We start from the raw sequence: 144,179 nt of genomic DNA, 5'->3' as shown, positions 1-144,179 counted from the left end.
TTTCTGACATTGAAGTTAGCAAGTCGACCTAGCATAGCTAATAATAAGCATGCTTCAAATTTTATCACCTTAAAAGCTGCTTTGGCAGTGTGCTGCTAATGTATAGTAGAACATCTCCTAAATCTTCATCTCAGAGATGGAACCATTTCCCAAATCAGAGGACAGAAAATCTTACACTACACTAAATGACATTGCATGTTAATAAAATGAATATGTATCTAATTAGCCTTTATTTTATTCATCAAAGAAATATAAATATTTGTCTAACTGTTCCTTCAGCTTCCTTTGCCACGGGTACCACACAAAGAATACTTTAATCTCCCTGTGTGAAAGGATTGATTCTAAACCCTCTTTTTATTTTATTTATTTATTTATTTTTGAGACAGAGTCTCGCTATGTAGAGTGCCATGGCGTCATAGCTTACAGCAACCTCAAACTTTTGGGCTTAAGCAATTCTCTTGCCTCAGCCTCCCAAGTAGCTGAGACTACAGGCACCTGCCACAACACCCAGCTATTTTTTGGTTGCAGTTGTCGTTATTTAGCGGGCCTGGCTGGGCTAGAACCAGCCAGCTTTGGTGTATGTGGCCGGCACCCTACTCACTGAGGTATAGGCACCAAGCCTCTAAACCCTCTTAATATAGCCTCAGTTACTGTCATAAGATCTTGAACATAACTAAATAAAATTGGCATTCTTGAAGGCTACATTGAACAGTTTGATGAGAATATTTCAGATTGTATATGAATCCCGCACATTGTACCCCTTGATTGCGCTAATGTACACAGCTATGATTTAACAATAAAATAAATAAATTAAAAATAAATAAATAAAAATAAAATTGGCATTCTGTTTTATAAATAAAGCTATTGATAGTCTGATGAATGTAAATTGATTTCCTATAGGCTGATTGTCTCTGTTTTGGGGGGGCGGTTTAATGTATTTATTTATTTTATTTTTATTTATTTATTTTTTTTTTTTGAGACAGAGTTTCACTCAGTTGCCCTGGAGTTGAATATTGTGGCATCATAGCTCACCGCAACTTCAGACTCTTGAGCTCAAGCAATTCTTTTGTCTCAGCCTCCCAAATAACTGGCAGTACAGGTTTCTGCCGCAATACCTGACTATTTTTTTCAGTAGAGTGCCACCGCATCACAGCTCAGAGCAACCTCAGACTCTTGGACTCTTTACTTCCACGTGATGATAAACTATCATAATACATTAATTTTGTTAGCACAAAACACTTTTCTTTCATTTCCCAGAAAATTTTCAGAATGAATATACAAACGTATGCTACCCAGGGTATAAATCACTCTGAAATCTAGTGCCAGTGAGCATGGCATCCTAATAGAGACAGAATAAGAGTACAGAATTCAGGGCAGATAAGAAAGCTGGTGGAAATGTATTTAGAATCCATTTTCTTTTAGTTCAGACATAAGTTTAAGAAGTAAGCTTTCTGCCTGTGGACGCTGCCGAGGAAGCATCGTAAAAGTCTCTCTTCCCACTGCCGTCATGTCTAAGTCAGAGTCTCCTAAAGAGCCCGAACAGCTGCGGAAGCTATTCATTGGAGGGTTGAGCTTTGAAACGACTGACGAGAGTCTGAGGAGCCATTTTGAGCAATGGGGAACGCTCATAGACTGCGTGGTAATGAGAGATCCAAACACCAAGCGCTCCAGGGGCTTTGGGTTTGTCACATACGCCACCGTGGAGGAGGTGGATGCAGCAATGAATGCAAGGCCACACAAAGTGGATGGAAGAGTTGTGGAACCAAAGAGAACTGTTTCCAGAGAGGATTCTCAAAGACCTGGTGCCCACTTAACTGTGAAAAAGATCTTTGTTGGTGGCATTAAAGAAGATACTGAAGAACATCACTTAAGAGACTATTTTGAACAGTATGGGAAAATTGAAGTGATTGAAATCATGACTGACCAAGGCAGTGGCAAGAAGAGGGGCTTTGCTTTTGTTACGTTTGATGACCATGATTATGTGGATAAGATTGTCATTCAGAAATACCATACTGTGAATGGCCACAACTGTGAAGTAAGGAAAGCCCTGTCAAAGCAAGAGATGGCTAGTGCTTCGTCCAGCCAAAGAGGTCGAAGTGGTTCTGGAAACTTTGGTGGGGGTCGTGGAGGTGGTTTTGGTGGAAAAGACAACTTTGGCTGTGGAGGAAACTTCAGTGGTCGTGGTGGCTTTGGTGGCAGCCGTGGTGGTGGTGGATATGGTGGCAGTGGGGATGGCTACAATGGATTTGGTAATGATGGAAGCAATATTGGAGGTGGTGGAAGTTACAATGATTTTGGCAATTACAACAATCAGTCATCAAATTTTGGACCTATGAAGGGAGGAAATTTTGGAGGCAGAAGCTCTGGCCCTTATGGTGGTGGCGGCCAATACTTTGCCAAACCACGAAACCAAGGTGGCTATGGTGGTTCCAGTAGCAGCAGTAGCTATGGCAGTGGCAGAAGGTTTTAATTATCCCCAGGAAACAAAGCTTAGCAGGAGAGGAGAGCCAGAGAAGTGACAGGGAAGCTACAGGTTACAACAGATTTGTGAACTCAGCCAAGCACAGTGGTGGCAGGGCCTAGCTGCTACAAAGAAGACATGTTTTAGACAATACTCATGTATATGGGCAAAAAACTCGAGGACTGTATTTGTGACTAATTGTATAACAGGTTATTTTAGTTTCTGTTCTGTGGAAAGTGTAAAGCATTCCAACAAAGGGTTTTAATGTAGATTTTTTTTTTTTTTTGCACCCATGCTGTTGATTGCTAAATGTAATAGTCTGATCATGACGCTGAATAAATGTGTCTTTTTTTTTTTTTTTTTTAAAGTAAACAACTTTCGGGTTCAAACCCAGCCCCAGCCAAAAAAAAAAAAAAGCCACAAAAAAAAAAAAGTAAACAACTTTAACGAGTAAACTTTAACAAGCAACTTTTCTTTTGAAATAATTTCAGATATACAAAAAAGATGCAAAGAGAAAGCTTAATCTGGGGGCGCCTATAGCTCAATGGTTAGGGCCCCAGCCATACATCTTACATAATAATGGTATAATTAAGAAAACTAGGAAATTAACTTTACTATTACAGTGTTAACTAATATACAGACCTTACTCAAATAAAATTTCATTAATTGGCTTGGCGCCTGTAGCTCAGCAGCCACATACACCAGAGCTGGCGGCTTTGAATCCAGCCTGAGCCTGCCAAACAACAATGACAACTACAAAAAATTTAAAAAATAGTCAGGCATTGTGATGGGCACCTATAGTCCCAGCAACTTAGGAGTCTGAGGCAAGAGAATCGCTTAGGCCCCAAGAGTTTGAGTTGCTGTAAGCTGTGATCCTACAGCACTCTACCAAAGGCAACAAAGTGAGACTCTGTCTCAAAAAAAAAATATTTTTTTCATTAATTATCATACTAATATTGTTATTTGTGGTCCTGCATCTAGTCCCGGATCATACATAGCATTTAGTTGTCATATTTCCTTAATCTCTTTCAATCTAAGACATTTGCTCAATTTTTCTTTGCCTTTCATGTCATTGACACTTACAGGGAGAACTGGCCAGCTATTTTTGTTTGGTTGGTTGGTTGGTTGGCTTTTATTTTTTGATTATTTCTTGTTTTTGAGATAATGTCTTGCTCTATTGCCCCAAGCTACCTTCCACTTCAGCAACAGGGACCTTAGGCATGCCTCCACCAGGCCTAGCTAATTTTTCCATTTTTCTTTTCTTTTTTTTTTTGTTTTTTTTTTTGAGACAGTCTCACTATGTCTCCCTCGGTAGAGTGCTATGGTGTCACAGCTCACACAGCAACCTCAAACTCTTGGGCTCAAGCGATTCTCTTACCTCAGCCTCCCGAATAGCTGGGACCACAGACACCCATCACAATGCCCGACTATTTTTTGGTTGCAGTTGTCCTTGTTTAGCAGGCCCAGGCCGGGCTCAAACCCGCCACCTTCGGTGTATGTGGCTGGTGCCCTACTCACTGAACTATGGGCACCGAGCCAAATTTTTCCATTTTTCATAGAGATGGTATCTCTTTCTTGTTCAGGTTGGTCTCAAAGCAATCCTCCTGCTTCAGCCTCAATCAGTCCTCCTGCCTCAGCCTCCCAGAGTGCTACAGTTACAAGCGTGAGCCACTGCACTGGGCCTAGCCAGTTGTTTTGAAGACTGTCCCTCAATTTAGGTGTGTCTGATGGTCTCCTGATTAAATTCAGGTTATGCATTTTGACAAGAACATAGCATACATGGTGCTGTGCTCTTCTCAGTGCATCATTTCAGGAATCACAGGATGTTGATATGTCACATTATTAATGATGTTAGCTTTCATTGCTTGGTTTTGTGGTGTGTGCCTGGTTTCTCCACTGTAAAGTTACTCTTAGTCTCTTTGTAATTAATAAATATCTTGGGTGAAGATACTTTGAAAATATTTATATATCCTGTTTATCATTATACTTTTTCCACACTAATTTTAGCATTCGTTGATGATTCTTACCTATAACAGTTATTACCATGATCAAATGTAGAGGCCAAGATTTGAGATTTAGGATTAAGTTTAGAAAAAGTCTCTAGAAATAGTGATAGATATCTTGCAATCTGACAGTATAATATAGTGACCAAGAGCATGAGTTTTGCAGTCAGATCCTAATTCAAACATTGACTCCACTGTGTCTCAGCTGTATGATCTTAAGTAGATTAACTTCACTGAGCATCAGCTTCCTTATTGGTAGAGTATCCCCTTATTGGGGATTATGGAGTCTCCCTTACAGAGTTTCGATGATGATGATGATGGTCAATATAAAGCACTTTGCATATAATAAATGCTCTGTAAATTTTAGCTATTATTATATGAAATGATTATTGTTTTTTGTTTTTTTTTTGAGAAACAGTCTCATTATGTCGCTCTCAGTAGAGTGCCGTGGAGTTACAGCTCACAGCAACCTCTAACTCTTGGGCTTAAGCAATTCTCTTGCCTCAGCCTCCCAAGTAGCCAGAACTATAGGTGCCCACCACAACGCCCGGCTATTTTTTGTTGCAGTTGTCATTGTTGTTTAGCTGGCCCAGGCTGGGTTCAAAGCTGCCATCTTCAGTGTTATGTGGCTGGCGCTGTAACCACTGTGCTATGAGAGCTGAGCCTGATTATTGTTATTATAGCGATCTTCACCAGAAAGAAAACCCCAAGTTACTTTCTTGGCCTAATTACTTATACAAAATATATCAAAACCATTTTAGGCTGGACATGGTGGCTCATACCTCTAATCCTAACACTCTAGGAGGCTAAGGCAGAAGGACCATTTGAGCTTAGGCGTTTGAGACTCCTAACACTCTAGGAGGCTAAGGCAGAAGGATCATTTGAGCTTAGGAGTTTGAGACCAGCTTGAGCAAGAGTGAGACTCCATCTCTACTAAAAGTGAAAAACTTAGCTGGGCATGGTGGTAAGTGCCTATAGTCTCAGCTACTCAGGAAGCTGAGGCAGAAAGATCACCTGAACCCAGGAGTTTGTGGTTGCTATAAGCTAAACTTAGGCCATGGTACTCTAGCCTAGGTGACACAGTGAGGCTCTGTCTCAAACAAAAGAAAAGAAAATGAAAGGACAAAGAAATTTATAGTAAATATTTAATTTTTTTCTTTTTTTAATTTTTAGCCTTTTTTTCAGATTCTGCAGCTCGTAGATAATTTTTAGCCTTTTGTTAAATCAACATGGAAATAACATAACATCTGACATACCAGTTCAGGGGGCAAGAAACCCAGTGTGTATGCACATGTACGTGTACACATACACACATCGTATGTCCAGCATTTTGGATAGAATGCAAGGGAGAGAGACTGGCTGAGATAAAAATCAGTATAAAAATAATATGTAGGATTATTGGGCCCTATGACAGATACTGCTGGTTGTTTTTGTTTATTTTGTTTTTTTATCCAATGACCAATATCATATTCATAGAATAGAACTCTGCTATATAGGTAAATGGAAATGTGACCAGCTAAAACAAAACTTTTTTTTCTTTTTTTCTTATTGAGACAGAGTCTCACTATGTCACCCTCAGTAGAGTTCAATGGGATCACAGCTCACAGCAATCTCAAACTCTTGGGCTTCAGTGATTCTCTTGCCTCAGCCTCCCAAGTAGCTGGGTCTACAGGCTTCTACCACAGTGCCTGGCTATTTGTTGTTGTTGTTGCAGTTGTCATTGTTGTTTAGCTGCTCTGGGCTGGGTGGCTGGGTTCTAACCCGCCAGCGTCAGTGTATGTGGCTGACACCATAACCACTGTGCTACGGGTGCTAAGCCTAAAAAAAAAACTTAATTTCCCAAGTTCCTTGCCACCATTAGTAGTTAATATGGTTGATAAGCAGAATTCTGCTATATGTGACTTCTAGGAAAGCTATTGAATTTTGGTAAGAGACGTACTCACCTGATATGTGCCTTTTAAATTTCACTCTTCTTCCCTTTTCCGTCTTGGAACTTGAAAGCCCCACACTATTTATTTTATTTTTATTTATTTATTTATTTTTTGAGACAGAATATCACTATGTCACCCTTGGTAGAATGCCATTGCATCACAGCTCAACAGCAACCTCAAATTCTTGGGCTTAAGCGATTCTCTCGCCGCAGCCTCCCAAGTAGCTGGGACTACAAGCACCCACTACATCGCCCAGCTATTTTTTTTTTTTTTTTTTATTGTAGTTGTCATTGTTTGGCAGGCCCAGGCCAGATTCGAACCTACCAGCTCTGGTGTATGTGGCTGGCACCCTAGCCACTGAGCTATATGCGCTGAGCCAAAATTTGCATTTTTATAAACAAGAATCATAAAATCATAGTCAAAATCATAAAATCACAGACAAAAATCATAGTCATAAAATAGCCCAAAGACAATGAAATGCAGAGATATTCCAGATGGGTAAATTAGATCCAAACATCCACCGATGTTTTTTGTTCTTTTCAAAGTATTTCACAATTTTTCCTGAGCATTTCTATTGTTAATCTCATTTTACAAGTAAGGAAATTATAGCCAAAAGATACTAAGTAAATTTTCTGAAGTCTCATAACCAGTAACTGGTGGAATCATTTGAACACAAGTCTAACGAATATGGAAAAGAATTCAGTTTATTGAATCAGTTTTCCTCATAGATTTACTGTACCTAAAAAATTCAATCCAAAGCAAGTGTAAGGAAGAAAAGTATCTTTTTTTTTTGCCTCTACTATCTTAGGTTCATGGGGTAGGAGGCACTATGCAATTTAGACTGACAAAAAGATTAACAAGAGAAAAACAAAGGGTTTATTAATACATACATTATCGATAAGCAAGGGACAATTCAGTGATGAATAACAAAGGGTTGTTTAGATATGGAGCATCTTTGCAAAAGATAAATACATTTACAGAGAAGTGACAGGACAAGGGAAAGGGGCTTTAAGTTCCTAAGGGCAGCAAATTGTGGGAAGGTGAATATATGAGGAAACTGGAAGTCTTGTTATAGCAAGGTTTGTTATATATTCCTCTGGTGCCATCTTTGGGCTGATAAGGGTCTATAATTGTCTTTAGTTATTAAGAGAGTTTTTCTGGCTCGGCACCTGTGGCTCAAGCGGCTAAGGCGCCAGCCACATACACCTGAGCTGGCGGGTTCGAATCCAGCCCGGGCCTGCCAAACAGCAAGGACGGCTGCAAACAAAAAATAGCCCGGTGTTGTGGTGGGTGCCTGTAGTCCCAGCTACTTAGGAGGTGGAGGCAGGAGAATCCCTTGAGCCCAGGAGTTGGAGGTTGCTGTGAACTGTGATGCCACAGCACTCTACCCAGGGCAAAAGCTTGAGGCTCTGTCTCAAAATAAAAAAGGGAGAGTTTTTCTTCTCTGCCTTTCAGCTCAAAATAATCCTTATACCTGAGTGGCATATTTGAGGGAGGTATACTCTGAACCCCTTCACAAGCAAGAATCAAAAAATAGGAGCCAGCTGCTGGGCACTGTGGATCATGCTATAATCCCAGATACTCCAGAGGCTGAGATGGTGAGATGAGAGGATTACTTGAGGCCAGGAGTTTAAGACCAGCCCGGGCAGCACAGCAAGACGCCATCTTTTTTTAAAAAGTTAAAAAAAATAGGAGCCTACTGTTTCTTGCTTTCCTCTGTTTAGATATGATAAACTGGCAACCTAAATTCAGACCAAGGAATTTTTTTTTTTACTTACAAATGTTTAAATCTATAAAAATTAGTTATGGGGTGGTGCCTGTGGCTCAAAGGAGTAGGGCACCAGCCCCATATGCCGGAGATGGTGGGTTCAAACCCAGCCCCAGCCAAAAACTGCAAAAAAAAAAATAGCCGGGCATTGTGGCGGGTGCCTGTAGTCCCAGCTACTTGGGAGGCTGAGGCAAGAGAATCACCTTAGCCCAGGAGTTTGAGGTTGCTGTGAGCTGTGATGCCATGACACTCTACCAAGAGCAACATAGTGAGATTCTGTCTCAAAAAAAAAAAGTTAGTTATGGACTTTATTAGATCCCTACTGCTGTGCAACCAATTACCTTTAAATTTAGTGGCTTAAAAAAGAATAAAAATCTGGCTCAATGCCTGTGGCTCAAGCAGCTAAAGCACCAAATACACCTGAGCTGGCGGGTTCGAATCCAGCCCCGACCCACCAAACTACAATGACGGCTACAACCAAAAAATAACCAGGCGTTGTGGCAGGCACCTGTAATCCCAGCTACTTGGGAGGCGGAGGCAGGAGAATCACTTGAGTCCAGGAGTTGGAGGTTGCTGTAAGCTGTGATGCCATGGCATTCTACCCAGGGCCACAGCTTGAGGTTCTGTCTCAAAAAAAAAGAATAAAAATCTGTCATCTCATAGTGTCTTAGCTGGGTGATTCTGGCTCAGGGTGTCCCAGGATGTTGCAGATGTGGTAGTGTCTTAGAGCTGAACAACAAGCAAGTCTGTAAATGAGACTGCCCTGGGCTCCAGTTTTGGTTCTGCTATTTACTAGTCATGTGACCTACAAATACTTAACCTTGTTAAGTCCTTAATTTTCTCGTTTGTAAAATGGGATAAAAATAGAACTTGACTTATAAGACTTTATGAGAATTAAATGAGCTAATGTTGTTAAATGCTTAATATAATGTGCAGAAGATAGAAAATACTTCATATTTTCTTTTCTTTGTTTTTTTTTTTTTTTGAGACAGAGTCTCACTTTCTTGCCCCCAGTAGAGTGCTGTGGTATCATAGCTCATACCAACCTCAAACTCTTGGGTTCAAGTGATTCTCTTGCCTCAGCCTCCCATGTAGCTGAGACTACAGGTGCCTGCCACAATGCCTGGCTATTTATTTATTTACTTTTGGAGACAGTCTCACTTTGTCACCCTCAGTAGAGTGCTGTGGTGTCACAGCTCACAGCAACCTCTTGGACTCTAGGGCTTCTCTTGCCTTAGTCTCCCAAGTAGCTGGGACTATAGGCACCCACAACAACTCAGGCTACACCTGGCTATTTTCAGAGACGAGGTCTCACTCTGGCTCAGGCTGGTCTCAAACTTGTGATCTCAGGCAATCCACCTGCCTGGGCCTCCCAGAGCACTAGAATTACCCACATAAGCCACTGTGTCCAGCCCACCCCATATTTTCACATTTCACATAGGTTCTGTCCTATTCTATGATTTATTTTAGCCCTTTCCTCATATACCTCAAAGGTGGGAAGGTCGGTGTGATTTTTTTTCATTTTAGAAGTCAGAAAACTAAGTCTCAGAGCAATGAGGGTACTTGCCCAGGACAGGCCATTTTTTTTTTTTTCTTTTTTTTTTTGAGACGGAGTCTCAGGCTGTCGCCCTGGGTAGAATGCCATGATGTCACAGCTCACATCAACCTCCAACTCTTGGGCTCAAGCAATCCTCTTGCCTCAGTTTTTCTGTTTTTAGTAGAGATGGGAGTCTCGCTCTCTCTCAGGCTGGTCTCGAACCTGTGAGTTCAAACAATCCACCCACCTCGGTCTCCCAGAGTGTTAGGATTATAGGTGTGAGCCACCGTGCCCAAGACAGGCCAATTTTTAAGTAAATGACAGGGTTCTTCCCATTTCTTTCAGTTAGGGATCAGGAAATAGAGATCATTGCAGGCACTGTATACAGAAAGGACTTAAATTGATTTATTTGTTTACAATTTCATTTATTAGGTGGAAAAATTCTGCTTTCAATATTTTGAGTAACTAGAAACAATGTGTGGACACTTGCAGTCCACAATAACCAGATCTCAGATGCAACATACTCTGTGAAGTATTTTTCATTTCAAGAAAGGTGGGAGAGGACTTTAGGAGTGTTCCCAAATTAACAAATGAAAGCAGGTGAGGAGCAGAGACTAGGAGAGCTAGCAGTGGCAGTTAGGGCTGCCTGAAGGAGACTGTGAAATTCATTTTAGGGGTTATTCAGCATTATCTTATAATATTGAACTTTTACAAATGCTAGGACACGGTGGCTGCACTCCTGAATGTAGAAAGTCACTTTTACACATGTATAATATAACATATATTTTTTAAACAGTTTACAGTCTTTTTTTTTTTTTTTTTTTTTCATTTTTGAGACAGAGTCTTACTTTGTTGCCTTTGGTAGAGAGCCATAGCATCATAGTTCACAGGAACTTCAAACTCTTGGGCTCAGGTGATCCTGTTGCCTCAGTTTTTCATTTTTAGTTACAGATGAGATCTCATTCTTGCTCAGGCTGGTCTCGAACTCCTGAGCTCAATCCTCAACTCATTCGCCTCAGCCTCCCAGAGTGCTAGGATTATAAGTGTCAGCCACTGCACCTAACCAAGAGAACATATTTATAATAATGTTCACAGAAACACCGTTTATAATAATACAACACTGGGATAAATGCTAATTAACTGTATATCAGAGTAAGAATTGTGATTTGTTCATGTCATATAATATTATAGTATAGTGAAAATGAATGCACTTCAGCTGTGTGCAATGACCACATAATGATGAATCTTTTTTTTTTTTTTTTTTTGTAGAGACAGTGTCTCACTTTATGGCCCTCGATAGAGTGCCGTGGCCTCACACAGCTCACAGCAACCTCTAACTCCTGGGCTTAAGCGGTTGTCTTGCCTCAGCCTCCTGAGTAGCTGGGACTACAGGCGCCCGCCACAAATGATGAATCTTAATCACATAGTAGTGAGTGAAAAAGACAAATCCCAGGAGACTACATATTATGATGCCATCTTTATAAACTGAAAAAAATAAACAAAACTTGAACAATATATTGTTTAGGAATACATACAATGTCAGAAAACTAAGTTCCTGAACTCTTGCTAGAAAAAGTACTACATACTCCATCATCTTCAAGGTACTCCCCTGGGGAAGCTATGCATTGATGCCAGCGCCTAGTTTACCCTTCAAAGCAATTTTAGAACCCTTCTTCTGGGGTGGCGCCTGTGGCTCAGTCGGTAAGGTGCTGGCCCCATATACCAAGGGTAGCGGGTTCAAACCCAGCCCTGGCCGAACTGCAGCAAAAAAATAGCCGGGCGTTGAGGCGGGTGCCTGTAGTCCCAGCTACTCCAGAGGCTGAGACAAGAGAATCCTTAAGCCTAGGAGTTGGAGGTTGCTGTGAACTGTGTGATGCCATGGCACTCTACCGAGGGCCATAAAGTGAGATTCTGTCTCTAAAAAAAAAAAAAAAAACCCATCAGAGCTGTCACAGAATGAGGTCTGACTTAGAAAGGTCCTAGAAAAAGTACTGCATTTCTCATTTCGGAATATCACTATTGTCACCAGATGGCAAAGGGCAGTACTTAAAAGGTGACCTTAGGCTGGGTGTGGTGGCCAACACCTATAATCCTAGCACTGTGGGAGGCTGACATGTATGGATTTCAAGTTCGAGACCAGCCTGAGCCAGAGTAAGACTTTGTCTCTAAAAATAGCCAGTTGTTGTGACGGGCACCTGTAGTCCCAGCTACTTGGGAGGCTGAAGCAGAGAATCGCTTGAGCCCAAGAGTTTGAAGTTTTGGTGAGCTATGACACCATAGCATTCTGGTGACAAAGTGAGACACTGTCTCAAAATATAAAAATAAAAGGTGACCTTAGTGATATTCAGCAATGAGGTATCCAGCACTTTTTCGAGGATGAGTTTACAAACTTAATTGTCCAACCTCATATATATGAGATAAAAGTGGGAAATAAAAGGAAGGGAATTCAATACAATGGTTACCTTTTGGAGTGAGACAGGAAGATAGGCTGAAGGAAGACCACACAGACAGATAATGATATATGTAAGTTATTGGTCATGTTTTAGTCATTGGGTTCAAAGTGGGTTCATGGATGTTAATTGCATTATTATAAACAAAGGAATGAACAAAAATAAATCAATAATTAGAAATAGAAAATAAAAAGTATATTTCATTCGAAGGACTGGGTTCTTGGTGGAATTTTCTTTTTTTTTTTTTGTAGAGACAGAGTCTCACTTTATGGCCCTCGGTAGAGTGCCGTGGCCTCACACAGCTCACAGCAACCTCCAACTCCTGGGCTTAAGCGATTCTCTTGCCTCAGCCTCCCGAGTAGCTGGGACTACAGGCGCCTGCCACAACGCCCGGCTATTTTTTGGTTGCAGTTTGGCCGGGGCCGGGTTTGAACCCACCACCCTCAGTATATGGGGCCGGCGCCTTACCGACTGAGCCACAGGCGCCGCCCGGAATTTTCAGAAATCACTCCCAGAACCCTTGTCTAACTTACCATATGGGGGAGGCCAGATGGTCTACATAGGAATCCAGGACAACTAAATTCAAGAATTCTCCATTGTACCTGTGTGCTAAATATTGGAAATCATAAAGCGATTGCAATTATCACTATAACTTGATTCCCAAAAGCTGAAGAAGGGACACTAGGGGTTTCTGCTGCAGAAAAATTGGCTTTTCATAATGCGCTTACAAGTAGTAAGCACCAGAGAGTAGAGAAATGGCTTCTGCTTTCTTTACTTCCAGATCTCATTTGGGTATCTTCAGTTGGCAGAACCAAATTAGCAGAACCAAAGTAGCACCTAAAACTTCAACTACAAGAGAACCTAAGAAATATGTTTTAGCTTCCCAACCTTACAGTATACAAAAAGGCATACCAGAAAGGTGAAATGGAAGTTAAGCAAGCCAATTAATAGTTTCTGTGGCAAAGATAATGCTGTGTTTTTTTTGTTTGTTTTAGAGACAGAGTCTCACTTTGTCATCCTCGGTAGAGTGCTGTGGCATCACAGCTCACAGCAACCTCCAGCTCTTGGGCTTAGGTAATTCTCTTGCCTCAGCCTCCCAAGTAGTTGGGACTACAGGCGCCTGCCACAGCACCCAGCTATTTTTGTTGTTGTTGTTGCAGTTTGGCTGGGGCCGGGTTTGAACCCACCACCCTTGGTATATGGGGCTGAGGCCCTACTCACTGAGCCACAGGCACCACCTGATTAATGCTGTGTTTTCATCACCCATTTCATTTTCTTCTTAGTCATATGTTTCTCATTCTCCCCTGAGGTTATTGGTACTGTATGATAGACTTCTAAAAATGAAATGGGTGCAGAAGTAATATGCTACTTTCCTTTCTTTTTAAATTTTTTTTGTTTGTTTTTGAGACAGAATCTCACTGTGTCGCCCTCAATAGAATGCTGTGGTGTTTCAGCTCACAGCAACCTCAAACTCTTGGGTTTAAGCGATTCTCTTGCTTCAGCCTCCCAAGTAGCTGGGACTATAGGTGCCCACCACAACGACTGGCTATTTTTTTGTTGCAGTTGTCGTTGTTGTTTAGTTGGCCCAGGCCGGGTTCAAACCTGCCAACCCCGTGTATGTGGCTGGCACTGTAAGCACTGTGCTATGGGTGCCAAGCCAATATGCTACTTACAAGCCCTGCTCCTAAAACATCCCATTCATGCAGTTTGTGATCATCCTCTCTCAACTGCTGGCTTGGATGTGTTGGGAAACCTTGGAAGTCATGCATTTAAAATGGTAGAAGGCCAGGTATGGTGGCTCAGGCCTATAATTCCAGCACTCTGGGAGGCTGAGTCTGGTGGATCACTTGAGCTCAGCGAGTTTGAGACCAGCCTGAGCAAAATAGCCAAGCATTGTGGCACGTGTTTATAGTCTCATCTACTCAGGAGGCTGAAGCAAGAGGATCACTTGAACCCAAGAGTATGAGGTTGCTGTGAGCTATGACACCACGTCACTCTACCCAGGGCAACAGAGTAAGATTCTGGCTCAAAAAAGAAAAAAAAAAAAAAGGTAGAGACTGTTAGGTTAGGCTTTGCTTAATTTCAGGAAGCAGAGTTCCCTTTCTCTACCCCATCACCTATATTGGACTATAGAATGAGAATGGAACTCTTTTGTGTTTGTTGTTAAGCCACTGAAATTCAGAAATTGTTTTTACTAAAAACACAAAGAGTACCTTGAAGTATGGTGTCCTAAAATAAAAACCTAAAAATGAGCAGCACTGGCTTACAAGAAGAAAGGATACTAATGCCAGAGGCAGAAAAAGTGTCAATCCATCCTGTGCAGTGACAACATTTGACAAAAATTCTCACTGGTGATAACTTAATAGATAGGCCATATGCTACTGATCTGCCAGCTTCAAAAGAAGCGGTTAGGAAGAACCCAACTATTGGTGTGTATGGCTACTGTTGGCTGCCAAGTATTGGCATTTAGGAAAAAGAAACGAGAGAAAAGATGAAAATTTCATAAAGTTGGAATCGTAAAGCGAAAATTTCATAAAGTTGGAATCGTAAAGCAGACTACTTCTCAATCCCAAGTAGTAGGAAATGAGGCTGAGCAAGTTGTGAGCAACAAGGGTCTGCTAGATCACCACTTTATGGCAAAGATCACATGAAAGTTGTGATGCATCAAGGGGGCTGCCACTAGGTAGCCTGCCTCTGGAGAAGCAGGGGGATAAGACATAAAAGACACAAAGAAGATGGAGAGCTGGGCGGCGCCTGTGGCTCAGTGAGTAGGGCGCCGGCCCCATATGCTGAGGGTGGTGGGTTCAAACCCAGCCCCGGCCAAACTGCAAAAACAAAAAAATAGCCGGGCGTTGTGGCGGGCGCCTGTAGTACCAGTGCTCGGGAGGCTGAGGCAAGAGAATCACGTAAGCCCAAGAGCTGGAGGTTGCTGTGAGCCGTGTGACGCCACGGCACTCTACCGGCACTCTACCGAGGGCAGTAAAGTGAGATTGTCTCTACAAAAAAAAAAAAAAAAAGAAGATGGAGAGCTATGTCAGGAAAGCATCTGGGGTATGGCTTGTCACACAGGACCTGTCCAAAAGGAAACTGATAAGAAGACTGTGAAGTTTCTGTGGAAAATGTATTTCTTTTTTTTTATTTGAGACAGAGTCTCACTGTGTTGCCCTCAATAGAGTGACATAGCATCACAGCTCACAGCAACCTCAAATTCTTGGGCTTAAGTGATTCTCTTGCCTCAGTCTCCTGAGTAGCTGGGACTACAGGTGCCTACAACAACGCCTGGCAATTTTTTTGTTTTTAGCAGGTCAGGGCTGGGTTCGAAACCACCAGCCCTGGTGCACATGGCTGGTGCCCTACCCACTGAGCTATGGGTGCTGCCTATTTTTTTTTCTTTTTTTTGAGGCAGAGCCTCAATCCATCACCCTTGGTAGAGTGCCATGGCATCACAGCTCACTGCAACCTCCAACTCCTGGACTCAAGCGATTCTCCTGCCTCTGTCTTCAAAGTAGCTGGGACTACAGGCGCCCGCCACAACGCCCAGCTATTTTTTTTGGTTGCAGCCATCATTGTTTGGCGGGCCCAGGCTGGATTCAAACCTACCAGCTCAGGTGTATGTGGCTGGTGCCTTAGCCGCTTGAGCCACAGGCGCTGAGCCTATTTTTTTTTTTTTTTAAGAGATGGCTTCTTGCACTTGCTCAAGCTGTTCTCAAATGGGTGAGCTCAAGCCATCCTCTCACTTTGGCCTCCTAGAGTGCTAGGATTACAGGCGTGAGCGACTGTACCTGGCAGGAAAATGTATTTCTAAAAAAAAAAAGTCTGCGACAAAGAGTAATCAAGGCATAAAACAACAATAACCCTTAAGTGTCAGCTTTCCATGTGTCCTATTTCCAAGGAACAGACTCCAAAATCTGCATAGCCCTAAGAAAGTTTACTCCCCATCACCTACTTCAGGTATCAACATGGAAGATAGTAAGCAGTGAAGAGAATTCCCAAAGAGTAGAACTGTGGGTTACAGAAAAGTGGACAGAATAATTCCCATCATAAAATGTAATCAATGGTTATACCATAGGATGCAATCAACAAGATTACCCAATAATTCCTGATCAGGGAAACTTCACAATGCCTGCCTAACTAGTCTAGACAAGTGATGGTTTTGTGTCTTTCATCTTTTCCCTTTCCAAATAGGGCTGCGCAATCCTTTGTCTCTGCTTACCCTTGTAGATTTGTGGATTGGAAAGGAATAGAGTTAGAGAGTCTTCTTTTCAGTTTATAAACTACTCAAGCAGAAGGAACTACATCTATACCAAATCAAAATGGCTGAGCATCATCACCAGGCTCTTAGCTAGGCACAATGACTTTGGATTATCTTGTAGGGAGCGTGGTAGGCAAATGTATTCTAAGTATGGCAGGAAGAATGAAATGAAAATTTATCTACCAAAAGGTCAAACTGTGGCAGGTACTGGCTATGTGTTTCTAAAGTCATTCTTTTTCTTCCTAGGCATTTAGTTAAATTACATTTTTCAACCTCTTCTATAAGTAGATAGGGGCCATGTGATTGAGTTCTGGCCAATGAGGTGTAGGCAGAATTGATGTACGCCACTTCCAGTCCCTAAAACATCCTACACAATCTTCTATGCTCTGTCTTTTTTGGGTTTTTTGTTTGTTTATTTTAAAGGGACTGAGTCTTGCTGTGTTGCCCAGACTGGTATCAAACTCTGGCCTCAAGCAATCCTCCTGCTTCAGCCTCTCAAAGTGCCCCTGGCCTCTGACCTGGATGTCAACATATAAGGTCCCTGATAACTGTGAGGAGTAGAAACCCTCAAGTGACCACACTGAACTATTTGTAGCAACAAAGAGATCTCTACCATACTAATGTAATATGCTAAACTTTACGAGAAAATGGGCTGCTAGATGTTTATTCAAGATTCCAAACCTTGAAATACATTATTTCAGCTGTTAAATTATTATAGCCAGCCTATTTGTAAATACATTTTAATTTTCTAAGTGTTGTATTTCTGACACAAATATGCCCACTCCTAATGGAACAATGGGATGTCATATCAAAATGTGCCTGAGGGTTAGGCCAGAAAGGGATACCAAGTGAAGTGGTTAAAGCCTTACAACTATTTTCAGGTTTGATCTTGAGTCAACATCATAAATGGTCTGTCATTCGAGGACCAGCCAGGAAAAGAGAACCTTAGGTTTTCAAAAGAGAGAAATGTGATACAGGAAAGAGGAACAGGCAGAGAAGCTAATCAAAGGACAGTGAAGCAGCCCAGACATTAGTAAACGTAGTGGTGCCACCACCATTCTTGGGCTGGCAACAAAAGAGAGAAGGTGATATAATCAGAGCCCAGGATTAGGAAGACAGAATCAAGGCAGACATGCCATGTCAGTGCTGCAGACCCCGGAAAAGGGGCAGCAGCTGTTGGAGATGCCATCCAAAGAAGAAGAGAAAACCCTGGTATTCCCTCACTAATGCTGGCACTGGCGCCTGAGAATCACAGCCTACAGGAACCAGCTCTCCTGCCTTCCAGAGCAGGCCGAGCAGGGTAGCATGAGGACAGGCAAAGGATCTAAGCGCTTATAAGCTTAGGACCAGCAGAAACTGGTAAAAACAGGAAGACATTCTCTTACGTAAATCAAAGCTCAAGTGTTAGAGCAACTTAAAAGAATATTGCAGTCAAAGGTGAGATATTTTAAAATTTTTCTTGCTTTTTAGAGGTCCTGTTCTAGTTTAGAGATTTAAGTTATCACTTCCTTCATTTTTATTCTAGGTCATGGAAGAGCCAGCATCTAGGGGAACTTCTTCATTCTTGTGTCCGAATATACAATCTATACAGGTGTAGATTCTTTGTCCCTTAACCTTAGTAAGCAAATTTGACTAAACATCGGAAAGCTACAGAGGTGCAAGGTGGGAAAAATTCTGCCTCTGTTACTTAGCAGCTCTCTGATATTGGGCAAAACCATTCATAGCAGTTAGACAGAATAATAACCTTCTCACTCAGGTACCAATAGGTACTACTAACACCACTTAATTCTCTAAATGGTTTTATATGATAGGTACTATTGTCATCACTATTTTAAAGGTAAGAAAACTGAGACACAGACGGCGGCACCTGTGGCTCAAGGGAGTAGGGCACCGGCCCCATATGCCGGAGGTGGTGGGTTCAAACCCAGCCCCGGCCAAAAACAGCAAAAAAAACAAACAAAAACTGAGACACAGAGAGTTTAGGTGACTTTCTCAAAGCATCACACAGCTAGGAAGTACGTGACAAGAGAAGGATATGAACTCAAATAAGGTGATTCCGATTCTGAAATCCACATTCTTAAATCATCACTACACTGTGCCAAAAACTTGAACAAATAAACCCTTCCCTTATTGCCTAAGTCATAGGTTATCTGTAATCCCTCCTTTGTCTTTTTTTCTGTCTCTCTCCCTCTCACCCCCTCACTCCCCACCTTCCTTGTTTTGAATTTGACTGAAGGTAAATTTCTATGAGTAGAATTTACAGGTAAGGATGTTTTTCTGGATCTTCATGTGTCCATTGACAACTTTACTTAACATGATGTAACATTTTCCAAAGAGGTGAAAGTTTCAAGGCCATCAGCCATGCCAGACTAAGAATGTGTGATCAGGCAGGCTGGATCAAATACTCTCAAAACAGCTGTAGGACAAGTCCAAGAAGTTGCAGACTGGTGTGAACAGCTTAGCCAGCGGTTAGCCTAATTTCACAATACAGCTTTCAGTCTAATTTTAGGGTGAAAAAATGAAAAACGCTTCTTTGTTTCTTTGTCTCAAAATACCCAAATGTTAATGGTTTGGTGATAAAAACTGAAGCACCAGTTTTTACAATGATGTTCTTTTATACCATAAACTAGGTTAATCTAAACAGTATGATTATACATTTTTGAAGCCATGTAAGTCTGAATACCCTGAAACTGCCATGCTGTGAAGAAGCTCAGGCTACCTAAATTGAGATATCACATGGAGAGAATGCTGACCAACCAGCCCAAGCTGACCAGTCATTCCAACCTGGGTGTCAGACATGAAAATAAAGAAACCATCTTAGACATTTCAGATTTAGCAGACATGATGAGGAAAAAAACTGAGAAACCGAACCAATAACCAGAATTAAAGCCTCAGTATTGTCTTAGTTTGTTCAGGCTACTATAACAAAACACCATGGACTGAGTGGCTTGTAAACTATAGAAATTTCTTTCTCACAATTATAGAGGCTGTGAGGTTGCCAAACTGCTGATTTCTTACTATCTCCTCACACAGTGGAAGGGGCAACAATTTCTCTGGGTTTGTATTTTACCTTTTACCTAATAATAGTACTAATCCTATTCATGAGAATTCGGTCCTTATGACCTAATCACCTCCCAAAGGTCCCATATTCTAGTACTAATGTTATGTTGAGGGTCAGAATTCTAAAATACAAATTTTGAGGGGACACAGACATTCATATTGAATATGTGCCCCCAGTTAAACCACCCCAAACATTTATAGCCTTTTAGGCCATGCCAACTATCTTAGTCCTCATGGAGCTGTTCCTCCTGAGCCCTGTTTGAATTCCAGACCCACAAGAAGGAGCATAATAAATACCAAATGCCACCAAAAATAGTAATAAATTTTAAAAATAAAGAGTTTTTCTACCATCATGTGATTCAAAAAAGATATTTGGATGAGAAACCGTGGCTAAAAATAAGTTCCATTCCTACCCTTGCTACTGACTTGGCTCCTTTGTTAAAAATCAGTTGCTCACACTACTGGCAGTGACTTTGATCCAAAGTCACATGTGTGACCTCCACAGAGCAACAGCAAGGATGGCAGCTGAAGGCTTACCCTGGCAAAGTTTTTTCCAGCTGCTTTAGCTTAGAGAATAAGGAGTGATTATGAAAGTTGGTGTTCTCCAACTGCCAGAGTACTTCAGCAAGCCACTCTGCTTCCTGACAAACAGCACTATCTCAGCCTGTCTGGGAAGGTGGAGAAAGGTCTGGCCCAGAGTAGCTTAATCTGGGTTCACATCCCAGCTCCACTACCTAAACTAGTAGCATGACTCTGGGCAACTTTTTGTTTGTGGGTGTGTGGTTTTTGGCTGGGGCTGGGTTTGAACCTGCCACCTCCAGAATATGGGGCTGGCACCCTACCCCTTTGAGCCACAAGCGCTGCCCCATTCTGGGCAACTTATTGAACTTTTGGGTCACTGAATTTTCCTCGCCTTTGAAATGAGTATACCAACACTAACATTGTAAGTGTGTAGTTAGGATTAAATGAGCCTTACTTAGCATTTAATAATGATAGCTTGTTTACAATTTAAAAATAAGGAAATAAATGACAATATTAAGGAGGTACCAGTGTTTAAAAATAAATCAAAAATAGGCCAGGCTGGGCAGCACCTGTGGCTCAGCGAGTAGAGTGCCAGCCGCATACACCAAGGGTGGCGGGTTCAAACCCAGCCCTGGCCAAACTGCAGTGAAAAAATAGCCAGGCCTTGTGGCAGCACCTGTAGTCCCAGCTACTCAGGAGACTGAGGCAAAAGAATCACCTAAGCCCAGGAGCTGGAGGTTGCTCTGAGCTGTGACGCCACAGCACTCTACTGAGGGCAACAGTAAGACTCTGTCTCTAAAAAAAAAAAATAGGCCAGGCATGGTGGCTCATGCCTGTAATCCTAACACTCTAGGAGGCTGAGGCGGGTGGATCACTGGAGCTCAGGAGGTCAAGACTAGCCTGAGCAAGAATGAGACCCCGTCTCTACTAAAAATAGAAAAACTAGGCAGTCATTTTGGCATGTGCCTGATTCCCAGCTACACAGGAGTCTGAGGCAAGAGGATCACTTGAACCCAAGAGTTTGAGGTTGCTGTGAGCTATGATGCCACAGCACTATACCCAGGTTGACAGAGTGAGACCCTTGTCTCAAAAAATAATGAATAAAAATTATTGATAACTAATGTTTACTGAGCGTCTCACATACAACTTAAATTCTTTATCGCCATCCTAAAATGATCACTCCATCCTGATTTCCCAGTATTTCATACTCTTCCTCTCTCCTCAAACCTCCCCTACACCCTTTGTCCCCTCACTCTAAGCTGATTACATCACCTTATATAAAAGAGAAGGAAACCATCTTATCTTTGAGTCACCTAATCTGCATTAACTTCTCCTTTCCTCTTCAACAATGAAGTGTCCTCCCTCCTGTGAAAGACCAATCTTTGCATTTGTGCTAGATCCAGCTTTCACCCTCTCCACTCAATCCTCTGTCAGCATTCAAACAAACTCCACTTCTTCCCATCTCTGAAACCTCACCTTGACCCCCGATCTCCAGCTACTGCTCTGATTCTCTGTGCTGTTCTTAGAAAATTCTCCAGAAAGTTTCTCTGCACCATCACTTATTCACTCTTAAATTCACTCAGATTTGGATTCCTGCTTTACCAAGGTCACCAGTGATTTTCTCATTGCCAGTTGCAGTGTCCCCTTTATTTTCATCTTATTCTACCTTGTAGTGGCACAAGTTTCACTAGGACTCTTAAAAACACTCCTCTTAACTTCTATGACACCATACTCTTCTGGTTTTTCTCCCCCTTTATGAGACTCTCCATACTCAGTCTCCTTTCCTTTCTCAACACTGTATGTAAATATTAATATTTCTCAAGAGTTGATTGTTAAGTCCTCTTTTCTCTACCTATGCATTTCCCTAGGTGATCCCATCCTTCAAGCTTTAATACAGTATTATACTGATGACTTCCAAATGCACACCTATTGTTTAGGCCACTCACATCCTCTCCAGTCTCATATGTCCAATTGCCCAATTGACATAGCCTCTGGGATAGTCATTTGGCACTTGAAGCTTACCTTTTCTACTTTTTTTTTTTTTCCAGACAGAGTCTATGTCGCCCTCGGTAGAGTGCTATGGCGTAACAGCTCACAGCAAACTCTAACTTTTGGTCTTTTAGCAATTCTCATGCTTCAGCTTCCCAAGTAGCTGGGATTACAGGTGCCTACCGCAGTGCCCAGCTATTTTGTTGTTGTTGTTGTTGTTGGAGTTGTCGTTGTTTAGCAGGCCCGGGCTGAGTTTGAACCTGCCTGCCTTGGTGTATGTGGCCAGCACCCTAACCAGTGAGCTATGGGTACCGAGCCAAGCTTGCCTTTTCTTTTTTTTTTTCTTTTTTGCAGTTTTGGCCAGAGCTGGGTTTGAACCCACCACTTCTGGCATATGGGGCCAGTGCCCTATTCCTTTGAGCCACAGGCGCTGCCCCCAAGCTTACCTTTTCTAATTCAACTTTGTTGCTACAACCAGAAAACAGGTAGTCATCCTTGATGTTTTTTTTTTTTTAAAGACAGAGTCTCAAGCTAGGTTGAGTGCTATGGTGTCACAGTTCACAGCAACCTGAAACTCTTAGGCTTAAGTGATCCTTTTGCCTCAGCCTCCCGTATAGCTGGGACTACAGTTGCCTGCCACAATGTCCCGCTATTTTTTGGTTATAGTTGTCATTGTTGTTTGGCAGGCCCGGGCTGGATTCGAACCCACCAGCTCCGGTGTATGTGGCTGGCCCCCTAGCCACTTGAGCTGAAGGCACCAAGCTGACTTTTTTCTTAATCTTCCACATTCATTTAATAGTTTCTATTGATTTTTTACTTCCAAAATTGGTTTCAAAACAGTCCATTTCTGTACATCTCCCATCACCTCTTGTCTGAGCAGCCACCTCCCATCTGGCCTCCCTGTGCCTTCTCTCTTGCCCCCTGCCCTAATCCATTCTCTATGAAGCAGCCAGAGTTATCTTTCTCAATGTAAATCAATTCCTGTCATCTGTCTGCTTCACAACTGTCAGTGGTTTCTTGTTATGCTTTGGATAAAATCCAAACTGCTTACCATGGACCACAGTGCCCCGAGCCTTCAATCCCCTGCGTACGCCTTAACTTCATCTTACCCCGCTCTACTCCTCCTTCCTTAACTTCCAGTCACATGGGCCTTTTGTAAGTCTCTGATGCCTTCCTGGCCCAGGGCCATTTGACTCTGGGGCCCTCTGCCAGAGTTCACCTCAGTTGCCCCTTCTCTTATTTTGGATCTCAGTTGTATCAGTTATGAACAGCCTTGCCTACAAATAAAAGAAACCTCATATGAGAGTGGCTTAAACACATGAAAGTTTGTCTAATAACAGTAGTCCCAGAAGTAGGCATCCTAGGGCTGGAATAGCAGTTCTGTGAGACTATAGGGCAGTGTTTTCAACCTTTTTTATCTCACACCACACTTAAATTATGTTGATCCAAAAAATGATTAAAAAAAGAATATACTTCTTTCAAAAATAATTTAATTAATGCTCTTTAAAAATTGTATTGGCACGCCTAAGATCCTCTCATTTGAAAATCACTACTGTAGAGACTCAGCCTCTTCCTATCTTTCAGCCCCAGCATCCTTCATACTTTGACCTCATGCTTTCTGCTGCTATACCAGAGTACTACAGAATGAGTAATTTATAAAGCAAAGAAATTTTTTTTGTCACAGTCCAGAGGCTAGGGAGTTTAAGAGCATTGCTTTGCCATCTGGTGAGAACCTTCTTGCATTGATGTGAGAACCTTCTTGCATTGACGTCTGGTGAGAACCTTGCATTGATGTCTGGTGAGAACCTTCTTGCATTGACATCTGGTGAGAACCTTGCATTGACGTCTGTTGAGAACCTTCTTGCTGCATCACACATAGCAGCAGGGCAAGTGAGTTCATGAGATGGAGAGAGAGCAAGGGGTGGACTCCCTCTTCTAACAGCCTACTCAAGAGAACTAACCCACTGTCATAATATAGCTAGACCAATTGCCTTTTTTTTTGTTTGTTTTTGAGATAGGGTCTCACTCTGTTGCCTAGAGTGCAGTGGCATCATCAAAGCTCACTGCAACCTCAAACCCCTGAGTTCAAGCAATCCTCCTGACCCAGCCTCCAGAATATAGGCACATGCTACCACACCAGCTAATTTTTGTATTTTTTGTAGAGACAGTGTCTTACCATGTCAGGCTAGTCTTTTTTTTTTTTTTTGAGACAGAGTCTCACTTAGTCACCCTGTGGTAGAGTGCTCTGGCGTCATAGCTTACAGCAACCTCAAACTCTTGGGTGCAAGCGATTCTCTTGGCTCTGCCTCCCAAGTAGCTGGGATTGCAGGCTCCTACCACAATGCCAGGCTAGTTTTAGAGACGGGGTCTTGCTCCTGCTTTAGGCTGCTCTTGAAACTATGAGGTCAGGCAATCCACCCGCCTTGGCCTTCCAAAGTCCTATTACAGGCATGAACCACTGCACCCGGCCCTTTTAGGCTGGTCTTGAACCCCTGGTTTCAAGTGATCCTCCTGCCTTAGCCTCCCAAAGTGCTGGGATTACAGGCATGAACCACCGTGCCCAGCTGGGGGACGTTCAAACTATAGAACCTCACATATCTGACTTCATACTTGCTGCCTCAAGGTCACAAGAGGGCTGCTGCTCCTTTAAAGCAAAAAAGGGGGAGAGTAGAAGGAAAAAAACTGCTTTTTATGTAATTTTTATTATGAATAATTTCTTTTTTATCTTTTTTATTTTATTTATTTTTTTTTTTTGAGACAGAGTTTCAAGCTGTCTCCCTGGGCAGAGTGCTGTGACGTCACATCTCACAGCAACCTCCAACTCCTGGGCTTAAGCCATTCTCTTGCCTCAGCCTCCCAAGTAGCTGGGACTACAGGTGCCCGCCACAACGCCCAGCTATTTTGTTGTTGTTGTTGTTGTAGTTGTCATTATTGTTGTTTGGCAGGCCTGGGCTGGATTCGAACCCGCCAGCTCTGGTGTATGTGGCTGCTGCCCTAGCTGCTTGAGCTACAGGCACCAAACCTAAGAAGAATTTCAAATATAAAAATTAGAATAGTATTAAGGACCCCCCCCCACATGAATCCACCATGTAACTACAGTAATTATGAACTGTGACCAATCTTCTTTCATCTATTATGCATTCTAACTTAACTCTCCCTTTCTTCTCTCTTTTTTTTTTTGCAGTTTGGCTGGGGCTGGATTTGAACCCGCCACTGGAGCCAGTGGGGCCAGTGCCCTACTCCTTTGATCCACAGGCACCACCCTCCTCTCTTTTTTTTTTTTTTCTTTTCTTCAGGGACAGGATCTTGCTCTGTTTCCCAGGCTGCAGTGCAGTGGCACAGTGATAGCTCACTGGACCCTCAAACTCCTGGGCTCCTCCCAACTCAGCCTTCCAGATAGCTGGGACTACCAGAGCACCACCATGCCAAACACATTTTTAAATTTTTGGTAGTGATGGAGACTTGCTATGTTGCCTAGGTTGGTCTGGAACTTCTGGCTGCAAGAGCTCCTTCTGTGTCACCTTCTCTAAGTGCTGGAAATGCAGGCATGCACCATTGCACTTGGCCTCTTCTCATTATTTTGAAGCAAATTCTACACATTGTATCATTGTTTTCTTTTTTTTTTTTGTAGAGACAGAGTTTCACTTTATTGCCCTCCGTAGAGTGCAGTGGCGTGGCGTCACACAGCTCACAGCAACCTCCAACTCCTGGGCTTAGGTGATTCTCCTGCCTCAGCCTCCCGAGTAGCTGGGACTACAGGCGCCTGCCACAACGCCCGGCTATTTTTTTGTTGCAGTTTGGCCAGGGCTGGGTTTGAACCCGCCACCCTCGGTATATGGGGCTGGCGCCCTGCTCACTGAGCCACAGACACTGCCCTGTATCATTGTTTTCTAAAGTGTTTCACTATGTATTTTTAAAAGAAAGATTTTTCTTTTTATTTATTATAAAATAATTTATTATTAATTTCATTATAAAATTAAATTATTTTAATTTATTATTATTTCATTTTTATTTTATTTTATTTTTGAGACAGAGCCTCATTTTGTCACCCTTGGTAGAGTGCCATGGTGTCTTAGCTCACAGCAACTCAAACTCTTGGGCTCAAGTGATTCTCTTGCCTTAGCCTCCCAAGTAGCTAGGACTACAGGTGCCTGCCACAACACCTGGCTATTTTTAGAGACCAGGTCTCACTCTTGCTCAAGCTGGTCTGGAACCTGTAAGCTCAGGCAATCCACCCAGAGTGGATACTCAGCCTCCCAGAGTATTAGGATTATAGGCGTGAGCCACTTTGCCCAGCCCTTTATTATTTATTTTTTATTTTATTAATTAATTTATTTATTTATTAATTAATTTATTTTTGAGACAGAACCTCAAGCTATGGCCCTGGATAGAGTGCTGTGGCATCACAGCTCACAGCAACCTCCAACTCCTGGGCTTAAGCGATTTTCTTGCCTCAGCCTCCCAAGTAGCTGGGACTACAAGTGCCAGCCACAACACCCGGCTATTTTTTTGTTGCAGTTAGGCCGGGGCCGTGTTTGAACCCACCACCCTCAATATATGGGGCCAGCTCCATATACTCACTGAGCCACAGGAGCTGCCCTATTTATTTTTTATTTATTTATTTATTTATTTTTGGCCGGGGCTGGGTTTGAACCCACCACCTCCGGCATATGGGACCGGCGCCCTACTCCTTGAGCCACAGGCGCCGCCCACCCTATTTATTTTTTTAAAGACAAGGTCTTACTCTGTTGCCTAGGTTGGAGTGCTGTAGCATGATCATTGAGCTCAATGTAACCTTGAACACCTGGCCTCAAGCAATCCTCCTGCCTCAGCTTCTTGAGTAGCTGGGACTATAGGCATAAGCCTTGGCTCCCAGATGGCTTTTCCTTTTTTTTTTTTTTTTTTTTTTAAATCAGACAGAGTCTTACTTTGTCACGCTTGCTAGAGTGCTATGCCATCATACCTCACAGCAACCTCCAACTCTTGGGCTCAAGTGATTCTCTCCCAAGTAGCTGGGACTACAGGCGCCTATCACAACGCTCAGCTATTTTTGGAGACGAGGTCTTGCTCTGGCTCAGGCTGGTCTCGCACCTGTGAGCTCAGGGCAATCCGCCCACCTCGGCCTCCCACAGTGCTAGGATTACAGGCATGAGCCACTTTGCCCAGCCTGGCTTTTCCTTTTCAAACATAACCACAGTACTATTGTCTCACACAAAAAATACCAATTCCTTAATATCATCAATTATCCAATATTCAAATTTCTGATTGCCCCATATTTATTCATACTTTTTATAGTTAAAAGTATCCAAATAAGATATTTGCAATTAACATGTCCTTGAAATCCTTTCTTTTTTTTTTTTGAGACAGAGCCTCAAGCTGTCACCCAGGGTAGAGTGCTGTGGCATCACAGCTCACAGCAACCTTCAATTCTTGGACTCAAGCGATTCTTCTGCCTCTGCCTCCCAAATAGCTGGGCCTACAGGCGCTGGCCACAACACCTGGCCATTTTTTGGTTGCAGCCATCATTATTGTTTGGCGGGCCCAGGCTGGATTCGAACCCACCAGCTCAGTTGTATGTGGCTGGCACCTTAGCAGCTTGAGCCACAGGCGCCGAGCCTTGAAATCCTTTCTAACCTATAGGTCCCCTTCATCTCTTTTTTAATGTTTCAGTTTTTTACTTTTTATTTTAATTTAATTTAATTACTTATTTATTTTTTTTTTTAGACACAGAGTCTCATTTTGTCGCCCTCAGTAGAGTGCTGTGCAGTCACAGCTCACAGCAACCTCCAACTCTGGGGCTTAGGTGATTCTCTTGCCTCAGCCTCCTGAGTAGCTGGGACCACAGGCACCTGACACAACGCTCAGCTATTTTTTTGTTGCAGTTTAGCCAGGGCTGGGTTTGAACCCACCACCCTCATTATATGGGGCCGGCACCCTACTCACTGAGCCACAGGTGCCACCCTATTTTTTTTTTTGTCACTTTGTCACCCTGGGTAGAGTGCTATGGCATCATAGCTCACAGCAACCTCAAACTCTTGGGCTTGAGCAATCCTCTTGCCTCAGTTTCTGGAGTAATACAGGCGTTCACCGTTACATCTGTCTAGTTTTTCTATTTTTAGTAGAGATGGAGGTCTCGCTGTTGCCCAGGCTGATCTCGAACTCTTGAGCTCAATCTACCTGCCTTGGCTTCCCAGAGTGCTAGGATTACAGGCGTGAGTCACCGCACTCTGCCCTCAACTTACTCTTTTGAAAAAAGAAGGTCATTTGTCCTGCAGAGCTCCCCACAATCTAGATTTTCCCCAATTGCATCCCCGCGGTGCTTTCTCAATTGCATCCCTGCAGTGCTGTCTTCCCCTGTATGTCTTACAAGTTAATGGTTGTAACTGTAGGTTTGATTAGATTCAGATTTGGTTGTTACTTTTTCATTTTCTTGGCTGGACTACTTTGTAAGAGGTATCCAGATGTACCTAATGAAGTGCCTCTCTTTTTGTGATATTAGCAACTTTTGATGATTATTGTCCAAATCCACTAATTTATTATGTTAGAAAATGATGATGCTTGGCATCTGTAGCTCAGCAGCTAGGGTACCAGCCACATACACGGGAGTTGGAGTTGGTGGATTCAAATCCAGCCCTGGCTTGCCAAACAACAAGGACAACTGCAGGTCTCATTCTTGCTCAGGCTGGTCTTGAACCTGTGAGCTCAGGGCAATCCACCTGCCTTGACCTGCCAAGTGCTGGGATTACAGGCGTGAGCCACGGCGCCTGGCCAGGTTTACCAATTTTTTTAAATAGTGAATCAGGCTGGTACGAGTGCAGTGATATTTCCCACTGCTTTATTTGACTAGCCTAAAATAAATAAATAAATAAATAAAATACTGAATTAATTCACTAGCTCCTCCATTAATAATTAGGCTTGGCAATGCCTGTAGCTCAGTGTGTAGGGCGCCAGCCACATACACCGAGGCTGGTGGGTTCAAACCTGGCCCAGGCCAGCTAAAACAACAATGACAACTGCAACAAAACAAAAAAAAGAGAGCTGGGTGTTTTGGCGGGCGCCTGTGGTCCCAGCTACTTGCGAGGCTGAAGCAAGAGAATTGCTTAAGCCCAAGAGTTTGAGGTTGCTGTGAGCTGTGATGCCACGGGGCACTCTACCCAGGGAGACAGCTTGAGACTCTGTCTCCAAAAAAAAAAAAAAAAAGTAATTAGACTTTATTAAAAAATTATCTTTGGGCCAGGCCAGTGGCTCACTCCTGTAATCCTATCACTCTGGGAGGCCGAGGCAGGTGGATTGCTTGAGCTCAGGAGCTCAAGACGAGCCTGAGCTTGAGTAAGACCCCATTTCTAAAAAGATAGCTGGGCATTATGAGGGTGCCTGTAGTCCCACCTACTTGGGAGGCTGAGGTGAGAGAATCACTTGAACCGAAGAGTTTGAGGTTGCTGCACTCTACCAGGAGTAACAAAGTGAGATTCTGTCTCCAAAAAATAATAAAAATAAAAACTAGGTAGGTGTGGTGAGTGTTGTGATGGGCACCTGTAGTTGTAGCTACTCAGGAGGCCGAGGATCACTTGAGCCCAGGAATTTGAGGTTGCTCTGATGCCATAGCATACTATCCAAGGTGATAGAGTGAGACTGAAAAAATAAAAATTAAAAATTACCTTTATGAACTCATGGATTTAAATATATTTGATATTTTTCTTTCTTTCTTTTTTTTTTTTTTTTGAGACACAGCCTCAAGCTGTCGCCCTGGGTTGAGTGCTATGGCATCACAGCTCTCAGCAACCTCCAACTTCTGGGCTCAAGCAATTCTCCTGCCTCCACCTCCAAAGTAGCTGGGACTACAGGCGCCCACCACAACACCCGACTATTTTTTGGTTGTAGTCATCATTGTTGTTTGGCGGGCCGGGGCTGGACTTGAACCCGCCAGCTCAGGTGTGTGTGGATGGTGCCTTAGCCACTTGAACCACAGGCGCTGAGCCATATTTGATATTTTTCAATGCATGGCAGGTATTATTCTTGTTGATACTCAAACTGTTCTCTCTTTGGCCATTGTAATCGTCCTCAGATTGATTCACCAGTTCCTTTTTTATCAAAAAAATAAAAAACCCATGTGGCCAGTTTCCACTTTTATCTCACTGACCAGAGTTGTGTCACATGAGTTTCCTCAGAGGCTTCCCCTGATGCCCCATCTAAAGACTGCACCCCTTACTATTTTGCAGAACGATATCTCATATACTTCCTTTATACTACTGGCCATAAACTGGAGTTATTGTATTTGTTCACTTGTTAAGGGTCTGATCACCTCACTGCATTGTATGCTTCATGATGTTTTCCCTACCATAACATTTGCAGGTACTCAAGGAAGATACTTAATCAGTATTTGTTGAATTAGTAAAACAAATGAGGTAGACACCATTGTTATTACCATTATATACAGCATGATCCCATTGTCTACTACAGTAGCCACTAGTCACATGTTACTATTTAAATTTAAATGTAGGCTCAGAGCCTGTGGCTAAGGCTCCGGCCACATACACCTGAGCTGGTGGGTTGGAATCCAGCCCAGGCCTGCCAAACAAAATGACAGCTACAACCAAAAAATATCCAGGCATTGTAGTGGGCACCTGTAGTCCCAGCTACTTGGGAGGTTGAGGCAGGAGAATTGCTTGAGCCCAGGAGTTGGAGGTTGCTGTGAGCTGTGATGCCATAGCACTCTACCCAGGGTGACAGCTTGAGGCTATGTCTCAAAAAATAAATAAATAAAAAATAAATGAATTTAAATGTAAATTAACTAAAATGAAATAAAATTTAAATCCAGTTTCTTAGTGTCATAAGCTACATTGCAAGTGCTTGAAAGCTATGTATGGCTAGTGACTACCATAGATCTAGTGCATTTTCCTCATCACAGAATTCTTTTGGATAGTACTGGAGAGAAGAAACTGGCTAGGAGTTAAGTTAACTTAATCAAGGCCATCCAGTTACTACGGTCATACAGTTACTAAGAGAAGGAGCTGGAATTCTAAACTATGTCTGAGTGACTTTAGACATTGAGCTCTTAACACCATAACATAGTTATCACTGTTATTACTACTGCAGAGTCCTCCTCTGGAGGAATTTAGAGGGGCCTTCAAGCCTGGCTGCTAAGGAGGTAAGCAACTGTCCTAGTTTGCTGAGGACATAGGAAATTTCCGGGATACATAAAAGTCTCAGCATACCAGGCTACCTAATTATCAAAATTCTCTACTGAGGTCATGGCAGTCAATAGATTGGCTCACTGAATTCCATTTCAACCACTTACATCAACCATAGTGTATGTTTGACGTAAGAAAGTTTTCCCAGATTTTCGTATGGGCCCTATACATAGGCAAGCTCTGCTAAGCAGATAAACTCTTGGACAACATCGAGAAGGCAGGATTGAGGAGGAGGATGCATTTTTCTGTTCTGTCTGGCAGGCAGTACTGTGGTAGTAGAGGTCCCAGTGTCCTTCACGTCATAGATTTGGAAAGACGGAATATGGAGCATGTATTGTGCGTGTGCAGATTCAACCTGAGGCAGTCAACCCTGGAGCGAACAATAGGAGCAGTGACTTCTGATTTCTTAGTTTATGATTGTGACAGAAATAGCTGCTCCCTTAGTAAGCTGCGGTGGAAAGAATTCCACCCAAGAGTGTCATTACTGGGGCCTGGCCTCCAGGCTGTTCCTTCAGCCTTTCCATTGATTTTGTCTATGATTTTATATATGATAATATAATATAATATATGGTCTCTGCCTTGGTTTCTGATACAGAGCTCCTAATCCCTTGGAATGTCCTGGGTGATAAGAGTGTCTTTCTTTCCTTCCTTCCTTCCTCTTGCCTTCCTTCCTGCCTTCCTCTCTCTCTCTTTCTTTCCTTATTTTTTTGAGAGAGTCTCACTTTGTCACCCTCAGTAGAGTACCATGGTGTCATCAATGAGTTCACAGCAGCCTCAAACTCTTGGGCTCAAGTAATCCTCTTGCCTCGGTTTTTCTATTTTTTAGTAGAGATGGGGTCTCACTCTTGCTCAAGCTGGTCTCCAACTCCCGAGCTCACAATCTGCCCGCCTCAGCTTCCCAGAGTGCTAAAATTATAGGCATAAGCCACCGCGCCCAGACAAGAGTATTTTATTCTAATGAGGCAAGTCTTGGCGGGCTCTTGGATGGGGCCTGGTAGCCATAATTAGAGGCTTAGAACTTTCAGCCTCACTTCCCAACCCGCTGGACGGGAAAAGGGGCTGGACATTGAGTTAATAATTGATTTTGTCTACATGATGAAGTCTCCATAAAAATCCCTGAACTAGGGTGGCGCCTGTGGCTCAAAGGGGTAGAGCGCCGGTCCCGTATGCCGAAGGTGGCGGGTTCAAACCCAGCCCCGGCCAAAAAAAAAAAAATCCCTGAACTAGGGGATTTGGACAGCTTCCACGTTGCTGACCATGTGGAGATGTCTGGAGAAAGCATAGACACATTGCTTTCTTTCTCACATACCTTTCCCTATGTATCTCTTTACCCGTTTATCTTTACTCCTTATAATAGTCTTTATAATAAATCAGTAAGTATAAGTGTTTTCTGAATTCTGAGCCATCCCAGCACATCATCAAACCTAAGGAGGGGATTGTGGGAACCCTGATTTGTAGCTGATTGGTCAGATGTTCAGGTTATAACCTGGCAGTTGCAATTGGTATATGAAGTAGTGAGCAATCTTGTGGGACTGAGCACTTAACCTGTAGGATTTGATGGTATCACTCTAAGAATTGAATTGTAAGACACCTGGTTGGTGCCTGCTTCATGAATTGCTTCATGTGTGGGTTTGGTCCTGGTTGGTGCCTGTTTCATGAATTGCTTCATGTGTGGGTTTGGTCCCAGTGTTCTTACTGTGTTGAGTACGACAACAGAAAGAGAAAATGGTTTGCTTTTTTCCCTTATGAATGGTTTTTATTTTTTGTAGCTAATGAACCCTCACTATTGAGAGGGGACACAACCTGAAAAATAAGGCAGCTATAAATCTCAATTTCTTTTTTTTTTTTTGAGACAGAGTCTCAAGCTGTCACCCTGAGCAGAGTGCCATGGTGTCACAGCTCACAGCAACCTCCAACTCTTGGGCTTAAGTGATTCTCTTGGCTCAGCCTTCCAAGTAGCTGGGACAACAGGCTTCCGCCACAATGTCCACCTATTTTTTTTTTTTTTTTTTGGTTGTAGTTATCATCATTGTTGGATGATACTACAATCCGGGTTGGATTCAAAATCGCCAGCTCCGGTGTATGTGGCTGTCACTCTAGCTGCTTGAGCTGCAGGTGCAGAGCCTATAAATTTCAATGTTGAGAATGCTAGGACCCTAATAGGAGACTGTTCTTATTACTGCTATCATTCTTGAAGAAATGTACATATATCCTATCCACCAGCATCCTGAAGATACTGAAACTTTAGTTTTGGAAAGACAACTGTATATCCACATATATACATATGTGCATACACATACATGCTTCTCAACTTAAACCCATCAAAAGTTTAAAATATCATAAGTCAAAAATGCATTTAAGACACCTAACCTACCAAACATCATATAGCTTATCCTAGTCTACCTTAAATGTGTTCAGAATACTTACATTAGCCTACAGCTGGGCAAAATCATCCAACACAAACTTTACACTCAAGTGCTGAATATCTTGTAATTTATTGAATACTGTACTGAAAGTGAAAAACAATGGTTGTATGAGTAATTGAAGTACATTTTCTACTGAATGCATACTGCTTTTGCACTATTGTATGCTAGCTGTAAAAAAAAAAAAAAAAAAAATCAGTCAGAAATAAAGGAACCAAAAGAGAAGGAGGTAGGGGAGTGGGGGTTGTCACAGTGTGTGACAAACCTCTTGGAGGCAGGACACAATTATAAGCGGGACTTTACCTAAAAATTCAATCAGTGTAACCTGGTTCTCTGTACCCTCAGTGAATCCCCAACAACAGCAACAAAAAGGAAATAAAGGGGCTCAGTGCCCATAGCTCAGTGAGTAGGGCACCAGCCACATAACACCGAGGCTGGCAGGTTCAAGCCTGGCCCAGGCCTGCTAAACAATGATGACAACTGAACAGAAAGCTAGCTGGGCATTGTGGTGGGCTCCTGTAGTCCCAGCTACTCAGGAGCCTGAGGCAAGAGAATCACTTAAGCCCAAGAGCTTGAGGTTGCTGTGAGCTGTGATAGCATGGCACTCTATGGAGGGCAACATAGTGAGACTCTGTCTCAAAAAAAAAAAAAAAAAGGAAAATAAAGGAACCAAATAATTGTTATGAAAGGCAATACTGCAGAATATTATACCAGGCGTTTGCAGCTACTTGATACAGTATTCTGTGCAGGTAATGGGAGATATACTGCCTTTTGGGAGGCATTACAGCTAAGTTATGAAGTGTTAGAGGTGTAAAGAAAAATAATTTTTTCTCTTTACTCACACTCACAACACAACACTTTTGTGACCATATATGTGAGAGTTTTCTCCATACACCAAACAATTCTCCAGTGGACACCAACTGGGTACACTACAATTCAATTCAATTTTGACACAGTATACTAGTGTCAGATCTCACACGTTGAGAGGTTAGTCCCACAAGACTGCCCCCACTTCTGGCACCAATTGTAACTCCCAGGTGCTTCTTAATGACTAGCTATAAATTGGGATTTGACAACCTCCCTCCTTGCTTTCAGTAAGGTGCCAGGACAGCTTATAGAACTCAGGTAAACACTTTACTTAACCTTTACATTTACTGGTTTATTATAAAGGATATTGTGAAGGATATAGCCTAATAAAAAGATGCATAGAGCCAGGTATGGGGGGATGCTACTCTCCTAGCCCCTCCATGTGTTCAGCAACCTGGAACCTCATCAAATTTCATTATTCAAGAGTTATAAAGAGCTTAATCTCCAGGACTCCATGTCTTTTCTGGAGGTTGGTAAGTAGGAATGAAGTCCAACCCTCAGTTCACTAATCACTTCATCTTCCCGGTGATTGGCCCCATCCTGAATCAGTCTCAGGGCTGTATAATAAGTCATCTCATTGGTATAAACTCAAGCATGACCAAAAGGAGCCAATTATGAATAACAAAAGACACTCCTGTCCGTCAGGGAATTCCCAAGGGTTTTAAGGAACTCCCTAACAAAAGCTTGGACAAAGACCAAAAACAGGGTGTCCCAAAAGTTACCCCTAAAGTTTCCATACATAGGGAAAATGGGATATTGTAGCTAAATGTACCTTTATTTACAAAATATTCATTACAAAATTTTACAGATTATCTACAAAATATTCTCTATTATGTTGGCCACCTCTTTATAAAATTTCAAAATGAATATTTTGTAAATAAAGGTACATTTATCTAGAATTTTCCATTTTCCTTTTGTGTAGTGGCTTTAGAGGTGACTTTGGGACACCCTGTATATTTCATATTATACCACAGTAGGTTCTGGAGCCACTCAGACTTGAGTTCAAATGTCAGTGACACCATTTTTCTGCTGTGTGAACTTGGATCAGTTTATGAGCCTCTAAGCTTCAGTTCCTCCATTTGGAATATGTGGATAATAATAGTAAGCTCATATGGCTACTGTGATGATTAAAAAGATGACACTTACAGTATGCTTAGTACAGTGTGTGACACATGAGGACTTAATAAACGTTTGGTAATATGACTATTGTAATTTTGCTGAACTCAGCTCCATTCCTGAAATCATGCCCAATACTTGGGATCATTCTGATTATAGCCTATCAAATTTCTAGGCAGCTGCACTCCAAACCCCTTCACATCATATTTGTAACTAGTAGGTGCTCAAAAAATATTAGTGACTGACAAGAAGTTTGTTCGTGAGATGTGTGGTTCATTTCTGCCCACACAGTTATTACTACTAGTGACAGCTGCTAATGCTATTTTCTTAATCTCTGTTACCCAAAATAAAACAACAACCAAAAAATAGGCAACAAAAGTATCTTGGGTATAAGTGAAGAAAATGCTCCATCACCAGAGAGAAGAGCAATGACATAAAAGAACAGTAAAGAGAAAGTTATTACTTACTTTCGTTGTGAAAAACTGAAGACCAAAGAGTGACTAAGTCCTTTCCAATGGTTTGTTCCAGTGAATAACTTTCCTACCATTTGATTTGCCCTATTGAGGGAGACAAGATCAATTCATTCTCTCAATCAGACAGTATTTATGAAGTGTCTATGTATTGCTGATATGGGATAGGCTGTGTATATCTCCTCTACAGACACCCCAACCTTAATTAACTTCTACTCAGTATTCAGAATGCAGCTTAAGTATCACTTCTTCCACTAAAGCTTACAACTATGCCAAGTTACGCCTTTGTTTTTTTGGTGATTGTGTGCTTAAGACTTGTTTTTTCTGTAGTATGTATGGATCAGAGTGGGGACTTTGTTTTGCTCAAGATTGTAACCCTGGAACAATATCTGGCTGTGGACCTCCGCTGGGTCCAGCCGTTGCTTTGGCGTTGAGATGCTTCAAAGCATTATTAAAAATGTGTGGGTCCCCATGAAACCTTACTATACTGAAGTTTACCAGGAGATCTGGATCGGAATGGGGTTGATGAGCTTCATTGTTTATAAAATCAGGAGTGCTGATAAAAGAAGTAAAGCTTTGAAAGCTCCTGCACCTGCTCATGGTCATCACTAACCAGCCTCACTTGGAGCACACAAGAGATGGACCCGTAGAGCTAAGCAAAGCTGTGTCACATGGACTGTCCCTGTGTACTTGTATAGGTAGCATGTACTCATGGCATGAATAAATGTGTCTGTGAGATGCAAAAAAAAAGATTGTAACCCTGGTATTTAGATTGATACCTGCTATATAGTAGATACTCAATTCTAAAAAAATAAAAAGCAGGGTGGCACCTGTGGCTCAAGGAGTAGGACGCCAGCCCCATATACCAGAGGTGGCGGGTTCAAACCCGGCCCCCGCCAAAAACTGCAAAAAAATAAAAAGCAAGGGGCTCTGATTACTGGGTCATCAGAACTTCCCTGTAACACTTTTTTTTTTTAATTTCCAAATAATACGAGGGTACCCCTGTAACATTATTCACCAAAGTGAATATGGCTCTTGGTGGCCTCTTACTCCCTGGGGCAGCTCTCTTCAACCCTACGGCTCTGCAGAAAGTACAATGATGAAATTCTGTGCCTAAAAATAGTCTCTTGTGTGAGGTGGCCCCATGGTGAATTTCTGAGGAATATACCACACCAAGAACAGAAAAGCAAAAACAAAGCCTGAACAACATAGTGACACCCTGTCTCTACAAAAAAAATAGAAAATTTAGCCAGGTGTGGTAGCATGTCCCTGTAGTTCCAGCTACTCAAAAAGCTGAGGCATGAGGATTGCTTGAGCCCAGGAGTTTGAGGTGGCAGTGAGCTATGATGATATCACTGCATTCTAGGCAACAGAGTAAGACTCGCCTCAAAAAAACAAACAAAAATCCCGGGACATTCCAGTTATTCTAATAGTCATCATTTTAAAACTATATTTTGAAGTGTACTCTTTCTTCAAGCTTATGCTATGCCTAATGTGGTTAAGTGGATAAAAGCTTGGGCATGTTTGCCTTTATTTTCACTTTAGCAAATAACTAGAATTTCTAACATGAGAACGTACAATGATAGCATAGTAGACAGGTCTGATCTATGAGGTCTGACAAGTTTATAAACTCTTCCTAGGAAAAGTGCTACATACTTCATCCCTAAATATTGCTTCAGTCACCAAGTGCTAAATAGTACTTTAGTCACCTTTGTAGTACTCCCCTTGGGAAGCTATGCACCTAGTCTACCCTTCACAGCAATTTTGGAAGTCTTCTTCTGTAATAGCTGTCAGAGCTGTTATCATATGAGGTCAGACAAGTAAGTTCTCAAACTCATTCTAGAAAAAGTGCTTTGAATGGTGGACTAGACACTGGCATCAGTGCCTAGCTTCCCAAGGGAGTACTTCAAAGGTGACCATAATGATACTCGGCAGTGAGGTATGTAGCACTTTTTCTAGGATGAGTTTGCAAACTTAATTGTCTGACCATATATATGTCTTCAGAAAATAATGGTAAATTACAATTCTGATTTAAGGTCATTAAAAATAAGGTTAGGCTCGGCACCTGTAGCTCAAGCGGCTAAGGCACCAGCCACATACACCTCAGCTGGCAAGTTCGAATCCAGCCCAGGCCTGCCAAATGACAATGACGGCTGCAACCATAAAATAGTCGGGCGTTGTGGCAGGCACCTGTCGTCCCAGCTACTTGGGAGACTGAGGCAGGAGAATTGCTTGAGCCCAGGAGTTGGAGGTTGTTGTGAGCTGTGATGCCATGGCACTCTACCCAGGGCGACAGCTTGAGGCTCTGTCTCAAAAAATAATAATAATAAAACAAATAAATAAATAAATAAAAATAAGGTTACAAACCTATACTGCAGCCCTCCCTCTTTTAGAAAAGAAGAAATCTTTCCAGGTTGTCCTTCATTGGTCAGATAGCGCTAAAGTCAATCACAGACTTAAAACAATTGGGATTGCTGTCCTGAGTCTGGGCCTATCTATTGAGAGTTTTACTGCCCATTCAACAAAAACCATTAAAGAGGGCAGTGCCTGTGGCTCAAGGAGTAGGACGCCAGGCCCATATACCAGGGGTGGCAGGTTTGAGCCCGGCCCCAGCCAAAAACTGCAAAAAAAAAAAAAACATGAAAGAGAAACTTGCTTTGAAGATAATACCCAGTTATCTGCTGTCTTCCATCCTTTATCCTAAGCTTCTTTACCTGTGCAATGAGGGGAACTACATCCTTCACTAATTCTACACACTTTTGTTTAGCTCCCATTTTGTACCTGGTACTGTGTTGAGTCATAGGGATTCAAAGATGAGAGCTCCTAGGAAGTTGTGACAATTAAGTTTGTGAATTTGCCACTCTGCACTTACGTTGGCAGCACTGTACAAACAACTCAGTAAAGTTTCGTAACTTGATATATCAGTGTCTCTCTCACAGCTGTGTTTTGTGTTGACAGGTGGTGGTGTCTTGCTGAGTGACGTTCATTATTGTTGACATTTTTGTGTGTCATCACAAGAATGCTGGAGCTTAAATTAAAGCAATGAAAAAACATTAAATTCCTTATTAAACTTGGCAAGAGCGGAAGTGAAATCAGGGACATGTTAGTCTGAGTTCATGGGGATAATGCCATGAAGAAAACAGTAGTATACTAATGGATTAAATGTTTTTCTGAGAGAGAGAACGTATCATTGATGATGAGAGGTCAGAAGGGTAGACAGTAAGAAGCAGAACTGATGAAAACAATGAAAAAATGTGTTGAATTGTTTGTCAAAATCATCAGCTGACTATGAGAAGCATAGCAGACCAAGTGAACACCAATAGAGAAATAGTTAAAATCTTAACTGAAAATCCTGGCGTGAGAAAGATATGTGCAAAAATGGTCCCAAAGGAGCTCACTGACACACAAAAGCAAAGGAGAGTCAAGTTTGGCAAGACTTTGGAAGAGATAAGACAGAGTTTTGGTTCATATTATCATTGGTGATGAAACCTGGGTGTACAAATACAACCCTCGGACAAAGCATCAGAGTGCACAATAGCCACAACCAAAAAGCTCCATCAGCCCAAATCAAGAGCCAAAACAATGTTGCTAATCTTTTTTGATTTTGGAGGAATTATTCATTATGAATTTATACCAACTGGACAAATAGGTAACCAAGTTTACTATTTGGAAGTGCTGAAAAGACTGTGTGAAAAAGTTAGATGAAAATGACCTAAACTTTTTGCCAACAACTTACGGCTTTTGCATCACAACAATGCACCAGTTCTTATGGCACTGTCAGTGAAGAAGGTTTTAACCAGTAAACAAAGAACTGGATTGGAACTCCCTACTCACCTGCTGTGGTCTCCAATGACTTTTTTCTTTACCCGAAGATAAGGGAAATATTGAAAGGAAGACACTTTGATGACATTCAAAGCATCAAGGATAATATGATGACAGCTGTGATGGCCATCTCAGAAAAAGAGTTCCAAACTTGCTTTGAAGGGTGGACGAGGTGCTGGTTTTGGTGCATAGCTTCCCAGGGGGAGTACTTTGAAGGTGATAGTGATTCTCAGCAATGAGGTAGGTAGCACTTTTTCTAGGACAAGTTCCTGAACTTAATTGTCAGACAAGGTACTTCTTTTTTTTTTTTTTTTTTTGTTGTCTATTTTAATTTATTTGCCATGATCACATACAAATTTAAGAAAAATACAATTCTTTTCATATGTGGAATTAGAGACAAGAATATCTAATAGAAGGAAAAAATTTCTTAAGTATTTATTGTGCTTAAAGATCTTAAGACAAGGTACTTCTTGTTTGAAAGACCGAGAGCTATCAGAAGTGCTTCGGGCACCAGATTTCTAAACCTTTAGTAATTTAAAACTACCTACCTGATCAAAAAGAACACATCTTGGCTTATAGGGGAATCTGGCTTATTGTCTGTGGCTCCTTGAGACAAAAAAAGAAAACAATGAGGGCGGCGCCTGTGGCTCAGTGAGTAGGGCGCCAGCCCCATATGCCGAGGGTGGCGGGTTCAAACCCAGCCCCGGCCAAACTGCAACCAAAAAATAGCCGAGCGTTGTGGCGGGCGCCTGTAGTCCCAGCTGCTCTGGAGGCTGAGGCAGGAGAATCGCGTAAGCCCAAGAGTTAAGAGGTTGCTGTGAGCCGTGTGACGCCACGGCACTCTACCCGAGGGCGGTACAGTGAGACTCTGTCTCTACAAAAAAAAAAAAAAAAGAAAACAATGAAATATTATGTGTTGGATTAGAAAGAGATAGGCAAAGAGTGATAAAGCTTACATCAGAGAGGAACCCTATCCAGCCTGGGAGTGCAGTAGTCCATGAAGGGGTGAGGATCTGCTCTGATGTACATGTTGAAACCACATCCCCATTGCCCAAACGGGAAAGAGGGAAATCAGTTTAGCCCTACCTCTTTCTCACCTTCCCATTGACCACCAAGTCCTATAGATTTCTCAACCTAAAATAATCAGACCTTTCAGGACATACTTTAAAGAGAGGTCATTCCAGAGCAAAAGTTGAGGACTGCCGCTTGAGACACAGCTCCAAAGTGTGCTTTGGGGAGACACTGCTTTGAGGAGTGATCCCAAGAACTAGAGATGTTTTAGTTTGTGGGGGGGCGGGAGGGGGGTGCAGGTAGAGAGATGAATCAGAAGAAAGGGAAATTATAAAAGTAGTTTGTTAGGAATTCTCATTGGTTTAGAGAATAACATTGGTTAGTGATTGGCTCTGAGTATCTGGAACCAGTTAGCTTAAAGCCCACATAGTAAGTGGCTTCAAGAAGTAATTATTTAGTTGAAGGAGGAGTTAGACACTACTGCTTATTACATTTTACCTTTCTGGGCCTGATAATTTCAAGGGACTTATATTCCCCAGATAAGAGAGTTTTTTTCTTTCTCTGATTCCACATTAATATAATTCTTGAATCTACATAATGTTCTCATTTCAACTGTTATGTCCTTCCCTCTGTCCCTTATCACTTCTCACCTAGTCTTTTCCAGTGGTCTTCTACTGATCTCCCTTACTGGTCTCCCTTACAGCCTACTCTCTAGGTTGCTTGTGAAGTCCCTCCCACAATGCAAATCTATAGTTTTCCACTGCCTAAAACTCATAAATAGTTTCCTCATGGCCCTCAGTTAAAAATGCAAGCTTTATCCTATGGTGGAGAAAGCCATCTGAGATGTGGACCTCATCTAATCTTTCCAGCCATTATCACTCACCTTTTCCTTTCCTAGACTCTTCTTCATCCTTGCTCAACTCCTGGCAGTTTCCCAAACATGCCAGGTTGTTTCAGATCCACCCACAGTCTTGGCTCCTTCACTTCAAAATGGATTCTCTTAAACCTCTCTCTTTTCACCTGAAAAAAAGCCCGTGATTATTCACAATTCAGTTTAGAAGTCATTTCCTCCCTGAAGTCCATTTTATTTATTTATTTATTTTTTTTGTAGAGACAGAGTCTCACTTTATGGCCCTTGGTAGAGTGCCATGGCCTCACACAGCTCACAGCAACCTCCCAACTCCTGGGCTTAAGCGATTCTCTTGCCTCAGCCTCCCAAGTAGCTGGGACTACAGGCATCCGCCACAACGCCCGGCTATTTTTTGGTTGCAGTTCGGCCGGGCCGGGTTTGAACCCGCCACCCTCGGCATATGGGGCCGGCGCCCTACAGACTGAGCCACAGGCGCCGCCCCTGAAGTCCATTTTAATACACAACTGAGCAGCACCTCTCCCCTGCTCCCTTCCCTACTCGATGGCCACTCACTCTCTGAAGTCCTCTGGAGTTACCTCTGGTAGCATACTTTGCTTTTGTCATTGTTTCTCCAGACAAAGATTATCGGTATCACATTTCCTGCTTCTTAAAAAGCTATTATTATTGTTTCTTTTTAATTAATTAATTTGTTTTTTAAGATACAGTCTCACTTTGTCCCCCTCAGTAGAGTGTCATAGCTCACAGCAACCTCAAACTCTTGGGCTCAAGCGACCCTCTTGCCTCAGCCTCCTGAGTAGCTAGGACTACAGGTGCCCACCACAACGCCTGCCTAGTTTTTCTAATTTTAGTAGATACAGGGTCTCACTCATGCTAAGGCTGGTCTTGAACTGAACTCAAGCAGTCTACCTGCCTTGTCCTCTCAGTGTGCTAGGATTACATTACAGGCATGAACCACCTCACCTGGCTGTGTTTTTTTGTTTGTTTGTTTTTGTTTGTTTTTTTTTTTGAGACAGAGCCTCAAGCTGTCGCCCTGGGCAGAGAGTACTGTGACATCACAGCTCACAACAACCTCCAACTCCTGGGCTCAAGAGATTCTCCTGCCTCCGCCTGCCAAGTAGCTGGGATTACAGGTGCCTGCCACAATGCCCGGCTATTTTGGCTATTTTTTGGTTGCAGCCGTCATTGTTGTTTGGTGGGCCCAGGCTGGATTCCAGCCCGCCAGCTCAGGTGCTTAGCTGCTTGAGCCACAGGTGCCAAACCTTTTTTTTTTTTTTTTTTTTTGAGACAGAGTCTCAAGCTGTTGCCCTGGGTAGAGTGCCATGGCTCACAGCAACCTCTAACTCATTCTCTTGCTCAGCCTCCCAAGTAGCTGGGACTGTAGGCGCTTGCCACAATGCCCGGCTATTTTTTGGTTGTAGTTGTCATTGTTGTTTGGCAGGCCGGGGCTGGATTCAAACCTGCCAGCTCTGGTGTATGTGGCTGGCGCCCTAGCTGCTGAGCTACAGGTGCCGAGCCCTGGCTGTATTTTTTAATTTTAAAAATATTTATCATCAGGTGGCGCCTATGGCTCAGTGAGTAGGGCGCTGGCCCGTATACTGAGGGTGGCAGGTTCAAATCTGGCCCAGGCCAGCTAAAACAGCAATGAGAATTGCAACAAAAATAGCTGGGTGTTGTGGTGGGCACCTGTGGTCCCAGCTACTTGGGAGGCTGAGGCAAGAGAATCGCTTAAGCCCAAGAGTTTGAGGTTGCTGTGAGCTGTGACGCCACAACACTCTACCATGGGTGACAAAGTGAGACTCTGTCTCAAAAAAAAAAAAAATTTATCATCGTTATCATCTTCATTTTCATAATCATCACCTATGGATGAATTACTCTATGGATGTGGATGCAGAATTGGTGCCTCAGAAATTGCCTAGGTTATGGGTAACGTTCTGTTTCTTGCCTGTTCCACTGGGTGTTCATTTATAAAATATTAATTGATCTTTGTAAGATATGCATTCTTTTCTGTATATGTGTCATTTTTCAATAAAAAGTTAAAAATATGGGGCGGCACCTATGGCTCAGTGGGTAAGGCACCAGCCCCCTATATCGAGGGTGGTGGGTTCAAACCCAGCCCCAGCCAAATTGCAACAAAAAAAATAGCTGGGCATCGTGGTGGGCGCCTGTAATCCCAGCTACTCGGGAGGCTGAGGCAAAAGAATCACCTAAGCCCAAGGATTTGGAGGTTGCTCTGAGCTGTGACACCACGGCACTCTACCCAGGGTTAATAAGTGAGATTCTGTCTCAAAAAAAAAAAGTTAAAAATATGTTTATTTGCCTCCTGAATATCTGGCACTAAGACAGATACATCAGATTAGGGTTAGGGTAACACTGATGTTGAAAAACCATTGACTTTTCTGTCTCTACTCAATTGTTAGTCAGCCCTCTGAGGGCAGTGAAGGCATCTATTTTGTCTTTGTATTCCCAGCATCTGTTTTAGTGTCTATAACATAGTACATATTTAATAAATAATTGATAAATGAATAAGAACAGAGGGAGAAAAGTAGCTTGTGGGTTCCTTTCTCTCTCTCTTCCAAACATTTTTTGTTCTATGCCTCTCATGGAGCACAAGATAGCTCATGCCTCATAGTCACACCTCCTACACACCCCCCTGAATAAACCTGTGAGATGCCACCTGGCTTCCTCCCTACCACATGCTGGATAACTGATCCAAGCACCCCCTCTAACAAGGTTAGGAGAATGGAAGCAGGTGGAGGACGTTCTGTCCCCAGTACCAGGACTTCTGGCCTGTCTGGGTCTGAGCCACCTGGCTCAAGCCTCTCCACTAGGCCTGGGATTCATGCTGGAGAGAATATGTCCTTGGAGTTATTGCAATGCTAACAATCTCATTTGCATCTCTGATGTAAGTTGCTTCCTAAGCTACTTAGCTCAATTATATGGGAACTTTAATTTGAAAACTACATATTGAATATTTAGGAGTAGCAATAGTGATTTTTAGCCAATTTACAGTGGAAAGTGAGGGAGACCCTGAGTGAAGTACCTGTATCACCTAAGTCATTTATTAAGTCATAAGTAATTATCAAGTGTTTTCTACGGATACAGTTACAAACAAAAGAATCATCTGCCTTAATGGAACTTCAATGTGTGTGTATGGGTGGCGGAAGATAGGCAATCAAATAATACTAGATTTATACTATGCTAGACATTTTTTGTAAGTAAGCCTTTAATTATAGGATTCAGAGAATGTGATTAAATATGGAGTTTATTTGAATGCAAAGCTTGAGGGTTGCCATATGGAAACACTGACTTTAAACAAATGGCATCGGTGTTCCAAAATGGAGACATTTCATTTATGTAGGTAGAAACAGATAAGTTTTGGGATTACAACATTTTCCATGCAAGACCAAGTACATAAGGCACAGTGATTTGCTTGGTTACAGATTACTGTATTCCAAGAAGGAATAACTTATTACTCTTCCTTGAGGAGGGACAATGATCTCAGGAGGTCTTTTTTTTTTTGCAGTTTTTTTTTTTGGCCAGGGCTGGTTTTAAATCCACAACCTCTGGCATATGGGGCCGGTGCCCTACTCTTTTGAGCCACAGGGGCCGCCCATGGGGGGTCTTATCTAATTATAAAATCTACAGGGGAAACAAAGGCAGAAGTGACAGCTGCATGCCACATGACTCTGGCTGCCTGGCGGAATTCTTCTTAAGGCTCAGAATAATTTAAAGCAGCTTTAAGTTCAAATTACTTAATTTCATACATAGATTAATTCATTTCATTATTGTAACAATTCAATTATATCCTATTATTACCCCAGTTTACAAATGAGGGCAGGGATGTGTTGTATAGTTACTAATAAGGGATCATGAAGGGAACATAAGGAATAGCGAATGCATCCAGCAGGAAGACTTAATGTAATCCTGAAGGTCGGGGAAGGTTTCTGTAAATGGGAGACGTCTAAGTAAGTTGGAATTTAGTAGACAAAAGAGGTATGAGGGAAGAGATTGCACACACAAGCATCAGAGGCAACATACTTGAGGAACTGAAGGTAGCACAGGGCACCCAAGAGGAGGCAGGAGAGGTAGGCATGGGTCAAATAGCACACATTTTTTTCTCTATGTCTTCAAATACTATGAGAAGGTCAGAGAAGCAGAGACAGTTGAGATTTAGGATCTAGTCCTAGCTTTTTTTTTTTTTTGAGATAGAGTCTCACTATGTTGCCCTGGGTAGAGCAATGTGGCATCCCAGCTCACATCAACCTCCAACTCTTGGGCTTAAAGGAATTCTCTTGCCTCAGCCTCCCAAGTAGCTGGGACTACAGGCACCTGCCACCACACCTGGCTTTGTTGTAGTTGTATTGTTATTTGGCAGGCCCAGGCTGTACTTGAACCCACCAGCTCCAGTGTATGTGGCTGGCACCCTAGCCGCTGAGCTACAGGCACTGAACCCTCAGCTTTGTTCTTAATAATCTCAGGGATCTGGGCAGCGCCTGTGGCTCAGTGAGTATGCCGAGGGTGGCAGGTTCAAACCCAGCCCCGGCCAAACTGCAACAAAAAAAAATAGCCGGGCGTTGTGGCGGGCGCCTGTAGTTCCAGCTACTCGGGAGGCTGAGGCAAGAGAATCGCGTAAGCCCAAGAGTTGGAGGTTGCTGTGAGCCGTGTGACGCCACGGCACTCTACCCGAGGGTGGTACAGCGAGACTCTGTTTTTCTACAAAAAAAAAAAAATCTCAGGGATCTGTCTATGGCCCAGTTTCCTTATCTGAAAAAAAGTGTGAAAGAGTGGATGAACTAGAGCTCTCAAGTGGCCCCTGTGGTTGTAAAGCTGATTCTAGGTAAGACCCTGATAGGCCAGGCAAGGTGGCTCACACCTGTAATCATAGCACTCTGGGAGGCCGAAGCCAGGAGATCTCCTGAGCTCAGGAGTTCCAGACCAGCCTAAGCAACAGCCAGACTTAGTCCCAGCTACTTGGGAGGCTGAGGCAAGAGAATCACTTGAGCCCAAGAGTTTGAGGTTGCTGTGAGCCATGATGCCAAGGCACTCTACCCAGGGTGACAGAGTGGGACTCTGTCTCAAAAAAAAAAAAAAAAAAAAGACCCTGATGGAAGGAATTGCCTATCCAAGGTGCAAGCCCTCCTTACTGCTCAATGCATTGAGGCCCAGGGGCAGCAATCCCAGTGGCCAGTGAGCTCTTGCCTGCCTCTTACAAATCATGGACAATATCACACACAATAAATCACATCATAAATATGGTTGCAAACCTGATTTGTTCCCCTCACTAATAATAATAGTGTAAGAACAATTACCTCCTTTGAGTATGTACTGTGTGCCAAGATTGTATCATGTACTTTTAGGTAGATCTGACAACGATCCCCTGTTACAAATAGGAAAGCTGAGGCCTCAAGGGACACCTAACTTTGGAAAGGTACCACCCAAACTTGTTCTGCCTACTGAGCATGCCCAGTCCTACTTCTAGCACTTGGCTTGTTAACTTGAGCAGTAACTTTCTCTGCGTTTGCTCAGGGGATTGAGTTGGAATTTAAAACCAGGGCTAATTCCAAAGCTCAAGATGTTGAACACCACCATGTTATGCTGCCTTCCCTTCTTTAAAAAGAGGCATTTCCTTACTTTATAAATAACATGACATCGTCTTTTAAAGTCTTTTCTGGGTGAGGAGAGTGCTTTTTATAGCATGAGCTTGCTCCTGTTTACTTGATCTCTTCCAGCACCCGTTAATCCTGCCTACAGTTTTGTCCTTCACTGTCCTTACACTGTATTCCTAGGTTTCCTCCCTGCAAAAGACCATTCCATGAGGCCACATGGTATTCGTGTATGTGTGCCAGCAAAGAAATTTCACTCCCCTCCCTCTCCAAGTCTGCCTACTTTTCTATAAATAATTGCTCTCCTCCCTCCCCTCAGGCCTCTGAGTAGTTTGGTCACTTAACCAAATACACAGACAAACGTGCGCGCGAGCGCGCGTAAGCATACTCACAAAGGTGGGGGAGGACAACGTGAGTGACCTTGCAAAGGTATCTTGCCCACTAAGGACAAGATTAGTAAAATTGAAACCTTTGCAAATATTTATCTTCCTCCCGCATTCCTTCCAAAACAGCTTCTCTCGCGCCTGCCTCTCCCAGTCCCCTCTCTGCTCGCTCCGCCATACAAAGCCCAATCCGCCCATCTCTGCAAGCCTACAGAACTTCATTCCCCATGTTGAAACTCGTCGGTGGCGGTGGCGGACCGGACTGGGCATGCTCAGTGGCTGGGACAGGTCTGGGAGGCGAGGAAGCCGTGTTTGAAGTCGCGCGGCTGGGGGATCCGGGGGAGGCAGGCGGCTGGGGGTGCGCGGGCATCCCGGATTCAGCGCTGGGGGCAGGCATGCTCCAGGCCAGCACCACTAGATCAGCGCGCGGGGGGCAGGGCGCTGAGGAGGTGGGGGAGTCCGCGGGAGGAGGGGAGGAGCGCCGGGTTAGCCATCCCCTGGCGCCGGCTCTGCGGCTGCTGAATCGGAAACCGCAGGGAGGATCTGGGGATATAAAGACGCCCGAGAATGACCTCCAGCGAGGCCGCCTGAGTCGGGGCCCGCGCGCAGACCCACCAACCTCCGGCATGGGCGACCGCAGCGGGGAGCCGGATCGCTTGGCTCCGCACTCCCTAGGGGCACCCCCGAGCACCCGCGCCGCTGCCGCGAACGGGCTGCTGCACAACGGCTTCCACTCGCCGCCAGTCCCTTCTCCGCTGGTCTGCAGCCGGGGCCCCGTGGGCGTCGGCGACGCTACGCCCCTGCGCCTCCCTCTCCTGCCGGAGCTGCAGCCGCAGTCGCTGCTCCCTCAGCACGACTCACCGGCCAAGAAATGCCGGCTGCGGAGGAGGATGGACTCGGGGAGGAAGAACAGGCCACGTAAGTCCCGGTGGGAGGGGAGCGCGGGCGCGAGTCTAGCGCAGCGCGCGGAACCCGGGACCACGAGCGGCTGGGGCAGGCTCAGAAGTGCGCCCCGGGCGTCCCAGCGCCTGCGGGCGAGGGACTGCACTGAGGGATGCCTGGGATGGATTCTTTCCCCAGGGGTACCAAGCACTAAAGATCATTGCGTGAGCCAGCCATTTGCTCGCTCCTATCTGCAGAATGGGCCGATTGGACATAGTAGCTTATGGTAGCTTGAGGTGGTCCTTACGCCGAAGCTCTATAAAAGGCAAACGCCCTTCTAATTGGTTGCTAGGAAAAGGCATGTATGTGAACATTTTGTGGGGTCCAGGAGTGGGGCTAGAGCGGGCAGCACAGTCGAGGTTGCCCTCTCCTAGCCGATCTCTCAGAGTGTCTTATTAGGGCTGCAGCTTTGGCGACCAGACTGCCCTTTGAATCGCAGAGTAGCCACCTGCATCTTGGCTCTATTGGCGAGCGCAAGTCTGGAGGTGTAGAGTTTGATTACCGCCCAAATCACAGCCTCTTAAAAGCTGTTTCTTCACAGCCAATGAGAAGGCGTTTTGGGGGGGACACACCCACTGATACCATGTGGGCCGGAACTATGTGGACCAATGCGGATTGGAGGTGGATTTTTTTTTTTCAAGGAGGGGGGAGGTAGATACGAGAGTTTGTAATTGTAAAATTCGAGATAGAAAGCCCAACTACCATATTTCACAATCTAAAGCTTGTATATATAATGGTAGTTTGTAAAGGGTACTTTCCCCACAGGATGTTCTGGGATGTAAATTTGTAGGTCGTATTTACTAGTTTTTCGTGTCTGAAACGAACCTCAACTGGTTGCCTCTTCGTGGTTGTCTTTAATGAAGCTTCTGAATGGCAAAAAGCAAAGTAAGTAGAATGCATACTAATAAATGACTGCATTCAAACATGCACTTTTTACATAGAAGTTTTTCTGTTTGCATACGGAAATTGCTAAATGGGTTTTGGATTTCTGTAAAAGTTTGATATTTAGTAAACAGCATAACCCCTTCACTTTTTCCTCTCTTTCTCATTTTGTCTTTTTCTTTTTGACTCTTAGCTTTCCCGCATTGAATTTAAGTTTCTGAGACTTTAAAAAGCGCTTTAACGTGATTGTAGGTAACTCTGATACTTGGGTTCTGTAGGTTTGAAATATTAGGTTAAAAGTTAAGACTGTTGTATGGTTGTATGGAATCTTGAAGTCACCCAGTAAGTTTGGTTATTGTTGTAAAAAGTAGGGTTGTAATCTAGAGCCTGAATTTTTATTTACTTTTGTTTTTGATATTTGTTAGAAAATGACTTCCTTTGGGGGACTTAATATTATTACCAATGATTTATTACCCTGTTTGACTTCTTTTAAAACTACACTTTATTTATTCTCTAATCTACTTTAACAGATTGTAATGGGGTTTGCAATGAAGAGCCAAAACATAAGGAACTGTATTTTTTGTACTTGCTAGCTTGAATGGTCTGTGTTTAACGGAGGCTCTAACACCTCTCAAAACAATATTTGAGGAATTGAAAAATACACTCTAACAGAAAAACTGACCTACGCCTTAGTTTGTACTTGCAAGCCGGTAAGAATTATTTTAAAATATAAGAAAATATAACTATATCTGCCTGTGTGCTTTGTGTTAGAAATTAAAGTGGTTTGTATTTTCTACAAAAATAAAAATCTTAGCTGTTTTAAGTTTAGTGACGATGATAATTTTTTGTAAGTTTTTTAAAGGACTCATCAGCATTGGCTTTTCATTATCCTACCTTGTTTTCTTTTCTCAGATTTTTTTTTTTTTTTTTTTTTTTTTGTGGTTTTTGGCCGGGGCTGGGTTTGAACCCCCCACCTCTGGCATATGGGACCGGCGCCCTACTCCTTGAGCCACAGGCACCACCCTCTTTTCTCAGATTTGAATAAACATTTCTGAAATAAGTTTTACATATTTTGAGGAATGCATATGTGGTCAGATGTGTTCCTATTTGATGATATTTTGGGTAAAGTGCATTACAAATTTCATGTTTGAAAATGATGAATGGAATAAAACATATTCCAGAATTTTTAGGTTATTTTAGAATTTTTTTTTTTTTTTTTGTAGAGACAGAGTCTCACTGTACCGCCCTCCGGTAGAGTGCCGTGGCGTCACACGGCTCACAGCAACCTCTAACTCTCGGGCTTACGCGATTCTCTTGCCTCAGCCTCCCAAGTAGCTGGGACTACAGGCGCCCGCCACAACGCCCGGCTATTTTTTTGTTGCAGTTTGGCCGGGGCCGGGTTTGAACCCGCCACCCTCGGCATATGGGGCCGGCGCCCTACTCACTGAGCCACAGGCGCCGCCCATAGAATTTTTTTTTTTTTTTTGTAGAGACAGAGTCTCACTGTACCGCCCTTGGGTAGAGCGCCGTGGCGTGGCGTCACGTGGCTCACAGCAACCTCCAGCTCTTGGGCTTACGCGATTCTCTTGCCTCAGCTCCCGAGCAGCTGGAACTACAGGGGCCCGCCACAACGCCCAGCTATTTTTTTGTTGTTGTTGTTGTTATTGTTGCAGTTTGGCCGGGGCTGGGTTTGAACCCGCCACCCTCCGTATATGGGGCCGGCGCCCTACTCACTGAGCCACAGGAGCCGCCCTATTTTAGAATTTTTAATCTTACCTCTCAGTTTAGGTACTAGTTATCATCTTGCAATCTAAAAATCAGATCAAGGTGGGAGGTGGTGGCTCATGCCTGTAATCCTAGCACTTTAGGAGGCTGAGGCAGGTGGATTGCTTGTGGTCAGGAATTCTAGCCCAGCCTAAGCAAAGTGAGACCCTGTCTTTACTAAAAATAGAAAAACTACCTGAGCTTTGTGGCCAGCGCCTATAGTCCTCACTAGATGGGAGGCTGAGACAAGAGGATCACTTGAATACAGGAGTTTGAAGTTGGTGTGAGCTGTGATGCCATTGCATTCTATCCAGGGTGACAGTGAGATTCTGCTCCCTCCCCACCCAATAAAAATCAGATCAGTGGCAGCTAAACCAGGAAAAGAGAATACTGCCCCCTATTTTCTTTCTTTCTTTCTTTTTTTTTTTTTGTGAGACAGAGCCTCAAGCTGTCGCCCTGGGTAGAGTGTCATGGCATCACAGCTCACAGCAACCTCTAACTCCTGGGCTTAAGCAATTCTCTTGCCTCAACCTCCCAAGTAGCTGGGACTACAGGTGCCCACCACAATGCCCAGCTATTTTTTTGGTTATAGTTGTCATTGTTGTTTGGCAGGCCTGGGCTGGATTCAAACCCCCCAGCTCTGGTGTATATGGCTGGCACCTTAGCCACTTGAGCTACAGGCGCCAAGCCACTGCCCCCTATTTTCATCAAAAGTGATTGACTAGCTGGGCACTGTGGCTCACACTTGTAATCCTAGCTCTTTGAGAGGCCAAGGAGGAGGTTTGCTTGAGGCCAGGAGTTCAAGACTAGCCTGAGCAACATAGTGAGACCCCCGTCTAATAGAAAAATTAGCCCAGCATGGTGCTGCACATCCATAGTTCCAGCTGTTCAGAAGGCTGAGATGGGGACACTTGAGTCCAGGAGATTGAGGTTGCAGTAAGCTATGATGATGCCACTGTGCTCTAGCCAGGACAATGAGGTGAGATCCTATGTCAAAAAAAAAGTGTTACCACCTCACTCTATTCCTCCTTGAAGACTTTTCCAAGACTGTTTCATCAGACTTTCTTAGTTTTACCTGCCTCTGCTACATAGCAGCGGTATAACCTCAACCAAATTATTGGTTCTCATCTAGAACTGCTGGAGTTGGGCTAAGTGATCTCTAAGTGTGGTTTCTTCTACCTTCAGAATTCTGTGACACTTTAGAACTAACAATTCTTCCTACCTGACTACCTGATAGCTACAGTGGTTACTGCTTTGCTATGTGACTTAGCATTTTTTTTTTTTTTTTTTTTTTGAGACAGAGTCTCACTTTGTCACCCTTGGTAGAGTGCTGTGGCGTTATAGCTCATAGCAACCTCAGACTCCTGGGCTCAAGATATTCCAGAGTATTGGAATTACAAATGTGAGCCACTGCCCCCATTTTTTTTTTTTTTTGTGGAGACAGAGTTTCACTGTACCGCCCTCAGGTATAGTGCCGTGGCGTCACATGGCTCACAGCAACCTCTAATTCTTGGGCTTATGCGATTCTCTTGCCTCACCCTCCGGAGCAGCTGGGACTACAGGCGCCTGCCACAATGCCCAGCTATTTTTTTTTGTTGCAGTTTGGCCAGGGCTGGGTTTGAACCCGCCACACTCAGCATATGGGGCCCGTGCCCTACTCAATTGAGCCACAGGCGCCGCCCCCCATTTGTTTTTTCTTTTTTTTTTTTTTATTGTTGGGGATTCATTGAGGGTACAATAAGCCAGGTTACACTGATTGCAATTGTTAGGTAAAGTCCCTCTTGCAATCATGATATTTTTTTTTTTTTTTTTTAAAGACAGTTTTGCTGGCTCGGTGCCTGTAGCTCAGTGGGTAGGGCACTGGCCACATACACCAAGGCAGGCAAATTCGAACCCAGCCCAGGCCTGCTAAACAACAATGGTAACTACAACAAAAAAATAGCTGGCATTGTGGCGGGTGCCTATAGTTCCAGCTACTTGGGAGGCTGAGACAAGAGAATTGCTTACACCCAAGAGTTAGAGGTTGCTGTGAGCTGTGATGCCACAGCACTCTACCAAGCGTGACTCTGTCTCAAAAAAAAAAGACAGTTTTGCTCTGTCATCTAGACTGGAGTGAAGTGCTGTGATCATAGATAGCTCACTGTAACTGCAAACTCCCAGGCTCAAGTGATCCTCCTGCCTCAGCCTCCTGAGTAGCTGGGGCTATAGGTGTGTACCACCATTCCCAGCCAATTAAAAAAATGTATTTTTTGGTAGGGATGGAGTGTAACCATGTTGCCTAGACTGATCTGGAACTCCTGACGACAAGTAATCCTTCTGCCTCAGGTTCCCATAGTGCTGGGGATTACAGGCATGAGCCATTGTGCTTGGACTGATAATTTTTTTTCTTTTTTTTATAAAAAGGAGGTGGGACTACAGGCACCCACCCCAATGTCCACCTATTTTTTTTTTGTTGTTGTTGTTGTAGTTGTCATTGTTCAGCAGGCCCGGGCTGGGTTCGAACCCGCTAGCCCCAGCGTATGTGGCCGGCACCCTAACCACTGAGCCACGAGCACTTAACCTGATATATATATATATATTTTTTTTTTTTTTTTTTTTTTTGAGATAGAGCCTCAAGCTGTCACCCTGGGTAGAGTGCCGTAGCATCACAGCTCACAGCAACTTCCAACTCCTGGGCTCAAGTGATCCTCCTGCCTCCGCCTCCCAAGTAGCTGGGACTACGGTCTCCTGCCACTAGGCCTGGCTCTTTTTTGGTTGCAGCTGTCATTGTTGTTTGGCGGGCCGGGCTGGATTCTAACCCACTAGCTCAGGTGTATGTGGCTGGCGCCGTAGCTGCTTGAGCTACAGGTGCTCAGCTGAGCCTGATAATTTCTTTCAATTAAAATTTTTGGGCTAAGCATGGTGGCTAATACCTGTAATCCTAGCACCCTAGGAGGGCGAGAAGGGCAGATTGCTTGAGCTCAGGTGTCAGACCAGCCTGAGCAAGAATGAGACTCCACCTCTACTAAAAATAGAAAAACTAGCAGGGCTTTGTGAGGGGACACCTGTAGTCCCAGCTGCTTAGGAGACTGAGGCAAGAGGATGGGTTGAGCCCAGGAGTTTGAGGTTGCTGTGAGCTATCATGCCATAGCACTCTACCCAGGTGAAAAGAGTGAGACTCTGTCTGAAAAAAAATTATTTTGGGGGGTGGTGCCTGTGGCTCAGTGAGTAGGGCGCTGGCCCCATATACCAAGGGTGGCAGGTTCAAACCTGACCCCAGCGAACTGCAAGAAAAAAATAGCTGGGTGTTGTGGCATGCACCTGTAGTCCCAGCTACTCGGGAGGCTGAGGCAAGAGAATCGCCTAAGTCCAGGAGTTGGAGGTTACTGTGAGCTGTGATGCCACAGCACTCTACCAAGGGCCATAAAGTGAGACTCTGTCTCTACCAAAAAAAGAAAAAAATTAATTTTTGTATGAGCATGCTTTTATGCCATTTAAACATCATTCATAAGGGTTGTTTGTATTATAGTCCTGACAGTTCATTATATGAATATACCATAGTTTGTTTAACCTGTCCCTCAGCACTTTGGCTTGCAGCTAGGGTCACTCTGTCATGAAGCAGCACACAGACGCACACAGTTTTTGAATCACTAATTCAAATGTTGTATTCTTTTTATTATTTGTTTTTTTTTTTTTTTTTCCAGTTTTTGGCCAAGGCCCGGGTTTGAATCCGCCACCTCTGGTATATGGGCCCGGTGCCCTACACCTTGAGCCACAGGCGCCACCCCAAATGTTGTAGTCTTCATTAGAACTTGAGTATTTTACTGTATTAGAAAGCAAAAGTGTGGCAGTGATAACATACATACATAACTCTTTTTATCTTACAGTTATTTTCAGTAAGATTGGTGAATAGTTTTATGGGGACAGAAATGACACAAGTAGAATACGGATATTGTCTTGAAATCCTGGACATTTTAGACTTCAAGGACGCTGTTTTAGCTAAGCCACAACACTAGTGGAGAGAGGAGAAAAATATAAAGGAAATTATTGAGTCACCAAATATCATGCTGCAGAAAGAGAAACATTTGTGCATCATCTGTAGAGTTCAAGGACCTGTGCTACTCTCTTCCTTCCCCAGCCAGGCAAGAGGCAGTAATGAAAAGCAGATCCATGCAAGAGGCCTTCTGGAGGGAAGTTCTGACTTCTCAAATCATCCAGATAGAACCTTTGATAACAAAAAAATGGGTGAGAGTTATTGATGCACATAGCATACGGGTGGGTACGAACTGAAGAAGCCCAAATCAGTTACCACTTTAAGCTACTGTTGTGAAAATATAAGTCTACAATTTTTTGAATATCAGGATATCCTTGGCACTTAGGTTTTATATTACCCCTGGATCAAGCTAATTATAAAAAGTAGTATCTTCTCGCCTGTAGTCCCAGCTACTCGGGAGGCTGAGGCAGGAAAATCGCCTAAGCCCAGGAGTTGGAGGTTGCTGAGCTGTGAGCTGTGAGCTGTGAGCTGTGAGCTGTGTGATGCCACGGCACTCTACCGAGGGCAATAAAGTGAAACTCTGTCTCTACAAAAAAAAAAAAAGTAGTATCTTCTGATTGCATCTGCATTGGTAATGGATATATATATGCCCTTTTTTTTTTTGACACAATAAATACTTCCAGATAAAGGGAAAGTAGGAACATACTCTCTAGTATTGCTACCTTTGGTACATGGTCAAATTAACTATGTTTGATCTCTAAGTTATAAATTGTACGATATCCATTTAAATTTGTGTTTAAGAACTTAAAGTCAAAGTGTCCAGTATCTAAATGCTTAAGGATCAGGATTCTGTTGAACATATACATACTACTTTTTCCTGCAAAAGACTAGTAAGTGAATTTTAACATGAACACATAGCATATTTTATTTGGCCATGGTAAGAAAAATGGAAATAGTGTTGTTAATTTTTAACATGTGAGACATTTAACAAATGTATAAAACAAAACTCATCATGGTTTTGAAGATAGAATAAGTAGGGAAACAAAGGAGTTTGGTTTAGCTGATAAGTTGTTTTTTTGTGTATGTGATAGCCTGGTGTAATATTTTGTGTGTATGTGTTAAATACAAACCAATTATCATGAAAATAAAGCAAGATTTGGCTTCTGATGTATTTAATTACATGTACTCTTTAGTATGTTAGGCAGTATTCACCTTGGGCAGACAAGTATTTAGTGTATCCAGTGTGGTGTATGGAATTTCTAAATAGATTTTTTTTCTACATAGTGCAGCTGTCAAGCTTAGTATCTCATTACTTAATTTATGACATCTTTTAGATGCTTAGAGTTGGGTAAGCATGTGTGTGTGTGTTTTCTCCTTGGGAATGTGTCTGAGAGCAGCAGATGATTTGAAGGGGCAAGGAAATGTTATTTTTAGAAGCAATTGTGTCAAAATAATTATCTGGGTCCCCAACAGATTTCTCTATAATTAGGAAAAAGGGTAGAAAAACTCATGACAGTGGTGGATACTTACAGCAGTAGTGTTGCTTTTATTCAGTAGTGAGAGTAGCTATTACTGAGCTACAACCATGTACCTCTTGTTCCATATGTGCTTTCACAACAGCAAATGATCACCATGCCCACACTCCATTTTACGGATGGGAAAAGAGAGGCTCAAAGAAATAAAGCAACCTGCCCAAAGACTTGTATTCTTTTTTTTTTTTTGTAATTTTTTTTTTTTTTTTTTTTTTGGTAGAGACAGAGTCTCACTTTATTGCCCTCAGTAGAGTGCCATGGCATCACACAGCTCACAGCAACCTCCAACTTCTGGGCTTAAGCGATTCTGTTGCCTCAGCCCCTGAGTAGCTGGGACTACAGGCGCCCGCCACAACGCCCAGCTATTTTTTGGTTGCAGTTCAGCCGGGGCCGGGTTTGAACCCGCCACCCTTGGTATATGGGGCCGGTGCCTTACCAACTGAGCCACAGGCGCCGCCCTCTTTTTTTTTTTTTTTGAAACAGAGTCTCACATTGTCACCCTCAATAGAGTGCTGTAGCGTCACAGCTCACAGCAACCTCCAGCTCTTGGGCTTAGGCGATTCTCTTGCCTCAGACTCCCGAGTAGCTGGGACTACAGGTGCTCGGCACAACGCCCATCTATTTTTTGTGGCAATTTGGCTGGGGCTGCGTTTGAACCTGCCACCATTGGTATATGGGTCCAGCATCCTACTCACTGAGCCACAGGAGCCACCCAAGACTTATATTCTTTGAATTATAGGGCCAAGTCTATTTCCATTGCCACCTGGCTTTCTTTTCTGCCACAATAAGCCTGTTGTTTATGTTGGGAAAAGGAAGTATGTTCTGCAAAACTTTTGGAAATGATAGGTGTATGTAATCTGTACACCCTTGGTGAAGAGCTCATCCACATGTCCGTGAACTAACAGTAACCAGTGCTACAGGGCACGTACTATGGGCCGGGCACTAAACTTTACAAGGATTATCTCATCAACTATTCCTAGCACCCAGTGAGATAGGTACTGCCATTATCTTCCTTCTACAGACAAAGAAATTGAGGGCTCAGGACTGAGGATAAAACTGAGTTCAGATTTTGACTCTGCTGGACAAGACCCTGCTCAGTTCCTAGAAGTAAGTGTGGGTAGTGTTCTCTAGCAGAAAGAGATTTGGAGCCGCCAGACCTGGGTTCAGATCCCCATTCCACTACTTACTGGCAGTGAAGCCTTAGGCAAGATTCTTACCTTTTCCAAGGCTCACTTTGTAGAACAGAGATAATGGTGGCCATCTTATCACTTGTAGTGAGAACCAAATGTGGAAAAAATACATATAAAATGTACAGTAACATGCCTGGACCTTGGTACATGCATAGTGAAAGATATTTTACTATTTACTATGGTTTGAATGTGTCCTTCAAAAAACACGTGTTGGAAACCTAATACCCAATGTAGTGATGTCAGGAGGTGGGGCCTAATGGGAGACTGTGGGTTTTAAGGGCTCCACCCTCATGAATGGATTAATGGCAGTTGTAAAGAGCTTGAGGCTACAGTAATTCAATCCCTTGCTCTGTCTCACAAGTACTGTTGCCCTGTTTCCATGGGATGATGCAGCTAGAAGGAAGGCCTTCCCCAGATGTGTCCCCTAAATGTTGGACTTCTCAGGCTCTAGTGAGCCAAATAAATTTCTGTTTAATATAAATTGGCTAGTCTCGGGTGGTGCCTGTGGCTCAAGGAGTAGGGCGCCGGTCCCATATGCCGGAGGTGGCGGGTTCAAACCCAGCCCCGGCCAAAAACCAAAAAAAAAAAAAAAATTGGCTAGTCTCAGATACTCAGAGTTCAATATAAATTGGCTAGTAGCACAAATGGACCAAGATAGAAACTTCAGGTACCAAAAGCTGGGGCTGTTGCTATAACAAATACATGAGAATATGGCTACAGCTTTGGAACTGGGTTATAGGAAGAGACTGGAAGATGATGGAGGATCAGGCTACCAAAAAGCTGTATTGCTGTGAATGGAGTGCAAAGCATGATACTGGTGAGGGCTCAGAAGCAGAACAGTGCTGTAGTGAAGGAATCTTTCTGGAGATTGCTTAAGTGATTGTGATCAGAATGTTGTGATGAGAATGGTGGTAGAATATGGACAGGAAAGGTTATTCTGTTGAGTTGTCAGAGACTGGAGTAAAGTAGGCCAGACGTGGTGTCTCACCTATAATCCTAGCACTGTGGGAGGCCCAAGAGTTTGAGGTTGCTATCAGCTGTGACTCTGGGGCATTCTACCAAGGGTCAAGGGTCACGAAGTGAAATTCTGTCAAAAAAAAAAAAAAAGAGAAAAAGAAACTGGAGTAAAGGCCATCCTTGTTATAAAGTGGCAAAGAACTTAGCTGAATTGTGTCCATGCCCTAGGACTTTGGGAAGGCAGAATTTAAGAGTAAATAAACTAGGATATGTGGTGGAAGAGATTTCTAAGTAAGATATTGAAGGAACTGCATGGCTTCTTTTAAGTGCATACAGTAAAATCAAAGAAGAGAGAAATGATTTAACTAGAAGGGAAACAGAATTCAGGGATTAAAACAAGCTTTTTGGATTTATTTGTTTTCTTTGGAACTGGGGTCTTACTGTGTTGTCCAAGCTGGTCTCGAGCTCTTGGCCTCAAGTGATCCTCCTGCCTTAGCTTCCCCAAATGCAGGGATTACAGGCCTGAGCCACCATGCCCAGCCTAGAATTTCGGGATTTAAAGGTTTTTCAGCATGGCCTTGTGGTGGAGAATGAAACAGCTTTTTCAGAAGAGAAAACCCAGGGTAATGCCAAGCTACCAACTCATAATGAGATTAGCAGGAATATAACAGTGAAAGTTCAGGTTGTTCATCAGGACAATGGGAGAGTGAACCTGAAGGCATCTATCACAGGCCCAGCATTTCCTCCAAGGCCTGGGGAAAGGACCACACACAGGAAGGTAGTCCCATAGATAATAAAGGAGCTGAAAAATTCTTATCACCTAGTGAAGTCATAGCCATTGAAATGTCATAGCACAAGATATTACTCACCTGTTTGTGGTAGTGCTGGTGTAAATAAGCCTATTGCACTGCCAGTTGTATGCCCAAGTAGGGCACCTGGGTGGCACCTGTGGCTCAGTGAGCAGGGCGCCGGCCCCATATACTGAGGGTGGTGAGTTCAAACCTGGGTCCTGGCCAAACTGCAACAAGAAAATAGCCAGGCATTGTGGCAGGTGCCTGTAGTCCCAGCTACTTAGGAGGCTGAGGCAAGAGAATCACCTAAGCCCAAGAGCTGGAGATCGCTGTGAGCTGTGATGCCATGGCACTCTACCAAGGGTGACAAAGTGAGATTCTGTCTCTAAAAATAAAAAATAAAAAAGTAGGGCACCTATAGTTATTTACAGTACATAATACTTGATAGTAGATGACTGTGTTACTGGTTTATGTATTCACTATACTATACTTTCTATTGTTATTTTGGAGTGTACTCTTTCTACTTAAAAAATTTACTGTTGAATAGCTTCTGGCAAGTCCTTTGCGAGGTATTATTATCTAGGAGATAACATTTATTGCCTCTAAAAACCTTCCAAGAGACAAGATGTGATCCTGACCCTCTATAGGCCTAGGCTAATGTGTGTTTTTGTCTTAGTTTTGAACAAAAATATTTAACAAGTAAAATATAAAAATATTTAAAAATAGGAAAAGATCTTATAGAATGAGGAGATAAAGAAAAAATATTTTTATTTAAACAAAAATTTATACAATGTTTAAACTAAGTGTTATCATGAGTCACAAAGTTTTTAAAAAATTAAAAAGTTTAGGCCAGGCAAAGTGGCTCACACCTATAATTTTAGCACTGTGGGAGGCTGAGGCAAGAAGGACTGCTTGACCTCAGTAGCTCAAGACCAGCCTGAGCAATAGCAAGACCCCGTCTCTACTCAAAATAGAAAAAACTAGCCAGGCATAGTTGCCTGTAGTCCCAGCCACTCAGAAGGGTTAGGCAAGAGGATCAATTGTGCCCAGGAGTTTGAGGTTTCTGTAAGCTATGATGGTGCCATGACACTATCCTCAGGGCAACAAAGTGAGACCCTCTCTCAAAACAAAAAGTTCGTAAAGTAAAAACATAAGCTAAGTTTAATTTATGATTGAAGAAAGAAAATGTTTAAAACAGATGTAGTGTAGCCTAGTGTATGGTCTTTATAAAGGCCACAGAAGTGTACAGAAATGTCCTTCACAGTCTCTCACACTTACCCAGAGTGAATACTTCAGTTCTGCGAGTCCATTCATAGTAAGTGCCCTATACAGGTATATCATTTTTTATCTTTTTTTTAAGAGACAGAGTCTTAGTTTGTTGCCCTCAGTAGAGGGCCATGGTATTGCAGCTCACGGCAACCTCCAGCTCTTGGGCTTAGGCGATTCTCTTGCCTCAGCCTCCCGAGTAACTGGGACTACGGGTGCCCATCACAATGCCCAGCTATTTTATGTTGCAGTTTGCCCGGAAGCGGATTTGAACCTGATACCCTTGGTATATGGGGCCGGCGCCCTACTCACTGAGCTACAGGCACCACCCATTTTTAAATCTTTTATACTGTATTTTTACTGTACCTTTTCTAGGTTTAGATATATTTAGATACACAAATATTTACCACGGTGTTACACTTGTCTACGGTATTCAGTACAGTAACATGCTGTATAGGTGCATATGGCCTAGGTGTGTAGTAGGCAATGCCATCGAGGTCTGTGTAAGAATGCACCATCATGTTCACAAAATTCCAAAATGATGCTTTTCTTATAATGTATTCCTGTAGTTGAGTAGTGCATGACTGACTATATGTCAAGAGAGAGGCCTGGGGTGCTTTCTGGACATAGGGGTTCTCTGTCTAGAGCCACCTCAAGCCTTTGCTTCCCACATTTTGGCATAACACTCCTAGATTACCCCAGGTGTGGCTCAAGGCAGCTATGATGTAGTTGAGGGCCGCAGCTTCCAAATGTGCAAGCAGTGCTTCTTAACAGTGTGTGCAGATGTGGGGTATGGCTTTCTCCACCTGGATTTCAAAGGATGTTGTGGATAGTCTGAGGGCCCAGGCAGACTGTCTTGGTGTAGAAGAGTCATCACAGAGAGCCCTCACTAGGACGATACCCAGCAGAACCTTGGGGGCAGAGCTGCTGCAGAGAATCCCTGCTAGGGCAATGCCTAGTGAAGCCTTGGGGGTGGGATTGCTCCGAGACTCCAGAGTTGCAGAACCATCATGTGCAACACCAGCCTGGGAGAGCCATAGACACTGCTCCAACCTGTGAGAGCTATTGAGTGGGTGGGCCCAACATAGATGTAGAGGTGGGGCTGCCTGAAGCCTTGGAGGCCCAACCCCTACCCCTATGTGCCCAGAAGGCAGGACACGTAGTCAAGGAAGATTTTTCTGGAGCCTTACGATTTAATGTCATTTGCCCCCTTGGGTTTTGGACTTATTTGGGACAAGTTACCCCTTTCTTCTTGCCTATTTCTCCCTTTTGGAATGAGAACGTCTGTTTCGTGCCTATCCCTCCATTGCATTTTTTTATATTTATAAAGGTATTTTGGAAGTAGATAACTTTTTTGATTTCACAGGTTCCCAGCTGGAGGGAAATTTGCCTCTGGGTGAACTTGCCTTGATTCTAACCCGTATCTGATTTAGATGAGACTCTGGACTTTGGACTTTTGAGTTAATGCTGGAACCGGTTAAGACTTTGGGATTATTGCCTGGAATGAATATATTTTGTATGTGGGAAGGACATGAACTGAGGGGGCCAGGGGCAATGGTTTGAGTGTTTTCTAATCTGTTCATTATAAATTACCCGATCTCGGGCATGCTGTTGTAATAGCACAAAATGGACAAAGGTACTATTAATACTAGTTTTATTAATATTAATGAAAGACATTTAATTTTGCTATCATTGCTGTTAATTAGTCACAGAAGCTTTCAAAACTCTCTGAACTATCAGGATTTCCATGAACTCATCTTGCCCTGCTGACTGACTAGGAATCATTTTGGGACTGGGTTTCCGAATATTCTCCAAACTGATCTGACATCACCTCCTCAATGGAAGCTACCCTAATGCCCTCTGATGTTTCTAGAAACAGGATATATGGCTTGTGTCGCAAGTCTTGACCTCATTATCACTTTAATAGATTGCCTCACTGCAGCTCCTGAGACCAAGTACATTGTGCCCTGAGAGTGATGTTGGCAACTTAGTGAATAAGAAGACCGTGTAATTTATTTGACTGCTAATCTAGTGTCTGAACAAAGTTATTTGTAAAAAAGGAAATGTCCTCCTTAGATCTTGACTGTTTGATATCTCAGCCCTTGAATGAGACAGATATGTACAGAAGAGATGAGAAGGGTTAGAAAAGTGAGTGCTTTTCCTTAAAATCTTCATGAAATGAATAAGACTTCAGAATTCAAAACAACTGCCTCCAGTTCTTGAGTCATTGACCAAGCACACCATTGACTCGGACACAGTTCACAGGCAAGACTCAGAGAAAAGTCCCAGAGGGCATGGGTAATACCAGCTGAATTATTGGAATATCTGAGGTAAAGAATGGGAGGAAAGGCCAGCGTGTCCTTTGGTAAACAGGACAATGTCAGAGGATGAGAAGTTAGGTAAAGGGACCTTAGTCTTAGGAAAGAGAGTATTTTACAAATACTTGAGGGCTCACTGTGGTATAAGGGTAGAATTTCTTTAGAGTCACTGTTATCTGCCTCCCCTTCTCCCTCCAAAATTCCTACCAAATATAGTGGGGTTCAGTGCTGGCTTACCCAGTAGGTAGGCCAAGTAGGTGTTAGTATCCCATTAATATGGCAGGGGAACCAAGGGGAGTAGAAAATAGTATGTGTCTTTATGTACATAGATATATATGCATGCATGCAGCAAAGTAGTTTTCATAGGAAAATCATAACTTTGGACTTCTTTATACTTCATTATCCATTATTGTTTTCATTTTTGAATGATCTGAATTATTTTGTTTGGGGACCACCAAAATTTTATCAGTAAAGAGGTGTATATATCTGGCCCAGTTGGGAGTGGTACCTTCCTAGGGTGATTATAATTTATTTATCACTCCTTTAAATGTCTGGGTGGAGTTGCCAGAATGTCTTCATTTCATATTTCTAGTTAGGGCAAGTTGAAATTTGTCCCAGCCAAGGGGAAAGGACCTTGGTATGTTTGATTTCATAAACAGAATCTGTGAGGCAACAAGGGGACTTCCCCAGTTCAGGACCATTCGGATTTTACTCCAGAAGTAATTCATTGTCCTCTCATTGTCCTGATTAGTATTTGGAGATTGTTGAGATTTTTAAAAACATTTTCATTTAGGAAAATGTCAACCATTATGCAAAACTAGAGAGTATAGTATAATGAACTGCCAAGTACTCATCCCTAAACTTCTATAATTATCAAATCATGTCCGATCTTATTTTACTTTAGTTACGATATCCCAGTCTCCTCATAAATCCCAAACTGGATGATATTGAAGCAAACCTCAGGAATCATATCATTTTGGTATTAAATGTTCTCATATATATTTCTAAAAGATAAGAACTTTTTAAAAAAAACAGAACCACAATCTATTTTTATTTGCTGTGAAAGTTAACCCTGTGTTATAGCCACTGTTTTATATGCCCAATTAGATAAATTTCGTTATCTAACTACAGTTAAAATTGTTACATCTCATTTTTAGGAAAATAAATGAAAACTTGATATTGTTTTGCCCCAGAGAATGTGTTTGTTGGCCCAATACCTGTTATTGGTTGTTTATTATTAATATTTAACTATTTCTTCATGGTTTGATATTTGAAACCTCATTTTTTTAAATTGTTTTTTTATTTTTTGTTTTTTGGTTGCAGTTGTCATTGTTGTTTAAGCTGGCCCGGGCCGGGCTTGAACCCCCAGCTTTAGTGTATGTGGTCGGTGCCCTACTCACAGAGTTAAGGGCGCCGAGCCTTGAAACCTCATTTTTAAAATGAAATAGGCCTATGCCAAAAAGCTGCTCTGGAATCACCCCAAAATCACTGGATTAGAAATGAATAGTGTGGGCTGTGTATAATGGCTCACACCTGTGATCCTAGCACCCTGAGAAGCTGAGGCAGGAGGGTCTCTTGAGCCTCCAGAGTTTGAGACCAGCCTGAGCAAGAGTGAGACCCCCGTCTCTCCTAAAAATAGAAAAATTATAAACCCCTCTGTGGGTTCAATAACAAAATTAAAAAATAGGCTCGGTGCCTGTGGCTCAAGCGGCTAAGGCGCCAGCCACATACACCTGAGCTGGCGGGTTCGAATCCAGCCCAGGCCTGCCAAACAACAATGACGGTTGCAACCAAAAATATCTGGGCGTTTTAGCAGGTGCCTATAATCCCAGTGACCTGGGAGGTAAAGGCAGGAGAATCGCTTGAGCCCAGGAGTTGGAGGTTGCTGTGAGCTGTGATGCTACGGCACTATACCCAGGGTGACAGCTTGAGGCTCTGTCTCAAAAAACAAACAAACAAAAACAAAATTAAAAAATAGAAAAGTTAGCTGGGCATCATGGCAGTCACCTATAGTCCTAGCTACTAAGGAGGCTGAGGCAGGAACATTGCTTGAACCTAGGAGTTTGAGGTTGCTATGAGCTAGGCTGAGGCCATGGTACTCCAGCTCTCTAGCCTGGGCAACAGAGTAAGACTTTGTCTAAAAAAAGGGGAGGGAGGCCTTTTCTTTGTTGCAACAATGGGGACTATTTGCTGTCTATGGCGAACTTAATCTTACTTTATAAGCCTATATATCTTGCTCTTACTCTATAAACCTGTCTTTCTCTTCCTCAGTAAACTTTATTTCACACTTGCCTTAAAAAATGCTTAGTGTCACCTAGGTATTTTTGTTTTGAAATATAGATTAAGAAATAAGGAACAGGCTCTGCGCCTGTAGTTCAGTGGCTAGGGCGCCAGCCACATATACCGTAGCTAGTGGGTTCAAATCAAACCCGGGCCTGCGAAACAACAATGACAACTACAACCAAAAAATAGCCAGGCATTGTGGCAGGCACCTGTAGTCCCAGCTACTTGGGAGCCTGAGGCAAGAGAATAGCTTAAACCCAGGGGTTTGAGGTTGCTGTGAGCTGTGACGCCACGGCACTCTACCAAGGGCAACATAGTGAGACTCTGTCTCAAAAAAAAAAAAAAAATAGAAAGAAGGAACTGTATTAAAAGAATTTTGGTGAGGCACAGTGGTTCCCACCTGTAATCCCAGCACTTTAGCAGGGCAAGGTGGGAGGATCATTGAGTTTGAGTTCAGCCAAAGCAACATAGTGAGAATCTAGTCTCTACAAATTTTTTTTTTTTTTGAGACCGAGTCTTATTTTGTCACCCTTGGAAGGGTTCCATGGCGTCATAGCTCACGGCAACTTCAAAGTCTTGGGCTCATGTGACAATCTTGCTTCAGCCTTCTGAATAGCTGGGACTACAGGCGATTGCCACAATGCCCAGCAGTTATAGAGACAGGGTCTCACTCTTGCTCAGGCTGATCTCAAACTCCTGAGCTCAGGCAATCCACCTGTCTTGGCCTCCCAGAGTGTTAGGATTACAGGCGTAAGCCACTGCACCTAGCCACTACAAAAATGTTTTTGAAAATTCAAAAGAGTAAATAAAATAAAAAGAATTCCACCCCTCTCCTTTCCTGTGAGGTCATTAGCCAGCAGGAGTAGGCAAGCTAGTTCTCCTGGAGACAATTAGGTTTTAGGTCTGTGCTCATGCCTGGAAATCTAGAGTTGCTGAATTCAGGATTTAACTTAGGGTGGATTGAGGAGAAGGGTTACAAGAGGGACATTTCTTTTTTTTTTTTTTTTCATGAGACATAGTCTCACTCTGTCGCCCAGGATAGAGTGCCGTGGCATCAGCCTAGCTCACAGCAATCTCAAACCCCTGAATTCCAGCAATCCTCCTGCCTCAGACTTCCAAGTAGCTAGGGCTACAGGTACCCACCATCATGCCTAGCTAATTTTTTTTTTCTTTTTTTGGGTAGAAACAGAGGTCTCGTTCTTGGCCAGACTGGTCTCAAACTCCTGACCTCAAAGGATCCTCCTGCCTCGGCCTCCCAGAGTGCTAGGACTACAGGTGTGAACCACTGCACCTAGCCTTCCAGGCAATCTTCAGACGTATGACTCTGTGTTTCAAGTTAACCACAAGAATGAAGAAAAAGATTTTGAATCTGTTTAGTGCTACTCTGTTTATTGAGCATTCCTGAAGATCACCAGTTAAAAATCACTGAAGTCTTACATAAAGTTTTATACTGGGTTGTAATTCAACAAAGTCTTAGATAATGGTGTACCAGTGTTTGAATTTGTTCACTCAGTGGATATTTGTTGTGCAACAGCTATATACGGGGGTGGGGAGCTTTTAGGAGGTCCAAATGTTTCGTTCAAAATTTTTCTTAAATTTTGTTTTGTCTATTTAAAACCAATGAGGTTTCCAGCATGCTTTTTAATTTCATTACATAGTACATGTAAGCTCCTAGCATATAGTGCCAGGCATATATAGGCTTAAAGTTGGCCTGTATATATCCACATAAAGTTACAGAAGCTAGTACACCACGTCAGCATACATGTACCAAACTCAATTAAATTTTAGTCAAAATTTGTCATATTTTCTTGGCAAATGGTCTCACTGTGGCTTAGGTCAGTTAAGTAACAAGTAAATGGGTAACCTGTCACATCCGAATAATGCTGCCTTAGGGTTTTAGCACTTAATAAAAGGTTGTTTTATATTTGATTGCAAACAAAATGAGGAGTTAAATATTTTTAGTATTTAGCTTCTTATAAAACATTTTCAGGAAATTTTTTCAAGCTATGCAATCAGTTTTGATTCAAGAAATCCTTGAGATTGCAAGAAAAGCTGTTCAAAAGAACAATTATGATTTGCATTTGTTCTCTGAATCAAGCTTTTCTTCATATTGTGTAATCCAAGGAAAGTCTAGAAATATATGGAGTGAAGTTCATGAAACCACAGCTGTCATCCATATAAGACAATTTCCATCCTTTATGTTGAGCAAAACATCATGCTCTCATTAATTAACTTTACATTAAATGTGTGAAGTGGTTTGGAAAATAAACTACTATAAACAAGATGTTCCTTTTATCTTTTCATATATGGGGTTCAGAGTTAAGTTATAATTTTTTGTTAAGTTTTAATGCTAAAGACTTTGAAAAATCTTAACTCTTAATGATACAGAAAAGCACTATCTCCCCAAACTAAATGGATAAAATATTTTGAATCTGGCTTGGCACCTGTAGCTCAAGTGGCTAGGGTGCCAGCCACATACACCAGAGCTGGCGGGTGTGAATCCAGCCCAGGCCTGCCAAACAATGACAACTAAAGCCAAAAAATAGCCAGGTGTTGTGGCGGGCGCCTGTAGTCCAGCTGGGAGGCTGAGGCAAGAGAATCTTTTTTTTTTTTTTTTTTGTAGAGACAGAGTCTCACTTTATGGCCCTCGGTAGAGTGCCATGGCATCACACAGCTCACAGCAACCTCCAACTCCTGGGCTTAAGCAATTCTCGAGGCAAGAGAATCTTAAGCCCAAGAATTGGAGGTTGTTGTGAGCTGTGATGCCACTGCACTCTACCCACGGTGACAGCTTGAGACTCTGTCTCAAAAAAAAATAATAATATATATATATTTTTTGAATCCATCTCTTTTTTCAATCTAGTTATTCCTTTGACACAAATTGTTATAGTAAAAAAAAAAGTACTACTAATTATTAATATAATGATTATCACTTCTGGCAACTTGTCATTGATAACCTAAAAGCCAGCTAAGAGCTGGAGGGAAGCAAACAAACACTTCGATGCAACCAAAACCAGTGTTGGGAAGTAGTTAAAATTGGACATTTTCATGCATCTAACACTTCGGGAGTACTTGCTGTGCTCTCCCTCAGAAGCTATTTAATTTACTCAAAGTCACAGTTTTAATAATCTTGCTTTCCTGGTTTCTCTGAATTCTAGATAGCAGGTTCCAGGTAGAGACATTGCAGTAACACTGACAGCAGCAAGAAATTAACAGCATTAGCCCCGCCAAGAGCAAGACCTGCAAAGTCATAACAGAGATAAAAGAGTACTTAAACCACAGGAGCCTGAAAAGCAGGATTTTACATGATTCCTGAGGACATCTATGTATAGCGGGTACAGTAATTGATTCTCAGGTAACAATGAATCATCAGGAAAAGCTAAAATTTTATTGTCTATTTTGGTTAAGAATATGGGAAAGTAGGTCATGCATTTTAGATTTCCTTAAAAGCTGTTAATTATCAAACTGTGTTATATATAAAATGAGAGGATTTAGAATATTTCATCATCTCCCAAAAACTTTTTAGCACTCACTCCCCTAGTTCTCCCCATAATTCCCAATCTTAGGCAACCACTAATCTAATTTTGTGGTTTCTAAAGATTTGCCTATTCTAGACATTTCAAACAAATGGAATTATATCATATACGATCTTTTGTGATTGGCTGTCTTCATTTAGTGTACTGTTTTCAGCATTCATCCTTGTTGTAGCATATATTAGTGTTGTGTCCCTTTGTGCTGCCAAATAATATTTCACTATACAGATATATCACATGCTACTTATCCATGCTACTGGATCACATGCTACTTATCCATATTCATCAATTGAAAATTTAGATAGTTTCTACTTTTTGAATTTTATGAATAATGCTGCTCTAAACATTCATGTAAAGTTCTTATGTGAGGCCAGTGACAATGGCCTCTGCCTGTAATCCTAGCACTCCGGGAGGCTGAGGCAGGTGGATTGCCTGAGCTCACGAGTTCGAGACCAGCCTGAGCAAGAGTGAAACCCTTGTCTCTAACAATAGCCATACATTGTGGCAGGCAACTGTAGTCCCAGCTACTTGGAAGGCTGAAGCAAGAAAATCACTTAAGCCCAAGAGTTTGAGGTTGCTGTGAACTGTGACACCAAGGCACTCTACTAAGGGCGACAAAGTCTCAAAAATAAATAAGTAAATAAATAAATAAAATAAAGTTCTTATGTGGACCTGTGTTTTTATTTCTCTTGGGTGTATATACCTAATAGTAAAATTGCTAAACCACTTAGTAACTTTGTGTTTATTTCTCCATATCCTCACCAACACTTGTTTTCTTTTCTTTTTTTCTTTTTTTGTTTATTGTAGCCATCCTGATGGGTTTTAAGCGGTATTTCATTATGGTTTTGATTTACATTTCCCAAATGACTAATGACTTTAAGTATTGTTTCTTCTGCTTATTGTGAGCCACAACTCTTATATCCCTCCAACACTGATATCCTATGGTTTTAAACTTTTTCTAAGATTGATTCTCATGTCTAGTTAAAACATAAGTTTCTTGAATGGTTAGAGAATGTCTGACTTGACTTTGTAATAGTTTTTATGCTTAACAGGGTGCCCTATATAAAGCTGCCATTAGTAATTATTGTAGGATTGTTTTATTAAGTAGTGTCTGGTTGTAGGACAATGTGGATTTCACGCATAGCGGAGTTTGCACTTTTTTCTAGACTGTTTTTCTTGGTTAATGATCGATCTTTCTGGACTAAGTGTCAAATGGGAGGTTGGTTCATTGCTGCATCCTAGTCTGTTTAGCACGTTGGCTCACATTATCGAACAGTAAATGAATAATCATGTCCCTCAGTATCCGTGGGGGATTGGTTTCAAAACCCAGACAGATACCAAAATCCTTGGGTGCTTAAGTTCCTTTCACATGGGTCATTACGAAAGTTTTGAGATACACAAAAATCAAGAAACAAAATGTGCGGAGACAGAAAGAAACGAAACCCTTCCTGCAACACCGATAAGCCAAACAAGTTGAAACTTAAATGGGTAAGAAAGGACTCCATCTTCAATGTTTCTTGGAAGTGAAATAATGGACTATAACATAGTCTGTCTCAAAACTTTCCTAGTGACCCATGTATAAAATGGCATAGTATTTGCATATAACCTATACATACCCTCCTGTATACTTTCAATCATCTCTAAATTAAAATACCTAGTACAAATTACTACACATCATTTCATTCTAATGGATTCAATGTAGTACCGGTACATGGCAAATTCAAGTTTTGTTTTTTGAAATTGTGTGGAATTTTTTCCCAAATATTTTTGATCTGTGGTTGGCTGAATCCACTTATGTGAAACCCATGGATACAGAGGGATAACTGTAGTTGGGCTCAGATTTTTAAGGCAGGTCCCTCTGCCCTGATCTCTATCTCAGCTCGCATTGCCCTGGGAGCAGTTACATCTTTCCTCAGTCACCATCCAGCTCAATTTCAAAGAATTGCTAGATTTTCATAGTCAATGCTAAAATAAATTTAAAAAGCCCATTTCTTTTTTTTTTTTTTTGTAGAGACAGAGTCTCACTGTACCACCCTTGGGTAGAGTGCCGTGGCCTCACACAGCTCACAGCAACCTCTAACTCTTGGGCTTACGCGATTCTCTTGCCTCAGCCTCCCGAGCAGCTGGGACTACAGGCGCCCGCCACAACGCCCGGCTATTTTTTTGTTGCGGTTTGGCTGGGGCTGAGTTTGAACCCTCCACCCTTGGCATATGGGGCCGGCGCCCTACTCACTGAGCCACAGGCGCTGCCCCTAAAAAGCCCATTTCTAGTAGACCTGTTGTTCTGCCTGGTGGTGCCACCTGGAAATGCTATTCTCCCTGAAGCCTCTTTAATTAACCACTCCCTGGTATTAAATTGTCAGTAGCATCCCTGGAGTATGCAGGCATGCTCTGGTGGCTTGTCAAGACAGAAGACTAAACCTCTTGGTGGTTTAGACGGGGATTTGTTTAAGCAGGTAATGAGATTAGCATCTTGCGCCTCAATGCAGGGCATTAGGAAGCTGGAGGAGCCATTCCTGGGTAGATTGTATAGTCAGCTGTGGTTGCTGAAATGATAACATCAGAGACCCATAGTCACACAGGTACATGGTGGTGGTGTCCCTTGGCACATCTTTTTAGTTCAGGGACTGTAGTTCTTTCTCTCTCTCCTTTTGGTTTGTGTTTTTTTTTTTTTGTTTGAGACAGAGTCTCACTGTCACCCTGGGTAGAGTATTGTGGCATCATAGTTCACAGCAGCCTCAAACTCTTGGGTTCAAGCAATCCTCTTGCCTCAACCTCCCCAGTAGCTGGGACAACAGGTGCCCGCCACAACACCTGGCCAATTTTTTCTATCTTTAGTAGAGACAGGGTCTTGCTCTTGCTCAGGCTCTCGTCTCAAACCCTGAGCTCAGGCCATTCACCCGCCTCAGCCTCTCAAAGTGCTAGGATTACAGACATGAGCCACTATTCCCAGCCTCGGGGATTGTATTTCTGATGAAGAAGATGGTATAATTTCAAACCGAGGACCAAATGGAGATTGATACTCATTTTCCATTGTCGGTAAATTGGGCAGAACCAGTAGCATCTTAGGAGCAGGAGTGATGACCGTAGCTGCCTGTGTGTTCTCTTCCCACCTCCTCTGGAACAGCCTGGGAACATTACTGGGGAATGGGAAATAAATTTCCCCTGCCTCCCGTTCCCTTCCCGAAGCCCTAGGACAAATGCAAGGCTTGACTACAGGAGTAACGCGAAGATGAGCTCACCGATCACGATAGTGATGCGCCTCCTCTTAGATTCCTCTCAGAAAGGTGGCATGGAGAAGTGCCAGGACCTGGGGAAAGAAAACTGCACTTTCTGAACTGCTCAGGAATGTGAGAAAGACACAAGGAAAAAAGTTGTTAACTCCACAGGTTTAACGTTTTGGGGTCTCTTCACCTCCATCTCCATCTGGGCCCTGCTTCCTCCTGGCCCAGATCCAAGCTAAGAACACATTTACTGGTACTACCCGAAGACATGGTTTTCTTTGCCCCTACAGGGGTGGGGAGGGGTAACATAGCTTTATGGAGATATTTCTGTTTGTTGTTCTGATTTCATGTGGTTGTCTGTGTCAAGGCCAGCCATGTGGGTTGCAAATCAAGAAATGTCTATCCCTGTGACCTAAATGTACTGCTGCCAGAGCTGACTTCTTTTTTTTTGTAGAGACAGAGTCTCACTTTATGGCCCTCGGTAGAGTGCCGTGGCCTCACACAGCTCACAGCAACCTCCAACTCCTGGGCTTAAGCGATTCTCTTGCCTCAGCCTCCCAAGTAGCTGGGACTACAGGCGCCCACCACAACGCCCAGCTATTTTTTTTTTTTTTTTTGGTTGCAGTTCAGCCGGGGCCGGGTTTGAACCCGCCACCCTCAGTATATGGGGCCGGCGCCTTACCAACTGAGCCACAGGCGCCGCCCCAGAGCTGACTTCTTTTTTTTTTTTTCTTTTTCTTTTTTTTGTAGAGACAGAGTCTCACTTTATGGCCCTCGGTAGAGTGCCGTGGCCTCACACAGCTTACAGCAACCTTCTGGGCTTAAGCAATTCTCTTGCCTCAGCCTCCCAAGCAGCTGGGACTACAGGCGCCCGCCACAACGCCCGGCTATTTTTTTGTTGCAGTTCGGCTGGGGCCGGGTTTGAACCCGCCACCCTCGGTATATGGGGCCGGCACCTTACCTACTGAGCCACAGGTGCCGCCCTTTTCTGTTTAATGCTATAAATTTCCCTCTTAGGACTGCCTTTGTAGTATCCCATGGGTTTTGATAGTTCTTGGCTTCACTATTATATTGTTCCAGAAATCTGATAATTTCCTTCTTAATCTCATCTTTGACCCAGCTATCATTCAGGCTAAGGTTATTTAGTGTCCATGATTTTGAGTATGAAGATTTCTGTCGCTGCTGAGTTCAACTTTTATTCTGTGATGGTCCAAGAAGATATAAGGAATAATTTCTATCCTTTTTTTTTTTTTTTTTTTTTGTAGTTTTTGGCCAGAGCTGGGTTTGAACCCACCACCTCCAGCATATGGGGCTGACGCCTACTCCTCTGAGCCACAGGCACCGCCCTTCTATCCTTTTAAATTTGTTGAGGTTAGACTCGTATCCTAAGATATCAATTTTGGAGGATGATCTGTGGGCTGATGAGAAGAATGTGTTGTATTCAGTTTGTTAAGATGAAATGTTCTGCATGTGTCTGTTAAGTCCTTTGTTCTAGGATCAAGTTTAAGTCCATTATTTCTTTGTTTACTTTCTTCTTAGAGGATCTGTCCAAATCTGCCAAATGGATGTTAAAATCTCTATCTATTACAGTGCAGGAAGATATCATATTGTTCAGATCAGTTAGGGTTATAAGTCAAGGACAAGGAGCATTGAGGTAGGTGATGTAAATGTTAATTATTGAAATATCTTTATGTTGTGTGTTTCCCTTGACAAATATGTAGCGTCCATCCTTGTCTTTCCTTATTTTTGTTTGCTTAAATGTAAATATATCTGCAAATAAGATTCCAACCCTTGCTTTTTTCTGATTTCCATTTGCCTGGATTACTGTTTTCCATCCCTTTTCCCTGAATCTTTTTCTTTTTCTTTTTTTTGAGACAGAGCCTCAAGCTATCACCCTGGGTAGAGTGCTGTGGTGTCACGCAGCTCACAGCAATCTCCAACTCCTGGGCTTAAGCAATTCTCTTGCCTCAGCCTCCCGAGTAGCTGGGACTACAGGCCCCTGCCATAATGCCTGACTATTTTTTGGTTGTAGTTGTCATTGTTGTTTGGCAGGCCCAGGCTGGATTCAAACCTGCCAGCTCTGGTGTATGTGGCTGGTGCCTTAGCCGCTTGAGCTACAGGTGCCACCCTCTTTTCCCTGAATCTTGTTTTATACTTTGAGGTAAGATGTACCTGGCCTGAGTTTTTGTATCCAGTCAGCCAACCTGTGTCTCTTTAAAGGTGAATTTAAGCCATTCACATTAATAAGACAATTACTAGGTATGGTAGCATTTTGGTCAGCTTGTTTTTCAATGGTCATTTGCATATTTTAATCCCTTTCATCATTGTGGAAGCGAGGTTTTGTTCTTTAAATTCTAGTGAGGTGAGTTTACTTTTGTGGTAGAGCATTGTGCTGGTCATTGTGGAGGATGTGTCTGAGAATATCCTGAAGACTGGTTCAGTTATGGCAAATGTCCTCAACATGTGGATGTTAGTAAATTATTTGATTTCTCTATCACAAATGAAACTCACTTTAGCTGGATACAGGATCCTGGGCTGAAAGTTGTTTTTCTAGAATAGCGGTTCTCAACCTGTGGGTCACGACCCACAGGAACTGTATTAAAGGGCTGCAGCATTAGGAAGGTTGAGTTGTTCTAGAAGGTTAAAGGCCAATGACCATCCTCTTTTGGCTTGAAAAGTTTCAGCTGAAAGATCTGCGGTCACTGCGGTCATCCTGATATTTTTCCCTTTGTAGGTAACACTTTTCTGTTTTGTTTTGTTTTTTTTTTTTTTTAGTGCCGTGGCCTCACACAGCTCACAGCAACCTCCAACTCCTGGGCTTAAGCGATTCTCTTGCCTCAGCCTCCCGAGTAGCTGGGACTACAGGCGCCCACCACAACGCCCGGCTATTTTTTGGTTGCAGTTTGGCCAGGGCTGGGTTTGAACCCGCCACCCTCGGTATATGGGGCCGGCGCCTTACCAACTGAGCCACAGGCACCGCCCTGTAGGTAATACTTTTCTTTTTTCTTTTTTTTTTTGTAGAGACAGAGTCTCACTTTATGGCCCTCGGTAGAGTGCCGTGGCATCACACAGCTCACAGCAACCTCCAACTCCTGGGCTTAAGCGATTCTCTTGCCTCAGCCTCCCAAGTAGCTGGGACTACAGGCGCCCGCTACAACGCCCGGCTATTTTTTTGTTGCAGTTCAGCCGGGGCCGGGTTTGAACCCGCCACCCTCGGTATATGGGGCCGGCACCTTAGCGACTGAGCCACAGGTGCTTACTTTTCTTAAGGCTAGCTGCTTGCAGGATTTGTCCTTCATATTAACGTTGGCAACTTAATTACAATGTGTCTAGGAGATGTTTGGTTTGAGTGGTGCTAGGGTTCTGAAACTGTCTACTATCTGAATTTCTGTATCTCTTGAAATGCTTGGGAAATTTTCCACTATAATGTCTTAGAATAGAGCATCTGTGCCTTAGGACCATCCTCTTCTCCTTTAAGAATCCCTATAATTTGGATGTTTGCTCTTTTAGAATGATCCCACAACTCTCTCAGGGAATATTCTGTTCTTGTTCTCCTGTTTTCTGCCTTTTGAATGGTTAAAGTAGTTCAAAAGACTTGCCTTCAATTTCTGAGAATCTTTCTTCTCTCTGTTCAACTCTATTAACTGAGGGGCTCTACTGTATTTCAAAATTCCTCAAATGCCTTTCTCAATTCCTTAAGCTCTGCTGTATCTTTCTTCATTATGTCCAATTCCTTGGTGACTTTGTCTTTTTTTTTTTTTTTTTTTGGTAGAGACAGAGTCTTACTTTATTGCCCTCCATAGAGTGCCATGGTGTCACACAGCTCACAGCAAGCTCCAACTCCTGGGCTTAGACAATTCTCTTGCCTCAGCTTCCCGAGTAGCTGGGACTACAGGCATCCGCCACAATGCCCAGCTATTTTTGTTGTTGTTGCAGTTTGTCTGGGGCTGGGTTTGAACCTGCCACCCTCGGTATATGGGGCCGGTGCCCTACTCACTGAGCCACAGGCGCTGCCGGTGACTTTGTCTTTTAATTCACTAATTTCTTTCTTTCTTTTTTTTTGAGACAGAATCTCACTTATTAACCCTTGGTAGAGTGCTGTGGTGTCACAGCTCACAGCAACCACCAAATCCTTGGGCTTAGGCAATTCTCTTGCCTCAGCCTCCTGAGTAGCCATGATGCCCTGCAATTTTTTTGTTGCAGTTTAGCCAGGGGTGGGTTTGAACCCACCACCCTCAGTATATGAGGCCAGTGCCCTACTCACTGAGCCACGGGTGCTGCCCAATTCACTAATTTCTTGAGACAACTTTAAAAAAAAATTTATTTATGTATTCATTCATTTATTTATTTTTTTGAGACAGAGTCTCACTATATTGCCCTCAGTAGAGTGCGGTGGTGTCACAGCTCACAGCAACCTCAAACTCTTGGGCTTACACAATTCTCTTGCCTCAGCCTCCCAAGTAGCTGGGAAAACAGGCATCCACCATAATGCCTGGCTATTTTTTGGTTGTAGTTGTCATTGTTGTTTAGCAGGCCCAGGCTGGGTTCAAACACACTAGTCCTGGTGTGTGTGGCAGGTACCTAAAACACTGAACTCCGGGCACCAAGCCTTGAGACAACTTTTGAATTACTTTTTGTATTTCTATTTCCATCTTTTCCTCCATTCCATTCATCTTATTTGCCATCCATATTCTGAATTCTATTTCTGACATTTCAGCAATTTCTCTATGGATGGTATTTTTTGTTGTATCTCCTTTGTAATCCCTTGGGTGTGTTGATCTGGTCTGATTTTTCATGTAGCCGGAGCTCTTCCGCTGGTTCCTCCGCATGAGTATTTTCAGCTATTTGGTAATTTAAATGGATGGGGTGAGAGTAGATTGAGAGGCCTCAGGAACTGGAGCTAAACACCCCTTTACCAATGAGCTGGGGCTGTGATTGTGGCTTTTGCCCCACAACCTTGCAAAGGTCACTTGTCGCAGTTGCAGCCAGAGACTGAGGGCTGGCTTTGTGAGATAATACAAGCTGGCTCTGTCTTGATGTCAGTCTTCCTCTACCCAATGCTAAGGAATCGGGTAGGGTATTACCCGAGAATCTCACCTGGGGATAGATACAAACACCTGCAGCAGTCTGCTCTCAGATGAGGATAGCTCTGAGGACAGTCTGCACCTCTCTGCTGCAATACCACCACTGCTCAACCTCAGAGGATCTGGGTGGGCAGTCCAGGCTGAAAGTTCCCCAGGCAGCACACTCGACTCACCCAAAAGAGTTCAAAGGGTCACCAAGTGGCCAGAAAACTGAAATCCACAGGCAAATCAGTCTGCAAATTCCCAAGAGGCTGGGGAATGGTTCCCCCTTCAGCGAGAAAGAAGTCAGGAAAATTCACCAGCCAGAGTCAGAACTGTGGCACCACTGCCCCCACAGCCCCCACTGTCTCAGCCCACTCCCCCTACACCCCTCTATCTCAGCCCACTGCCTCCACACCCCCTCTATCTCAACCCACTGCCTCCACACCCCCACTGTCTCAGCCCACTGTCTCCACCGGCACCACTATTTCTGACCCTACCACTGTTTCCATGCTGCTGATTGGCAGCCCACACAATGCCCAGGCCTCCTCTGAGTGCCAAACACTCCAGCTCTGCAGTGGGTAGACCTTCAGGCAGCCAGGATAGGGGGGGGAAGGATGCACTGTGTGTTCAGAATTGCAGAGAAATTTCTTGTTCACTTTTGTGTGAGGCAGAATGACACCTAGGCTCAAAGGTGGGACCTCCCTAGAGGAGGAGGACTGGAGTTTTAGCAGCTCTCTCCATGGGGTAGTGTGAGATGTCCTTTGTTCCCTCTGGTTTACAGAAAGCCGTCCATTGACCTCCTGCTTGGGGGAGGGGTCTCCTGTCCTCTTGGCAATGGGCTCCATACCTGGTCTTCTTCTTTCTTGGACTCGCAACTTGTCTCAGCAGAGATGATGTGCACCTCTCTTCTTTCTGTGATCAGCCCCCCACCTTCAGCTCCACGGAGTCCACTTCAGTCTAGTATCTCTCCCTCTGGACAGGAGCCTCCAGCAAAAGCTGCATCTAGTCAGCCATCTTGACCCCTTAGCTTTTATTTATTTATTTTTATTTATTTATTTTTTTTTTGAGACAGAGTTTCACTATGTTACCCTCGGCAGAGTGCCATGATGTCATAGCAACCTCAAACTCTTGGGCTTAAGTTGATTCTCTTGCCTTAGCCACCCAAATAGCTGCGACTACAGGTGCCCACCACAATGCTGGGCTATTTTTTGTTTTTGTTATAGTTGCCATTGTTGTTTGGCAGGCATGGGCCGGATTCGAGCCCACCAGCTCTGGCCTATGTGGCTGGTGCCCTAGCCGCTGAGCTACAGGCACCAAGCCCCCTTAGCTTTTTAAAATTATTTTTTGATAGGAAATCTTTTCTGGTTCTTTTCCCCCTTGACTATGCTCATTTATGCTATTTGGAGTTTCCTATGTACCCTTGAAAACTACAGGAAGTATAAATGCCCCTCAGAGACTACTCTTGGGTTCTGAAAAGGTCTTTAAGGAATGGGCTTTATTTTAAAGTCATTAACTACCAATAGAGTTTCTAAGTATTTTTGCCACAATATTTGGAATGCAGATTCATTTCACAGTTTTAACTACTACCAGATTGACAATCTTCATTTATATTTGGAGAAACTTTTAGACAGAAAAAATATAACAGGATATATATACCTTTTTATTAATACTCAGCAACCATGTATTTATCAGTCATAAAGACAGTCACTGCATCTGGTTCTGCAAAACAGGGAGGTTTCCAGGGGACAAAAACAGCCAAAGATCTTGATGGAAGTTATTTGTCAGGGTAGGCAAGGTTATCCCATTGTAACAAATAACCCTTACATCTCATGCAGAGGTCCTCAAACTTTTTAAACAGGGGGCTAGTTCACTGTCTCTCAGACCGTTGGAGAGCCAGACTATAGTTTAAAAAAAAAATGGGCGGCGCCTGTGGCTCAGTCGGTAGGGCGCCGGCCCCATATACCAAGGGTGGAGGGTTCAAACCCGGCCCCGGCTGAACTGCAACCAAAAAGTAGCCGGGCATTGTGGCAGGTGCCTGTAGTCCCAGCTACTTGGGAGACTAAGGCAAGAGAATCGCTTAAACGCAGGAGTTGGAGGTTGCTGTGAGCTGTATGAAGCCATGGCACTCTACCAAGGGCCATAAAGTGAAACTCTATCTCTACAAAAAAAAAAAAAAAAAAAAAAAACTATGAACAAATTCCTATGCACACTGCACATATCTTATTTTGAAGTAAAGAAACAAAATGGGAACAAATAACAATCACACCGCCTCATGTGGCCCACGGGCTGTAGTTTGAGGACCCCTGAAGTTCAAAGGTTTATTTCTCACAGCGTAAGTTTGTGGAATCGTGGCTGACTCATCTTTACTCTGAAACCCAGATGATAGAGCAATTGTTATTTTAAATTTTGCTGGTTATGGCAACAGAAAAGGAGTTCTAAAGGGTCTCATACCAGCCAGAAGTACTCTTGTCTGGAGGTGATATACACCATTACAATTCACAACTCACTGGCCAGATTGCCTGGCTCAGTTATTGCCTGGCCTAAATGTCTAGGAGTTACAGTGTGACCCCTGTGGGCCTAGAAGGAAGAGACCAGAAATATTTAGCACTAGTGACCTTCGCAGTTTGCTCTTCTCATTATCAGAAATTTAGCTCACTCTCGTTTGTAGGCAAAACACATTCTTCCCTTCCCCAAAGGAGACAACTTCAAAGTTCAACCCAGCACAGCATCTGGATGATGCCTAATTTAGGCTCTAAATTAAGGGTTGATAATAGTCCTTTTTACATCAACTCTGGATCTGGTTCATCTTGATCTAGACACTTCTGAGCTAAAAAACAAAAAAAGAAAAAGAACAAGTTATCTGCTCTTCACCCCTCCTCCATGTTGTATATTAATATATAGCTGAAACAAAGATGGGAAAACTCCCATTACAAAAGGGGGTGAAGGGGAGATATCCAGCAGTCACTGGTCCTCAGTCATCGCAAATGCTGGGGGCAATTCTGAAGTCTCCCTGGGCTCCCACTTTGGAGGTGGAGAACATTCCTTTGGGTCCTGATTGTTGTCCCTGGCAGGGCCTCCCGAGTGCATTGTTCTCTTTAGCCAGCCCTTGGCGCTAAAGGTATCTCCTTCCCAGTAGCCTCTGACCTGAACATCTAACCTGAACACTGAGGAATTGCCCTTTCCAGAGGCTGAGCAGCGTCCTCGGCTGCTTCCTGCCTTTTGAGGACTGGCGGGTCAAGGGTTCTTCCAGGTTTTGGACAGTCTCCCCAGCCATCTGAGGTCAGGCTTATGATTTCTTTGGCAATAGGATTCTTTTCAAAAGGAAATAGATTTCTTATCTATTTGATTCCAATTTATTTCCATATGCCTCAGGTGTTTCTAGGCAGCCTTACTATATTTGTTATATACCTTTGACTTTTTGCTTTCATGCTTTTCTTTATTGACTTAATGAATGATGCTTTGAACCAGTCTGGCTTTGTTGGGAGAGCCACAGCTCAGTTTCATTTTCACTGAGTTATTCTAATTGAAAAAAATTAACCGAGAAGCCACAATCTCAACTATATCTTTACTCAGAGGCATCTTAGCTCACTCTTTCGTTTGTAGGCACTCTTTCAAAAGTGTTAACATTAGAGAATGAAAATGCTAAAAGACAAGTGCTAAGTACTATTTGACTTTTCTTTTTTCTTTGAAACAGTCTCACTCTGTCACCCTGGATAGAGTGCCATGCCATATGCCATAGCTCACAGCCACCTCAAACTCTTAGGCTCAAGCAATGCTCTTGCCTCAACATCCCATGTAGCTGGGACTACAAGCACCCGCCACAATGCCTGGCTATGTTAAGGCTTTCTTAGTTTTATTTTTTTATCTGTTGGGAAAGAGAAGCAACTGTGGCAGCGCCTGTAACTCAGTGGGTAGGGTCCCGGCCACATACACCAAGGCTGGAGTGTTCGAAACTGGCCTGGGCCAGCTAAAACAACGACAGCTGCAACAACAACAACAAAAAAATAGTGAGGCGTTGTGGTGGGCTCCTGTAGTCCCAGCTACTTGGGAGGCTGAGGCAAGAGAATCACTTAAGCCCAAGAGTTTGAGGTTACTGTGAGCACCACAGCACTCTACCCAGGTTGACAGCTTGAGACTCTGTCTCCAAAAAAAAAGTAGAGAAGCAACTGCTTTTTCTGACCATGCAAGTCCAACTTAATGGACTGTATTCCTTTTGTTTGTAAACCAGTCAATTATTTTCTGTGCTTATCTCACTTTTTTTGTCATACCTTTTAAAATGCAACCTCTAGTAGCCAAGAGTAACCAACACACATTGTTAATTTTTGATTTCCAAACTTTGACTAGGTCTGCTAATTCTTCAGGTACATTATCTGCCTTCCAAGTTATCATGCATGATTGTTTTACCAATGCTTTGCCAATCTCCAAAATCCATTTCCTCACTCCCTGCTGTCTGGCTTCTAAGCCTCTGCCACACATTTTTGTTGTTATTAAAGCCGCACTCCACCTTATCAGTCAGAATGGACCAGGTTCTATTGTAGTAACAATGTCCACATCTTAATGGTTTGAAAGAGCAAAGGTGCCTGTAGTCCCAGCTACTTGGAAGGCTGAGGCAAGAGAATTGCTTAAGCCCAAGAGTTTGAGGTTGCTGTGAGCTGTGATGGCACAGCACTCTACCAGGGGTGACATAGTTAGACTCTATCTAAAAAAAAAAAAAAAAAGAAAGAAAAAAAATTAAAAAGCAAAGGTTTATTTTGTGCTAATGCTATACATCCATTGAGAATTGGCTGTGTCCTCACTCCGGAATCTAGGCTGGAATGCTTCTCCATCACTGTGGCAGAGAGATTTCACTCTGAAGGGGCTCAGGCCTGTGACTAAATAATACTCTGAACTGGAAGGAACAATATAGTACATTATTTTTTGAGCTTTTATCCAATAAGGTATGTTTTTTCTTTTCTTATCTTTTTTTTTTTTATTATTAGAAAGAGACAGGTTTTCACTGCCTTGCCCAGGCTGGAGTGCAGTGAGCGGCTAATCACAGATGCAAATGCAGTATACCGTAGCCTTGAACTGCTGAGCTCAAGTGATCCTCCTGCCTCAGCCTCCGAAGTAGCTGGGACTAAGATGCCTTTTGAAACATATGAATATAATTGATTCTTACGACTATATAGTATCCTTTTTTTTTTTTTGTGGCCAGGGCTGGGTTTGAACCTGCCACCTCTGGCATATGGGACCGGCACCCTGCTCCTTTGAGCCACAGGTGCCGCCCAGTATCCCATTATTAAGTATGTCACATTTTATTTATATATCAGTGGATGTCTAGATTGTTACTAGGTTTTATTAAAATCACTGCAGCGGGCTCGGCGCCTGTGGCTCAAGCGGCTAAGGCACCAGCCACATACACCTGAGCTGGCGGGTTGGAATCCAGCCCCAGCCCGCCAAACAACAATGACAGCTGCAACCAAAATATAGCCAGGCATTGGGGAGGGCACCTGTAGTCCCAGCTACTTGGGAGGCGGAGGCAGGAGAATCACTTGAGCTCAGGAGTTGGAGGTTGTTGTGAGCCGTGATGCCATGGCACTCTACCCAGGGCGACAGCTTGAGGCTCTGTCTCAAAAAATAAATAAATAAATAAAAATAAAAATCACTGCATTGAATACCTTTGTATATGTCTCTTAATGCACATGTATAAAATTTCTCTAGTTGGCTTGGTGCCTGTAGCTCAGTGGCTAGGGCGCCAGCCACATACACCGGGGCTGGTGGGTTCGAACCTGGCCCGGGCCTGCCAAACAGCAACAACTACAACAAAAAAATAGCCGAGTATTGTGGCGGGCGCCTGTAGTCCCAGCTACTTGGGAGGCTGAGGCAGGAAAATCCCTTAAGCCCAAGCTGTGATGCCACAGCCTCTACCGAAGATGACATAGTGAGACTCTGTCTCAAAAAAAAAAAATTTCTCTAGTTAATAGTTTCTTTTATCCTTTCAATTATGTTGACCAGAATTGGACCTATAGGCAATCATTTTTTCTATAGCACTTTGTTTCATGAACATCAGCTTGTAGTTTATACACATCTTACCGCCGGGAAAACCATTTTGAATGAGTGGGTTTATTTATTTGTTTGCAGAAATATTCTTACGAATTTTGAACCTAGTCTTTGGCTGAACGCTGTTGATGAATAATCTAGAAATTTTTGAAAATGACATGTGGTTTAAAAAGGTGGAGTGAGTGGCACCTGTGGCTCAAAGGAGTAGGGCGCCAGCCCCATATGCTGGAGGTGGTGGGTTCAAACCCAGCCCCGGCCAATAAAACAAACAAACGAAAAAAGAAAGTGGAGTAGAGAGTACATGCAAGCATCCTGTATCTAGAACCAACATCATTTCTCTTGGCAAATACAGAATAGGCTTTTCTCACTAGTTCAGCTGAATTGATCAAATCTAAATATCCTGGACTAGTGAAAACATGAGTCATGGATGATGGCTGCTCTGGGATGTTCTTTCTTCCTCTTTCCTGCTATCTAGATCTGTAGCTTTTGGTATGGGACGCTTAGGTTTAGGCAGATCTTGATATTAGGAAGGCAAATAAAAACTGTACATTTAAAGATAAGACAGTGTCCTGGAAAAGCATTACAATGTGACTAGAAGAGCATTAAAATTTTCTTGACGGTAAGAAATGATGGTAAAGAAAAGCAATTTCTAGTGCCATTTCAACTGTAAAGTAGTTGGAACTACTTTATCCTTTCCTCGCTTACCTTAACTGAAACTGCTGATGTAACATTTAACTGGATTTTCAAACTCTATACTTTTCCTCACTGTTTTGTTAAGTTGCCAAGAAAAGCTTCAGAATGGCTCAAAAATGAGTGGGAGGTAGAATAGGAAGAAGAAACCAGGGTTCTAAATAACTTAAAATGTTTGGGTGTACTCTGCAGCATTTTAAAAAGTGAGACCTCTTGGGCGGCGCCTGTGGCTCAAAGGAGTAGGGCGTCGGCCCCATATACGGAAGGTGGAGGGTTGAAACCCAGCCCCGGCCAAAAACTGCAAAAAAAAAGCGAGACCTCTTTTCATGTGTCCATGTTTACCAGTACCCAACCACCTAAAAGGTTATGGGGGGCTCTTTCTCTCAGAGGTCTGATAACAGCTGTACCTGGGTGAATCTTGGATGTCAGGTAAAAAAGTAGATCATTTTGGGTGGCGCCTGTGGCTCAGTGAGTAGGGCACCAGCCCCATATGCCGAGGGTGGCGGGTTCAAACCCAGCCCCGGCCAAACTGCAACAAAAAAATAGCCAGGCGTTGTGGCGGGCGCCTGTAGTCCCAGTTGCTTGGGAGGCTGATGCAAGAGAATCGCTTAAGCCCAAGAGTTAGAGGTTGCTGTGAGCCATGTGACGCCACAGCACTCTACCGAGGGCGGTACAGTGAGACTCTGTCTCTACCAAAAAAAAAAAAAAAAAAAGTAGATCATTTTCCGGCAGCACCTGTGCCTCAAAGGAGTAGGGCGCTGGCCTCATATGCCGGAGGTGGCAGGTTCAAACCCAGCCACGGCCAAAAAAAAAAAAATAGATCATTTTCAGTTATCTCTACTGAGATAACTCCTATTTTTCATTATTACTGAATTCTTACTTTTTCATTTCCGCATGTACTGAAAGTTCTTAGTATAGAATTTTCTCCATCCCCTCCCTTGGATGTCTAGCTTCCACTTAGACATCGCATTCATCCTGCCACCCCCCTATCCATCTAACTACCCGGGGCCATCTATACCTCTATATAGGCTCATGTGATCATAAATGTACAGGGATCCTTTCCTTTTCCCTTCCTCCCCCGCCCCCTTTTTTTAATCAAACCAAATAGGGTAAAAAAATTGTCTACACTTCTAGGTATCTCTTTTGTCATTAATAGAAGATTGGGCAATCTTTCTAGTCAGCTAGAAATTGTAAATAGATTTCATGGATTGTTTTTAATGGCTGCCTAATATTCCACTGGTTGGAAGTCTTTTTTTTTTTTTTTGAGACAGAGCCTCAAGCTTTTGCCCTGGGTAGAGTGCTGTGGCATCACAGCTCACAGCAACCTCTAACTCCTGGGCTTAAGCGATTCTCCTGCCTCCACCTCCCAAGTAGCTGGAACTACAGGTGCCCGCCACAATGCCCGGCTATTTTTTGGTTGCAGCCGTCGTTGTTGTTTGGCAGGCCCTGGCTGGATTCCAACCCGCCAGCTCAGATGTATGTGGCTGGTGCCTTAGCTGCTTGAGCCACAGGCACCGAGCCTGGAAGTCATTTTAATAAACAGTTTCCCTGTTAAACGGCATGTGCTTTGTTCCCTGTTTGTTTTGGTTTTTTATTTATTTTATTATGTATTTATTTAATTATTTGCTTGAGACTATGTCTCAAGCTCTCACCCTAGGTAGAGTGCCTTGGCGACATCATAGCTCACAGCAACTAACTCTTGGGCTCAAGCAATCCTCTTGCCTCAGTTTTTTGTATTTTTAGTACAAAGAAGCACACTCTGGCTCAGGCTGGTCTCGAACTCGTGAGCTCAAGGAATCCACCCTCCTCAGCCTCCCAGAGTGCTAGGATTACAGGCATGACCACTGTGCCCGGCTTTGGTTTGTTTGGGTTTTTTTCTGTTTGTTTGGCTAAGAGTGTAAAGGGTGCTCATGCACTGCAGGCATTCGTGTGCAATGAACATTCTTGTATCTGCCCTTGAAAACTTGTGCTATTGTTTTAGGGCCCAGGAAAGGAGTTAGCTGTGTTAAAATTGCATGTGTACTTTTAAATTTAGAATTTAAAAATACAAGTTGCCAAAATCTTTCTAAAATGGTTATCCTAGCAATGTTCCAGAGTATTTTTCCCCCTCCCTGTAGTATTTTCCCTACTCCATTAAGAAGAGATTACAACTGGGGCGGCGCCTGTGGCTCAGTCAGTAGGGCGCCGGCCCCATATACCGAGGGTGGCGGGTTCAAACCCGGCCCCAGCCAAACTGCAACCAAAAAATAGCCGGGCGTTGTGGCGGGCGCCTGTAGTCCCAGCTACTCGGGAGGCTGAGGCAAGAGAATCGCTTAAGCCCAGGAGTAGGAGGTTGCTGTGAGCTGTGTGAGGCCACGGCACTCTACTGAGGGCCATAAAGTGAGACTCTGTCTCTACAAAAAAAAAAAAAAAGAAGAGATTACAACTGTAAAAGTGGTTGCACAACCTAGGCACTATTAACATGCCATAACATATTTTAGTGGAGTCTGTTTGTTTGTTTGTTTGTTTGTTTATTTTTAAGATTAGCCAATTACAATAGTAAGAAGAGGGGAGAGTACAACCCAGGAGTTCAATCTGTGACTGTGAACAATCTAGTGAGGTAGCTCACTACTTTCAGAGCAGCTTTTAGTGGAGTTTAAAACTCCACTGAAAAAGACTGGCCACTTTTATGATTGGGGATGCTTGTGATTTTTCTTGTATTTCTTTCTTTCTTCCTTTTTTTGTCATCCTTGGTAGAGTGCTCTGGCGTCATAGCTCACAGCAACCTCAAACTCTTGGGGTCAACTGATTCTCTTGCCTCAGCCTCCCAGGTAGCTGGGACTACTGGCGCCCGCCACAATGCCTGGCTATTTTTAGAGACGGGGTCTTACGCTGGCTCTGGCTGGTCTTGAATTCCTGAGCTCAAACAATCCACTTGCCTCCACCTCCCAGAGTGCTAGGATTACAGGTGTGAGCCACCGCACCTGGCCTTTCTTGTATTTTTTAAAGAGTTCATGGAAAGTTGATCTGAGACCATTTTATTGGAACTCATTTTTCTCATAGTTAAGGAAAGTAAGATCCCAAGAGGTGGAGGGAGTGACCGTGAGGTAGTTACTGGCTGCTGCACCAGGGAAGCAGTTGTTCTGAACGCTGATTTGGGGCTTCACCTTTTACATGGTGCTGCTTCTACACTGCAGGCCATGCTGACAGGGAGTCTTAGAGACTGGACCAGCAAACTTCATCTCCGAGCTGAATTGACTGGTAGGAATAAATTATTTACAGCTTTCTGTTATCTCCTACTAGGACACGTAAGCTTCTCAATCTGCACTGGGTTGTGTGAGATTTACTTTGTGAACTGCAAAGGTAACAGGACATTTGTTAACTTGATTTCGTCAGTGAAATTTGTTGCTGTTAAACTTTTGGGGGCTTGGAATTTTGTTTTTCTATAATGTTAAGAGTTAATGCTTACCAAGTGTGTGGAGCAGCTGGCTTGGCTCATAACTAAAATAATAACAGTGAGGCACAGGAGAAGACATTCTGTTTATAGGAGTGGTTTCGTGGTATGCACCCCTCCCTTAATCCTCCTAAATTAACAGCTAAGTAGTAGTTAGGGGTGCCTAGAAAAAAGACCTTCTGTAGGGTCCACTTGTGTTTCTGGCAGTGTATTAACATTATATGGATGTTCCTTACGGTTGAAATAAAAGAATCGTTTTGAGGCCAAGCATGGTAGCTCACTGCAGCGCGAGTATCCTTTGAGGCCAGGAGTTCAAGACTAGCCTGGGCAACATCAGCAAGACCTTGTCTCCATAAAAAAATAAAAATTAGAGAGGTGTAGTAATGTGTGCCTATAATCTGCTACTCAAGGCTGGAGGCAGGAGGATTGCTTAAGCCCAGGAGTTTGAGGTTGCAGTGAGCTGTGATTGTGCCACTGAGCTCTAAAAAGTCATCGCAGCATTAACTTAACAGGTTACCTCTAAATAAAGTCAGCCTGTTCAGTTAGCTCAGCCTATTCTCTTAACAACAATTAAAATTGCCACGGTGGAGATTCATTTTGTCTTAGGTAAACATCTCAAGCAAATTAAGTAGATACACACACCCAGATGCATGCTTTTGTATTTTAGACCTGAGCAAGAGCTGCGGGTACCTGCAAGATCACCTGTCACTGCCCACATTTCCTCTGGTTGAGTAGTTTTCAAGCCTGCAGGTTGGAACCACTGTGAGCTTTTGTTTTGAGACAGAGCCTCAAGCTGTCTCCCTGGGTAGAGTGCTGTGGCATCACAGCTCATAGCAACCTCCAGTTTCTGGGCTTAAGTGAGTCTCTTGCCTCAGCCTCCCAAGCTGGGACTACAAGCACCTGCCAAAACGCCTGGCCAGTTTTTGGTTGTAGTTGTCATTGTTGTTTTGGATTCGAACCCACCAGCTCTGGTGTTTGAAGAGCTGGTGCCTCAGCCGCTTGAACTGTAGGTGCCAAGCCACCACTGTGAACTTTTTAAAAAATGCTCATACTTGGGTCCTACACCTGAATTAAATAAAAAATTGTGGGGGAAGAGACCAGAGAAAGCTTCCCAGGTGATTTTAACTTGCAGCCAGGTTGAGACATTCTGGGTAGGCCACAGGCCACTTGGGATGGAGTGTCTCTGCTTGATGCAGAAGCAATCAGATGTAACATGAATTGTTCTGTTTAGAATTTGGCCCCTGTAAGTCATCATGTCTGCTCATCACCTCGCATAGTCTATTTTCATGCCCTTTCTCGTTTGTATATATTGTGTAAATTAAGAAAACAGCATCGTGGTGTCTTACAGAGTCAGCTCATAAGGCAAAAACTGAATCATTGATAAGCACACCAGAAGATGCCATGTGAGTTGGAGACCAACACACTGTCTCTTGGTACACTCACATTGTCAGTTTTTCCTCTGGGATTGAAACAGATCATTTTCTTTGACTAAGATTGTGATAAAATGGTTAGCATTTGGGAGCCATGGTATATGCAATATATATGTAAATACTAGAAAAGCACTTAGCTTGGCGAGATACTTGAGCCCTAAGAAGCACATGGGCACTGAGACTGGTTTAGGAAAATGCAGCATGCTATGTGTCATCTCACTCCATTCTGAGACAGACTCATTGAGTAGAGTGTGGGCAGAGTCCTGGGCACCCTTTAAATTGCAAAATTCTGCCAGGCACGATGGCTCATGCCTGTAATCCCAACACTGTGGGAAGGTGAGGAGGGAGAATTGCTTGAGCTCAGGAGTTTGAGACTTGCCTGAGTGAGAGTGAGACCTCGACTCATAAAAAATGAAAAACCCAGCCAGCACCGCTGTGAGCACCTGTAATGCCAGGGGCTTCCAGAGGCTGGGGCATCCTCTGAGGCTGAGGTTGCAGTGAGCTATGACGCCACTGCACTCTGCTCAGGGCATAGGGTGGGACTCTGTCTCAACAACAATAACAACAAGAAAAGGCAAGGAAATAAAAAGAAAAACTAAAAGAAAAGAAAATTGCAAAATTCTCTCTTCCTGTGCTTCCTGTAGGCACATATAGTCGAGTTAAGTAAACTGAATGTTAAATGCACATGTAGAAATGACATTGCATTTTCTTATTTAATATTCAAAAATCTGAACAGTTCCTTGCATGCATGGAATTTAGCAGCACTCTTTCTGTCCTCTAGCTTTCCCGTGGTTCGGCATGGACATTGGTGGAACACTGGTTAAGTTGGTCTACTTTGAACCAAAGGATATTACAGCCGAAGAGGAACAAGAAGAGGTAGAGAACCTGAAGAGCATCCGGAAGTATCTGACTTCTAACACTGCTTATGGGAAAACCGGGATCCGGGACGTCCACCTGGAACTGAAAAACCTGACCATGTGTGGGCGCAAAGGGAACCTCCACTTCATTCGCTTCCCCAGCTGTGCCATGCACAGGTTCATTCAGATGGGCAGCGAAAAGAACTTTTCCAGCCTTCACACCACCCTCTGTGCCACGGGAGGTGGGGCTTTCAAGTTCGAAGAGGACTTCAGAATGGTAGGTCAGGTTATAATAACAAATCCCCTCATGTGTCCATAATCATGGCAGCTCACACTGGGGAATTTCACTACTGGCCTTGAGACTTTGGACAAGTTCACTTCACCTCTCTGTGTCTTAGTTTCTTCACCTGTTCGAGGATAAAAATAGCTCCTACCTCATAGGTTTGTTACATGAAGGATGAAATGAGATAATATGTATCTGCCACTTAGTAAATGCTCAGTTTATACTGGTAATCATCATCATTTCTGTCGTGATTGCTGCTGTATAATACACTAAAGATGAAGTGGTAAACCCCCTTCTAAAGTATTTTGGTTAGAATTTTCCACAGACTCTTGCTACATAATCACGATGCCAGTTTTATGCATATATAGACTGAGGTCCACAGAAAGACTTGCTATAAATCCTACTAAAAATGATAACTTTTGTCTACCCATTTTCTCTCTGTGGTGTCTTTTTCTTTCTTCTTCTTCCTTTTCTTTGAGACAGAGTCTCACTCTGTCACCCTCAGTAGAGTGCCATGGTGTCACGGTTCACAGCAACCTCAAACTCTTGGGCTCAAGTGATCCTCTTGCCTAAGTCTCCCAAGTAGCTGGGACTATAGGCACCTGCCACAACACTTGACTAGTTTTTCAATTTTTAGTAGAGATGCCTTGCTCAGGCTGGTCTCAAACTCCTGAGCTCAAGCTGTCCACCCGCCTCAACCTCCCGGAGTGTTAGGATTACAGGCGTGAGCCACCGCGCCTGGTTCCTTGATATCTTTTCTCATCATATGAATTTCATTCAGAAGCTTTTCTCACAAACAACAAATGAAATCTTTGATATTATTTTTAAGTAAATTCCTTCATTAATGAATACCATTTAGGGAGTATGCTTCTACATAGTAGGAATAATGCTGACTGGCAGTAGAACCAACTCTGCTTTGCTTATGTAGATTTGACATACGTACCTCAATGGAAGATAAGGACAAGGAACATGGAACCCAAAGTTTCTTTTTATTTAGCAATTCTTTAACATCTGTGTGTTCTAAATTCTTCATCTTCTCTGGTCAAGGTTAGATCTCTGTATTAAGCTTCATTTCACAGAATAAAGTGAGCAGAAAGTAAAATAATAATAGATGTAGAAATATCTTGGAAAATAAAGGGAACTAGATAAACAAAAGCTATTGAACATTAGGGAAGGAAAGGCTGGAAGATTTTAGGATTACTCTTACTACAAAGTTGAAAATACAGTGAGGCTAAGTTTGAAATACATTTTTTGAAGGCCTGTAGTAAAAACTACTGGCATATGGCAGCGCCTGTGGCTCTAAGGAGCAGGGCGCCAGCCCCGTATACCGGCGGTGGTGGGTTTGAACCCAGCCCCAGCCAAAAAATGGAAAAAAAAAAAAAAAAAGATTATTGGCATTTTGGTCATGGCACTAACATAATTCAGTCTTGCTATACAGTCTTCCATTAATTAATAAATTATTGAATCAATGTATATTCATAGTGTTTTTTTGGTTAAGCTTTGTCTCCCAGCATGATCATAAACCATTGTAGCCTCCTGGGCACAAACAATCCTCTCAGCTGAGCTTCCTAAGTTAGGGACAATAGGCACACATCACTATGCCTAGTTAATTTCTTTCTTTCTTTTTTTTTTTTTTTTTTGAGATAGGGTCTCACTGTATTGCCCAGTCTGGTCTCAAACTCTTGGCCTCAAGTGTTTCTCTTATTTTAGCTTACCAAAGTTCTAGGATTACAGGTGTGAGCCATCATGCCTGACTTACAGTATTAATAAAGCTATAAGTACAAATTTTATTTATGTCATTGAAAGTAATACTATTTACCTCATTGAGTATAGTTAGTAGTTTCTACAAGAGCTGGCAACAGAGTTGTAGCACAGTGTTTTAAGTGGGACTGATCAGCCAGCCACAGTGGCTCACACCTGTAATCCTAGCACTTTGGGAGGCTAAGGCAAGTGGAATGCTTGAGCTCAGGAGTTCGAGACCCACCTGAGCAAGAGTGAGACCCTTTCTTTACTAAAAATAGAAAAACTAGCTAGGTGTTGTGGTGGGCACCTATAGTCCCAGTTACTTGGGAGGCTGAGGCAAGAGGATGGAAGTTGCTGTGAGCTATGACATCATGGCACTCTACCCAGGGTGACAGAAGGAGCCTGTCTCAAAAATGATAAAAGTGAGACTGATCAGATTTTAGTTTTTGCTTCTGTGTCCCCCTTCCCTACCCAGCAGTAAATTTTTTTTTTATTATTTATTTTTTTATTTTTTATTTTTACAAATGAGCAATTTAAAACTATTTTATTTGTATTCTATGATTAACATATTTTAGAGGATATCAGCAAGATGGTAGAGTAGAAAGCCTTAGCTTTCCCAGCAGTAAAAGTTGACATCACCGCTCGCTTAAATGACCCATAGGATCTTTTTCTAATCAAAAGGGCTCAACGACCTAGAAGTTTTGAAACTGAAGGTGTTTAAGATCTGCAAGCATGAGAAGTAAATTTGAGTCCATCATGAAAAAAAAGCCCTGAACCTGAATTCTAGTCTGTTTCTGAATTTCATCAGTAGGTGACTTTGGGGAAGACGTATCCTCCAGTGGGCATCTGCAAAAAGGTGGCAGTAAGGTGGAGAGAGGAGGGAGCAACCATAGGATGTCAGAACTGGAAGTAACCAGTGGAGATGAGGAGGTATATCGTCCTTGTGCTTATGTGGATGAGGAAACTAAAGCAGAAAGAGAGATCTGGCAGTTCTAATAATGCCTCCTAGATGAGAGCTGAGACTTTGGGTCAATTCTGATTCAGAAGAAAATGCTTACCCCCAGTGTTCTGAGTTCCCCAGTTCCCTCAAGGTAATTCTGTCTGTTGATTTTCACTAGAGCATCTGAAGTGAACTAAAGCTGAGTCCCAGACCCTGAGCCGTGGACTTCTACCAGTCCACAGCCTGTTAGGAACTAGGCCACACAGCAAGAGGTGAGCAGTGGACAGGCAGGCAAATGGACAGAGCTTTATCTACATTTACAGCTGCTCCTCATCTCCCACATTACTGCCCGAGCTTGGCCTCCTGTTAGATAGGAGCACAAACCCTACCATAAACTGTGTGTACAAGCGGTGTAGATTGTCTGCTCCTTATAAGAATCTAATGCCCGATGATCTGAAGTGAAGATAAAACGTACTTGAATTATGCCCAAACCATCCCCTCCAGAACCCCCATCCATGGAAAAATTACCTTCTGTGAAGCCAGTCCCTAATGTCACATGGTTGGGAACCTCTGAACTAAAGTGACCCAGAGGATTTATGCAACCTAAGTCAATGCCTTCATCCTTCCCGTGGGGTAATATATGCCCTGAGAGAAAGTTACTCAATTTTCCATGTGTGTTAGCCTTGAGCAAGTATGTTTCTCAAGGTTCTGAGATAAGAAAGGGTATATTCCATTACAAGCAAGATAAAAAAAAACCTCTCCTCCTTCAGACAGGCTATTGTAACCTAATGAATAGGCTGGAGCAAGGAGCAAGTCGCAAGTCTGGAGTATTTACAAAACGGCCTGGCCCAGCTGGGCATCCATCTGTAAAAGTAAAGTCTGTGGACTGCCTTCTGTTTCCATGCTGGGTCTGGGCCAAAGAGAAGACAGAATTGAGAAAGACAGATCCTCTTCCTGTATCCTGTTTGACCAGTGCTCTAAGTGTTGTGCTGGTACCCTTTCAAGGTTTGTGAGGATAAATACGTTTTATCGTCCTCTTTCCTAAACTCTCATTCACTCACACAACTAATAATTTATGGTGCTCTTTCAATGCACCATGTACAATTATGAACAGAACGAAGCCTCTGCCTCCCTCGAGCTTGTATTCCAGTAAGGGAAGACATTCAGTAATGAAATAAACAAGTGAATATAAAATATACATATCAAATGGTGATAAGTGTTAATGAACAATCAACTGAGCCCAGGAGTGTGTAGTTGCTGTGAGCTATGATGACCCCACTGCACTGTAGTCCCCACAATAGAGAAAGACCTTGTCTCAAAAAAAAAAAAAAAAGCAGGCCGGGCGCAGTGGCTCACGCCTGTAATCCTAGAAATCTGGGAGGCTGAGGTGCATGAGTTCAAGACCAGCCGGAGCAAAAGGGAGACACCCCCTCCCCCCCCCCAGTCTCTACTAAAAATAGGAAAACTGAGGATCACTTGAGCCTAGGAGTTGGAGGTTGAGCTATGATGCCACAGCACTCTACCCAGGGCAACAGCTTGAGACTCTGTCTCAAAAAAAAAGTGGTGGGGGGAGGTTACAATAAATAAAAATTAAAAGAAGAAGAAGCAGGGCAAGGAAGACAGGGAGTGCTAGGGTGGTCTTCGTGGGTGAGGAAACATGGGAGTAGAAACCCCAAAGAGGAGCAAATCGTGAAAGTATCCAGCGAAGAGTATTTTAGGCAGATGGAGCAGTGCTAAGTGCTAAGGCCTTTAGGTGTCCTAGGTACAAACTTTCCTCCTTTCCAAAACAGAAAAACATACACAGAATAAATTAAACAATTTGACAGATAAATAAAGTAGCGCACATATATACCTATGGGATCCTGTTATTGTACCAAATCACTGTTTTTTGGTTACAACTTCACAAATAGAAGTTTTAAAAATCTATCTGAATGAATAGAGCTAAATAAAAGCTGATTTGCAGCTCCTGAATAGTCAGCAATTGTTATATTTGATGACTATAGCCCTCTTATATAGGGAATATATACTCATATCTTCAGATATTGTTAATCATTCTTCATTCAGTTTAGAATATACAAGAAGAGCTATAAACCATAAAACAAGCATTGAATTAATCCTGTGTGTAGAATACTTTCAACTAAACAAACATGCATTTTGTTCTTCCTTTCTCTTTCCTTCTTTTTTTTTCTTTCCCTCCTTATTTCCTTCTTTTCTTCCTTTTGTAACATTTTAGGATCACTGTCAGACCACATTTCTGACTGGCAAAAATTAGCCCTGATATTAATAATTTACTGAAATAGAACACAAAAGAAAAAACTTACCAAATGGCCTAAGACATTGAGAAGCCAATGAGAAGTCCTACCATTTAAAAAGTGGTTTTCTAGGTGGTGCCTGTAGCTCAAGCAGCTAAGGTGCCAGCCACATACACCAGAGCTGGCTGGTTTGAATCCAGCCTGGGCCTGCCAAACAACAATGACAACTACAACCAAAAAATAGCCGGGCGTTGTGGCAGGTGCCTGTAGTCCCAGCTACTTGGGAGGCTGGGGCAAGAGAATCGCTTGAGCCCAAGAGTTTGAGGTTGCTGTGAGCTGTGGTGCCACGGAACTCTACTCAGGGCAACAGCTTGAGACTCTGTCTCCAAAAAAAAAAAAAAAGTTGGGCAGCGCCTGTGGCTCAGTCGGTGGGGCGCCGGCCCCATATACCAAGGGTGACGGGTTCAAGCCCGGCCCTGGCCAAACTGCAACCAAAAAATAACCGGGCGTTGTGGCGGGTGCCTGTAGTCCCAGCTACTTGGGAGGCTGAGGCAAAAGAATAGCTTAAGCCCAGGAGTTGGAGTTTGCTGTGAGCTGTGTGAGGCCACGGCACTCTACCAAGGGCCATAAAGTGAAACTCTGTCTCTACCAAAAAAGAAAAAAAGTTTTCTAGATAGGGAATCCTTCATGGCTATGCACCAGGGCACTATAAGTTCTAGGTAATTTTGTGTTTATTGCCAGTGCCAATATTCTGTAGAGGTTTTTTTTTTCTTTTTTCTTTACAGGCATGAGCGTAGTGGCTCACACCTGTAATCCTAGCACTCTGGGAGGCCGAAGTGGGTGGATTGCCTGAGCTCACAGGTTCAAGACCAGCCTAAGCCAGAGCAAGCCCTTGTCTCTAAAAATAGCCAGGCATATGGCAGGTGCCTGTAGTCCCAGCTCGTTGGGACTTTTTTGAGCCCAAAACTTTGAGGTTGCTGTGAGCTATGCCACGGCCTTCTACCAAGAGCGACAAAGTGAGACTCTGTCTCTAAAAAAAAGAAAAGAATAAGAAAACCCACAGAATATTGGCACTGGCAATAAACACAAAAGCCTTGGGAGTCTGAGGCAAGAGAATCACTTGAGCGCAAGTTTGAGGTTGCTGTGAGCTTTAACTCCATGGCATCATGGCATTCTACTGAGGGTGACGAAGTGAAACTCCGTCTCAAAAAAAAGAATTGTGTGAAATCTACTCCTCCTGTGTTCTATAAATGGAATAACAAAGCCTGGATATAGCACATCTGTTTACAGAATGGTGTCCTGAATATTTTAAGCCCACTGTTGAGGTCTACTGCTCAGAAAAAAACATTGTTTTCAAAATGTTACTGCTCATTGACCATGTACCTAGTCACCCAAGAGCTCTGATGGAGCTGTACAAGGAGATGAATGTTGTGTTCATGCCTGCTCACACACCATCCATTCTACAGCTTGTGGATAAAGGAATAAATTTGACATTCAAATCTTATTATTGCTTAAATAATGTAAGCAATATTTAAGCAATAAGACTTGAACATCAGACTCCTGCCTGCATCAGTCTCCTAAGTAGCTATGACTACAGGCATGAGCCACACACCTAGTTAATTTTTCTGTTTTTTGTAGAGATAATGTCTTGCCTTGCTCCAGCTGGTCTCACGCTCCTGGCCTCAAGTGATCCTCCTACCTCAGCCTCCCAAAGTGTTGAGATTACAGATAGGAGCCACTGTGCCTGGCCTGAAAACAATTGAACATGTAAGGCTTTAGCTATCATGGATAGCAATCCCTCTGATGAATCTAGTCAAAGTAAATTGAAAACCTTCTAAAAAAGATTTACTATTCTTGATGCTATTATGAACATATTGTGTGATTCATTAGAAGAGGTGAAAATATCATGGTTGACAGGAATTTGAAAGAAGTTGATTCTAACCCTCATGGGTGACTTTGAGGGATTCAAGACTTTAGTGGAAGAAGTAACTAAAGATGTGACAGAAACGGGAAGAGAACCAGAATTAGAAGTGGAGTCTGAAGGTGTGACTGAATTGCTGCAATCTCATGATAAAACTTTAGAACAGACGAGGATTTGCTTCCTATAGATAAGCAAAGAAAGGATTTCTTGAGATGACATCTACCCCTGGTAAAAATGTTGTGAACATTGTTGAAATGACAACAAAAGATTTAGAATATTACATAAACTTAGTTGATAATTAGCGGGGTTGGAGAGAAGGGGCTCCAATTTTGAAAGCAGTTATACTATGAGTAAAATGCTATCAAATAGCATCACAAGCTCCAGAGAAATCTTTTGTGAAAGGAAGTGCCAATGGATGTGGCAAACTTCGTTATTGTCTTATTTTAAGAAATTGCTTCAACAAATACTACCCTGATGAATCAACAGCCATGAACATTGCCAAGATTCTCCACCAGCAGAAAGATTGTAACTCACAAAGACTCAGATGATCATTAGCATTTTTTTTTAGCGATAAAGTATTTTTAAATTAAGGTATACATATTGTTTTTATAGACATAATGCCATTCCAAGGCTACAGTATAAAGTGGGCATAACCTTTATATGCACTGGGAAACCAAAACATTCATGTGACTGCTTTATTATCATACTGACTTTATTGCAGTGGTCTGGAACTAACCAAACCCTCATTATCTCCGAAGTGTGCTTGTAGATACTTGTGAGTTTGGTTCAGTCTAAGGCTGTTAATTAGAAGTTATAAACAACTCTTTCAATTACTTAAACCACAAAATCCCAACCCTTTGAACAAATAAGATATAAAACACTTTTCTTTGATTGACATGAGATTTAGGACAGCACCAAGAATTTTCAGGTTGCTTGGGTATTTTTTTTTTTTCTTCTTGTTGTTGAGATCCAGTCTTACTCTGTTGCCCAGACCAAGGTGTAGTGTTGTGACCTATGATCAGACACCCCTGCAGCCTGTGTCTTCTGGGCTCGAGTGATCTTCCTGGCTCATCCCAGCCTTGTGCCACCATACCCAGCTAATTTTTAAGTTTTCTGTGGTCAACGAGTTTTCACTGTGTTGACCAGGCTGGTTTTAAACTCCTGACCTTAAGTGATCATCCCACCTCAGCCTCCCCAAATGCTGGGATTACAGGCGTGAGCCACCACGCCCAGCCTCTGGCTGCTTTCATCACATGTTTTCTTTTTTCCTTTTCTTTCTTTCTTTCTTTCTTTTTTTTTGTATGTGTGAGGGCTTAAGACTTGGTTTTCCTTATTCCAGAAATCTGCAGGGGAATAGCCTTAAAAAAAGTGTAATGGTGTAAAATCATTAGGAAGGGGCAGGATCATTGTGGATATGTGGACCTTAAATCTAAGGGAACCATTTAAAAACTCTTAATTAGCCCGGTTCCTATTATTAGTCTAGGGACTGATTTGTGATATTACAGGAGCATAACATTTGATAGAAGCTCTCATACTTCATTTCATTCTGGCTTGATACTTTTGACCACTCATAGATGGCCCCTTTTATTACCTGGTGGAGGGAGGAAAAAGCCATCTTTGAAGTTTTGTTGTATATTGTCTGAAATTCATCTCTCTGTCAGGTCTCTGTTAGGTTTCCTTTATGAAAACAAAAGAAACCTGAATGTTAGTTTGTAATTGAGAATCAACCATTTTATATGCAAATTGTTCTTGGTTTAGTAGGATAACCTTTTCTGTCACTTCCAGTTTGATTTATGGAGTTCATGTCAGCAAAAGCTTTGTGGAAGTGTAAGGTGTCACACAGATATATATTTTACTCATTTCCAAAACATAATTTGGTGACTCATTTGTCAACTATAGGTGAGAAATGATACTAATATAACTGGTTTGGGATGGGTCCGTAGAATCTTCCCAGGGAGGAGATATGAAACCTCTTGGGATAGTTTTTACCAGTTTAGTTAGCTCATTAGCTGTTTAGTAAATCATTTTGACAGACTGAGTTAAAGAGCATAATGAGACCCTCTTTTAATTGTATCCTGTGTTTAAAGCCTATATTTCTCCCAATATTAGCACACAGGGAATGACTGAACACCCTCTAAAAGTTAAGAGTCTTCGTTTTAAAATGGTATTTCCAAATGCATTACAATCTGACATAAGGAGACCTGAATTACGTTACTTCTTACGAGTGTAGTACATTTTACTTTCTACTTTCCGAATCCTAGTAAAAAAGAAAAAGGTTCGTTTATGCTTACTTAAAAAAAAAAACATGAATCAAGTAAACAAAAGGAGCTATTATAACATCACTTTTGTGATGAGAAAGGAGGCAATGGAATTCAACAAACGCAAAGAAAACTACACTTGGAGAAAAGAAAAGTAACCAGGAAACAAAAGCCCCTTGGAAAAGAGCCCTTCCCTAAGAGGACTGCCAGGGCACGCCTACCCTACTTCTCACGTGTATAGTTAATTATAACTCACATGTATAGTATTTTAGTTTCCAAACATGTTCATACAGCCATTTCATCTGATTCTTGAAAACAGCCCTGTGAGTTTGCTAGGGCAAGTGCTCTTAGTGAGTATGTGACTTTGTCAATAATCAGCATACCTGTACTGGGCTGTGGTAATGGACTCATTCCCAGTTATTTAGCCCCAAATACTGCAGTCCTCAAAGTGTGGTCCCAGGATGGGCAGCATCAGCATCACATGGGATATTGCTAGAAATGCAATTAAAAAATTCAGGGTTGGGGCCCAGCAACCTGTGCTTAATCAACCTCCAGGTGATTCTGATGCATGTAAAGTTTGAGAGCACAGTTGTACCCCGACGTTTGAGTGATTTTAGAATTAGGCAAAACAATGTTGGTTTTCATAGTTGTGGTTTTAAAGTTTTCTCTACCTCTTCCCCTACTTTCTAGCCTTAGGATTTTGGGTACGTTACTTAACCTGCTCAGTGATTTTTAATGGATGGATAATAATAGTAGCTTCCATGCCCAAAGTCCTACAGATAGGATATAGTTATCAGTTAGCTTCCATTAGTTACAGAGTTAAGTCTTAGGTCAAGCCTAAATCTATTGTTTTTTAGTTTGGGGGGGGTGGCTTAAATTTAACTTAATGAGTTTGCAGAACTCATAATCTCTAAAACTGCTAAGAAACAAGTGGTGGGGTGCTAGAGCTTACTTCTGCATACTTCCCAACTTGAAATTGGTCATGTGGGGGTGTCTACACCATAGATATTAATAAATACGAAAACCAGGACTTTTGTTCCCAGAGAGCTGGTTGTCAAACATTTATCAGCATATCTTAGATTATGCTCAAATTAGATGAAGATTCATCTGCGTCTTTGCTGGATCTCCTGGTTCACATTCATCCTCATTTAAGGCTTGTTATACAGATCAGCATTAGAATATGTATATTTATGTATATAATTGTTAGTATGGAAGTCAGCTTCACCCTACAGACATCTTTTGTTGACCTGCAGTGTGTTTTTAAAAAATGTTAAATTAGGGCGGCGCCTGTGGCTCAGTCGGTAAGAGCCTCAAGCTGTCGCCCTGGGTACAGTGCCTTGTCATCACAGCTCACAGCAAGTTCCAACTCCTGGGCTCAAGCAATTCTTCTGCCTCAGCCTCCCAAGTAGCTGGGACTACAGGTGCCCGCCACAATGCCCAGCTATTCTAAGCTGAAATCTTAACATGTTGTTTTAAGCTTTCCACAAAGTTAATTCAGATATACTAACAAACTGCTGCAAAGTCTGAGGATTAATTCCCAATTTGTCCTGAATTTAAAATGTCCTGTTTAAAAATCCAAGTAGCAGAGACTCATTGCCTGTATTTGAGAGCCTGTACTTTTTCCTGGATGGCAAAGACTTGAAAGGTCTCTTTAGGTCTCAATAAAAGTGACTAATACCTTTGTTGCCCAGTTTGCGTTGCATGACCTCAGGTTTCATAAATATCTATCCCTGAGTAAAATGTGCAAAGAGATGTTTGTTTGCTACTAGCACTTTATTTGAAAATTATTTTGAGGAGAAAGGTGATAACATTTCCTTTCAAATCAGAGTTGTACGTGCTTAGTTTATTTGCCTGGACAGGTTATTTTTATTTTTTCCCTCCAGCGTAGTTTCAGAACGTCCAGCTGGACAGAGTTTGTTTTTGTAATGTTAGCTCTGGGCTGTGCTGTCAATATTATTGATGAACTTCTGATTAATTTTTAAGCAGGTCAACCTATGTTCTCAGACTGATGAAATTGCTACTTTTTAGTTGGGGGTGATCCCGGACGTAATAACTTTCCATGTTCCATTTAATAAAAGTTTATTAAACAGTTATTACGGGCTCAGCGCCTGTGGCTCAAGCGGCTAAGGCACCAGCCACGTGCACCTGAGCTGTCAGGTTCGAATCCAGCCTGGGCCCGCCAAACAACAATGACGGCTGCAACCAAAAAATAGCCTGGTGTTGTGGCGGGCGCCTGTAGTCCTAGCTACTTGGGAGGCAGAGGCAGGAGACTTGCTTGAGCCCAGGAGTTGGAGGTTGCTGTGAGCTGTGATGCCACAGTACTCTACCCAGGGCAACAGCTTGAGGCTCTGTCTCAAAAAAAAAAAAAAAACAAGTTTGTTTAACTATTCACCTATGAAAGAGCATTTGAGTTCTTTTCAGTTTTTGGCTATTATGAATAAAGCTACTGCTATTAACATTAAAAAAAAACGAAAACCAAAAAAAAACAGTTGTTACAGGAATAACTTTAAGGATGGTGCTAGGGACATCAGTGAACTGGAAAACAAGTCAAAATATGACCAGTGGTGTAAGAGCACTGGAAGGCCACGGAATCAGGAAGGATAGAGGAGATGGCATTTACACTGCTGTGCCCGGCTGTTGGTTTTCAAATCTTCAAGTGGTTTCATATCTTGATTATTGTCCCCTTACGTGCATAATCACATGCATCTCATCCAAAAGTTTCCCTTGGCAAAAAGTGAAATGTTTGGAACCATTTATGGATAGATTTGTGTTATCATCAAGTGTCATTTGGGGTGCTTATTTCTGTGTATCAAGAATACTTCCTCTCCGGCTTGGCGCCTGTAGCACAGTGGTTATGGCGCCGGCCACATACACCAAGTCTGGCAGGTTCCAACCCGGCCTGGGCCAGCTAAACAACAATGACAACTGCAAAAATATATATATATATCTGGGCGTTGTGGCAGGCACCTGTAGTCCCAGCAACTTGGGAGGCTGAGGCAAGATACTCGCTTAAGCCTAAGGGTTTGAGGTTGCTGTGAGCTGTGGTGCCACAGAACGCTACCAAGGGCAACATAGTAAGACTCTGTCTCCAACAAAAAAAGATCTCCTCTCCAAAAAAAAGAATACTTCCACCAACTAACAAAGCACTTTTTCTGGGACGAGTTTGTGAACTTAATTGTTCATTCTCACATATTATCATGTCATCATCACAGCAACACTATACACTTATTATTATTCCCATTTACAGATGAGGAAACTGAGGTTTGAGAAGTGAAGTAAATTGCCTCAAATCCTTTAGTTAAGTAAGCTTTAGAGTTAGAATTCAAAGCTAAGTCTGTTGAACTCCAAAGCCCAAGCCTAGAAAAGGGTATTGGGTTTTTGTGGGCTCAAAAGAAAGTCTCCCTAGTTCCCAGTCTCTCAGAACCTCATGCTCTGTCAACAATGTGTAAGATCCTTGATGCTTTCTGAATATTCTTACTCTGCTCATCCTGCAGGAGAACCCCGGTCTTGTTACATCATATATTAGATTCCTATGGCTGCCATAACAAAATACCACAAACAGGGTGATTAAAACAACAGAAATTTATTCGCTGATAGTTCTTGAGGCCAGAAGTGTGAAATCAAAGCATTGTCTGGGGAGGGAGACATTCTTTCACTGGCTCTTGGGAGATTTCATTCCCTGCCCATCCAGCTTCCCGGAGCTGTTGGCGTTCCTCAGCCTGGGTGCAGCTCTCCAGTCCCTGCCTTCATCTTCCCGTGGCCTTCTCCTCCATGTCATTCTAGTCTTCCCTATGTGTCTGTGTGCCTGGCATTGGTTTCAGGGCCTACTCTGATAATCCAGGCTGCTAATCCAGGATGATCACTTCATTTCAAGATCCTTAACTTCATTACATCTGCAAAGACCCTTTTTCTAAATAAGGACGCATTTATAGGTCCTGAGAACTAGGGCAGGGTGTATCTCTCAGAGGCCATCATTCAACCATTACACACACATGCAGGTAGATGCTTTCCCAGCAACCAGGCAAGCTGGTGTCTTTTAGGGTGCACCAGGGGCAGATTTCCTTTCCAGCAGAGTGGCTGATTATCAGCAAGATTTCACAACTTGTGGTTTCAGTAGTGTTTATAGGCCGTTAATGTGAATGACCCAATCTTAAACCCAGCTAGAGCCACTGGGCTTCTCCTAGGTGGTCATGCTATCTCACAAAGATTTTGTTTTCTTTACAGATTGCTGATCTGCAGCTCCATAAACTGGATGAACTGGACTGTCTGATTCAGGGCCTGCTTTACGTCGACTCTGTTGGCTTCAACGGCAAGCCGGAATGTTACTATTTTGAAAATCCCACAAATCCTGAATTGTGTCAAAAAAAGCCGTACTGCCTTGATAATCCATACCCTATGTTGCTGGTTAACATGGGCTCAGGTGTCAGCATTCTAGCAGTGTACTCCAAGGACAACTATAAAAGAGTTACAGGGACCAGGTAAACATGTTTTCTACTAGGAGAACCTCTTTGTGTTTAAACTTAGGCCTCTTCCTTGATGACCAGTTTATAGTGAAAGGTTATTTTTATTGATTACGTTTTTAAAGGAAATACCATGGCCTTCTCAGTTAACCAAATAGGATTTGTTGAATGACATGTAGTAATAAGAAGGGTGATTTATACAAAGGTTAATAAAACATAGTCTTTGCCGTAATGGAAATTATGGTCAGGTTGAGGGAAGAAGGGTTGTACACATGAGAATGTTGCCAACAAGTAGGTCTATACTAAGTGCCAGATGAATAGCAGGGACAGACAGCGCAGTAGAATTCACATGCTTAGGATGGTCAGAGAGGGCTTCAGAAGAAACTTTCTTATGGAACCTTCCTGATGCCCAGCACAGGATGAATTGTTTGTTTTTTTTTTTGTAGAGACAGAGTCTCACTTTATGGCCCTTGGTAGAGTGCCGTGGCCTCACACAGCTCACAGCAATCTCCAACTCCTGGGCTCAAGCGATTCTCCTGCCTCAGCCTCCTGAGTAGCTGGGACTACAGGTGCCCGCCACAACGCCCGGCTACTTTTTGGTTGCAGTTTGGCCGGGGCCGGGTTTGAACCTGCCACCCCGGTATATGGGGCCGGCACCTTACTGACTGAGCCATAGGCGCCGCCCAGGATGAATTGTTTTAAATAATACATTCCTCCAACCAGCAAACCAAACTTGGTTTACAAAGAATGTTTCCCCATCCCCCTCAGGTAAATGTTCCAGCTGAAAATTACAATAGTCAACACACCTCCCAGGAATTTTGGAATGCTGTGGGCAGGCAAGCAGCCCTGTGGCCTCAGTGGGGCAGAGGGCCTGTTTTTCTGTGCACCTGCCCCAAGGGGGACAAATGGGCCCAGCTTCCCATGAGTGGAGATGTAACATGGGAAAAGGACCAGGGGTCAGTTACCTTTCCAGACTTCCCAGTGTAAACAAAATTAAACAGATTTCCCTTACTTCTAAGAGGAAGATTCAGTATAAAGTACTACTAAGCACACTTGCTCATGTAAGAATGGCCTCATTAGGATCGTCAGGAGTGTCAGAGACATTAACATTTCAGCTGATCTGGTTTTACCTTTGAGAGTGTTCTCTTGAAAAAGGTATAGCTTTTAAGAAACAATACACTTTCTCCCAGAAGGAGTAATTGAATTGGTAAAGCTAGTCCCGAGGTAACATCAAGCTAAACATTTTTCACAATTAGAGATATTTACAGTTTTGTTGATTAGTACTTATCAATTTCATGACTTCCATTATAGGCATACTTTCTCAAACTTGGAGGCCCCCGGGATCTGGGTTATCTTCTTGAATAGCTGCTAAGAAGCTTATTATGGTATTTGGTTTTCATTACACAAGTAATAGTGTCTATAAATTCCCATTGTTGGTAAATGCCCATTAATGACCAGTGTTGTGCAATCATCAACAAATTCTGTCTGATTATCTAATAAACTCTCTGTTCAGTCAGTAGTTTTGGAAGGTGCTGAAGGTACTTAGGAAGCCCTTGCAGGGACTACCACAGGTAGGGGAGGGCAGTGAAACATCAAATTTGTAAGGCCCAGATCCTTATGCAATCAGAGTTGATTTTGTCAAAGATTTTTTTTTTTTATTCAAGTTAGAAAGCATCTGGCATAAACCATTACAGTTAGCAAGGAACATCAGCTTATGGAGCAAACTTTGGCAACCATTGATCAAACCAAAGGATGTAAGCCTTAAGTTTTGATACTCCTGTGAACTGATAGCTATAATTCCAGAGTTTTTGTTAATTGTATTATATGGATTTTCCCATTAAGCATTTTTATTTTTAGGAAGCCACTTTATTACAGGATACCAGTTTGCTTTTAAACATGATTTTAAATGGTTTGTTTCAGTGTCATGTGTAATTTTTTTGCGTCCCAGATTACATACCAACATCTTTTTTCTAGTGATGTAACTCCAATTTTATTATAGAAGTCAGTGGGAAAAATGATACCTCATAGCTGCCATTTTTCGAATGTTTTGTCTGTTAAAAGAGGGACATAAGGAATTTTGAAAGTTTGGTGAAAGTAGCAGTACATCTCATCTTATGTTGGAACCTTATTTTAAGGGCACGAGCACTCAGTTATGGAAGTCTTCTCCTTCTGCGTCCCTCACAGCAATGTTGTTTCTTTGTTTTGTTTTTAAATGATGAAAATATTCAATGGCTTTTTCCAGCAATATTATCTGGTTGTGAGCAAGGAAATCACTTGATTAAAGAATGCTGAGCAGGTTGAGGATGTTAGTAAAGTGACGGGAGACTGTGGCTCTTCTGCAACTGTGCGTTCTCTCCTCTTCCCTGCAGTGTACCCACTGTGCAGATGCATGCTCGCTTTCCCATTCAGCTTCAGCTCTTTATCTGGAGTCACCTGTCATTTTCCAATCATATAAGGCGCTTGCCCTTTTTCACTTCTACCAATACATCAGTTGATGAAGTACCTTCTTTCTGAGTCAGCCAATGTCTTCAGTTGCCTATCTTTGGAGTGGGTTGTTGAATGCCTTGATTAATACAAATACTTAATGTGCAAAGAAAAATCATTAGGAGGTCGAAAGATATCTAGGAGCTAGAAATGGGAGCATAGATGTCTTTTTAAAAAATGCACAGGGAGAAAAACAAAAATCCTGATTGCAGACAAAGCGGGTAGTGTTCCCATGCTAGCATGTAGGGTAGGCTGAAACTGGCAACATACCCTGATATCCCACATTAAATGTAACTAAAGATAAACTTCTTAGAAGGCGGCCACAAGTTCTACTGGGACTGAATTGTCAAGGTAATAATGAGCATGGAGCACTTTGTTTCTCGTGGCATTGCACCTACAGTTTACATAGCTGCTACTGATGGTGCCTAGCTACGTAATTTTCCATGAGAATCCATAATTTCTTTTTTTTTTTTTTGTAGAGACAGAGTCTCACTCTTCCGCCCTCGGGTAGAGTGCCATGGCGTCACATGGCTCACGGCAACCTCTAACTCCTGGGCTTATGCGATTCTCTTGCCTCCGCCTCCCGAGCAGCTGGGACTACAGGCGCCCGCCACAACGCCTGGCTATTTTTTTGTTGCAGTTTGGCCGGGGCTGGGTTTGAACCCGCCACCCTCGGCATATGGGGCCGGCGCCCTACCCGCTGAGCCACAGGTGCCGCCCGAGAATCCATAATTTCAATCATGTGTGTATTTTTGTAAGACTCACAGTTTAAGACTATTACATGCAATTCACTTTGCAACTTAAAGAACTGTGTGCCTACCTACAATCTGGTAACTTCTTTTTTTTTTTGTAGAATCACAGTCTCACTTTACTGCCCTCGGTAGAGTGCCGTGGTGTCACACGGCTCACAGCAACCTCCAGCTCTTGGGCTTATGTGATTCTCTTGCCTCAGCCTCCCGAGCAGCTGGGACTACTGGTGCCTGCCACAGCACCCGGCCATTTTTTGGTTGCAGTTTGGCTGGGGCTGGGGCTGGGTTTGAACCCCCCACCCTCGGTATATAGGGCCGGCGCCCTACTCACTGAGCCACAGGTGCCGCCCAATCTGGTAACTTCTTATTAGACAGTTTTGAAAATAAATATCATATACCCTGCTTTCTTTTCTTTTCTTTTTTTTTTTTTTTTGTAGAGACAGAGTCTCACTTTATGGCCCTCGGTAGAGTGCCATGGCGTCACACAGCTCACAGCAGCCTCCAACTCCTGGGCCTAGGTGATTCTCTTGCCTCAGCCTCCCGAGTAGCTGGGACTACAGGTGCCCACCACAACGCCCAGCTATTTTTTGTTGCAGTTTGGCCGGGCTGGGTTTGAACTCACCACCCTCAGTATATGGGGCCGGCGCCCTACCCACTGAGCCACAGGCGCCACCCTGCCCTAAGTTTTTTTTCTTTTCTTTTCTTTTGTTTTGGTTTTTTTTTTTTTCTTTCTTTTTTCTTTGAGACAGGAGCTCTCTCTGTTGCCGGGCTGGAATGCAGTGGCGTGATTGTAGCTCACTGTAAGCTTGAACTCCAGTGCTCAAAGGATCTCCTGTCTCACCTTTCCAAAGTGTCTTTTTTCAAACTTATATTAATCCCAACTTGATTTTTTTTTCTTAGATTTAAAAGCCAGTGCCTAAACACCAATTGGATTCTTAGCTCTTTGTGGCTTCAGAACAGACTAATAAGAGCAGCTCTCCTATATTTACTCTTCCACATGTTAAAGGAAAATTTATGTTTATAACTTGAGGAAACAGTGCTCCTTTTCCTGTCTGGAGTTGCCTGGTCATGGCTTTATTCTGAATCTACTTTTCTTTCCATTATGTGACTTTAATATTAATATGCAATTGCATTCATTGATATTACTATTTTATTAAATTTATTTTGAGATTGAGGCTCACTCTGTGACCCTGGGTAGAGTCTCATGGCATCATCATAGCTCATGCAAACTCAGTCTCTTTAGCTCAAGTGAACCTCTTGTTGGCTTAGCACCCATAGCTCCGAGTGGTTAGGGTGCCAGCCACAAACACCGAAGTGGGCAGATTCTAACCTGGCCTGGGCCTGCTAAACAACAATGACAACTACAACCAAAAAATAGCTGGGCATTGTGGCAGGTGCCTGTAGTCCCAGCTACTTGGAAGGCTGAGGCATGAGAATCACTTAAGCCCAAGAGTTTTGAGTTTGCTATGAGCTGTGATGCCACGGCATCATACCAAGGGTGACATAGTGAGACTCTGCCTCAAAACAAAACAAAGAAGTGATCCTCTTGCTTCAGCCTCCCAAGTAGCTGGGACTACAAGGTGCCTGCCATGATCCCAGCTAGTTTTTTCAATTTTTTTTACAGTTTTTGGCTGGTGCTGAGTTTGAACCCGCCACCTCCAGCATATGAGGCCAGCGCCCTACTCCTTAGAGCCACAGGCGCCACCCAGTTTTTTCTATTTTTAACAGAGAAAGGGTCTTGCTCTTGCTCAGGCTGGTCTTGAACTCCTGAGCTCAAGTAATCCCCCCCCCACCCCCCACAGAGTACTATGATTATAGGCGTGAGCTACTGCAACCAGCTGCATTCATTGATCTTAATACCTACCCTGTTTCCCCGAAAATAAGACAGTGTCTTATTTTAAGGTGTGTTCCCAAGATGCGCTCGATCTTATTTTCAGGGGATGTTTTATCTTTCCTGTAAGTAGGTCTTATTTTCGGGGAAACAGGGTAGTTGCATTCATTCTTGTCTACTGTTAGTTTATAATTTTGTCTGAAAAGTCTATCTTAGAGAAACTTTCTCCAAAGCAACTAAAAGTTCTTTTTATTTGCAGTTTTTTTGGCCAGGACTGGGTTTGAATCCACCACCTCCGGTGTATGGGGCAAGCGCCCTACTCCTTTGAGCCACAGGCACTGACTCTATCTCAAAAAAAATAAGAAAAAGAAAGAAAAAGTTATTAATATTTTACATATCACCCAATAGTAAAAAAATAGCAAGAAACACCAATAAATGGTTTCAGTGTTTGAGTTATGTTTTAAAGCAACTAAAAGCTTTTTGCTGTTATTACTTCCAATAAGGCAACTAAAATCTTTTAAAACATAACTCAAACACTAAAACCGTTTATTGGCGTTTGTTGCTATTTTTTTACTATTGGGTGATATGTAAAATATTAATAACTTTTTCTTAACTTTTTCTTTTCTTTTTTTTTTTTTTTGAGATAGAGTCTCACTATGTTGCCCTTGGTAGGGTGCTGTGGCATCACAGCTCACAGCAACCTGAAACTCTTGGGCTTAAGTGATTCTCTTGCCTTAGCCTCCCAAGCAGCTGGGACTACAGGCACCTGCCACAACACCTGGCTATTTTTTTGGCTGTCGTTGTTTGGCAGGCCCTGGCTGGGTTCAAACCTGCCAGCTCCAGTGTATGTGGCTGGTGCCCTAGCCGCTGAGCTATAAGCGCCGAGCCAACTTTTTCAAAATCTATTGGAAAAAAGTTCACTATCAGAATAGATCAGCAGTTTTCTTCTAGAATTCTGAGAAAACTAAATGAGACTATTTCTGCTAGAGAAGGAAGATCAGGTGAAAGACATCTTTTGGGCTGGCTACTCCTGGCAGAGTCCTAGGTCACTTTTTTTGATTCGATGGTGTAGCTAAATAGCTATAAACTGTACTTTATGTACACATGCATTGTTTTTCTAAGTATTTGTATTCAACTGCATGTGGATTTTTAACAGCAGTCGTTTCTTGGATGTTCGCTACTTTCAGGCCACTCTCTAAATAGAGGAGATCATGATTTGGCCCCATTTTGTAGGTGGGAAGGCTGAACAAAGCACTTAGGTTAGTGGCTAGTTGAAGGTCTCACAACGGAAATCAGTGAGAGTCTTTCTCTGGTCTTATTCTCAAATTTAGGGGCAAATTTTTCTTGATGTTTATTTTTAATCTCTGGCCTCTTATCCAACCTATCCTAAAGCTCCATTGCACACTAGCACTGTAATTGAAGTGCACTTTCGTTTTTCTTCTGTTTTTGTTAACCTATATTAATAGTCTTGATGTAGCTGGGGACTTGGATGGGCATATCTTAAAGTAAAATTTAAAAATAAACCTTATTATTCCTTCAGTCTTGGAGGTGGAACATTCCTAGGTCTATGTTGCTTGCTGACTGGTTGTGAGACCTTTGAAGAAGCTCTGGAAATGGCAGCTAAAGGCGACAGCACCAATGTTGATAAGCTGGTGAAGGACATTTACGGAGGAGACTATGAACGATTTGGCCTTCAAGGATCTGCTGTAGCATCAAGGTAGAGACCAAGTAGCTAGCAGCAGTAGTGATTAAACACAAGGCAACCTCTGCGCCCTGGCTGTTCACTGAGGGGTTTTTTTGTTTTTAATGTTAACCCACCAGCCTGGAGCTTAGACTTGATCTCCTGCCCTCAATGAAGCACTGAGATGTTTAGCTCTTGGTGCTATTGCTTAAAATAAGGCAACTTTGAAAGAAGGTTCTGGAAAACTGCAACAGTTTCCCCTTTTCCATTCTTTTCCAGATATCTAGAGGCATTAAAAAATTTTCCCCCATTAATAGCCATGCTACTTAGTCCCTGTTAAGAAGAGGGTAGCCAGCCATTCACACTGTAATCCCGTCTGCTTATAAACCATGGTAGCAAACTCAAGTCATTTGAGTTTGAACAGAGTTATTCATAGAGCTTTCCACAGTATCTTGGTTGAAGCATGGACTCTGCCTGAGAATGATTTTGAACGCTCTTGCTGATATTTCCAACATAGCTTTGGCAACATGATGAGTAAAGAAAAGCGAGATTCCATCAGCAAGGAAGACCTTGCCCGGGCCACATTGGTCACCATCACCAACAACATTGGCTCCATTGCTCGGATGTGTGCATTGAATGAGGTAAGGCTTTGCTCAACCCAGGGAAAGCCATGTGTCATTCATACACATCTTTGGCAGCGCAGTGTCCATCAACTCTTATAAAACTATGTATCTTTACTGTAGTCACACCTAGTAGGGCAGGAGGGGTGTGTATTGAAGGAGAAGGAGTATGTGTTTTGTTTTTAAGAAGGCACTAGATAACAACTGATAAAACCTCCAACTGTAGAAACATGGTAAAATCACAACCCATGTCATAGCTTCTCTAGCCATCATTATTGCCATGTGGCCACTGCAATGTGAGGAAAAGCTCTGAGCATCCTTGCAAATGATGCAGGTAAAATGCTCAACGTGCACTATTCGATATTCTCTCTGCTTTCAGCTTCTTTACAGTGTTGCCTTGTGGCATGGAGTTCAAGCAGCATTGTACAGGGCTATCAAAGCACAGAGAGCTTGCTACAGTTGAGGCCAGCCAGAGCCCCAGGCCCAGGAAGGGGTTGTAGCTGGTGACAGACAAAGCTTTGTTAGTATGTTTTCAAACATTGCAAAATTTCTTTGGAACATATGGAACCCTTTTCTGAAATACGAGATGTGTGAAGTACAACTCTCTTCTCACTGAGGTAAGTTAGAAAGACAAGAAAGAGAAAGTGGGATGTGGAACAGGTAATAAAAGGGTGCTAAGAACCATAGTAGATTCAAAATGGAGTTTTTTGTTTCCTTGTTTTGTTTTTGTTTTTGTTTTTGTTTTGCAGAAACAGAGTCTCTCTTTATCACCCTTGGTAGAGTGCCTTGGTGTCACACAGTTCGCAGTAACCTCCAACTCCTGGGCCTAGGCAATTCTCTTGCCTCAGCCTCCCGAGTAGCTGGGACTACAGGCGCCCACCACAACGCCCGGCTATTTTTTTGTTGAAATTTGGCCAGGAGCCGGGTTTGAACCCACCACCCTCGATATATGGGGCCAGTAGCCTACCCACTGAGTCACAGGCACCGCCCCGTAATGGAGTTTTTAAAAGGATACTTTTTAGTAGAAATATACATACAGAAGAGGGTTCAAATCGTAATTGTAGGGCTTGGTTCACACACACGTACAGCCATCACTCAGGTCGAGAAATACAACATTGCAGGTACTCAGACTCCCCTCCCCCAACCCTCCGTAGTTGCGTAGTGGAGTGTTAGAATGTAAGGTAGTGCTTATGATAAGCGGGTGTTAGCCCTGCCTTTGAGCTCTGAGGTGACAAAAGAGGTACCCTCCTTTCACAATATTGAATAGAGTATGTTACTAGCCTGTAAATTAGGAACATAACTCTTTGGAAGTCCCTAATTTAGATAGAGTTTCCGTGAGAGGCTGATATTCATATAAAAGAGTTCCAGAGATGTGCCGTTTCAAAGCTCACTTTGGTCCAGGACTTACCATAACAGAGAGTTTATTTTTTAAGTTAACTTTTAAAGGGAGTTTTCCCAAGATACAACTAAGCCATAAGTCTAATACTTGGGCAGTTGGCTATACTCATGAGCTCTCAAAGGTCAGTAAGATGGTAACATCCCTTCCCCTATAGAGCAATAAATGCCCTGTCTCCTTACTTTCCACAGAGCTGGCTTACACTTCTGCCTAGATTGAGCCAGCAGGTCTTTTCTCAGGTTATCAGAATTCTTTTGAGAATTCTTTGAGGGAGAGCAACTGACTTATTTTTCACTCTTCTTCCTCTCTCCTTCCATTCCTTCCTTCCTTTCTTTCTGTCATTGTTCCCCTCTCCTCCTCTCCTCTTCCCTTTTCTTAGTCTTACTTTGTCACCCAGGCTGGAATACAGTGGCATGATCACAGTTCACTGTAACCTTGAACTCCTACCTCCTGCCTCCGCCTTCAGAGTAATAGCTAGGATTATAGGTGTGCACCACTGCACCTATATTTTTTAATATTTTTGTGGAGATGGGGTATCACCATGTTGTTCAGATTGATCTTGAACTCTTGGCCTCAAGGGATCCTCCTGTCTCATCATCTCAAACTAGGATTACAAGCATGAGCCACTGCACCTAGCCCCTGATTTCACTTTCAATGCCATTTATTGTTGGCATGTAGTGGAAATGTCTGTTTGAAAATGTAGCCTTGTTATGTACTGGTTTGAGCAACTATTTTAGATGTTTCTGTGGAGCCTAGAATGAGTGAAGGGAATCACCTGTCATCCTGGGGCCAAGACTCCATCAGAGGGCGTCTCTTGAGTGCAGCCTCCCAGTGGGCACACCAGTAACTGACACGTGGTGTGTTCCCATGAGAGCAGTCACCAGGTCCTTTAGTACTTGCTTTGCTCTCCGGAGTCACTGATTTGAGAATCTTTGATTTTAGGCCCCGCCGTACCTGTTTCCTTTTTTTAATGGCCGTATAGCATCTTAACATATAGACATGCTGTTATTGATTTGATCAATTGCCTAATGATATTTAGGTTTTTCTAGTATTTTGCTATTATTAAAAAATCTACATGGCCCAGGTGCGGTGGCTCACACCTGTAATCCTAGCACTTCGGGAGGCTAAAGTGGGAGGATTGCTTGAGGCCAGGAGTTTGAGGTGGCAGTGAGCTATGATGACACTACTAAACCCTAGGCAGGGCAAGAGATTGATTTCTTGTTTAAAAAAAGAAATCCTGTGTATTTATATATAGTATCTACACACATGTATATACACACACACTATAGGATAAATTCCTATATAGCAAATAGCTGAGTCAAAGGATATGTAATCATTGTTTTAACAGATATTGTAAAATTCCCTCCATAAGAGTACAAGTTTCTCTACAGAAGGTTATCAAACTTTTTGGTCTTTTTCAACCTAATAGGTAAAAAATTATGCTTTATTTTGGGATTAGTTTGCATTTTTATTATTATAAGTGAACAGTCTATAATTTCTGTATTGGGCTATTGGCCTTTCCTTTCTTACTGCTTTGTAGGAACTCTATTTTTTTGTTTGTTTGTTTGTTTTTGAGACAGAGCCTCAAGCTGTCACCCTGGGTAGAGTGCTATGCCATCACAGCTCACAGCAACCTCCAACTCCTGGGCTCAAGTGATTCTCCTGCCTCTGCCTCCCAAGTAGCTGGGACGACAGGCGCCCGCCACAACGCCTGGCTATTTTTTGATTGCAGCCGTCATTGTTGTTTGGCGGGCCCAGGCTGGATTCGAACCCGCCAGTTCAGGTGTATGTGGCAGGCGCCGAGCCTAGGAACTCTATTAATTAGATAACAAATCCATTTCATATGATATGGAATGAAAATATTTTCTGTTTATTTCTTACCATTTGGATTTGTTTGTGGTCATATTTTCTCCCTGAATAAATGTTTGATGTTTTTAAAGTAACTATATTCATCTATCTAAAATGGACTCTGAAGTATTTTGCCTTTTCTACTTCAATATGAGGTTTTATTTTATTTTTTTAAATTCTCCTATGTTTTCCTCTAGTCTCTCTTTAAAAAAAAAAAAAAAATTACGTCTTTGACTCACCTGGAATTTATTTGCAACATGGAATGTTCATCAGCTTTTAATGCCACTTCCACTCCTTTTGGCTTTCTACCAGGGTAATGCAGGACTGGGTTGTATATCCATTGTTTCGGGGGAAAGGCTGAAATGCCTAGATATAATTAAATTTCTCTTTAATCTGAGTTTTATACTTTGAGTGTTCCTTGCCACCTCTTAGTCCAGGTGATTTGTGACTACAGTTCTTTGTTCTGTGAACTTTCTGAAACCAACCCTACCCCTCTACCTATGGGAAATTTGCAGAGTGGGGTTTTTTTTTTTTTTTTTTTTTTTTAATGAGACAGAGTCTCACTATGTCACCCTTGGTGGAGTGCTGTGGCATCACAGCTCACAGCAACCTCAAACTCTTGGGCTGAAGCGATTCTTTTGCCTCAGCCTCCCAAGTAGCTGGGACTACAGGCATCCGCCACAATGCCTGGCTGTTTTTTGGTTGTAGTTGTCTCTGTTGTTTAGCAGGCCGGGGCCAGGCTTGAATCCGCCAGCTTTGGTGTATATGGCCGGCGCCTTACTCACTGAGCTACAGGTGCCCAGCTGAGGCTTATGTGTTTTTGAACAGGCATTGAAAACCTGAGACAGTTACAAGGTGATGTTCCCAGACCTTGATTACTCTTGATAAGACTAAGCAGAAAATAATACCAGCTTCAAAGGCTCTCTTGCCTTTGATAAGAGTGACCATAGCAACTGGCTGTGTGAGTGTGTGGTGGGCAGCCTCTGCAAGTAGACAAGCTAAGCTCTGTTTTAAGCTCAAAGACATATCTGGGGGAGTGAGAAGTGCAGTGAGTGACCTGGAGCTGGGAACTTATGGCGTTTGAAACATGTCTGCATGGACAGGACGGGAAAGGAATGCTCATAAGCGTGTGTTTAGAATTTTGGTTACTATATTTTAAGCCATATGACAACCAAACAAGATACTCCACCATGTATGCTGAGGGCAGAAACTCAGCATTATTTCTTTTTTCTAATTCCAGTGTCTGACCCAGAGCAGAATGAGCAAACTTATTAGACGAATAAGCCAGGCCATTGCCATTTTATTCATGAGTTGATTATAATAGTATTTTGTACTTGGAAGTTTTAGGAGATTGAGGAAATGCATAGAAATATAGCCAAACTTGAACTCCAATTATAATTTTATATATGTGTGTTGGGAGCTGACGTTCATGTCAGGCCAAAGGCAGTCTCACATAACACCTGTTAATGAGCCCAATACCAGTTTCTGCTTTGCCCAACTAAAATCTCACTCTACTGTTCTTGTGGAATGTCCTGTGTGGTTTGTTGAACTTCATTTTGGAATTCTGAAATAGTTCCATCAAGAAAATAAAATAAAATTTACTCTGCAGAGTTCTGTATAGAGACATCCAGAAGAACATTGGGTCTTTGCTGAGTGCTATTTTTCTGCCATGGTTCAATTGTTTTTCTTTAACATTTTTTTCAGAATATAGATAGAGTTGTGTTTGTTGGGAATTTTCTCAGAATCAATATGGTCTCCATGAAGCTCCTAGCATATGCCATGGATTTTTGGTCCAAAGGACAGCTAAAAGCTCTGTTTTTGGAACATGAGGTAAGTTGAGCTTACATGGACTTAACTGTCCTCTGTGTTAAGTGCTTTTTGGGTTGTCTAAAGAAGCTATGAGCGGGTCTTAGCTTTAGAATCAGTCAAGTAGAAAGGTTGCCATTTAAACTTTGCATTTACACAAAAGATAAGAAAGAACTATGTGTAAAATGGAAGCCCTCTTATCTAACAATGAGGACAGGTAGTTGGTTAATCAAAAAAAAAAAAATCACTGGGAATATAATTTAGTACAGATATTATGGAAAACTGGATAGCAATTTCTCAAAACACTAAAATAGAATTATAATATGATCCAACAATCCTTTACTTCTGGGTATTTACCCCAAAGATTTGAAATCCATGTGCAAAAGGGATTTTTGCATGTCCATGTTCACTGCAGCACTATTCACCGTAACCAAGTTATGAAATCAACCTCAGTTGAATAGATAAAGAAAATGCAGTATATACATAATGGAAAACTATTCACCCTTTAAAATGAAAGAAATTCTGTCATTCGTAATAACATCACTGGAATTAAAAGCCGTACTAAGTAAAATAAGCCAGACACAGAAAGACAAATACCACATATTTCCACTTACAGGTGGAATCTAAAACAATCATAGAAACAGAGTAGAATGGTGGTTATAGAGGCTGAGGTGTGGGGGAAATAGGAAGGTGACAGTCAAAAGGTACAATATCTATTGGATAGGAATAGATATTGAGATCTATTGCATCTGTGGCAAATATAGTTAATAATAGCATATTACACGTTTAGAAATTAAGAGTAAATTTCAAATGTTCTCACCACAAAATGATAATTATTTGAGTGAGGGATATGTTAATTAGCTTGATTGAATTATTTCACATTGTATTTATAAATCATAACCTCATTTTGTATCCCACAAACACATAATTATAATTTTTAAAAAATTTTAAAGTCAGTTAAAGCCAGACGTGGTGGCTCACAGCTATAATCCTAGCACTCTGGAAGGCTGAAGCAGGAGGATTGCCTGAGCTCAGGAATTCAAGACCAGCCTGAACAAGAGCAAGACCCAACCTCTAAAAATAGCTGGGTGTTCTGATGGGGACCTGTACTCCCAGCTACTTGGGAGGTTGAGGCAAGAGGATCGCTTGAGCCCAAGTGTTTGAGGTTGCTGTGAGCTATGACGGTAATGGCACTCTACTGAGGGTAGCAAAGTAAGACTCTGTCTCAGGAAAAAAATAAAAACAACTGAATAAAAGTCAGTTAAAATGGGTAATCATTAAAAAGTATCTTCCAGCAGGGCGTGGTGGCTCACGCCTGTAGTCCCAGCCCTGTGGGAGGCCGAGGTGGGTGGATTGCCTGAGCTCAGATGTTGGAGACAACAGTATGAACAGCAGTGAGCCAGAGTAAGACCCCATCTCTACTAACATCAAGAACATCGCCGGAGGAAGAAGAAAATGAACAACAAAAAAGAGTACTTCAAATGAAGAAGAATGAACAAGGAAGTTGAAATTAAAAAAAAAAAAAAGTATCTTCCTACTTTAACTATTTTAATTTAAAATGTAAAAATTTGCATTTACTGACCAAACTTTTGATGAAAGATCAAGGCCTGTTTTTGAATATTGTTTCTGTTGTTTGAGGTGTATAGTTATCTCTCATAGTGTACAATATTATGCACATTCTTTGATTTCTGGTTTTCTTCCTTAAAATGGATCAAGAAATTAAAGATACTCACAAAGCAATTTGGTTGCAATTCTTTCAGATTTTTCTACCTTTAGTGTTGTGGCATCTACCTAAGTAGAGAGTAATTTTGTAACTATGTTTTTCAATATTTTTCAAGAATTTACCTGCATTTTCAAAGAAATGAAAATTTTACTTTTTTTTTTGCAGTTTTTGGCCGGTGCTGGGTTTGAACCCACCATTTCAGGCATATAGGGCCTGCGCCTCATTCCTTTGAGCCACAGGTGCCGCCCAAAATTTTGCACTTTTTATTAGTTCAGGTGGTACATAATTGTTAGATCAGTATTTTAGCAAGAGGATACACACAGCTGATTCTTGGCAAGTAAACAACTCAACTGATGAGAAGTGCTTGAGCTACTAAATTTAGCCTAACTTGTTTGAAGAGGAAATGAAGAGATGTTGGTAAATCCAGAGTCCTTTATATGGAGTTTCTACACACAATAAATAAACCAAGGTGTCTAAGAGTGAGTGGGGATGCTTCCTGTCTTCTCCCCACTTCTTCTGTCACCCCCTGTAAAGTCAATGCTATAGAGAGCTACCGTTTATCACAGGAGACACCTACTCTTGTGTAGAAAAGACATTGAGAAAACTAACATTGTAAATTTCTAGTGTAATTAAGAACTACTATTATTTTTCTCATCCCCAAACTGAAATTTTTAAAAAGTGACTTTTGCATTTAGAAGTAATTTACCACTCATTTTGCTTATATTTTGTTTTAGTAAACCATATAAAACAATAAGAACCTAAATACCAAATAGTTAAGGCCCAATACTAAAGAAAGCCTTTTTTTTTTTTTTTGAGACAGAGCCTCAAGCTATGGCCCTGGGTAGAGTGCTGTGGTGTCACAGCTCACAGCAACCTCCGACTCCTGGGCTTAAGCGATTCTCTTGCCTCAGCCTCCCAAGTAGCTGGGACTACAGGTGCCCGCCACAATGCCCAATTATTTTTTGGTTGTAGTTGTCATTGTTTGGCAAGCCCAGGCCAGATTCGAAACCTCCAGCTCTGGTGTGTGTGGCTTCAGCTACAGGTGCCACCCAAGAAAGCCTTTTATTTAAAAAAGAAAAAAAGCAGGCTTAAGGCATGCAGTGATTTGTTTCTTTTTGGTGGGGAGCAATAAGGTTTCAGAACTTCCGTTCCCTCTCTCCTAAGCCAGAGAGCTCCCTTTTAACCTTCTGATTTATGGAATTTCCATATAAAGTTTTATTTGAAAAGGAAAAAAGCATCTCAGCTTTTAAAAAAATTATTAAAAAGAAAACTACTGTTCTATTCCAGATAGAGTTGCCATATTTAGCAATAAAAAGTGCAGGATACCCATTTATTTTATCTAGCATTTATCTGTGTTTTATCTGGCAATCCTAATTCTAAATCCTCTTGGGTTAATGCAGAGAACAAAGCCTGGAAACTTTCAGGGCTAAAATCTGCAAGTTCATACAGGTTGTTAGTTGGTAATACGGAGAATACAATCCAACATTTAGGTGAAAGTCACATCTACAGGTAGAAATGTGGTCACTGTATCACTCTCTACAATCCTTAGCCTCTGTAGACGATGGCTTTCATTTGTTACTATCTACCATAATTCACTCTCCAAGGCCAGAGAAACTGTAGCATTTTTATAATGCCTTGAATGTGTCCCTCAGACGTTTCTCTACATCCTTCAGTTCACCCTGGCTTAGACAGGCCTTACCAGAGAATCCTATGGAGAGAACTTTTGGGAAGAATTGGTATAGTGGCTTTCTGGTCACCTAACCTGGCCTTAGGAGTCTGCATTCATTGACTTTCTCGTTCATTTAACTAATGTTATTGAACAACTCCTAGGAGAAGTTGTCTAGCCAGCCAATAAAAGAACACGCCTTTTATTGACTCTGAGATCTTAGAAAATGACTCTACCCTCCCTCTCTGTTTTAGTGTAAACAGGGTGATAGTAATATTTGTCTCATAGAGTTATTGTGATGTGTAAATGAGTAAACTTACGTAAAGTGCTTAGAAAATTTTCTACCCCATTAGTGAAACCTCAGTGTATGTGAGCTGGCAGCAACAGCAGCAAAGGTCTTTTCATGTCCTGAAACGTAACATCCATTTCTGTAGTAAGTTAACTGTTGATTCAAGTAAATGCCAGAAGAGTGGACTCTTCTGTCTTCTGGAAACAGATTGCTATAGAGTGAATATTTGTGCACCCCCATCCAAATTTATATGTTGAAATCTTAAACCCCCAAGGTGATGCTGTTAGGGCTTTTGGGGAATGATTGGGTCATGAGAGCCGAGTCTTCATGAATGTGATTAGCATCCTTATAAAGAAACCCAAAGAGCTCCTTTGCCCTTTCCACCATTATGGAGGTTATGGTGAGAAGAAGGCCATCTGTGAGGAATGGGCCCTCAAAGACACTTTGATCTTGGACTTCCTAGCCTCTAGAGCTGAGAAAGAAATTTCTATTGTTTAATAGCCTCCAGCCTATGGTTCTTTGTTAGAAGTAGCAGCCCAGACTACAACAGGAGTTCTCTAAAAGTTTTTGTTTTTCATCCCCTTCATTTTCACACAAACATAGGTTTTTAATTTACAGGTGGGCAAAGTGAAACTCAGGCTGATTTAAGTATCTTTTCAAGAGCTACGGAGGGAAGCTTAGGGTTCCCCCCACCCCCACCCCCTGGATGTACTGCTTTGAAGTTGGATTTGGTGTAGAGCCCTGCAAATGGTGTGACACTGCAAGGGTAATTTACTTTATTACCTTCCATTTCTCATCTGTAAAGTAATAATGTAAATTTTGCCATGGCAAAATTAAAATGAAATAGTTATATACTAATAATAGCCAGCGTTTATTTACCACACACCATGTGGCAGACATCGTTCTAAGTGCTTTACATATGTTAACTAATTTAATATATATAAACAAGTAGGTGTCCAATACATTATATAGTTGTTGTTACTATCATCATCATCATTATTATTTTTCTGCAGTGTTTCTTGGCACAGAGTTCAGGTTCTAAATTTCTCTTTATCTACAACATTGAGGGGCAGCATTCCTAGAATTATGAAAAACAATACATATTTGGCTAAGGTTCAGAGATAATTGTATAAAAGTTTTCCATTGTTTTTGTAGGGTTATTTTGGAGCTGTTGGGGCACTGTTGGAACTGTTCAAAATGACTGATGACCAATAGAGATGAGCAGTCGTGGGAACAGCCTCCCGAGGGGACAGAGAACTGAAAACTGCTGCTGAGAAGATGAAAGGCCCTGTGGGATGGAAGCCAAGCCACTGTGGCAGAAGCACCTGCTGGAATTGTAAATAACTTAAAATCCTTCTAGCTGATCTTTTACTTAGGTTTTGAGCTAATGATTCAAAATGGGGAATATAAGAATTTTTTCTGTATACTGTATTTTTAAAAAAAAAATTTGTGCAGCGTGGCCAAATCTACCAATTTTATGCATTAACTTTGAAAAGTTGTATAATGTTTAAGAAGGACCTGATATATAAGCGCTGTTCACTTTTCTTCTGGGGTTTACTGATCAGTGTGGTAATTTTAACTTCATTTAGTAATTACTCTAGGAGATTTTACCTTTACTTATATTTTTCATGACGTTTCATGATTTGCTATTGGTTTCAAATGAAACTACAAATCGGGCTTGTTTTACTGTGAACACTTTTGTTTGTTTGTTTGTTTGTTTACCCTTCTTTGTCTTGTTTTCCTGTTTGGATGTCTTAAGAAAAAAGAAAATCCTTCCCCCTGTTTCTGTCCTCTAATGGTCTGCCTCCCCATCCCATAACATTTCTGTGATGTAATTGTTTATATCAGTCAAGGTGCTGACTGGCCCAATACAAAGTTAAGCACAAGATCTGAAGTGCTGGAAAATGCCTATGAAGGGAAGACTTTGAAAGTGTTAATGGATTTAATGAGTCTGGCAAAAGTTGTAAATTATATGCAATTTTGTCTTATCCCTTATAAATAGAGTGATTCTTTGGGCTTATTTTATGCTAGGTTATGTTAAATTAAAATAGTCTATAATAAAGTATCCTCATTCATGCCCAGCATATCAATGGCAGCAAATCCTTGTGCAAGAAGTTTGAAACTAACTGGGAAAAGTCTCCCAGTAGATGCGTTATTCGTATCAGGAGATTTAGGGTAAGTCATGGCTTGAGGTGTCAGGTAATAATTAATATCTATTTGTTTTGTATATATATATGTACCTAGAAACTTTATAACAAGACATCTTAAATAATGTTTAAGTTTTTCATTTTTAATATTTTAAACTGAAAACTGTACTTCAATCCCAGTTTCTAAAATTTAAAAAATAATTTATGATACTAATCTATATATTTTCTCCTTTTGAAAGACTCTATTAAAACTGTTGGTTAACTTTCAAATGAAGGTCATGTACCAATATTAGAACGCATGAGGTCTAATGATCTTGTGTTTGTTGAAAGGGATTTTTGAAGGACAGTATAATTACTCCACGATGGATCTTTCCTTCTCTGCCTTCTGAGCACCATCTTTAATATCTATATCTTCAAGTCTTGAAGAAGTTGATGCTAATTGAAGAATTCACTTGTCTGGTTCAAATAAAGCCTGTTTCTGTTGTGATGTTTTCAGTGTATATGTTATTTTCATTTCTTAATGCTGATGTTTATATTATCTGCTTTGTACCATGAAACAACTATGTGTGGTGTTTTTGCTACTCTACATTTCAAAACTTGAAGCTTTCCCATGCATGTGGTGAGGTCTAAAACCCTGTATCTTCAGTTGAAGCTGTAGCCCTAACGCAGGGATTTTTTTATATAACTTGATTATTTTTATACAACTGACTTCCTTAATGCCAACTACTGCTGCTATATTTGGTAATTCCTAAGGAGTTTTGAAATTTGGTCATCACAAATGTATTTTATCAATTTCTATCAGGCTTCAAAAAATCCAAGCAACTAAGGTGTTCTTGAAAAAGAGCAAGTTAAAAATCTATGTATTATTTATAATTAGTGCCTTTTGATGGTCTGTTCTACCATTTCCGTTCCTATCTAGATGGGAACAACAGATCTGGGTTCTACAGAGGAAATCAGGGCAAGTTAGTGTGACTGTATATTTTTTTAATTATCTGAAATCACTTTTCTCTTACTCCAGATATTTAAAACATCAGTTTAACTGAGGAAATACGTTATTTTCTTGTATGTACATATAAATATCAGTTAACCAACCTGTTTTTTACAAACAGAAACTTACAGCCCAAGGATTTTCATATTCACTTGAATTAGAGATGCTTTCTTAGACTCACCATCACAAAGAAACTTGCCATGACTAACAACTTCTTATCTTGTGCGATATGAAGTCAGTATGACATGAAGTCAGTACGATGATCTGGTGGTGCAGAGAGCATGGCTTTGTGCTGTGAGACAGCTTTACTTTGGAGCCAGCTTAGTCAATTACTAGCTATCTGGGCAAGATACCAAACCTCTCCCTCAATTAGTTTCTTCACCCATAAAATAGGGCAAATAATGGTTTTATATCCATATTAAAGAATGTAGTACAAGGATTGACACCAAGTAAAAGCTTCATTAATATTACGTGTTATTTAAAAAATACATGTTTTAAATGAATGCGTTAAATCAGTAGTTCTTAATCTTCTGGATTGTGGGGAACCCATTTTAGCATGGAGATATTTCACCAATCTCCATATGCTAATCTGTATTCATTGCTCCTTATTCTCAACTCCCAAATCCCAAACTCTTAAAAAATCTATTGTGATAACTCACTTGGCAACAAAAGCTGACTTAAGCATTATTTATCACATGTAAGTAGGATTTATCACATTGGTTGCAAAGTTATTAATATCTTTAATAACAGGGTACTGGCCCTGCTAGGGGTGTTAAATGATAAATTATTCTGAACTTTGAAACATGTTTAGTTCCGAGAGCAGTGGATAAAGGGAATATGGAAACACAGTTGTATTCTTTGACTTATGCAGTGCACATGGATTCCCTTTGTTGGAAACTGTTATTATAGGTCATATCTACTTGATGTCTTCAGTCATACAAGGTAAATGAACAAGTTACTCTGTGCCAGCAAGGGGCTGGAGGTTGAGAAATATAGGACACAACTCCTGCTATCTAGCAGAGGAAGACAGCATAGTCTCAAGCTGTTTGTGCACCCCAAGTGCCATTCATCTGTTCATTCATTGGAATTCACAACAGTAAACAAAATGAAGGTTCACCATCACAGAGTTTATATTCTAGAAGGGAAGACAAATACATTATTAATTTTACAAATACAATATTAGATCAGTACTACAGAAGAAAAAAAAAGCAAGCAAGGGTAAGGGGCTAGAAAAGGGGGTAGTTCTGTTTAGAAAAATGAGAAGGGGAGGAATTTCTCTGGTTACATGGTCAGCCTTTCCCAGGAGGTGACCTTTGAGTTGAGTGAACTTGAGAACGCACTGTGTGAATACCTGGGCAGACAATTTTCACTCCTAGCAAATGAGAGTGGAGGTTTTGAGGAACTGCAAGGAGGCCAGTATTGAGAGTAAAGAATTGGAAGAGTGATGAGAAATGCAGTTTTAGGATTAGCCATGACCCAGGCCCTATAGGAAGTGCAAATATTGGTAAGAGGCCGCACTTGGAAGAGGGTTTGTCATTTCTTCTCAGGAAAGTACTAGAAAAGATTTTGTGGAGTTTAAGGAATGAGTAGTGACAAATAAGTGGACCAGGAAGGAGGGCTTCCCAAGCAGGCCGAGCTAGGTGAGCAGAAGCCCTGAGGGAAGCAACAGCCTCTCTTCTAGGGAACCAGAAGCTCTTCATACAGCCTGGTTGTGAGAGAAAAACCAGATACTGTGGTTTGGAAGATTTAATCAGTGCACATTGTTTACTGGCTTTTCATTCTAAGTCTGTTTAATCTTCACCGCACGTTTATAACTGGGAGGCACTGGGTAACATTCGGGATCCTTTCAGTTGTGAACAAGACTTCAGGGTCCCTGCTTTCACTGGGCTTACATTCCTATGAAGGATGTAGACTTGAAGCATATAAACCAATCAATGAACAAGAAAATATCAGGGAGTGATAAGTTCTTTTTAGCAAAGAAAGGGTGATACGGTCAAGAGGAAGGAGAAGCACTTCCTTAGATGGTCATGGGATGTAAGTATGAGTTTCAAGAAATGACAGGGTCAGCTTGCTTTCCTTCTTGCCACCTCCTCAGTGAAAATCAAAGGTCCTAGTAGATTAACAACCACAGGCCCACACAAGAGAAAAACACAATTAAATTTAAGAAGCGGGGAGTGGGGAGAGAGTTCAGTAAGTTCCCACCTATCAGGTACAATGTAGGGGCAGATGGCACACCTCCTGGATGAAGGACTCAACTACAGTTCAGACTTTGCCTTACAAATGCAACTATCCTAATAGTATGTACCCTCATGTTAACTGGAAATTAAAAAAAAAGAAAAGAAAATGAAATAACTTTTGGGAAACAATTTCATAGCTACTTCGTTTTCTCTTTCACTTGGAATATTTCATTTGGTTCTCATATGTATTTAAAACCAAATATCACAAAAAATAATATATTAATTTAGTAAAATACGTTTTGTTTATGCTCATTTCAGGAAACAATCTTATTTAAAGTGTTTACTAAAGTTCATTGTTAATGCCTTTGTCGTGACCATTGGCTTTTTTGTTTTCTTTTAAACCCAGCCACAAGCACCTATTCTAATGAGCTCAATTATTTCATCTTCTAAAAGGTGTCTACTGATTATACCACAGTATGGTACATTTATATGAGAAAACTTCAAAAGACTAGTTTACTAAGACTCATCATTTGCAATACAAAAATAAAAAGAAAATTTGTATTGAAAATCTTTGCCTCTTTGTTTTACTTGCTCTGTTAGGTAAACACTAAACATTCCAGACAAATCAATTGAGGTGATTTTAATTAACATTTTCACCAAACAGTCCTCAATCAGTCCACAAGGAGAGTTAATCCTTTTTTTTTAAATTTAAGCATTTTTTAAAAATTTCAACATTTTGCATGCATAAAATTTAAAAAATCAATTAGTTGTACAAGACAACTATGAAAACAGCAGTACCCAAATTTCCTTTTTCTTGTTTTATCTCATTATTTTGAGTATAGTGGCATCCCAGAAAAAGGGAGGTAATTGAGAAAAAAATTTTTGAATACTTGCATAGCTAAAAATTTCTAAAAATGGGCGGCGCCTGTGCCTCAGTGAGTAGGGTACTGGCCCTATACTGAGGATGGTGGGTGCAAACCCGGCCGCAGCCAAACTGCAACAAAAAAATAGCTGGGCATTGTGGCAGGTGCCTGTAGGGAGGCTGAGGCAAGAGACTAGCCTAAGCCCAAGAGGTGGAGATTGCTGTGAGCTGTGACAGCACATCACTCTACCAAGGATGACAAAGTGAGACTTTGTCTCTAAAAAAAAAAAAGAAAAAAATTTCTAAAAGTATTTTTATTATGCCCTCATACCCAAAAATATGAATAGTTTGGCATTGTTTTTCTTCAGAATCCTGAAGGCAATATCCTTATTATTCTAAAAATAATTGCCAAATATTTGGCTTCCAGAGTTGCTGTAAGTAAGCCTGATGCCATTCTTCTGTTCTGTCTGTCTGTGTTTTGGAAGCAGGGGTTATTTGTTTTTGAGACTGAATCTCTCTCACGCTGTCACCCCAGCTAAGCATCATCATAACTCATAGCAACCCCAAACTTCTGGGCTCAACTGATCCTCTGGCCTTAGTCTCCCAAGTAGCTGGGACTGCAGGCATGCACCACCACACCTGGCTAATTTTTCTACTTTTTATAGAGATGGGAGTCTTGTTATGTTGCTCAGGCTAGGACATGATCTTGTAGATAAAAAATTATAAGGAATCTACTAAACTACTGATAGAACTAAAAAAACAAGTTCTGCAAGTTTGCAGGATATAAAAAATCAATTGTATTTCTGTACATTAGCAAAAAAAAATTTGAAAATAAAATTATGAAACCAATTCCATTTACAACAGCATCAAAAAAAAATAAAAACACTTAGGTAGACGTTTAATAAAAGTTACAAACTTGTACTCTTAAAAATGACAACGCTTTGGGGCGGCGCCTGTGGCTCAGTCGGTAAGGTGCCGGCCCCATATACCGAGGGTGGCGGGTTCAAACCCAGCCCCGGCTGAACTGCAACCAAACAATAGCCGGGCGTTGTGGTGGGCGCCTGTAGTCCCAGCTACTGGGGAGGCTGAGGCAAGAGAATCGCTTAAGCCCAGGAGTTGGAGGTTGCTGTGAGCTGTGTGATGCCATGGCACTCTACCGAGGGCCATAAAGTGAAACTCTTGTCTCTACAAAAAAAAAGAATAATAATAATAAAATAAATGACAAAGCTTTGAAAAAAAAATGACAAAGCTTTGTTAAAAGAAATTCAAGAAGATCTAAATAAATGGAAAGATATTCCATGTTCATGGATGGAAAGACTCAAAATTGTTAAGATCAGAATAATTCTTGCAAGAGAGACTTCACCTAACAAATGCAATCAGTATAACCTGGCTTATTGTACCCTCAATGAATCCCCAACAATAAAAAAAATAAATAAAAATAAATAAATAATCAAAAAAAAAGGATGGGAATAATTCCAAAATTGTTCTACAAATTCAATGTAATTCTTATTAAAATCCAAGATAGGAACTGGGTGTGGTTGTAGGCAGAAAGCCTATATGAAAAAGCCTTTAAACAAGATTCATTCTGAGAGAGCAAGTTACAAGTCTTTTGTGAGTAGGAAAAAGAAAAACCTGGATAGAACTCCTTAAGTGAGTCAGGACTTGGTCACGTAGAAGTGACTCCTGGTCATGGAGGGAGTCCTGCAACAGGTTCCTGTATATCTCAGGAATTTCTAGACCACTCCTTAAGATGGATGACTGCCTCCAGATGGTCTGTTAAAGGTCAAGCATTCAATCAGCTTCTTTTCCCCTGGAGTTTTGTCTTGTGGGTTGGTTGGTTTTTGTTGTTGTTGTTATGATTCATGGGTACAAGAAACTAGGTTATGCTGATTGCATTTGTTAGTGTGGTTTGTTTTTGTTTTTGCTTTTTTTTTTTTTTGAGACAGAGTCTCAAGCTGTCGCCCTGGGTAGAGTGCTATAGCATCACAGCTCACAGCAGCCTCCAACTCCTGGGCTCATGTGAGTCTCCTGTCTCCACCTACCAAGTAGCTGGGACCACAGGCGCCCGCCACAACGCCTGGCTATTTTTTGGTTGCAGCCTCATTGTTTGGGGGGCCCGGGCTGGATTCGAACCCGCCAGCTCAGGTGTATGTGGCTGGCGCCTTAGCCGCTTGAGCCACAGGCGCCGAGCCAGTGTGGTTTGTTTTTAATTAATTTTAGACAAAAGTAGTAGAATGTTTTTCAGTTAATCAGTGGACATGTAGGCGCCGGGCCATGTTAGGCCTGGTTATGAGGTGTTAGGAGGATGAAGTCATATGATTATTGATTAACAGCGTGTACATGCAGTGCTGCCTACATCAGCAGTATTGGAATAAAGAAAAAATGCTGCATGCCGAGAGAGCTGCAGTCTTTCCTTCTTTCAATATTTCATTGCAAGTTTCATTCTTTGTGACGCTGCCAACAATCAATGCACACAACATGTGAAGGCTCAAACTTGTAATCCTAGCACTTTGGGAGGCTGAAGTGGGTGGATTGCTTGAGCTCAGAAATTCAAGACCAGGCTGAGTGAGAATGAGACCCTGTTTCTACCAAAAATAGAAAAACCAGCTGGACATTGTGGTGGGCGCCTGTCTCTGTTACTTGGGAGGCTGAGGCAAGAGGATTGCTTACGCCCAGGAGTTTGAGGTTGCTGTGAGCTATCACTACAGCACTCTAGCCTGGGCAACAGAGTGAGAGTCTGTCTCAAAAAAAAAAAAAAAAATTTTTTTTTAATAAATAAATAAATAAATCCAAGATAGTTTTGTTTATTTGATTGTTTGTTTTTTTCAGAAATTGACAGGGCAATCCTAAAATTTATAAAGAAACTCCAGGGACCCCAAATAGCCACAGCAATCTTGAAAAAGACTAACAAAGTTGTAGGACTCAGACTTTCCAATTTCAAAAATTACTGCAGAGCTACAGTAATCAAGACAATGTGATATGGTATGAGGGTAGATATGTAGGTCACTGGAATAGAATTGAGTGTTTTGAAATAAATCTTTACACTTATGGTCAATTTTTTTCAACAAGTGCACTAAGTTTAATGCAGAAAAAAATAGTTATACAGGATGGTCCGAGCATGGTTGGCTCATGCTTGTAATCCTAGCACTCTGGGAGGCCAAGACTGGTGGATTGCTTGAGCTCAGGAATTCGAGACTAGCCTGAGTAAGAGTGAAACACACACCCCCACCCTCCATTTCTACTAACAATAGAAAACCAGCCAGGTGTAGTGGCGCATGCCTATAGTCCCAGCTACTTGGGAGGCTGAGGCAAGAGGATTGCTAAATCAAGCCCAAGAGTTTGAGGTTGCTCTGAGCTTTGATACCATAGCACTCTATTCAGGGCCACAGAGTGAAACGCTGTCTCAAAAACAAAAAGTTTCAGTTATGCATGGTGGGTAAGTTCTGGATATCTGATAATCAGTATGGTTTTGAGTTAATGATGTTGTAGTGTATACTTGCAATCTGATAAGAGTAGGTCTTATGTGTTCTCACCACATAATTATGCATATATCAAGAAAGTGATACACAAAACAATAGCCAGTCTGGCTGGCTCACTCCAGCAATCCTAGCACTCTGGGAGGCTAAAGCAGGAGAATCGCTGGAGGTCAGAAGTTTGAAAACAGCATGAGCAAGAGCGAGACCCCTGTCACCACCAAAATTAGCTAGACATGTTGGCAAATGCCTGTAGTCTCAACTACTTGAGAGGCTGAGGCAGGAGGAGCACTTGAGCCCAGGAGTTTGAGGTTGATGTGAGCTATGATGATGATACTGCTTTCTACCTGAAGCAACAGAATGAGACTCTGTCTGAAAAAAACAAAAAAGTGACTAGGTGAGGTGACAGATAACTTACTTAGTTTGATTGTGATAATCATTTCATAATGTATGCATATGTCAAAATATCATTGTACATCTTAAATTTACACTTTTATTTATCTATTATACCTCAATAAAGCTTGGGAAAGAAAAAAATGTTCAATATCATTAGTCATTAGGGAAATGCAAGTCAAAACAACAATGAGATACTACTTGACACATTCGCATGGGTATAAAAAAAGATAATAAATGTTGGATTCTCATGCCTGTAATCTTAGCAATCTGGAGCCCAAGGCAGAAGGACCCCTCAAGCTCCGAAGTTTGAGACCAGCCTAAGAAAAGTGAGGCCCTGTCTCTACTAAAAATAGAAAAATTATCTGGGTGTCATGGCAGGTGCCTATAGTCCCAGCTACTTGGGAGGCCAAGGCAGGAGAATGGCTTGAACCCAGAAGTTTGAGGTTTCTGTGGGCTAGGCTGATGCCATGGCATTCTAGCCTGGGCAACAGAGTGAGACACTGGTTTAAAGCAAAAAAAAAAAAAAAAATGACAACACGTGTTGACAAAGATGTGGAGAAATTGTAAAAGACTACATACTGTGTGATTCCGTTCATATGAAATATCTGTAATAGGCAAGGCTATAGAGATAGGAGGTAAATAAATGATTTCCTAGGGAATTTGGTAGAAATGAGGAGTTATTGCTTATGAGTATGTGGGTTCTTTCTGTGGTGATGAAAATGTTATAAAATTGATTGTGGTGATGGTTGCACAATTCAATTAAGAGTCATGGTATTATGCACTTTAAATTGATTAATTGAATGATATGTTAATTGCAGGAATATCTCATTTTATTGCTCTTTTTTTTTTTTCTGCCTCAAAGAGATTGTGATTTTTACAAATTGAAGGTTATGACAACCCTGTGTCAGTTAAGTCTACCACCACCATTTTTCCAATAGCCTGTGTTCATTTCATGGCTCTGTGACACATTTTTGTTAACTCTTGCAATATTTCACACATTTTCATTATTACTATATCTGTTATGGTGCTCTATAATCAGTGATCTTTGATGTTACTACTGTGATTTTTTTGGTGCACCACACATCACATCCACTTAAAACAACAAACCTGGATGTGGAGAGAAGGGAACACTTTCACACTGCTGGTGGGACTGCAAACTAGTACAACCTTTCTGGAAGAAAGTATGGAGAAACCTCAAAGCACTCAAGCTAGACCTCCCATTTGATCCTGCATCCCATTACTGGGCATCTACCCAGAAGGAAAGAAATCCTTTTATCATAAGGACACTTGTACTAGACTGTTTATTGCAGCTCAATTTACAATGGCCAAAATGTGGAAACAGCCTAAATGCCCACCAACCCAGGAATGGATTAACAAGCTGTGGTATATGTATACCATGGAATACTATTCAGCTATTAAGGAGACTTTAAATCCTTCGTATTAACCTGGATGGAAGTGGAAGACATTATTCTTAGTAAAGCATCACAAAAATGGAGAAGCTTGAATCCTATGTACTCAATTTTGATATGAGGACAATTAATGACAATTAAGGTTATGGGGGGGGGAAGCAGAAAGAGGGATGGAGGGAGGAGGGTGGGGCCTTAGTGTGTGTCACACTTTATGGGGGCAAGACATGATTGCAAGAGGGACTTTACCTAACAATTGCAATCAGTGTAACCTGGCTTACTGTACCCTCAATGAATCCCCAACAATAAAAAAAAAACAACAAACCTAATCAATAAATGTGTATGTTCTGACTACTCCGCCCACTGGCTGTTTCCCTCCATCTCTCTCCCTCTCGTTGGGCCTCCCTATTTCCTGAGGCACATAGTATTGAAATTAGACCATCTAAAAATCCTGCAATGGCCTCTGAGTGTTTAAATGAAAGGAAGAGTCACATGTCCCTCACTTTAAATAAAAAAGTAGAAAGGCATGTTAGAAGTTGAACTAGGCTGAAATCTAGGCTTCTTGTGCCATACAGCCAAATTGTAAATGTAAAAGAAAAGTTCTTGAAGGAAATTAACAGTGCTATTCCAGTAAACACACAAATCATAAGAAAGCAAAATAGCCTTCTAACTGATGCACAGAAAGTTTTAGTGGTTTGGATAGATCAAACCAGCCACAACATTCCTTTAAATCACAGCCTAATTCAGAGCAAGGCAATTTTATGAAGGCTGAGAAGGGTGAGGAAGCTGCAGAAGAAAAGTTTGAAGCTAGCAGTTCATGAGGTTTAAGAAAAGAAGCTGTCTCCATAACAAAAAGGTGCAAAGCAAAGCAGTGGCTGCTGATACAGAAGCTTAGCAAGTTATCCAGAAGATCTAGTTAAAATGACTGGCGAAGGTGTCTACAATCTTATTATGTGGGAAGAAGATACCACCCAGGACTTTCATAGCCAGAGAGAAATCAATGCCTGGCTTCAAAACTTCAAAGGAGGGGGTGACTCTCTTGTTAGAGGCTGATGAAGGTGATGACTTTAAGTTGAAGCCAATGTGTCAACATTCCTTGACCATTCCAAAAATCCTACAGGCTTTAGGAATTGTGGTAAATCTACTTTGCACATGTTCTGTGAATGAAACAACAAAGCCTGGATAACAGCACATCTGTTTACAGAATAGTTTACTGAATATTTTAAGCCCACTGCCGAGACCTACTGCTCAGGAGGAAAAAAAAAAAAAAAAAACTCTCTTCAAAATGTTACTGCTTATGGTGTACAAGGAGATGCATCTTGTTTTCATGTCTGCTAATAAAGCATTCGTTCTGCAGCTCATGGAGTAATTTTGACGTTCAAGTCTTATTATTTATGAAATACCTTTTGTAAGGCTATAGCCTTACGTATAGCTATAGCTACCACAGATAGCAATTCCTCTGATGAATCTGGTCAAAGCAAAGCAACTTTCAGGAAGGGGTTTACTATTTTCAATGCCATTAAGAACATAATTCATGGGAGCTCAAAATATTGACGTTAACAGGAGTTTAGAAAAAGTTGATTTCGGGTGGCGCCTGTGGCTCAGTGGGTAGGGTGCTGGTCCCATATGCCAGAGGTGGCGGGTTCAAGCCCAGCCCCGGCCAAAAAAAAAAAAAAAAATTAATAGGGCAGCGCCTGTGGCTCAAGGAGTAGGGCGCCAGTCCCATATGCCGGAGGTGGCGGGTTCAAACCCAGCCCCGGCCAAAAACCACAAAAAAAAAAAAAAAAAGTTGATTCCAATCCTCATGAATGACTTTGAGGGTTCGAGACTTCAATGGAGGAGGTAACGGCAGTGGAAATAGCAAGTGGAACTAGAAGTGGAGCCTCAAGGTATGACTGATTGCTGCACTCTCATGATAAAATTTGCACAAATGAAGAGTTGCTTCCTATGGAGGAGCAAAGAAAATAGTCTCTTGAGATGGAACCTACCCCTAGTGAACAACCCCACAATCCCACTACTAGGCATCTACCCAGAAGAAAACAAAATCCTTTTAATATAAAGACATTTGCACTAGAATGTTTATTGCAGTTCAATTTACAATCGCCAAGATGTGGAAACAACCTAATGCCCATCAACTCAGGGATGGATTAACAAACTGTGGTATATATATACCATATATATATCATGGATAGTACTCAGCCATAAAAAATGGTGACTTTATATCTTTTGTATTAACCTTGATGTGGCTGAAACGCATTCTTCTCAATAAAGTATCACAGGAGTGGAAAAGCAAATATCCAATTATACTCAATACTAATATGAAGCCAGTAGATGACCTAATTAATGACCACATAGGATAAAAGCTCATTTCAATTCACCTTGAGGGGAGGGGGGATGAAGGAAGGAGAAAGAGGGGGCTTGGGGTGCTCCCATTTCATGGGCATAATGTAGGGGTGTATAGCACACCTCTTGGGGTGCGGGACACAACTACAAGAGGGATTCTACCTAGCAAATTCAAATATTGTGACGTGATTGTACCCTCACATTAACTTGAAATTTTAAAAAGAATAAAATACTGTGAACATCATTGAATGATGACAAAGGGTTTATAAAATTACATAATTTAGTTGATGAAACAGCGGGACTTGAAAGGACAGACTTCAGTTTTGAAAGTTCTTTTGTGGGTAAAACGCTGTCAAACAGAATTGCATGGTACAGAGAAATCTTTTGTGAAAGGAAGCGTCAATGGATGTGGCAAACTTCATTGTTTGTCTTATTTTAGGCATTGCTATAGCCTACGCAACCTTCAGCAACCACCACCCCCATCACCAGTCAGCAGCCATCAGCACTGAGCCAAGACCCTCTGCCAGCAAAATGATTATGGTCAACTAAGCTCCAGAGTCCAATGATCCGTAGCAATTTTTTGCAATAAAGTATTTTTAAAGTAAGGTATTTTTTAGACTATTGCATACTTGATAGAATAGAGTACAAACATAACTTGCATAGGCACTGAGGAATGAGAGATTTTGTATGACTTGTTCATTGCAATATTCAGTTTCTTGTGGTCTGAAGCCAAATGTAATATCCCAACATATGCCTGTATATTTCAATAAAGCTGTTTTTTAAAATTAATCTAAATTAGAATGCTGATAAAAATCATTGGAATATAGCATAAAAGTGAAATTACATACGTTAAATGACGGTTTGTTAACCTGAGTGATATCATTTTCAATTTTGTAAAATATTCTACTTGCTGCTTTTGCTTTTTCACTGGTTTTTCCATGTAAATTCCTAGAATTACCACAACATTTTTAGATTCAACCACTCAGTATATTTAGTCAAATTTATGTGGCCCAAAGTTGTTGTGGTTAATAGAAAGGGCACTGTGACATCAATTCAAATAGCCTTAGCCCCAGTTGCCTAATCTTTTTTTTTTAAACAAATGAAGTTTCTTTTTAATTCTTGTAGTTAATAGCACAAGAAGAGTTTTTCGGCTTGGTGCCTATAGCTCAAGTGGCTAAGGTGCCAGTCACATACACCAGAGCTGGCAGGTTCCAATGCAGCCCGGGTCCTCCAAACAACAATGACAACTACAACCAAAAAATAGCCAGGCGTTGTGGCAGGCACCGATAGTCCCAGCTACTTGGGAGACTGAGGCAAGAGAATCACTTAAGCCCGGGAGTTGGAGGTTGCTGTGAGCTGTGATGCCACAGCACTCTACCCAGGGTGACAGCTTGAGGTTCTGTTTCAAAAAAAAAAAAGTTTTTCATTTCCTTTCAGGCTGTAAGTCAACTGCAAACAAATTGGACTTTTTTTTTGCGGTTTTTGGCCGGTGCTGGGTTTAAACCCACCACTTGCTACCTCCAGCATATGGGATATGGGGCTGGCACCCTACCACTTTGAGCGACAGGTGCCACCCTTTTTTTTTTTTTGGCCAGGGCTGGGTTTGAACCCACCACCTCCGGCATATGGGGTGGTGCCCTACTCCGTTGAGCCACAGGCACTGCCCTAAATTGGATTTTTTTTTGTATTAGACTATTTTTTTCCTCCCTTCTTTATTTTACTGAGTTTATGAAATTCACTGTTGCTATTTTAGACAGGTTCAGCATTAAAGAATTTATGCCATTGGCTGCTATGATGTGGCTATGAATTATATCTATTTTATCACGTTACATAGTTGGCAGATGGTCTATGTTGTCTTCTGTCTTTGGAAGACACTTAAAATTTAATTTAATTAATTAATTTATTTTTTCTTATTAAATCATAGCTGTGTACATTAATGCGATCATGGGGCACCATACACTGGTTTTATAGACCGTTTGACACATTTTCATCACACTGGTTAACATAGCCTTCCTGGCATTTTCTTAGTTATTGTGGTAAGACATTTATATTCTACATTTATTAGATTTCACATGTACCCTTGTAAGATGCACCGTAGGTGTGATCCCACCAATCACCCTCCCTCCGCCCCCCATCCCCCTCCCTCCCTTCCCTCCCTTCCTTTTTCCCCTTCCCGATATTCTTAGGCTATAATTGGGTTATAGCTTTCATATGAAAGCCATAAATTAGTTTCATAGTAGGGCTGAGTACATTGGATACTTTTTCTTCCATTCTTGAGATACTTTGCTAAGAAGAATATGTTCCAGCTCCATCCATGTAAACATGAAAGAGGTAAAGTCTCCATCTTTCTTTAAGGCTGCATAATATTCCATGGTGTACATATACCACAATTTATTAATCCATTCATGGATCGATGGGCACTTGGGCTTCTTCCATGACTTAGCAATTATGAATTGGGCTGCAATAAACATTCTGGTACAAATGTCTTTGTTATAATGTGATTTTTGGTCTCCTGGGTATATACCTAGTAGAGGAATTATAGGATTGAATGGCAGATCTATTTTTAGGTCTCTAAGTGTTCTCCACACATCTTTCCAAAAGGAATGTATTAATTTGCATTCCCACCAGCACTGTAGAAGTATTCCCTTTTCTCCGCATCCACACCAATATCTCTGGTCTTGGGATTTTGTGATATGGGCTAATCTTACTGGAGTTAGATGATATCTCAAAGTAGTTTTGATTTACATTTCTCTGATGATTAAAGATGATGAGCTTTTTTTCATATGTCTGTAGGCCGTGCACCTGTCTTCTTCAGAGAAGTTTCTCTTCAAGTCCCTTGCCCAGCCTGTGATGGGATCACTTGTTCTTTTCTTGCTTATACGTTTGAGTTCTCTGTGGATTCTGGTTATTAAACCTTTGTTAGAGACATAACCTGCAAATATCTTCTCCCAGGGCTGTTTGCTTGCTTTACTTACTGTGTTCTTGGCTGTGCACAAGCTTTTTAGTTTGATCAGGTCCCAGTAGTATATTTTTGAAGCTGCTTCAATTGCCTGGGGGGTCCTCCTCATAAAATACTTGTAAAAACAACTTATATGTAAAAATAATTACTTCGAATTAATTACTTAAGTTTACTTACCCTGACCTATTACATATTTTTTTCACTATGTTCGTAGACTATATTTTCTAACATTTATGTTGTAGATGCACAGTTAGATGGCCACGTGTTTATGGCATATTATGGGAGAGATAGATCCCAAATTAATCCCACAAGTAATGAATCTAGAGTTTTTATAAAATCACAATTTAGCAGAGTATGTTTTTATTCAATACCTGAATAGTTTGCCAAATGTCACATCATTTTAAATATAGGCCAAGAGTGTCTTTTCATTAAGCTCCGCAAGTGTGCAGTTTAAAATTAGGTAAATTAAATGTTACTGTGAATTTTAAACAGGAACATTTTCAGGTTTTCTCCTTTGGAATTTGATTACTATTTATATTGGATTTATAAATTTTAAAATATTCAGACACTCTTCTGTCTGTCTGTTCATGTGCCAACATCAACATTGAATTTATCAAGCAGTTATTTATGCAATGTTTGGACAGGCAAAATGAAATGGAGAAGTGAGGCAATTATCTGCAGATCCCACCCACACAGCTTTCAGCAACTGTGTAGAAAATGGCTTGGTTGTCCAGAACAATTGAGTTTTGTTGGCTCTGCCCTGGACATTTAATTAATTGCGCAATTCGTGAGTCCTTTAGCCTGTGTTTCTGCAGTCCACTAGTGACCTCTCAGCTATTCACAGCAGCCTGCTGTCATTGTTAATTAACTGTGAGGGTTATCTCAGGCAAATCAAGCCCTAGGCGTCTCTGTTCTTGGAAACTTAAGGACCGTTTCATCTGTGGCATAATCTGTTTTAAAGGCCAGTGAGAGAGCGATTACCAAAATAAAGTGTCATTTGGATATATCTGGCAATAAGATCTGAATTTCTTTTTTTTTTTTTTTTTAAGACAGAGCCTCAAGCTGTCGCCCTGGGTAGAATGCCGTGGCATCACAGCTCACAGCAACCTCCAACTCCTGGGCTCCAGCGATTCTACTGCCTCCGCCTCCCAAGTGGCGGCCCGGCTATTTTTTGGTTGCAGCTGTCATTGTTGTTTGGCGGGCGGGCTGGATTCGAACCCGCCAGCTCAGGTGTTTGGCAGGCCCAAGCTGGATTCGAACCGCCAGCTTAGCCGCTTGAGCCACAGGCGCCGAGCCAAGATCTGAATTTTTAAAAGAATACACATAGTTTTTGAAAGTGCATGATTTTTTGGAAGTCAAATGCTAAATATACTGGTACACAAATTTTAAGATGTAGAGATTTAGTAATTCATTGCATAGTGCTAATTATTAAATAATCACTACTTACATTTGAGTGTCAGCTTTTACTCATTGACTGGGTCCTGCAAAAGACGCTGGAAACATTTACTGAGTCTTACATTTCAATCCAGGAGAAGTTATTCTTGATCACTAAAGACATGCATTGTAAAACCTATACCAAAATAAGGCTACCAGATATAAGAAATGGAAATTATACTTTTAGTTCTTATTCTAATTTTTTAATTTTGAAACAAATGTTGAAGAATTTTTAGAGAACATCGGTAAGTAAGGTGCCAAATTCTTAGCCTGTATTGAACTGTCAACAGGTTCTGACCTGGAACTCGATGGAGAGAGGTAGGGCTTGAACGAGCGATGAACTTTAAAATGTCCTTCCCAACCTTTATAATCAATTCCGTGATTCTCAGAATTGGGCCTTGAGCCTGCCCTTTACAAAGCTAACACCTGGGAATAAACAGTGTTTTCAAGAACTAGCGCACAACAGGGCCTAGCGCCGGCGCCGGAGGCCAACACGGACATGGCACTGGGGTTGCTCTGCGCCACAAGGTCCGGGATCAAGCCGAGTTTGCTCAGGCAGCGGTCCGGGTCTACTGCCAGAGCCCCCCGGCGGTGCTGCACCCGCAGCCCAGTAAGCTGAGGGCGATGACCCGGGACGGCTAGCTAGCGGCCAAGCCCCCAGGGGCGGGGTCGGACGGGGAGGGCAGGGAAGGGGCGGGGCGGGGCTGGACGGGGAGGGCAGGGAAGGGGCGGGGCGGGAAAGGTAGGGAAGGGGCAGGGAGGGCAGGGCAGGGAAGGGGCAGGGAGGGCAGGGCAGGGGCGGGGCGGGCGCTGAGGCTGCGGACCCGCCGGCCATAGGCTGAAGGATCTGCGCTCCGGGCCGCCGCAGACTTGAACTACCCGCGGTTCCTCACGGCGACCAGCGCGGTCAGGACGTATTTTCCCTCCGGGCCATGGCTGATAAATTGGTTAAGCCACCAAAATCAATCATTTCTTTGGCTGCTGGGTCACCAAATCCAAGAATGTTCCCCTTTAAGACTGCCATTATCACTATGGAAGATGGAACGACCATCCAGCTTGGAGAAGAGATTATAAAGATAGAACTTCAGTATTCTCAGATTGCTGGTCAAGGACAGATGGACATACGTGTCACGATTGGCTGCTAAGATGGTCTTTGTAAGGTCTTTGAAATGATCCTTAACCCCGGAGATAATATTCTCCTAAATGAACCTACTTATGAAGGAACACTTCAAGCTCTGAAACCATTGGGCTGCAACATCACCAGTGTTGCCAGTGACGAGCATGGGATGGTCCCAGACTCCCTCAGAGAAATGCTTTCCAAGTGGAAACCAGAAGATTCAAAGAACCTCAAGAAAAACACCCCCAAATTTCTCTATACTATCCGAAATGGCAACAATCCTACTGGAAACTCATTAACAAGTGACCGTAAAAAGGAAATGTATAAGCTTGCAAGAAAATATGATTTCCTCATAATAGAAGATGATCCTTACTATGTTCTCCAATTTAACAAGTCCTGGGCACCAACGTTTCTGTCCGTGGATGTCGATGGGTGTGTCATCAGAGCTGACTCTTTCTCCTTTTTTTTTTTTTTTTTTATTGTTGGGGATTCATTGAGGGTACAATAAGCCAGTTACACTGATTGCAAGTGTTAGTTAAAGTCCCTCTTGCAATCATGTCTTGCCCCCATAAAGTGTGACACACACTAAGGCCCCACCCTCCTCCCTCCATCCCTCTTTCTGCTTCCCCCCCCATAACCTTAATTGTCATTAATTGTCCTCATATCAAGATTGAGTACATAGGATTCATGCTTCTCCATTTTTGTGATGCTTTACTAAGAATAATGTCTTCCACGTCCATCCAGGTTAATACGAAAGATGTAAAGTCTCCATTTTTTTAAATGGCTGAATAGTATTCCATGGTATACATATACCACAGCTTGTTAATCCATTCCTGGGTTGGTGGGCATTTAGGCTGTTTCCACATTTTGGCAACGGTAAATTGAGCTGCAATAAACAGTCTAGTACAAGTGTCCTTATGATAAAAGGATTTTTTTCCTTCTGGGTAGATGCCCAGTAATGGGATTGCAGGATCGAATGGGAGGTCTAGGTTGAGTGCTTTGAGGTTTCTCCAGACTTCCTTCCAGAAAGGTTGTACTAGTTTGCAGTCCCACCAGCAGTGTAAAAGTGTTCCCTTCTCTCCACATCCACGCCAGCATCTGCAGTTTTGAGATTTTGTGATGTGGGCCATTCTCACTGGGGTTAGATGATATCTCAGGGTTGTTTTGATTTGCATTTCTCTAATATATAGAGATGATGAACATTTTTTCATGTGTTTGTTAGCCATTCGTCTGTCGTCTTTAGAGAAAGTTCTATTCATGTCTCTTGCCCATTGATATAAGGGATTGTTGGCTTTTTTCATGTGGATTAATTTGAGTTCTCTATAGATCCTGGTTATCAAGCTTTTGTCTGATTGAAAATATGCAAATATTCTTTCCCATTGTGTAGGTTGTCTCTTTGCTTTGGTTATTGTGTCCTTAGCTGTACAGAAGCTTTTCAGTTTAATGAAGTCCCATTTGTTTATTTTTGTTGTTGTTGCAATTGCCATGGCAGTCTTCTTCATGAAGTCTTCCCCCAGGCCAATATCTTCCAGTGTTTTTCCTATGCTTTCTTGGAGGATTTTTATTGTTTCATGCCTTAAATTTAAGTCCTTTATCCATCTTGAATCAATTTTTGGGAGTGGGGAAAGGTGTGGGTCCAGTTTCAGTCTTTTACATGTAGACATCCAGTTCTCCCAACACCATTTATTGAATAGGGAGTCTTTCCCCCAAGGTAAGTTCTTGTTTGGTTTATCAAAGATTAGGTGGTTGTAAGATGTTGGTTTCATTTCTTGGTGTTCAATTTGATTCCAAGTGTCTATGTCTCTGTTTTTGTGCCAGTACCATGCTGTCTTGACCATATGGCTTTGTAGTACAGACTAAAATCTGGTATGCTGATGCCCCAGCTTTATTTTTGTTACTAAGAACTGCCTTAGCTATACGGGGTTTTTTCCAGTTCCATACAAAACGCAGAATCATTTTTTCCAAATCTTGAAAGTACGATGTAGGTACTATGATAGGAATGGCATTGAATAGGTAGATTGCTTTGGGAAGTATAGACATTTTAACAATGTTAATTCTTCCCATCCATGAGCATGGTATGTTCTTCCATTTGTTAATATCCTCTGCTATTTCCTTTCTGAGGATTTCATAGTTTTCTTTATAGAGGTCCTTCACCTCCTTCGTTAGGTATATTCCTAGGTATTTCATTTTCTTTGAAACTATGGTGAAGGGAGTTGTGTCCTTAATTAGCTTCTCATCTTGACTGTTATTGGTGTATACAAAGGCTACTGACTTGTGGACATTGATTTTATATCCTGAAACATTACTGTATTTTTTGATGACTTCTAGGAGTCTTGTGGTTGAGTCTTTGGGGTTCTCTAAGTATAAGATCATGTTGTCAGCAAAGAGGGAGAGTTTGACCTCCTCTGCTCCCATTTGGATTCCCTTTCTTTCCTTGTCTTGCCTAATTGTATTGGCTAGAACTTCCAGCACTATGTTGAATAGTAAAGGTGACAGAGGACAACCTTGTCTGGTTCCAGTTCTAAGAGGAAAAGCTTTCAGTTTTACTCCATTCAGTAAAATATTGGCTGTGGGTTTGTCATAGATAGCTTCAATCAGTTTTAGAAATGTGCCACCTATGCCTATACTCTTCAGTGTTCTAATTAGAAAAGGATGCTGGATTTTATCAAATGCTATTTCTGCATCTATTGAGAGGATCATATGATCTTTATTTTTGCCCCTGTTAATATGGTGGATAACGTTTATGGACTTGCGTATGTTAAACCAGCCTTGCATCCCTAGAGCTGACTCTTTTTCGAAAGTCCTCTCCTCTGGGTTAAGAGTCGGGTTTTTAACTGGTCCAAGACCCTTGATACAGAGAGTTGTTCTTTACACAGAAGTGTCATCATGACACTCCAGCACTTTTAACCGGCTTATAGTACCCCAGCTTCTACACCAGTGAGGACAAGAAGGCTTCCTGGCTCATGTGCACTGGGTTATTGATTTCTATAGGAGCCAGTGAGATGCAGTGTTGGCAGCTGCAGACAGGTGGCTCAGTGGTTTGGCAGAATGGCACATTCCTACTGCCGAGATGTTTTTGTGGATTAAAATTAAAGGCATTTCTGATGTAACAGAACTGATTGAAGATAAAGCCGTCAAGAAAGAGATATTACTGCTTCCTGGAAATGGTTTCTACAACAATAGCTCAGCTCCCAGCCCTTATGTGAGATTATCCTTCTCTTCAGCCTCTCCAGAACAGATGGATGTGGCTTTCAAGATATTAGCTCAACTTATAAAATAATCTTTATAAAAAAGAATCAAACAGATCATACTGTTCATGGATTTTTCCAATAAATTGTTTCCATGTTTTCACGGGAAGACATGATCATTGGTGTTAGACTTATAGATGAGATTTTCTCATACATATCTGTAGTAGTTCAATGAGACGACCGTCAAAGTGCTTTTAAATCATCAGATTGCCAAAATATGAGTTATTATGAATTTTGATTAATTTTCAATCTGCAAAATTTATTTTTATCTTGGATCTTACTGTAAGCAACTCTTGTAAAGCAACTCTATAGTTCCTTTATAATTTCCCATAAATTTTCTTTGAAAATAAAAAAAAAAGAAATAGTTCACAACAGTAATACAGGTCTGATGGATTAAGCCTTTCATGTGCTTGGCATTCCACGTACCTAATCTCCTTTAATCCACCCAGACAAAAAATGAAGTGGGCATTCTTATCCTCATTTTACAAGAGAAAAGACCAAACTGTGCACGCATAGGCTTAAAATTTCACATCAACTGGTCTGAGGTCCTAGTACAAATGCCTTCTTCCTGTTGTTATTGGGTTAATGTTAACGTTCCTCCACTTGGTCATCTTTCCTCCATCATATTTTTAACACACTCCTACACAAACATTGATGATAGACATGTACATACTGGAGTAACTACAAAACAAACAAATAATGACAACAAGACAAATCTCATGCTTAATTTGTGTGATTAAAATAACGTGTATTCCATCTTGTCCAGGAAGAACAAAAGTCTATTGTGAAGACCCACATCAAAGTTATTTGTGAAAAATAGAATGATTGGTTATTGAGTACTCTATCAATTTTCTGTTATGACTTGAAATAGATTATTTTCTATTTTATTCAGTAACCTGTATTTCTTAGCTCTGATATAACTTTTGAAATTTTTCCTTTTTTGCAGTTTTTTTGGGTGGGGCTGGGTTCGAACCTGCCACCTCCAGCATATGGGGCCAGTGCCCTACTCCATTGAGCCACAGGTGCCACCCTGAAAATTTGTAGCTCTAAGCTCTGATGTTACTTTTGAAAATTTGTATCTCTAATGAAACCAGTTCATTTTGATGTGATTTCTTTTTGTCTTTCAATTATTAAATATTGAGAGAGAAGTATGTAGAAGTTAGGATTATTTGGATTGTAGTTAGGTTTTTCTTCTCAGATTGAAAGTGTTTAAGGGTGATGCAATTTTTGGTTTCAGCAAGTAAATCTCCTTTTGACTCAGTGCCTGTAGCTCAGCGGTTAGGGCATCAGTTACGTACACTGGAGCTGGCAGGTTCAAATCCAGCCTGGGCCTGGCAAACAACAATGACAACTACAACCAAAAAAATAGCCGGGTGTTGTGGCAGGCGCCTGTAGTCCCAGCTATTTGGGAGGCTGACATAAGAAAATCGCTTAAGCCCAAGAGTTAGAGTGTGCTGTGAGCTGTGACACTACTGCACTCTACAGAGGGTGATATAGTGAGACTCTGTCTCAAAAAAAAAAAAAGAATGAATGAATTTTTTTAAGCAACCTGTCAGTTTGGCCTAATTACAACTTATATAGATCTTGTCCCCTAAGACCATATCCATCCTTACAGACAGTTTAAAAAGGAGTTATTTTATTTCTATTCAATTTTTTTTTTGTCCCTGGAAATGGTATAAGTCAAAGATAGTTTTACTTATTAAACAGAATCCTATGTTCTCAATAAATTAGCCCAGCACAATTGCTTAAAACCTAGCATTTCACTGCCTCAAAAAATTA

At 42.0% G+C, this 144,179-nt stretch overlaps 3 protein-coding genes, 1 long non-coding RNA gene and 1 pseudogene across 7 annotated transcripts; 4 read left to right on the top strand and 1 right to left on the bottom strand.

The window, feature by feature from the left end:
* The first annotated feature begins 1,465 nt into the window (after nt 1–1,465).
* Nucleotides 1,466–2,816, top strand: LOC128580925 (heterogeneous nuclear ribonucleoprotein A1-like). Its single transcript, XM_053583414.1, has one exon. It carries the CDS (start codon nt 1,508–1,510, stop codon nt 2,468–2,470), a length of 963 nt encoding a protein of 320 aa, XP_053439389.1. The 5' UTR covers nt 1,466–1,507; the 3' UTR covers nt 2,471–2,816.
* A 33,602-nt stretch (nt 2,817–36,418) lies between these two features.
* LOC128580926 (ATP synthase subunit ATP5MJ, mitochondrial) lies at nt 36,419–36,759 on the top strand. The gene has a single exon (XM_053583415.1). It carries the CDS (start codon nt 36,476–36,478, stop codon nt 36,650–36,652), a length of 177 nt encoding a protein of 58 aa, XP_053439390.1. The 5' UTR covers nt 36,419–36,475; the 3' UTR covers nt 36,653–36,759.
* A 2,174-nt stretch (nt 36,760–38,933) lies between these two features.
* Nucleotides 38,934–48,409, bottom strand: LOC128580928 (uncharacterized). Its single transcript, XR_008378759.1, has 4 exons — nt 48,350–48,409; nt 41,757–41,893; nt 40,411–40,468; nt 38,934–39,068 (listed from the first exon to the last, which is right to left on the bottom strand). It is a non-coding gene; the product is annotated as an uncharacterized LOC128580928 (long non-coding RNA).
* PANK1 (pantothenate kinase 1) lies at nt 39,064–122,484 on the top strand. 4 transcript variants are annotated; one of them, XM_053583412.1, is made up of 8 exons: nt 49,322–49,557; nt 68,787–68,983; nt 89,825–90,177; nt 103,522–103,775; nt 110,362–110,538; nt 111,020–111,143; nt 116,071–116,196; nt 121,006–122,484. In XM_053583412.1, the coding sequence occupies exons 3-8, from the start codon at nt 89,842–89,844 to the stop codon at nt 121,063–121,065; spliced, it is 1,077 nt and encodes a 358-aa protein (XP_053439387.1). In that variant the 5' UTR covers nt 49,322–49,557; nt 68,787–68,983; nt 89,825–89,841; the 3' UTR covers nt 121,066–122,484. The 4 variants fall into 4 exon arrangements, with proteins under 4 accessions (XP_053439388.1, XP_053439384.1, XP_053439387.1 ...); XM_053583413.1 differs by lacking the exons at nt 49,322–49,557; nt 68,787–68,983 and adding an exon at nt 39,064–40,102; XM_053583409.1 differs by lacking the exons at nt 49,322–49,557; nt 68,787–68,983 and adding an exon at nt 47,691–48,648.
* Nucleotides 122,485–138,534: 16,050 nt separating this feature from the next.
* Nucleotides 138,535–142,441, top strand: LOC128581101 (kynurenine/alpha-aminoadipate aminotransferase, mitochondrial-like; annotated as a pseudogene).
* The last annotated feature ends 1,738 nt before the right edge of the window (nt 142,442–144,179 follow it).

The sequence above is a fragment of the Nycticebus coucang genome, chromosome 3 (genome assembly GCF_027406575.1).
Source record: "Nycticebus coucang isolate mNycCou1 chromosome 3, mNycCou1.pri, whole genome shotgun sequence".
Taxonomy (NCBI): domain Eukaryota; kingdom Metazoa; phylum Chordata; class Mammalia; order Primates; family Lorisidae; genus Nycticebus; species Nycticebus coucang.
This window is presented reverse-complemented; position numbering and strand designations above follow the sequence as displayed.

Excerpts from the sequence above, each read along its gene's own strand:
- LOC128580926 (XM_053583415.1), top strand. The coding sequence starts at position 36,476 with ATGCTTCAAAGCATTATTAAAAATGTGTGGGTCCCCATGAAACCTTAC.
- PANK1 (XM_053583409.1), top strand. The coding sequence starts at position 47,958 with ATGTTGAAACTCGTCGGTGGCGGTGGCGGACCGGACTGGGCATGCTCA. Across the intron at positions 48,649-89,824 it reads GGGGAGGAAGAACAGGCCAC|CTTTCCCGTGGTTCGGCATG; the intron begins GTAAGTCCCGGT and ends TCTGTCCTCTAG. Across the intron at positions 110,539-111,019 it reads GGATCTGCTGTAGCATCAAG|CTTTGGCAACATGATGAGTA; the intron begins GTAGAGACCAAG and ends TTTCCAACATAG.
- LOC128580925 (XM_053583414.1), top strand. The coding sequence starts at position 1,508 with ATGTCTAAGTCAGAGTCTCCTAAAGAGCCCGAACAGCTGCGGAAGCTA.